The 143,425-nt window shown below is 41.4% G+C and overlaps 4 protein-coding genes and 1 long non-coding RNA gene across 13 annotated transcripts; 3 read left to right on the top strand and 2 right to left on the bottom strand.

Annotated features, from left to right (window-relative positions):
• Positions 1-45,859: 45,859 nt before the first annotated feature.
• FAM169A (family with sequence similarity 169 member A) lies at positions 45,860-83,079 on the top strand. 5 transcript variants are annotated; one of them, XM_075078801.1, is made up of 13 exons: positions 45,860-46,006; positions 63,542-63,679; positions 65,112-65,211; positions 66,266-66,351; positions 67,482-67,653; positions 70,017-70,196; positions 71,641-71,769; positions 71,978-72,087; positions 74,184-74,238; positions 74,614-74,752; positions 76,913-77,075; positions 77,865-78,068; positions 78,773-83,079. In XM_075078801.1, exons 2-13 carry the CDS (start codon positions 63,545-63,547, stop codon positions 79,310-79,312), a joined length of 2,013 nt encoding a protein of 670 aa, XP_074934902.1. In that variant the 5' UTR covers positions 45,860-46,006; positions 63,542-63,544; the 3' UTR covers positions 79,313-83,079. The 5 variants fall into 5 exon arrangements, with proteins under 5 accessions (XP_074934902.1, XP_074934903.1, XP_074934900.1 ...); XM_075078802.1 differs by having other exon boundaries at positions 45,863-45,900; XM_075078799.1 differs by having other exon boundaries at positions 45,879-45,900; positions 71,975-72,087.
• Positions 83,080-85,368: 2,289 nt separating this feature from the next.
• Positions 85,369-90,203, bottom strand: NSA2 (NSA2 ribosome biogenesis factor). The gene is made up of 6 exons (XM_075078804.1): positions 89,790-90,203; positions 89,401-89,588; positions 88,201-88,351; positions 87,689-87,868; positions 86,320-86,512; positions 85,369-85,649 (listed from the first exon to the last, which is right to left on the bottom strand). The coding sequence occupies exons 1-6, from the start codon at positions 90,201-90,203 to the stop codon at positions 85,582-85,584; spliced, it is 1,194 nt and encodes a 397-aa protein (XP_074934905.1). The 3' UTR covers positions 85,369-85,581.
• Positions 90,118-109,841, top strand: GFM2 (GTP dependent ribosome recycling factor mitochondrial 2). Of its 5 annotated transcripts, none has more exons than XM_075078795.1 (21): positions 90,118-90,250; positions 90,707-90,796; positions 92,416-92,509; positions 94,330-94,375; positions 95,429-95,526; positions 96,510-96,635; positions 97,043-97,131; positions 98,328-98,416; positions 98,636-98,696; positions 98,803-98,988; positions 102,095-102,175; positions 102,906-103,054; positions 103,568-103,708; positions 103,790-103,889; positions 104,702-104,891; positions 106,237-106,313; positions 106,810-106,948; positions 107,092-107,277; positions 108,694-108,809; positions 109,052-109,234; positions 109,663-109,841. In XM_075078795.1, the coding sequence occupies exons 2-21, from the start codon at positions 90,734-90,736 to the stop codon at positions 109,789-109,791; spliced, it is 2,343 nt and encodes a 780-aa protein (XP_074934896.1). In that variant the 5' UTR covers positions 90,118-90,250; positions 90,707-90,733; the 3' UTR covers positions 109,792-109,841. The 5 variants fall into 5 exon arrangements, with proteins under 5 accessions (XP_074934896.1, XP_074934895.1, XP_074934898.1 ...); XM_075078794.1 differs by having other exon boundaries at positions 90,120-90,209; XM_075078797.1 differs by having other exon boundaries at positions 90,130-90,250; positions 90,675-90,796.
• Positions 109,842-110,712: 871 nt separating this feature from the next.
• Positions 110,713-127,055, bottom strand: HEXB (hexosaminidase subunit beta). The gene is made up of 14 exons (XM_075078803.1): positions 126,705-127,055; positions 126,450-126,607; positions 124,083-124,148; positions 123,270-123,316; positions 122,944-123,054; positions 120,444-120,545; positions 118,625-118,754; positions 117,527-117,707; positions 116,397-116,483; positions 115,718-115,790; positions 114,925-115,099; positions 114,006-114,096; positions 113,685-113,789; positions 110,713-110,917 (listed from the first exon to the last, which is right to left on the bottom strand). The coding sequence occupies exons 1-14, from the start codon at positions 126,995-126,997 to the stop codon at positions 110,854-110,856; spliced, it is 1,683 nt and encodes a 560-aa protein (XP_074934904.1). The 5' UTR covers positions 126,998-127,055; the 3' UTR covers positions 110,713-110,853.
• Positions 127,056-130,169: 3,114 nt separating this feature from the next.
• LOC142050404 (uncharacterized) lies at positions 130,170-138,309 on the top strand. Its single transcript, XR_012658031.1, has 3 exons — positions 130,170-130,386; positions 132,658-132,918; positions 136,890-138,309. It is a non-coding gene; the product is annotated as an uncharacterized LOC142050404 (long non-coding RNA).
• Positions 138,310-143,425: the final 5,116 nt, after the last annotated feature.

Genomic DNA, 143,425 nt, shown 5'->3' with positions numbered 1-143,425 from the left:
CTTGTTCTCTAGACCTGTCACCAGCTTTGTTGCCCTTCTCTGGACACAATCCAGCACCAAAATGCCCTTCTTGTAGTGAGAGGCCCAAAACTGCACACAGTACTCGAGGTGCTGCCTCACCAGTGCCGAGTACAGGGGCACTGTCGCTTCCCTGCTCCTGCTGGCCACGCTATTCCCGGTACAAGCCAGGATGCCATTGGCCTTCTTGGCCACCTGGGCACACTGCTGGCTCATGTTCAGCTGGCTGTCAACCAACACCCCCAGGTCCTTTTCCTCCAGGCAGCTCTCCAGCCACTCTTCCCCAAGCCTGTAGCGTTGCATGGGGTTGTTGTGACCCAAGTCCAGGACTCGGCACTTGGCCTTGTTGAATCTCATACTGTTGGCTCTGGCCCAACCATCCAGCCTGTCCAGGTCCCTCTGTAGGGCCTTCCTGCCCTCCAGCAGATTGACACTTCCACCCAGCTTGGTGTCATCTGCAGACTTACTGAGGGTGCACTCAATCCCCTCATCCAGATCATCAATGAAGCTATTGAACAGGACCAGCCCTAACACTGAGCCCTGGGGAACACCAGTTGTGACTGGCCGCCAACCGGATTTGACTCCGTTTACCACCACTCCCTGGGCTTGGCCATGCAGCCAGTTTTAACCCAGCGCAGAGTGCACTTGTCCAAGCTGTGAGCAGTCAGCTTCTCCAAGAGAATGCTGTGGGAGACCTGTGGGCCTGTGTCAAAGGCCTTACTGAAGTCCAAGTAGACAATGTCCACAGCCTTGCCCTCATCCACTAAGCAAGTCACCTTATCATAGAAGGAGACCAGGTTAGCAAGGCAGGACCTCCATTTCATAAACCCATGCTGGCTGAGCCCGATCCTCTGGTTGTCCCACATGTGCTGTGTAATGGTATTCAGGAAGATCTGCTCCATGACCTCTCCTGGCACCGAGGTCAGGCTGACAGGCCTGTAGTTCCCCGGATCCTCCTTCTGACCCTTCTTGTAGAGGGGCATCACATTTGCTAGTTTCCAGTCATCTGGGACCTCCCCGGTTGACCAGGACTGCTGATAAATGATGGAGAGTGGCTTGGTGAGCTCCTCTGCCAGCTCCCTCAGTATCTTTGGGTGGATCCCATCTGGCCCCATGGACTTGTGAACATCCATGTGAAGGAGCAGGTCGGTGACTGCCAACTCTTCAGCAGCTGGGACTTCATTCTGCATACTATCTCCATCTCCCAGCACAGGGGCCTGACAACCCTGAGGATGACCAGTCTGACTATTAAAGACTGAGGCAAAGAAAGCATTAAGTACCTCAGCCTTCTCCTCATCTTTCCTGGCAAGGTTACCTTCTGCATCCAACAAAGGAGAGAGATTCTCCCTGGCCCTCCTTTTGTCACTGATACATTTATAAAAACATTTTTTGTTATCTTTAATGGTAGCGGCCAGTTTAAGTTCCAGCTGGGCCTTCGCCTTCCTAATCTTTCCCCTGCATAACCTCACAACTTCCTTGTAGTCCTCCTGAGTCACCTGCCAAAGGCAGTAAGCTCTCCTTTTTTTCTTGAGTTCCAGCCAAAGCTCCCTATTCAGTCAAGCTGGTCTTCTCCCCCACCTGCTTGACTTACAGCACATGGGGACAGCCTGCTCCTGCGCCTTTGAGACTTCCTTCTTTAATAACATCCAGCCTTCTTGGACTCCTTTTCCCTTCAGGACTGCCTCCCAAGGGGCTCGTTAACAATCCAAAGGCTGCCCTTCTGAAGCCCAGGGTAGTGGTTTTGCTGACCCTCTTCCTTACTTCTCCAAGAATTGAAAACTCTATCATGTCATGGTCGCTGAGCCCAAGACAGCCTCCAACCACCACATCACCCACCAGGCCTTCTCTGTTTGTAAACAGCAGGTCCAGCAGGGCACCTCCCCTAGTTGGCTCACTTACCAGCTGCGTCAGGAAGTTATCTCCCACACACACTCCAGGAACCTCCAAGACTGCTTTCTCTCTGCTGCGAGAGTATCTGGAGGGCAGTTGTCAGGAGGATGGGACTGGACTCTTTTCAGTGGTGCCCAATGACAGGACAAGGGGGAATGGGCACAAGTTGGAACACAGGAAGTTCCACTTAAACATGAGAAAAGACCTCTTTCCTGTGCAGGTGACAGAGCAGTGGAACAGGCTGCCCAGGGAGGCTGTGGAGTCTCCTTCCCTGGAGACATTCAAACCCTGCCTGGACACGGTCCTGTCGCCCCTGCTCTGGGTGTCCCTGCTCAAGCAGGGGGGTTGGACAAGATGATCTCCAGAGGTCCCTTCCAACCCCTACCATTCTGTGATTCTGTGAAAATCAATAGATTAGATTATTACTGAGGCATTTGTAGCTCATGTCCTATTAAAAGCCCAGGCCTTCTATTTGTCAGAATATTAAACTTAAGTGTCTGTATGAATGTGAGCAGTTCTGTCCATGCAGATGTAACTACAGGTTACAATCGATCTGCTGTTAGTACAGCAGACAAATGGTTTTCCAGGGAAACGTTTCACAGATGTATCTGTGAATGTTGCATATGAAACAATTTTTCCATAGTCCTTTGGGATGTCTACAGAAAAGAATCACCAGCTATATCAAGGGTTTGGAGCCCCAGCCTTGGTGCATTGTTTGATGTTAGAGTTTATGCTAGCTGTTTGCAAGATCCTGGAACAAGGAATGGAAGTAGAAAATCAGGATATATAAATTTTCAGCCTCCAGAACTTGCATATCTGTCTGATTGCATAGGCATCAACTTCCAAAATACATTTTGACTCTTTATCAGGAAGAAAGTGCATTATCATACTCATTCTCAGGCAATTGTCAATGGGGAAAATACTAATTACTTTCAGTGCTTGAATATACAGAGTTTTTTATTAAGGGTTGCAGTTGCAGCAAGCTCCATGCTCAGTGTTCTGTATTTAACTGCCTCCCTGAGGTCCTGTCTGACTTCTCCTGAAAGCTGTCATACTAACATTAATTGGTGAAAGGAACAAGTACAACAAAATCTGTCTCACTCAATGACCATATTCAGTGGGTCGCCATTAAAGTGAGTAGACTGATTCTGCTGGATGTGACCCTTTGCTGGCAGACCTCTCCATTTAATATCGCCCTGATTCACGTTTATCATGGTTACATAGGAAGCACACAGCAGGTAGAAATCAGACAGAAAGGAGAGAGAAGATTTTCCATACTTCAGTTTGTGGGTTAGGGCACACACAATGACAAAATCAGTCAAATGAAGAAGCGCTGCAACACTGGAATCTAATACTGTATATCACCACCTTCATTGCTGACATCGGCATATGAGAAAACAAGGCTAGCTGTAGTCAAGTCAAAGAGAGAAATGGCTCAGGGCAGCAAAATGGCAATGGTCTCGTTTAGCCTGTGCCAGATAGTTGGGAAGCTGGGCTGGGGGTGCTGCTTCGCCCAAGATGAGGGGTTGAGGTGTGCAGAGTTTACTCCTCCTGGTGCCAGCACGCCTCTTCCCAAAATCTCTCACAGCTGATGATAAAGGAGCATCAAGATTAACTCTCCACAACCCATTTTCCACTACTTTTTCCTTTCCTGGGTGCACTGCGCATGACCTTGGTCCAGCCCTGGCCCTTGTTGCTGATGTGGCCAGACAAGGCTCGAGACAGTCCTGGCAAAAATGTGCAGCTGAAACTGCAGCACTGGTTCTCCCAGGCACAGGCTGGTGTAATTTTGTGTTCTCTGAAGGGAAAAAAAAAGCGAAATATAGCTCTCTTGTGCTTGAATACAACATGGAATAACCTTGAGAATCTTCCCTCTATCCATGTAACTGCTGGTCAGGTGGAGGCAGAGAAATCTCCACAGTTCCTAGACCACTGAGTTAATCAGAAAGGTGCAATTGACCTATTATTATAAATATTTTGTGTTGCTCAAGTGACCAAAGCACTTGGGCATGCCTTCTGCAATCCAACCCCACTGGCATAGCACACCAGGCTCAAAGCAAGTCTGTAGCCAAGAAGATGCTTGGTTGGAAGGAAAGATCCTTTCCAAGGATGCTTTCCTGCATCCAGGAAAACAAACCATGTTTGCTTTCTAACTGCTTAGAGATACCTTGTATTACATTGTGGTGCAAAACAGGGCAATCAGCTCTACCACTGCCAACAAATAAAACCCACCCATGAAATTGGGACCCATTTGGCTCAATGGCCAAATAAGCCAAATCAAAACATGGGATTACTGGATCCTGTTTAGACAGCTAGTCTTGGGCAGGCTGGTCTGTCCCTGTATCTTGTCACCCTCTCTATAGGGAACACAGGCATTCACTTTAGGAAGACATCTTTCCTACATACCTAAAATTAAGGTATGACTGAAGTGTTTCTGTCAAGCAGAGGAAAGCCTACCCTGGGTTCCAACAGAAAGTTGGTGTCTTTTGGCCAGTGGCCAGATTAAACCAAAATGTGTTTGATGGAGCTTCTGTACTGATTGCTAGAGAAGACTATGCTAGCAATAGAGAACGAGGAGAGACAACAGTCTAGAATAGTTTGTTTTTATTGAAACAAATGTCCTGGATGCAAATTAGGTTCCTTCTCAAATTGTTTACAAGTAACCTTATTTTACCTGCCCTTAGGTGAGAATTGGAAGCTCTGCTGTAGGCTGATATCATCACAACATGCTTTGTGATCTACAAATACCTGTGGTCCCTTATCAGATTATGCACCGATTTCGTTATGACTAACCCTAAGACTCCATAGGTTTTTGAAAAGGTTTCCTCACCTCTAATGCTTTGCCCTTCTCTTTCATTGCTGCATAGTTCAAGACACAGAACCATCCAGCTTGGCCTGATCTCAGTATTTTCTGCACTGGTACTAATGAAGTAATACCTTTATACGGTGGTCTCCAGTGAGCAAGGAGGAATCTCCTGTTATGAGTGTTATCACATAGATTCTGGAAGAATTATATTAGGGTAATATTTAATTGCTTTTTGGTTTTTTGAATTTCCTGCTTATTGCTGATTGAAGTGATAACATATCATGTAACCAAGGTATGAGCAAATTGGTTCAGAAGAGGTGGGGACAGAGAGCAGTTAGAACATGTGCAGGGCAGAAATGGCAGTTGTTTTTTCTTAGTGATTAGGGAAGCATAGTTCTGACTCTAGCTACAAAAGCCACACAGTTAGATTACACTAAAAGGTTTGACACCATATAAAACACTGAATTGCTTTTGGAAGGACCTCCTTGGACTAATGCTACTTACTTAGGCAGCAGTGTTTGTTGCCAAAAACTAAATAGTGTGGCTCTTCTGCTGGCTTCTACCTCAGCCAGATGGGAACCAGTCATAGGCGCTTTGTGAGGCACGGTGCTGTGGAGCAGACAAGCAAGCATAGGTGTGCCAGTTCATTAGAAGCCATGTGCTTCTCCTGCTGCTTCCACCACTACTTCTCATCCTTTCTATGGTCCTCCTGCAAAAGGACGTTAAAATTTCTTCACAGATGCATCAACAAGAACAGAAGACACCAGATTTCCTAACCTGATCCAGAAGTTCAGGTTCCTCAGCTCACAGATATTAATATCTGTGTCTGATAAACCAGTCTCCACTGGACCCTGATTAACTGTAAAAAAGAGCAGAGACGTAATAAATCTAAGTGTAGGGCATAGTTCACCTGGGACTTCATGACCATCTTTGAAAATGATGAGGTGATCGGAGATATGAGCCCTTGAGATTCCATAGTAAGACGCTTCAGAGGCTAACAAGAAACAATGGACTCAAAAAGTACATGGTGACAGATCCTGCAAGGAAAATAATCAAAGCTTGCTTCCAGCCACCTCATGGGTGCAGTGCTGATTCAAACTGGCCTTAAAGGCCAACTGCTAGTCCTGGCTGTGTGAAAGCACCCTCAGAAGTGGCATTGCACCTTGTTCTTGCCCATGTTACCTGCTTCATTGTGTACCCATCACATTGGGAGGGTGGGAGGGTCATGAGATGCAGCTGGGCTTCTCTAAACTTCTCTCAGCACAGTATCTTGGAGGTCTGAAGGTGTCTCAGAGTTTTTCTGTGCATCAGGTCGACCACCTGGCGACATGCAGAGGAAAGGCATAAAAATGCCCTACCTCAGTGTGGAGGCTGTGGGCAAATGTGAGCATTAGACAACATGTAACTTGATTAGGGAAGCAAGTTTCATGTTTCTGCAGCAACGCAGAAAAAACCAAACCAAAGCAATCACCCTCCCACCTTCACCCTCAGTTTTTGCCTTCTGAGCAAAGCCAGGTATGTATATCTCCCTGAGGGCAGCAATGCAAAATGAAGGAATTTTCATAATTCATCAGATTTCCTCTCCTCAGAAATTGGTTGCTCAGGTGTCTGCTTCCCCCAGATCTTTCCCAGCCCTGGAGGAGAGGCTGCCTATAAGCTTGTGGGTTTTATGTGGTGTGCTTTGGGATTGACTAACAAAGCTCATTAAACCTGCTGTAATTCATAAATCCCAAGCAGCTCAGCAGAACGCAACAAAGCCCAGTACTCTCCTGGACTGGTGCCTTTGGCAGAGAAGCAGGACAGCTGACACCAAGCCTGTTTGGGGTTTTTGTCTCTTACCATCTTAGTCCGCTGGGTCCAACAACCTGATCAGATAATAATTTTCATTAACTATTACTAAAAGAAAAAACAGGACTCAAGCTTAATATGGTGAGCAGCCACTATAGTTTGTTAAGAAACAGCTCATTTGGTAGAGGAAATATTTTCCAGCAGTATTTTTTTTTCTAACGGGCGAAATAGTCAGAGAAGTTCACATTTAACTGATCTTCACTTTTTCTAAAATGACAGCAAGTCTTTACTGATGTTTTATCAGCTCTCTTCTTTTTCTCTCCAGTGTCTGTGTCCCTCATCACTGGGAGACAGGTGCAGATTTTCCCAGTGCTGAGTATCTCTGCAAATCCTGCTTTTCATATCCTATTTCTAGGTAGGGATCTGGGAATCAGACCTTGAACTTCAATTACTGTTACTTTATGCATGTTACGTGATCTCTGTGTGCCTCTAGTCTAACTATCTTTATGGCTAAATGAAATGAAAAAATAGTTCTCATAAAATACAGCTTCCCACCTGCTTTTCTCACTATCTTCTTGCCTACAGTAAAGCACAGCAGCTATGGGAAAAGATGAGCTTGAAAAGGTAGACTTCCATCACTTGAACTAAAAACGGGACCCGTTAGCTGTGAGTAGCAGGGTGCTGTAGCTGCTAAGGTCAGGCAAGATAGGGGCACAAGATTATCCTCAAAGCCAGGATACAGCACTTTGCAATCAGAAGTTTAGTGGTGGTTGTGAGGATTGTGAAGTGGATTTGTTGAGTTTAGTGAGGAGGGTTTCACTGAACTTGATGGAAACAACAACACCTAGACAAGAGCAAGAAGAAAGCAAGTGTACAGAAGTGGTTAAAATCAGCTTTAAACTATACTTGAAACTGATGATATCAAAATTTACTCTGAAATATTTGATCCTTGATGACAGGACTGTGAGATTTTTGGGGACACACCACGGCAGAGAAGAGCCGCTGTGTGCTCTGCAGCACCAGCTGGCGGTCCCACTTGTGCACAGACAGTGCCCACAGGTGTCTTGCCCTGACATGCAGTCAGTGTGGGCAGCCATGGGACTGGCACTGCATGATGAATCACAGCCAAAGCCTGCAAGTCACTCCAGGTATCTGGCTGCAAAGCTTCTCCAGTCCCTACCTCATTTCAGGGATCAATATTTACAAAGAGCAGACAGGAACAGAACAGCATCCATGGGGGAATTCCCTCTGTGTGCGGACATTTAGAGACTCTTCCCTCAGCTCTTCAGTGCATGAGCTGGGAAGGGGACACTGCTGATGCCAGGCAAGCCAGGGCTTGAGGCAGAAAGACAGGTTAAGGCTGTGTCTCTTGTAGGGTGTGGCACAGGCTACAGGTAGACAAAGCCATAGGTATTTTCACCTCTGAGTCCTAGTGAAGAAATGATCCTTGGATTTCAACAGGGTATTGACAATGTTGCCTTTACAAGCAATGTTTATGTGGGACTGGGACCTTGCCAAAGCATGCTTTAAGCTCCAGTGGAAACTGCTGCTTTGCTAAGTTGCCATCAGTATGCCCAGGTTATTTTAGTATTAGAGCTCAAATGCACTTCTCTTTGAAAGGCATAGTTATAGTCAGATGCTGTAGCCCATTGCAATTGGTTGGAAGATTCTCTCTAGTCTAGGCGAAACATCTTTCTACTTTTTCAGTTCATCTGATATTTACCTGGCATTTCTCAGAGCTCCAGGCTGGGGATTTTTAATTTCATATTCCAAATATGAAACCTCAAATGCACATTTTAGGAGGTCAAAGTCAACGTTTTTTTTTTTTTTTTCTTCAAAGCCAAGCCATCAGAAACACGAAGGGATAAGTTACCATTAAGTTTTGTTGGTGGAACAGTAGTAACCCTCTGGGAGAGATTGGGTAAAGAGGCAGGTGAAGCCAGTGTCTGGAAGGGAGTATTAATTTTAGGAGGGGGCTAGCAAAGGAAACTAGAGACGTGTTGGTACAAAGTCATAATGGGAGATACAGATAAAGCTTTGTGGTCTACATGTGATGTCTTTTGCTCTTACCTTAGAAACATGGATGGGAGCTGCCAGCATGCCTGCTTTTTAGTGTAAACAAAAGTAGACAAAGATAATGCTTGTTATTCTTGAACTGTGAATTGCCTCACTTTGTAATTGTGGGAATTTTAAAATAACTTTAACACTGCAGTGTGCTGTGCTTCATATTACCAGACCTTTTTTTTATTACTTTAGCTATACCTTTTTTGGTCTGGGACCCACCGTTTTTCCATTTGTTGGAACGCAGTTTTTCTTTATGCACAAACTGTTTTCTTTACTCACATATTCTATGTTCCGCTGAAACAAAGAAAAACATAACATGCTTAAAAACTACTCCTGCCAGTGGTTACCAAGCATGCCCGTACAGACAAAGAGCACAGTCGTGGCACTGCTTCCTGCTCTGTGTGTCTTATGTTATGCAGGTCTACTCCCCGCCCCAAGGCATGCACACACGTTTCTCAGCGCTATTGAAACCTGCTGTATTCTACCCCAGAAGTGACTGCTTGCAACTGCCAGTTTCCCTCTACGGGGAAGATTATGTGAGGTTATTATGCTGGATTTTTTTTCTTCTCATTTCTGTCTCCTGTGTCATGTGCCTGACATGACTAAAAGTAGATAAGAGGGATTACTTTACAATTATATACCATGAAAGAAATGCATATGGTCCTCCTGAGGGGTTTGCTCTCTGATATAGCACTGTGCTATGCACTGTAAATACATAGATGCTTTTGACCTTATTAGTAGCTTACCTTTGTGTTCAGCAAAATCAAATCCTCTTTAAGCACCTTGCAGAAGTGATGCATAAATTGTTAAATATTTGGGTTTCCAAGCATCTTTCCAAATGTACTGAATATTTCAACTCTGTTGTCGTGTTACTGCTATTTGCCTTTCACTGGGCTCAGCAGAATGCATCTGGTCCAGATTTACAGCAGCTTAACATTAAAGCGTGTCTGTGCCAACACTGTGATTTGCTGACTTTATACATTATTAAAGCATCTGGGTGCAGGAATATACTTCAGAGAAAGCGTTGCAGGCCTTTGGCATTAGCAACACTATGACAGGATAATCTGGGAGCTTTGGTACCTTGAGGAACGCAGCTTGCTTGGGGAACCCAAATATGTCTGTTATCTGAACTGCAGTGAGCAGAAGCCCTGAAGGATATACAGGAATGGGGTATGGAAATGATGTGAGGTTTCCAGGTTTGTGCATGAATGCTTCCAGGGTGCTGATGGAAAGGAGACCATGAAACCTTTAGGAGAAAGAGTTGCTACTTCCAGCCCCTCGGCCTTGGCAGTGACAGGCTCACCAGAGCCTGCTGTCATGCCTACCTGCCTCAGGGCTGCATGGTCACCATCTGTAGAGCAGACAGGGCTAAGGGGAGCTGACAGCCTCTGGGTCCTGATGAGATGAGGGGATGCTCCCAAAGTGCAGAGATGTTGAGGTAAGGAAGGAGACACAGCAGCATTCAGGGGAGGGTCATAAGGGGCAGACCCCCTAGCTGAGCCTTACTGTGCTTCTAGCACTTCCTGGGGTGGTATAAGGTCTTATTTAATCTGCTGTCTGCAGCAGACATCTGTGGAAGGACGAGTCATTGCTATCATCCAAGCAAAGAGTGAGGCCCCTCAACAGAGTGCAGCTCTTCTGGGGAGATTTGAATTTAAATCAGCATGGAGCAGCTCACACCAAGCAGCAACCTACTGCTGGCCTGGCAGCAGTTTTGCTTTTTCAGTGTCTCCCTAGCTGATTTTCAGCCAGTGGGGTCCTGTGCCAGTTGTTGTAAATGCCAAAAAAGACCCAGTAGTGGATCTTCAGCTGGGCTGCAGCCAAGCCTTCCTGTAATTTAAAACTGTTTTGTCTGGTAAGGTGTATGAAGGGAAGTATAGGCACCTAAGCAAAAACTGATACAGATCCTAACAGTCAGATTCTGGGGTGGAAAATATTGAATATTCTACTTTCTCTTTCATATTTTGAAACATGATCCCATTAGTATACTGATTAAATGCCACATTAGATATTTAATTTCAATATTAAAATTTTAACTTAATCTAGATTAACTATGGAAGCTATTTAATTTCTATATTTAGTATCTCTTCCCTGCCACATAACCCAGAAGGGGTTGTAGATGTGATGTGCAAGTTGAATTTCCATCTTGTTCTTGTACAATTCGACTACGTTTTTGAATGATGCATGTAGTCAAGAAATAAATTAGTGCAATGGAAAGGGAATAGATTTTCCCCTTTTATATTTAAAAAATAATGAAGTTAGATGAGATTTTAATAGAAGAGACTGAATACCAGGAGGCCTGGAAAAGGGGTATGAGGGGGAAAGCATATCTTTTCACTGCAGGATTATGAAGAAGGAGGAGGGAATGCAAGTAAGAGATAATGTGCAATCAGGCCAAAAAAAACCAGAAAGCCAGCCAACTGCAGAGAGGATGTGTTTGTACTTTGGTGAGAAACGTCTCAGTTTAAGTACTAGCTAGAGAGTTACAGAAACTCCTCTGAAGTGTGTACTGCGGCAGGCTTGCCATCCTGTGCCTTTTCATGGTAAGCCTATTTTAGTACATCCTTTTTGTTGCTCATTTCCTCAAAAGTGTTACTGGAAGGCACTTCACTACTTAGCTGCTCAAACACTGAGCTCTGTCCTTTATCCAGAAGGCAACTACTGGCTTAGTGTAAACCATCACAGTAACAGTAAGAGGCAGATTTGGTAGCTAACAATAGAAGGCAAGGTTCCTGAGTCTATTTTCAACTTCTTTGCAACTTGAACAAAAGTTTGTTGAAGTCACTGAGGGCCTATGACATCACTAGGAGTAGAAACTACAGGGTGGTCAGCCTCCCCTTGATTCTTGGGAAGGTGATGGAACAAGTAGTCCTGGAAACTATTTGCAGGCACATGAAGGACAAGGGAGTCATCGGGAGTAGTCAGCAAGGATTAACCAAAGCAGTATTCACAAATTTAAATACAGAAGCTTCTGTCTGATGTTAGGTAATACATTTTTACTGTGAAGGTGACTGAGCATTGGCACATGTTGCCCAGAAATGTTGTGGACTCTTCATCCTTGGAGATACTCAAAAGCTGTCCAGACGTGGTCCTGGGCAACTGACTTTAGGTGGCCCTGCTTGAACAGGGTGGTTGGACAAGATGACCTTGAGAGACCCCTTCCAACTCCAGTCATACTGTGATTCTGTGGTTCTGTGAATCATGGTATGATCCGTCATAGGCAAATGACTTAGCCTGTCAGTGTCTCAACATATTTATTTTCAAAATAAACATATTACCCACTTTGCAGAAGTACTATATTGGTGCACTGGTGAAGTGTTGTGAGGCTAGGAGTACAAAATTGCTGATAATCAGTTCTGTGCAGCTTTATTAGCATTAAACCAAGATCTCAGTGTGAGATTAAACCCTGCTGACTTCTACACTCCTATGCTTCTGTTCCTTGTGGGTCATCTTTGAGGAGCATTAGGCAGTGTTTGGGACCTTCTGGGAATGGGTATAGTGGATGTCTGGCAAGTGTAGTCCTTCTGAATAAATTGCCTCATAACTTTGCCCAAGCTTGTGGGGGACTGTCTTGATGGCCCTGACAGTCTCCTCCCTGTGGTCTGTGGTCTTCCTGAGGAGAGGGAGTGACCCCTGCACCCCTCCCTCCTGATGCATTAATATCTCAGGTCAATGTCCTCTGTTGACAGAGGTGACATGCCCCTTCTGGGAAGGACATCCATAAATGTGATGGGCAGAGAGAATGAACTAGGGGATAGTCATTTTTAGAATCTAATATTTCAGTGTTCTTCCATCAGATGGAATGAAATGGTAGACAGCCAGCATTCAAAGACGAGTCAGAGAGAAGGAGCTGGGTATCAGGAGCTGGGAACTACATACTTAAATATTTTTGGGGCCTCACTGTTGACCTGACTTTTTCTGATGTCAACACTATTCTGTACTAAGTGCATTGGTTCACTATTTCAGATATGGAGAAACTGCATGCTCGGAGACTTTCAGAAGCATCTGGAGAATTTATGATCAGAACATAAGGCCTCCAAGAAGTCAGTCCCTAAATCTTTCAGCTGGCTTTTAAACTCACTCCTGTAAACTGTAAATGGCCAGGGTAAAAGGTATTAGCTTCTGGGCAGTTGTGTTAGAAGGTCAGCAACCATGCCACTGAGAGGGAGAAGCTACATCAATCAGTTGCATTCAGAAACCTCTGAATACTTTGAGGCCTTTGCAGCTGCATTACTGCAGATTGCATCTCAGGAACTCATTCAGTGCCGACCCACTGACCCTGTTAATTATTCAAGAAGTTACATGACTGGCAAGGACCATATTTTTTTGATTGTTGTTACACATGAATTCCCCGAAGTCAGTCTCTCTTGAGCCAGAAATGAAGTTGTTACCTGTCTCTTCCCTATGAGTAGACGTACTATGGTCAAGTCAACACGCGTTGTGATTAGGGCTCAGAGTGGCTATTTTATATCCTGTTAGATGGAGAAATACAACTTCTCAGCTTAGAATTCTCTTCTGGCAATCTCAGATGACTGACTGATTGCATGTAAGATAATCACACACAACTACTGGTAGCATTGAGGAGCTTGTATCAGAACAGCCGAGCCAAAATTATTGTGTCTGATGTAGCAAAACCAAAAGTTGCCTGGTCCAAACCACCTGCCATCACTTTAGAGCTGCATGGAGCTTTTATTTGATTTGGAGCTACATTTTTCTCTCTGTTTGTTTTCTAAATTATTTACATTCATTCAATTTCTCCTAATCAAAAGTATGTCCAGAAGTGGCTCCTGAACACAGACAGTAACTAGCTGTTCTTCCTGAGCCTGGATAAATCCAGTGTGATCCCAGTGACCTTTTGACCACAATTTAATTGAATAGGCTTCATAATGAGGTAAGTCATAATAAAACTTCAGGTCCATTTGAAATAGAGACAATACTCAATTACTGCAAAATACTTAACAGACACCTTCCTTTCTTAGACCTTAGAAATAAACAATTTTTCCTATTCCACAAGAACCATTATTTAGACACTGGGACCAACTGACCTCTGTTGAGTAATGACTCATGTTTTGAGGATGTTGAAAAATTAATGGCAGAAGATGAGTTACAGGTCTTTAAAGATCCCATGCCAGGTTTCTAGGGAAATGAACCCTCTCTTCATATGGAGGACTCTGTATGTTGTTTAGTAAAAAAATGCAGTAAAGCCCTGTAATACAAGTCATGTAATAGAAAATAGATTGGCATAATCAAATTTGTCTAACAGCTAGATCAGGGGAAGGACTTAAGACCCAACGCATAACAAAGGCTGAAAGTGGGGATCAAAGAAATTCTAGGTGCTGGGGGAGAAGGGAGGATGCTGGCTTGCTCTTACCGCTGAGAACAGTTAACTATTTGAACAACTCAATGTAATCTTTTTCTATCCTGGAGGATTTTTTTATCCCTATTTGTGGGCTTCATATTGAGATGGGAAATGTTTTGAAAAAACATTCCATAATCAAGCGAGGAGTTTCTGGTTTGCTATCTGCTTCTGTGTTGTGGTTTAACCTGGCAGGCAGCAACTAAGCACCACGCAGCCGCTTACTCACCCTCCCACCCCAGTGGGATGGGGGAGAGAATCGGAAGGGCAGAAGTAAGAAAACTCATGGGTTGAGATAAGAAAAATTTAGTAATTAAAATATTATAATAATAATGATGATGATGATGATGATTGACGATGATGATGTAATGAAAAGGAAACCAATGAGAGAGAGAGAGAAGTGAAACCCAGGGTAAAAGCCAGCAGTGCAACCACTTACCGACCAACGCCCTCCAGCCCCTGAGCCGCAATTGGTGCCCCTCCCAGTCACCTCCCCCCAGTTCATATACTGAGCATGACATCATGTGGTACTGAATATCCCTTTGGCCAGTTTGCATCAGCTGTCCTGGCTGTGGCCCCTCGCCTCCCAGCTTCTTGCCCACCCAGCAGAGTATGGGAAGCTGGAGAAGTCCTGGACTTAGTGTAAGCATTACTTAGTAAAATCTAAAACATCAGTATGTTATCAACATTATTCTCACACTAAATCCAAAACACAGTACTATACCAGCTATTAGAAAGAAAAATAACTGTATCCCAGCTAAAACCAGTACATTGTGGAATCTCACATTGTAGAAGAAATCATATCATAGTAATTTTTGAATCTGTGAATTTGATCAAAGTTTCTGTTAAGAGCTTAAAAATGTGAGATTAAATGCAGTCTCCTTTTTCTTAGGACTTGCATAAAATTTTCTCTGGTATGGTCACCTGACATAGATTTTACTATGAATATAAAGGACAAAGACAAATTTGTTTTAAGAATTGGTCTGTTGGGATTTTGGATGGCTTGCAGGCAATAGATGAGAAGGCAGGAAATTTAGGATTTGGTTTCAGAAGAAAATATACGAAGAGTTAGGCACGTGTGAACCATTGTGATATGGCTGACTGTATCTCATAGGCTGTCCCATAATGCATGGGAGAGATTTTCTCTCTGTTTATTTCCTTTTGTGTAAGTCAAATCAAAGCCTAAAGGAAAGCATATCTGGGCTTTATACTTTCTTTAATGCTAAAATCTCTTGAGATATTCCACTTAATTTAAATATTTTTCTAACACTTCAGGTACTTTTCTAGTATCTTGCATACTATATTTCCTATCAAGAAATAGTTGATGAATGAAAAAGGTAGCCCCAATGTTAACCTGAAAGAAAGCTGAGATTTCACATTAGCTCAAAATAGGACGAAGTTTATTTGTGCAATCATTAAAATTAGGATTGGGGCTTTTAGCACAATAAAGGTCATTATCCTCATTGATTGAAGACCAAGGCTTAATGGTTGACTCACTGCCTATATAGTAAAGTCTTAAGCACCATAACAAAAGAATGATGCTTCATTGCTCAAAAAGACTGGTTGCTAGGAACGTTTTAGAGCATCTTAAATATAGATCATGATGTTCACAGCTGAAGGCAAATGAATTTTGAGCAGTTCAAAATTCAGTAGAGTTCAGATGCTGAAAGATAGTCAAGCAACAGAGATTTCCTATAGCCTCTTTCTTCTAGGCATTTGCTTCTTTTCTTGGAGGAAAAGCTCTCAGCATAAATATCTGAAAAAAAACACGAAAAATGCTGGCACTGTCCCAACATGTTCATCATTGTCTTAATTTGGCAGGGTAGTCTAGGATAGCCTCAGGTCTCATGTTCTATAGGAGGACCACAGCCAGGATTTCCTCATGCCCCTGATCCCCTTTTCATACCACTGCCTCCGTTCCTCCTGCCCCATATACCTCAGTGTATATATAGTCCCCTTGCTTCCTTTTGATGTCTCTGGTACTGTTGCGGAATAAGATTTTTTACACTGTTTTGGTTTAGCAGCAATTTAGGATTTATTAATATTTTTGAGATAGATCACAAAATTAGGTTGTATAATTCTTGAGCATCAGCCAATTTAACAGGGTGATTCAATTAAATTTGTTAAAATCGAAATAGCGACACAGTTAAAGATTTGAGAATGGCAGGGGTCACCTGAAACTTACAGCAGGGTTGCACACACAGATGGGGTTTAAATGAGATCACACACATACTCAGATAGACCAACAAACAGCTCTAAATCCAATTGCACACATACACACAAACAGTTTAAATCAAATTGCACGCATGCACACACACACACAGAGGTTAACCTGTGATTAAAATTTCCCTTTTGTGAGTATCATGAATTACTCATTTTTATGTGTGGCATTCATCAATGGATGGTCAGTGAAACTCATGAAATCAGGCCTTTGAGTCCTCAGGAAATTGTTGATGGACAATCCTTCAGTCCTTGCGAAATCTGCCCTGAGAGGCGTCCCAGCTCAGGGGGAGACACTGCGTCACACAGCCTGCTGAGGTCCCAGAGAGCTCAAAAGGTCTCACTTTTGGGTTGCTATTTATAGGATCTGGAGATGATTGTCTTTGCTTGGTATTTCCCATTCTGGCCACAACGCGTGTTGAGTGATTCTGTACCAGTCAGGCAGCAGACGGCCTAGGTGTAGCCAGAGAGTGCTTGGCGCCCAAGTCAGTGCACTTGTGACAAAGGTAACAGCATAATAGGGCTTATCCTGACATCTCAGAGTGGCCCAGGGGGCTGACCACCACAGGTAACATTCTCAGAGCTAGGGAATCTTCTTCCTGTGCTTACTTTCTGGAGTATCAGGAAGCTCATTTCAGATCTCATGGCATCTGATATTGCTGCACATTGTAGCAGCTGTGTAGAAATACTGGGAGGACATTCAGAAAGTACAAAAACAAGAAATAACTTCCACTTCTATCAATCTGCATCTTTGTGGCATAAACAATGGTAAATTCTGTGGCCTTTGTAGGGATGAAATAAAATAAGTTAAAAATGTTGCAGGCATTACTTTTGTATAGTTGAATTGAATGTATTTGTATCTCCAGGTGCCAAATCTCTCTGAGGAACCTTGAAAGTTAGTTAGTCATTCTAAGGATGGCCTAACAGTTTTTCAAAGAGTTGTGTTTGTATAAAGTGATTCCACAAGCTGAGGAATTAGAGAGGACTGCTTTCCTCCACATTTCTGTCCCTTTCCCTCTCCAGCTCTCCCCATATCCCCGGGACCCTACCCCCAGGGCAGTGTTAGGTCCAACCCAAGCTCCTAGACCTTCTCACCACCCCCAGCACCTTTCAATTCCTCCCAGAGCAGCTTCAGCCTCTTCCCCTCTTCCCACTGCACCCCACTGCAACTCCTTCATTTTCTTCTCATGTCCCTTTCTGATTTGCCTATGGCTAGTTTGAAAACATTGTTTGAAAACAATAGGCAGTACAGTACCTACATGTATGACTGATTGGCCAGTGTTTTTTTCAATTCTTTTAATTTGGGGGGAACATGTAAGAACTTCATAGACCTATACCCCTTCTAAAACTTGGATGCCATTGGCATATAGGTTTAAAATAGAGTTAGAAGAGGATGTTAAGGCGACACTGAGACAAACAGGCTATATGAAGTGGAGGTTTTCAAAACCACAAGGGAATTTAGGAACATTCTCTGTTTGTGGGGAGCTACACATAAGAAGTCCAGACTTCTACCAGACTGAAATGTTGGCTAGGGGGATTATTTTACTTTATATTTAGACAGGTTTATTCCAGTGAAAGCAAGTTGCATGGATGCTGTTGGGAAATAAGTTTTGCCAGTACAATTTAAAGAAGTTATATTCAGAAACAATACTCACCCAGGCAGTCTTTTATATTTTGCCATATAAATTTTCTACAGTAGAAGACCCTACCAGTATCTCTACACTAGCAAACCATAACCGGTGTACGGCTGTGCTCCTAAATGTTTTCAGTATTTCTAGACCATTCCCTGTCCCTGTTTTTAGTATCACCTTGGGTCTCTGTGAAAGCATCAAAGATCAATTGTTGTGGCATCTAAGTTGAATTTTCAGAATCAGACATTTCACTGAGATAAGCCTTGTTTCATATGTAAAGATGAGTTTTCAGTGGCAGCAGCTCTCAGATCAGTGTGGGACATTTACAGAGAAAGAATTGCTGGGGAGCTGTTGGGGCTGGGCCAAGGGAGGTGGCCAGGAAAATATCTCAGCTACATTCCTTGCACCCGCCAATTCCCTGCTTTCAAAAACGTCCTTAGTATCACAGTATCAGATGGGGATTCCAGGAGAGATTCCCTGCTCATTAGTACCTGTCTCGTAAGATTAAGATCATACCATACAACTACAGTTATGAGAAAGAGTAGTCTTTTTTTTTAACATATTCCATGTAAAATTGAAGGTTTCATTTAGATTACATATCAGCATGCAGTCTGCACAAAAAGGCACCTAAGGATTTTAAAAAAATGTTTGCAATGTCATGAAATTACAGTTAAACTGATGGCAAAACTCAGCATTTGGTGCTGTGCTTAAAGCCCCAGATATGGCAGCTGTGTGGCACCTCCTCGCTTGTGGGGGAGGACTTGAAATGCCAAAAGCTGAAGGCCCCCAGACCAGAAAGTAGGCATAAATATTCCTTTTTGTTGTTGCTTTTTGTTGTTGCTTTATGTCACAATTTTTTTAAGCCACTCTTCTTGTGACTAGGAGGGCCCAGATAGGCTTTTATTCTTGAATACATCAGTGGACAATAGTGTTTTCTGTTTATTCACCCTGTCTTGCTGACATGTTCGAATGCTGCCCAGTGGGTGTCCGCCCCAGTGCTGTTCATCAAGAGCCCCCTGGTCAGACCAACCAGTTTAGCTTCCCTTATATAAGAGAAACTGTTCAGGCCAGACCATTCCCATTTCTTCATTTTGCACAGTACCTCTTTCCTGGGGACTAAATGAACGGCTAGCAAGTCTAATGGGAAACTGTAAAAGCTATTAGGTTGCAAGCCAATATCTGATAACAGGAGCAGCAATAGATTATTTATCGTCTGTTGGTTTCAGACTGTTTGTGGTAGTGTCTTGGCATTGATCTTAGTATGCAGTTGCAAAATGCATTAGCAAAAGCCCCATTGTTTAAACATCCATTACAGCGCAATGAAACATTTCACCAATTAATGCAAACCTTGGTCAAAGCATGTCTTTGGAAAGAGCCTTGAACAGCCCCTGACCAATTCCTTCCTGAAGGAAGGGATCTGTGCAGTAACGGACAGGAAAGTTTGTATTAGCTGGAGAGCGAGAGCTCAGAGCATAATACCACCCTCTGACGGCATTTGTGTCGCATCTCTTTGAGCTGCTTTTGTCAACATGTGTGACCTTTCTAGGTTTTCTGCTCTGATGGAGAAAAACACATCTCAATTCTGAATACAGGATCAGCTGAATTGCCAGAAATTTTTATTAGGAAATTATTACCTCCTGTGTATTCCACTGACAACAACATGAGACTTAACTGAATAGTTTAGAAGAATGATTCTTCTAAAAGCCCTTTTGTCCACAAACATCTTTAGACTAGTCTGTTTAAAGCTATTAAAATTTTCAGTCTTTTTGGACTCTTGATTTATTTCCAGCAAATCCAACCCTAGCTCCCATGCCCAGGGATTTACACACCAGACTAATCTGCCTCTGTCTGTTGAGGTGGTACAGAAAGAAGGATTTTGTCTCTGATAAAATTAAGCACAGGACTGCAACTTACTTTTGTAAAGATCTGTAACATTCATTATTGCATTATTATTGCAAACCTTAAACAATTCTTAGTTATACCACCCGACTAACTAAATTTGATGGGCTGCTCCCCAGTGAAAACTGAGAGACATCTTAGTCCAGGCAGATATCACAATATATTTGGTTTTGATGTCTATTAGCTGTGTTATAGCCGAATATTATTTATTATGTGTCATAATAGTAGGATTGCTGCTGTCCCCTAGTGGCTAGTTCATTTTCCGGGTTCAGTATGTCCATTACTATTTCTGTCATCCTATCAGAAATTATAAACTGGTTTATAGTTTGATTTACACCAGAGAACACACAGAAACTTAAAAAAATTTAGTTAAAATGTTTTCCAGCATAAAAGCTGACTGACAAAAGCCTTATGAAATAACAAGCAATTGTATCTATGTAGATTTAACTTTCCAGGAACATGCCAGAGACTGTGTGGTGCCCTTTCACACAAGCTTATGATGAAAGACAAAAGCAATGAAACCTGGACACAGCTAAAGAACACAGCTTTAGTTTTTATTGAAGCAATTAGTGATGTTTTGGCACTGTGCTCAATTTGCTTAATTTGTTGATAGAGTGAGATACACCAGATAATGTTTTAAGAAGGCAGGAGTGGCACAGAGAGACTCCCTCTCCTCTGCATCCTGATGTCAAACCAAGCTTATGCACCCAGACCCCATCACCTGCTGGTTTAAAACCATTTTTGCACCAGCAGTGCTGAACAGATGTGAGCATTGTCTGATGTGTGGCATGAAGACTGCAATAACTTCATAGGATGAGATTAAACTGAGCTTTAGGAGCAAGCTTCATGTCACGGTACTGGTCCCAATCCATACAACCAGTACCTCTGCTGCTGCAGTGAGAGCAAGGCTCTGCCTGGCTTCAGCAGACTAAAGATGGGGATAATATGTTAAGTCTCTAAAGTGACTGCAGAACAAAAATTGTTGTTGAAATGTAGTTCATACATGAAAACTAATTTCAAACTGCTCGTGTAGAATGACCAAGTCGTTCTAAAAGACTCCATAGAGTGAATCAAAGCAGAGCATAGGGTGGCCCTCCTGTCTCAGCATGCTTTATCTCCATCAGTTAATTATAAGAATAAAGAATATTCCACTGCTTAAAGATTTTTTTGTTACTTTTACCCTGTGTAAGCAGCTTTGACAGTCCTCAAACTTGTAGCAGGGGTTCTGGCCTTCAGGGGCTCTGCTACACTTCTCCCAGGCAGGGAATAGTTTACATGACTTGAAATATGCTGTGTTGGAGCTTCACAGCATGGGAGGAATAGTCTGTCAGGGCAGCTTTTTGTATTAAGCTTGTGGAGTAGAGCTTGAAGCTAGCAGTACAGGTCTCTCATGAGGTCTGCTCTGAGAAGCTTCAAGTACAGTCAGTGCTGCCAAACCTCATCATTTCCATGAAAGCCTGATAATATTTGGCGTTTTTCATGAAGCCTTCACCTCCTGGCATCACATTGCATTTGACTGCTGGCCAGCATGGGAGAGTGGTGGTGTCCGCACCTATGGAGCAAGGGGATTCAGGGCAGGGGTGGCTCCACCTTGGTGAGGTCTGACCTGTGCCAAGGAAGACTGACTGGACTTCGAGTCCCTTGGGAGTGTACCTCCTTCCAGGTGAAAGGATGTGTTAGCTCAGACTCAGCGCTGGACTCAATGCTGGTCCCGCATGTTGGCATGGTGACTCTATGGGTACATTAGACTGTGTCAAAAATTTGGAACAAGAGAAGGAGGGTGTGTTTGTTTTTCTCCTTAAGTGCTTTGATTAGAGTAAGCTGTGCTTTGGGGAACGCGAGTGTGTAGGCAGAAAGGCAGAAAGGTGTCTGGTATGGGAAGGCATGCAAATAATCTGGCCAGCAGCGCAGCAGAGGGAGCAAAGATGGAAAATGGAAACAGTTTTGCAGTTTTCACCTATTTGCCTGGGGCTGGAGCACGTGGCGTACGAGGAGGGGGTGAGCCATTAAGATCTGTTGAGCCTGAAGAAGAGCAGGTGAAGAGGACACCATTTCCCTCTCTCCAGCTACCCAATGAGAAACTATGGAGAAGACAGAGACAGATTTTTCTTGGAGGTGCACAGTGACAGGACAAGAGGCAGCAGACAAAAGTTAGATATGGGACATTCCTATTAGGTATAATAAAACAAATTTCACTGCAAGGGTGATCAAGCACAGAAATAGGTTGCCAAAAGAGGTTTTAGTCTCTGTCCTTGGAGGTACTCAAAACTTAACAGGGCCTTGCACAGCATGATCTCCTTAGACATGCTTTGAGCAAGGGTTGGACTAGATGACTCTTAGTGGTCCCTTCCAACTGAAATTTGTCTGTTCCTATTACATTTTGCTGTTATTTATCTAGTCAGTATTTCTGGGTCTGGCTTTGAGTCTCTATATGCAAACCCTGACATAAGGAGCTAATAAGAAGGGTGCTATCAGGACACAACAATGATTGACCATTAAAAATACAGATTTTTTTAAAGGGCTGGGCTGGCCCTGGTTTCGTTCAGATGCACAAGTATTCAGGTTACAGGAGGATTAGGGGAGTAGTATAGCCAGATTTCTTGAAAGGAGCTTTTTCTGTATAGCTTGCAAACAGGTCTGTCACGCACATTATATTTTCTTGCATGTAAATCCACAGCTCATCAAGCTATTTCCACGATTAGTGGAAAAGTCTTAGCTGGAATTTTCAGAGGAACTTAATTAAATTCAAGTTCAATGGAAGTTGCACCTGAATCACTGTGAAGCTTTACTGAAAATAGGCCCAGTTTTGCAAATAGGTTCTCGCCTAAAAGATAGTACTTGGCATAAAAGAGATGTCTCAAGATCTCCTGCATCAGTGGAAGTCCTGTTCATTTTAATGGAAGTCCTATTTACTTATTAGACCAATATGTAAATTGGTGTAAATTGGCATAAAATGGCCTGTCAGGAGAGGAGAGGTGGGGGCCATAATATAGGCAGGCACCGTGTCTTTCCAGGTGCAGTTGTTCCCTTTAGTGTTGTGCATTGCAATACTGGAGCTGTAGTGCTTGTGTATGAACGTTACATATAATATATAACAGATATCTGCTGCAAATGTTTTTTTATTCAATTCCCATTTTTGGGGTAGATTATTTGATAGACACACTAGTTAATTTTTAAAAATTATTTCTTAGTACCAAAAATTAATTTTGTGCAGGGTGGCTATAATGTTTTCCATCTGCTAGCCACATCAATAATAAACAACAAACTCATTTGTTCTTTAATTTTCCCATAACAGCTCAGAAAAAAAAAACCAACAAAAAAGCTTTGCTCATTTATCCACTGTTCTGCTGTTGATACTGAGCCAAATGCAGTCCTTATTTTTAAGTCAATGGAGCAACTACATGGATGAATTTAAGCATATTGGACAAATTACACAAAACAAGGTCTCATTTTGTTTGCACATCCGCACATGGTGTAAGGAGAAACAGAACAGAATAACAGATATTTCTGTATTCTTTTTTTCAGTAAGTCCTCAACCAAGCAGTGAAACTGTTTTCTTATAACACTAAACCCCAATGAAACTAATATATTCATAATGGATTTTTATGATCCACTCTTGTATCCCCAGTGGCTCATTTGCAGAGCTTAATGCAATTTTCCAAAGCTGAAAAATGTAATTCAGAGCAGCTTCCTGGTCTAAAATCACATTGATTCACTAATTCACTTTTATAGCTTCTTGCTGCAGACAAGGCATATTTTTGCAGACAGACCTATCTCGGTAAGCAAAATATAAACCAGGTAAAAACCCCAATTCTTCAGCTGAAATCATCAGGGAGGTGTTTGACCAGAGCTGCAACAGGCCTCAAGTACATTTTAAAAATTACGCTTATGCTTAAATATTGTCCCAAAGTATTGCGGCTTTACTAAACTAGTGCCAAAACAGTTGAGAAGATCTTGTCTACCAAGAAACCAAAGACGACAAATTACGGTGCACCTAAATTAAAACATGTTTAACTCTTCAGTGCATTTTTTTAACTAGGGGAACAGAAGCCAAGTAACTCTGTTATAATAAACAGCAGCAAAAAAATGTAATTAATATAACAAAGAAGAGACCATGAGAACACCATCTGTTTATCTCGTCCAAAAATGCTCAGCCATGAGGTAATAAACATCCATGAACTATATGTGTGTATTGCAAAAGTTTGTTCTAACACTTGGGCCTGGTGAAATCTCCTTGGCCAAAAATGATTATTTAACCTGTTTCAAAGGTGACCCTGAATTAAAATTCTTACACTTTCAGTAAAAAAATGCTGTTGGTGTTTGATAGTTGTGGAGTTAAAAATTATACTTTTCTTTAAACAGAACTAACGCTTGTGACTTTTCATCTTTAGGTGCAGCTACATACAGTCCATCCTTCACAGCCTGAATACTGCTGGCAAAAGAAAGTCCTGGGGCTCTGTTCCCCACCAGACCCAGAATCTGCATCTGATCCTGACACCTCATTTACTTGAGCAGTCCAGTGACTTTGGTAGGATTGGTATGTTATTCAAGCATGTCCTGCAACACCCTAATATAAGCATTACTTTTCTTTTTACAGCTGAAAGACAAAGTCTCAGAGGGATCAAAAGGCTTAGGCAGTGTCATCAGAAGCATAGCTGCCCCCCTTGCTGCCTGAGCCTGCCAGCACCTAAGATTTTGACATTCAAGTTCCACTGATGCCTGAAGAACTTCTTCCAAGGACATCTAGAGGCTCTTGGTCTCTTCTGCTGCACAGATCAGCTTGCACCTCCAGCCTAAGCCTGTTGGGATTCACAAACTTGCTGTTTCCTCACCTGGCCTCTTTAAGGACTGTTTCTCAAGTGTGCCCAGAGACACCTCCTGCATTGGCTTCCACATAAAATGCATGTTCTTCCTGCTGGAGCAATGGCTGAGACACCTTTGTCTTCTTCATGGCTTGAGGTGGTAGGTTTGGTCTCAGTTCCCACATGTGCCTGGCAGCTTTGCTCTGACCACAAAGCCACAGATTCTTTGGCTTGAAGCACAAGTAGGGAAAAATGGCCTAGCTCTCCACATGAAGCCATGCTGCTGGCAAAAAAATAAAAAACGTTGGAGAGTGATGTAGGCTGAAGGCAGGCGCAGGACTACAGCCAGGTGGTTTGGGATCTTCTCTGGGAATGGGTATCCATGCTCCAAAGCCTACCTGTGCAGTTTTAATAACCAAGTCTCTCATTTCCACCTGACTCCCCTAACCTCTAATTTTAGCCTTTGTCACTACTCTTACTCGATTTAAAATGGAATACAAAGCCAGCTTCTCTGCAGAAAAACAGCCTGTAGTAGGTGTCTAGGACACTTTTTGGAGAGATGTGTGATTTAATATCCTCAGGCAAAAGCAAGACTAGGAGCTGAGTGCCCTACAGCCTGCAAATCACCTGAGCAGCAACCATTTGGCACTGAAAGGAAGGGCATCCCGGTCCCAGGAGATGTGTTGGAGGCAAAGGAATGACCCACAGCACATCACAAGTGGTGGAGGTTCAGTGTGGGCAAGGTTTTGACATGCACTCTTTTGGATGGCATCATGTTTTCCAGCTATTTTCAGCAGTTCCCTGCCCAGCACACTGCCTGTTGTGCTTTCCAGTCAGAAGCTGTCAATTCCCATAGGCATTTATTTGGGACCTGAGCTGGGAACTGAGCATTTCACTGTGGAGGTGAGTGGTTTGGAGCCTTGGTGCTCTGAGTCTGAGTGTCCCACTCCCATTATGGGTCTGAAATTACATTTCTTGTTTAGAATAAGGTACGAGGGTTTGATTCTGGAGAAGAAAAACAAAGAACAAAACCCCTGAGGCTCATTCCCTTAAGTTTCCCTTTCTGGTGGAGACTCAAAAGTGATTTCGTCTATGTGGGTGCAGGGGGTCTCCTCCACCCCAGGCAGACACCTCTGCAGGCTGAGGGCACAGGCCATCTCTTCAGGTGAGTTCGGCAGTGTGGGCCCTTCACCATGCAGTCTTGCAATTCAGGAACCCAATCAAATTAGCCATTATTTTAATTATAAATTATGCAAACCTGGAACTTATTGGGGAAAGACAGGCTATCTTCTTAGTCCATTCCCTGAGAAGACGCAAAAGGCTTGAGAATAGCACCATCTCCTGGAAATGCTTCGTATAGCTTTGCTTTTCTTGGCCGAATACACTTTTTTTCCCTAAAACTACTGTCATTCAAACCATTATTTGGTTAACATATGCCCTACTGCTGCCAAAGAGTAGTTTGCCCAAGGTATTCACATGTTTCGGCAATAATTGAACACCACCCATTCATGTTTTTTCCAGCGTACCCCATGTTAACAGTGAACCAAACGTGACAAATGCATCAGGCAGTTTTGTCAGTGTCAAAGTTGAGAACACACCGTATTTGCCACAGAGGCATGCCAGGGTGCCTCAGAGGGCTAACTGCAACCCTTTGGAATAGTAATGTGTGATCCAAGCTAAACTCACTTTTACATTTTCTCTAAAGCCTTCATCTGAAAGCTGATTCTTCTCAAGGTAACAAAGAAAAGAAAAATCAAAGTGTGTTGGGTTTGCATGGCAAGATTTTGGTAACAGGGGGCTGCAGGGATGCCAGAAGCTTCCCCCATGTCTGATAGGGCCAATGCCACCTGGCTCCAAGATGGACCCACTGATGGCCAAGGCTGAGCCCATCAGCAACAGTGGCAGCGCCGCTGTGATAACATTTTCAAGAAGAGGAAAAAACCTGCTGCACAACAGCAGCTGGAAGAGAGAGGAGTGAGAATATGTGAGAGGAACAACCCTGCAGACCCCAAGGTCAGTGAAGAAGGAGGGGAGGAGGTGCTCCAGGCGCCGGAGCACACCTTCCCCTGCAGCCTGTGGTGAAGACCACGGTGAGGCAGGCTGTCCCCCTGCAGCCCATGGAGGTCCATGGTGGAGCAGATATCCACCTGCAGCCCATAGAGGTCCCCACGCCAGAGCAGGCACATGTGCCCAAAGGAGGCTGAGACCCTGTGGAGAGCCCATACTGGAGCAGGCTCCTGGCAGGATCTGCTGTCCCATGGAGAGGAGCTGACACTGGAGCAGATCTCCTATCAGGACCTGTGGCCCCACAGGGGACCCACACTGGAGCAGTCCATTCCTGAAGGACTGCATCCATATGAAAGGACCCACTCTAGAGCAGTTTGTGAAGAACTGCAGCCTCTGGGTAGGACCCATGTTGGAGAAGTTTGTGGAGGATTCTCTCCCATGGGTGGGACCCCACACTGGAGCAGGGGAAGAGTGAGAGGAGGAAGGAGCAGCAGAGACAATGCATGATGAACTGACCACAACCCCCATTCCTCATTCCCCTGTGCTGCTCGGGGGATGAGGTAGAGAAGTTGGGACTAAAGTTGAGACCAGACAGAAGGGAGGGGTGGAGGAATAGTGGTTTAAGTTTTGTTCTTTTTTCTTACTATCATGCTCTGATTTAGATTGGTAATAAATGAAATTAATTTCCCCAAGATGACTCTGTTTTGTGTGTGATGGTAACTGGTTAGTGATCTCCCTATCCTTATCTCTACCAATGAGCCTTTTGTTGTATTTTCTCTCCTCTGTCCAGGTGAGGAGAGGGAGTGATAGAGCGGCTTGGTGGTCACCTGGTAGCTAGCCAAGGTCAACCCACCACATTGACAGTTGATGTCACCCCACAGAGATCTCCCAGGCTTGCCCCAATATAGCAGAATGTCATGATTTAGCCCCAGTCAGCAACTAAGCCCCACACAGCCATTCACTTACTCCCCCCACAGTGGGATAGGGGAGAGAATCAAAAGAGTAAAAGTGAGAAAGCTCACGGGTTGAGGTAAAGACAGTTTAATAGGTAAAGCAAAAGCCATGCACGCAAGCAAAGCAAAACATTCATACTGCCCATGGGCAGGCAGGTGTTCAGCCATCTCCAGGAAAGCAGGGGTCCGTCACACATAATGGTTACTTGGGAAGACAAATGCCATAACTCTGAATGTGCCTCCCTTCCTTCTTCCCCCAGCTTTATATACTGAGCATGACGTCATACGGTATGGAATATCCCTTTGGTCAGTTGGGGTCAGCTGTCCCGCTGTGTCCCCTCCAAATATCTTATGCACCTGGCAGACCATGGAAGCTAAAAAAGTCCTTGTCTATTGTAAGCACTATTCAGCAACAACTAAAACATCTCTGGATTATCAACATTATTTTCAGCACAAATCCAAATCATAGCCCCGTGCTAGCTACTGTGAAGAAAATTAACTCTATCCCAGCTAGGACACATAATTCTCTCATCACTTCCTTATATGTGCTGCTCATGTTGCAGCCTAGCACAATTCCATAATCAATGCATTGCTCTGCCAAACCACCCATCATCCAGAGGCACATTTCTTCTCTCAGCAGCTTTCTATTACAGCTACAACAGGTTCAGTCAAAGCTAAAACTTTAGAGTACTAATCACATCAGATGGCGAAATTGCCTAAAAAGAAACAAGGTATTATAACTTTATGTAGTTTGGAGTCTTACGTGAAGGTAAGCTGGAAACTATATGTTTCCTGTTAGGAACAGATTTAGGATATTAAAAAAATATTTCTTGGCATATATACAGCCATAATATATGTTTTCTTTATCTACACAAACTGCTGCATGAACATGCCCATCTTATATCACAATAAGAGTTTTTTCTTAAGGAACATCAGTATTATCTCACTTGAACAGACAAGAAAGTAGGTAACATATAGTCACATATTTTAGATAAAGCCTCTGGAAAACTTTGCCACACTAGTTCTTTATCACATACAAATTATCATAAACACATATGAACACCTTGAAAATTAGCTTATAGCCAGTTAATTATTAAAAGTGTGGGGATAATTTGAATAATGCAATTGGAAATGTTATATTTGGCAATATGAGGAATTTTACTATTGAAATCTAGAGTTGCATATTTTGTTCCTGTCATGTTACATTCTGCTTTTTGTATTTAAACCACCTTAACTAAGGGCTAGCTAAATGCACACTTTGCTCGCTACTAAAGAGTAATTTTTCTGGTAGTAAACTCACTTGCTACAGCCTTTTATTTTCCAGTTACCTTAATCTTTCAATTTAACATCTTTGCCCAGTCTCTGAATTGAAAAGTGTTCCCTATATTACCCACTAGACTTTTTAATGCTTGAGACATTAATGAATCTTTTTCTCTCCAGATGAAACCTAGTTGAACCAGATGGCTGCAGCGATAGCACAAGATGGTCTGCTTTGTTAGCTTTAATGCACCAAACAGGCTGTGTTTCAGGTATTAAATCACACAAATCTGCATGTGGGCTTTGCATGGCCCTAAATAGTACCTTGAAACAACAGAAAATCCTTCTGTATCTGTACTCATTTCAGCTGGGATAAAGTTAGTTTTCCTTCTGGTAGCTCGTATAGTGCTATGTTTTGGATTTAGTATGAGAATAATGTTGATAACACACTGATGTTTTAGTTGTCACTAAGTAATGCTTACACTCGTCAAGGACTTTTCAGCTTCCCATGCTCTGCCAGGTGCACAAGAAGCTGCGAAGGAGCAAAGCAGGGACAGCCCACCCAAACTGGCCAAAGGGATATTCCATAATGTCATGCTCAGTATATAAACTGGGGGGAGTTGGCTGGGGGAGCAATCGCTGTTCAGGGCTGGGCTGGGCATCATTGGTGGGTGGTGAGCAATTGTATCATGCATAATTTACTTTGTATATTATTATTATTATTATTATTATTATTATTATTACTACTACTACTACTACTACTACTGCTGCTGCTACTGCTACTGCTACTACTACTACTTTACTTCCTTTTACTTCCCTTATTAAACTGTCTTTATCTCAACCCATGAGCTTTTTCACTTTTACTCTACCAATTCTCTCCCTCATCCCACCGGCACAGGAATGAACAAGTGGCTACATGGGGCTTAGTTACTGGCCAGGGTTAAACCACAACAGTATCTTGAAGCCTATCATTAAATGCTGTCTGTTCTTTACTTCTAAAACAGGTGAGAGAAGAGTACGTAATTCCCAACGTAACTTTCTTTCATGAGTCATTATTAAGTGGGTACTAGCTCATTTGGGATCTCAGCTTCTACCTATAACTTTCAAAAATACTTCAATACTGCATCTTCTTTCTGTTTCTCATTCTTCTGATTTTATGAATCAGAGCCTGACCCTTCCCAGAAAACTTTTACCTGCGTTCTGTTCTCTTGCATCTCTCCCACAAAATGTTACATTACTGAGGACAAACAAGGGACTTTCAACAAAACACACTTTTGTTTTCTTTCAGGAAGAGGGGAAGTAGTTTTGTTTAACACTCAAATAAATGTCATCCTTTTATTTTTTTTTTCCCCCAAGTCAAGCTCAAACTATCTGTCTTTGTTAAATCTGGTTATAACTAAACACAGGGTCAATCCAATTTTAACTAATGCTTTCACTCCTGTCAGTCATATGCGCTACACTTGCTTTTGCTAAGCCATGGCTTAGGCAAAGAATAATAGATTGCTTAATGAAACACCAGCCTTCACATTCCACTGGTGATGGAAAATAATTTGTCACAATTTACAATATACAGGTGCATAGAGGGTTGAACATAGAGTTCAGACAGCTGCTAGTACAGGATAACAGAACAGAGCTCAGTTTCACTGTAGGTGAAACAAAAATATTTTAAAGGAAATGTATCCAGTTGCTATGCCCAAAGTCTCTCTAGAAATTACTGCCCTTTCTTGAGGAGGCTAAATGTATAGTTACTAAGTAAATAAAGATACTTACTAAAAAGAAGAGAGAAATTGCAGTGGGTGCCTGGCTGCGGAGTGGATGTTAAATAGCAGAAAGTGACCTATGTGGCCTCTATGCCCTAGCACCACGGTGACAAAATGGTCCCTCTGACTGTGTCTGCTCTGTGTGTCTTCCCATGTGGCATTTGTCATTCTCTTGCCCCAGCATCCTGGTGGCAGTGTTTCCAGGTCAGACTTAGAGAAACCTGAAACAGGGACACCAGTAACATAAACGTACATCAAGATATTCAGGGAGTTAACAAGTGCTATCATGTGTTGCCTGTTGTTGGTAACCTCTTCCATCATTTTTCATTAGCAACCACTGAGACTGTCTCTTCTCAATTAGGGACCCAATTTGGGACCTTTCAGGGTGAGTGATGGAGCACGGAGAGAAGTACGTTCAAGATTCCTAGAGGACAAGCAAGCAGAGGGGTGTGAAGAGTGATGCTGGCTGTTAAGGTCTCCGAATGCTCTTGGCTGGCTTGTTCTGAGATGGGGGAGGCAGGTTAAAAAGCAGAATGAAGCTTGAACGTATCTCCTTCTTATATGCACTAAGGAAAGCAGTTCATTTAAGGGAACGGAGCACTTAGGCAAGACCTGTCCCTGGAGTTCAATCCTGCCTCCAAACAATGGAATGGGGTGGAAGGCCCCACTTCCAATGGAAAAAAGATCACCTCAGTGACAAATGGCAAGCAACCTGGCTTGTTGCCTCTTGAGTATTGAAAGGCAGTCCCAGAGGAAGGTACTGTGTAACAAATGCCTAAGTACACTGGTAAAGCTGGTGGTATAATTGGAGTACAGTGCTTTCTTCTTGACGGCTGACCCATAGACTGTGTAACAAGGCTGCCAAGTGAGAAACATGAGCTGAACAGGCCTGTACCCACAGCACCTGCTAGGGATGGGAAGGAGCAATCAGCAGGAGAAATGTGGAAAAGTAATTTCCTCCTTTCTGTGGCACTTTTAATTTTTCTCTCCCTCCCTGCATCATTACTTATGCACAGTGTAAAGTGACCTATATAATCCTGGAGGGTGTTGACAATTTGCAGTGTATTTATTTTGGTGCAGGGGCCCATAATGGACACTGTTGCCTTTTCAAGACATCGACTGACAATTTCAGTTGTCAGACTGGTCAGATTTACATTGCAGGATCCTTCCTCTCTGACAGCCAAACTGCTGCTTTAGGGGCAGTAGGAAGAGAGCGATGTCTGGTGCAGGCGTCACCTGGGAGATACAGAGAGCAAGCTCTGGCTGGAGGGCACAGCTGAGCTCCAGAATAAGGGCAAATAAATTTGAATAGATTTGATGTTTCTTACTTAGAAGAGAGGGATGAGCAAGCTGTGTCTCAGGTTATCACACTACAGGCATTGCCATATCCTGAAGCTATGGCAGTTTCTTGGGAGCTCAGCTGAAGTCAGGAATGATCAATGAAGTACTGAAATCAACAAAATGTGCAGGCATTATGTCAGATTTACTCATAAGTATTTGGAAGCCTCAGTTTAGATCTCAGTTTGTAGTGTTAATAACAACTTTACTATTATGTTTGATCCATAAATATAAATTAATATAATATTGGCCTACTTTAGAAGATAATGTCTGAATGTAAGGTTAAGCAAGAGCAACATTTTGTTTTAATAATTCCCTTTCATTTTTTTAATTTGAGGATTAATGTTGGTCAACACTAAGCTTTCCAAGTTAAATTTAAGCATATTGTGGAGCTTATCAAATATCAGGTTGTAGAGATCTGTTTTGTAACACACTGTATTTAAGAAAATTATCATCTTCTTGAAGCAGTCTCTTTAGACAGCCCACTGCGACTTTCAGATGAGCTCTAGATGCAGAATTAAATGGTAAACTAAAATTTAAACTATTGTGTTTTATAACTGCATTCATTTTAAAACCCATGCAGTACCTCAGAAACCCTAAATGTCCTTGAAAAAATCTACAAACTACAAACAGAAGCAAATTTCAGCTTTTCTGGCAATCTTTACAACAGCTTTTTAGATGCCTCCAGACCTTTCATGGGGAAAAGTGGCTGGTTTTTTTTTCTTACTGGTACACTCTGATACCAGATTGCATGGCTGAATTCTGCCTATCTAAATTCTGCCCTACAAAACCAGCCATATAGCCATTAGATATTTATTGTCCTAAACTGCTTGTTGTGTTCACGGGGGCCTGATCCTCCAGCTCCAGCAGCAGCAGGAGGATATTGGGTATCCCACTGTGTATTAGTCCCCATTCAACAGAAATACAATATCAGAGTGGTCTGGTCCTCATTTATTATAGTACATAAGGGGTGTTGTAAGAGGAGAAATTTTCACTGGGACTAATGAGCAGAGTCTTAATTGCAGTGGAACTAGGACAACAACATTTCAATTGCAGCATAACTGATTGAGGTGAAATGAGGATATTCTCCTCATGTCATCCTAAGCCTTTTGAAATTATCAGATATGCAGATGCCAGTTACTTCATAACTGTACCATGGAGTTGTTTGTGCAGTAATCTATAGCAATTCTTTTTGATTTCAAGTATAGCCTAACAAGCAAATACAAATGCAAAATTTCTAGTAATTTGTTTACCCTTTCTGGAATTGCCAGAGCCTCTTGGAGATACAAGTGATGCGGAATTATTTTTCCGCATTAAAAATTCCATATTTGGGATTCTTGTTCTTCTGAACTGGAATGGGAAGCCAAAGTCCTTCCCAGTCATAGAAGTTTGAGACTGAGGTAAGATTTTATTATTATAAAAAAGTTTAAAACTCTTTGGTTGCAATGAGATGAAAACCATGTTCATAGGATGTCAAAAACTTGTAATGGAGAGGATACATCCTGTAGTCCAACAGATGTGAAGCCATCACAGCTCCACACTCCCAGGACCAGCCAAGAGTGAGGCTAAGTATGTAGTCTCAATAGGCACACACAGAGACACACATATAAATATGTATATGTACATATCCATATACATGTAGCTGGCCACACTGATAAACACGGACAGAAAATGTACCACCCACACAAACACAAGCTGCACCAATGGCCTTGTCCTGCTCCCTTCTCTGGCTCATCAGGATGAAGGTCAGTTGGTGGGAAACATATATATATATATACATACATATAAACATACATATAAACAAAAACATGGATTGCTCCGGTAACTGAGTGAGACCCTTGCTAACTGGTCCTGGATCCTCAGCTTCCACAGTTGATAGCACCTGTGCACACAAGTTCCCAGAGACTGCAGCCTCACAGACATAAGCACACTATGGATCCCCCAGTAACTGTCACCTGGATCCTCTCATCTCCAGTTGCCTCACACAGACACACACACATACAGATGCAAATGGGTCTCTCAGTGGAACCCAGCCCCCACGGTCTGGCCTGGAGCCCTGATCCCTCCAGTAGCCAGCTCCTTAGAAGGAGTAAGCTCTCAGACACACATGCACCCCCAGCTCCCACACCACCCGTGCTCACTGCCTAGACCAGTGTGATCTTTGCCATTGCTCACCTACTTGCTTGCAAACCTCATGCCAGTTGCTGGCACCGTGGAGGGATGGGCCCCAGCGATACGTGGTCCCTGCTCCAGTTGCTGACACTCAGACACCCACATGTGCACACAGAATAGAGTACCTCACCCAGGAAATTGCTTAGAAATGGATTTTAGTGAGGACAGAACAGACTGTGTTGACCAGGTGCAGGGCATGGCCAGACAAGAATGTTGAGCAGTAACATGTTGACGTTATCACCACTCCTTTATCCCCTTACCCTTCTCTTTCCCACAATTGTTCCTCCCCAAACTGCCTTGATCCCTTGCTTTCCCCACCCTTGGTCTCTCCCCTAAACATCCTTCATTAAGTTTTAACCAATCCCCAAATGCTTTTCCTGGTATCTATGTCATGGCTTAACCCCAGCAGGCAGCTAAGCCCCACACAGCTGCTCACTCACTCCCCCCACAGTGGGATAGGGGAGAGAATGGGTAAAGTAAAATTGAGAAAACTCATGGGTTGAGATAAAGACAGTTTGATAGATAAAGCAAAAGCTGTGCATGCAAGAAAATCAAAACAAGAATTCATTCACTCCTTCCCATGGACAGGCAGGCATTCAGCCGTCTCCAGGAAAGCAGGGTTCCATCATGCATAACGGTTACTTGGGAAGACAAACACCATCACTCTGAATGTCCCCCCCTTCCTTCTTCTTCCCCCAGCTCTATATGCTGAGCATGACGTCATATGGTATGGGGTGTCCCTTGGGTCAGTTGGGGTCAGCTGTCCCGGCTGTGTCCCCTCCCAGCCTCTTGTGTACCCCCAGCCTCCTCGCTGGTGGGGTGGGGTGAGGAACAGAAAAGGCCTTGACTCTGTGTAAGCGCAGCTCAGCAGTAAAACATCCCTGTGTCATCAACACTGTTTTCATCACAAATCTAAAACATAGCCCCATACTAGCTACTGTGAAGAAATTCAGCAGCATCTCCTCCTTGCTTTGGATCCTGTTTGGAATTTATCTGGGTAATATCTTTCACTAAGCATTTTGTCTCTTTTGTAATCGATAGTATGAATTAAACTAAAATTGAGAAATATGCACAAAATAACATTTCTCAGCAAAAATAAAATCTTGTTGAAGAACCATTACTCTTCTATCTGGATAATAGAACTGTTACTTGTACAAAGAGTATAACATGAAGAATGAAAACAAATATAGCTCCTGGTCCTGCAGGAACATATACAAGTACTTAATTTCTTAATATTATTCATTCTGAACAAGTGGAATGCTAAACATGGGTAGTAAATCTCTACTTGCTCCTAGTAATAATGAAGGAAGTTGATTTTTGTTTGGCTTGACATTAATATTGACAACAGAACAAATTCCCTGATGGTTATCCTTGTTTTAAGGAAAAGATCTTTAATTCCTTTGTCTGTAGACAAATTGAGGTTTACGGTTCTTGACCACAAATGCTCCAGAGCGGAACAGTTTCTTGCAGCTCACCGCTCTCTTGAAGCTGAAAAATCCTCCTTGGCAGGTGGTGAGGTGTGCCTTTTCCCAGATGAGGAGGTTCTATTCAAAGTTTCCTTACGAGTTTGTCCTTAAAAAATGAAGACCTGAACTAAAGTTACAGGTATTATAGCATTTTTAAGGTAAGCCTTCTTCAGAGTCACTTACCCAGCAATTTAATTTCATTCTTGAATATTTGATTTTGTGGGGTAAAAAATCTCAGACTGGTATTTTGACAAGTCAGAGGATGTGTGTAATTTGAAGAGAATGGAACATGAAGATCAATTTAAGACTGGAATTCAAGTTGCCGCCTTCAGGACTGGATGACTGAACCCACAGCCCCCACCTACCTGTGAAGATTTAGTCCTTCTCGGGAAACTCCACAGAGCATCCCAGGCTGAAGTATCCCTCCATCATTGTGCTTCAGACCCTTCCAGACCTGCTAAGCTGACTTAGCAAAAGGCTCGCAAGTAATGTGGCTTGCATGTCACAAGTAATATGGTGCCAAAAGCAGCTGCTCTGCAGTATGGGTGAAAGCTCTTAAAAACTGGTGAGTGATTCCTGGAAAGAGAAGATATAGTGGCAACAGAATGAACAGCGGACCTCAGAAAAAGCAAACATCAGCAAACTCAGGAAATGGCAGAAAGGAGCTCTTTGGGAGTGATGGTAAAAGGAACAGGCACTGTATTTGGAAAGGAGAAATCAAATGCACAGCTATAACACAGGGTTATTAGGGCAGGTAGCAGTTCTTAGAAAAGGATGTATACTACATCACAAACTGAATATGGGTAAGCAATGGTACACTACTGACAGGGAAGCAATGATTTTCACAGGACCATAAGGTAACCCAGGTTGGACCTCTGTAGGTCTCTAGTCCAACTTCCTGTATAAAGCAAGGTCATCTAGGAGGTCAGGCCAGGTTGCTCTGGGCCTTACCCAGTCTTACCATGAAAACCTCCATGCATGAGGACTGCATACCCTCTACGGTCAACCTGTCCAAAGCTTGACTGCCTTCATCATTGAAAAATTCTTTCCTTATAGCCTGTCAGAATGTCTCTTGTTTCAGTTTTCCAGGATGCATTAACAGAGGTAATGATGACTATGGTAATTATTTTGGTCTGCTTGCGTTGGTCTCAGTTTTACAGTTTGTAGGTTTTATATATTTCCACTTTGGTCTACTGCACTTAAAAGTATACTGACAAACTGCAATGTTGAGAGAAGAATAATAAAGGGTGAAAAGAGGATTGGAAACATGATACTTGAAACAAGCATGAAAGGATAGGGTGGTTAGTGAAAAAAGAAAAAACAATGTACAGCACGGCACATAAAAACATTCTCTTAGGCTGTAAGGGGTTGAGATCAATCATGCTCATGGACACGATGACAAGGGACAAAAAACCAATTGACTTATGTTGATGTGAAGTTTGGTTAGACATCAAAGAAAGTTTTTTTAAAACTACAAGGCCAATGTTGTGGATTCTCCTTCACTACAGGTTAAAAAAGCAAGTTCAGACAAGTATTTGCCAGAGTTGTGCCTAGGCTCAGTCCTCCCTCAGTACAAAGGGATGGACTGGGGAACCTTCTAGTCCCATGTTTCTGAGAGAGGGCTTGCTGCTATGAGATGGAGAAGAAGAAAAAGATGTAAAAAATAATACTAGGATGTCAGACAGCCTCTGTGACCTTATACCTCCCTGTCCATTATTAGAGCCTCAGTGGGTCTCTTCATGCCCATTGGCTATTTTCTGTCCTTTTTTGGGATTCCCCTTCTGAAATACGGTCTGTGGTCATCTAAATGATTCCTCTTCAGAGATCTGCTGAGGGAGATTCCCCAAGTTTCCAGACAGAACTTTAGAAGTTCTTCCTACCATCTCTCCAACAAGTCCTCCCTCTTCTTCCTCACACAGAATGCTATTTGATAGTGACTGCAAGAACTGAAGACTTGAAATTTGTATTCATTCACTTCAGAACCACACTGCAGCAGCTGCTCTCCTCACATGGACACTTTCTCTCGAGTGGGAGAGCATAGGCACAGTCACACAGCAGTGATTGCCGATGCTACCACTGTCCTATACATCAGGATATACAGATATACCCCCCTCAGCCACAAGGGAATCAGCATATAGACACAAGTGGTACATAGGGAGAGTTGCAAGTGAATTTTAAAAGCAATTTTTGCTGTGAATTTTGGAAGTAAAAAAGCAGAAAATAATTTATTTCTGAAAATGTGACTGTCCAGTAAGTCAGGTCTCTGCTTTTCAGGTGAAAAGTACTTCAAGTACTTTTTCAAGTACTCCAGGCCTTACCTGGAGTACTGCATCCAGCTCTGGAGCCCTCAACACAAGACGGACATGGAACTGTTGGAGCATGTCCAAAGGAGGGCCACAAACATGATCTGAGGGCTAGAGCCCCTCTCCTATGAGGACGGGCTGAGAGATTTGGGGTTGTCCAGCCTGAAGAAGAGAAGGCTGCAGGGAGACCTTATTGCAGCCTTTCAGTACTTAAAAGGGGACCATAGGAAAGATGGGGACAGTCTTTTTAGCAAGGCCTGTTGTGACAGGACATGGGGTAATGGTTTTAAACTAAAAGAGGGTAGATTTAGACTGGATGTAAGGAAGAAATTTTTTAAAATGAGGGTGGTGAAGTGCTGGAATGGGGTGCCTAAAGAGGTAGTGGAGGCCCCATCCCTAGAACCACTCAAGGTCAGGTTGGACAGGGCTCTGAGCAACCTGATCTAGTTGAAGATGTCCCTGCTCACTGCAGGGGGGTTGGACTGAATGACCTTTAAAAGTCCCTTCCAACCCAAAGCATTCTACGATTCTATGAAAAAACACCTGAACAAATGAAGTGTTAAGAAGTAATCAGAACAATCTGAGGAAAGAAAGTTTGATGTTTTATAACTCTTTGACATTAAAAATGTGTTCAGGTAGAGGAATTGTTTTCACTCTTTCCCACCTTTCCCACCAAAGCAGACCTCTGCTTTGCAATCTTCACTTCCGTATAGTAAAATTAAGTCTAAAAACAGCAAACTTGATTTTTTTTAAGTTATCCTTCAGAAATCATTCAAAAGTTGTCACAAACCCACAGGGATACATATTCATGTTAAAAATCACTGTATTAGACAAGTGAAAAGATAAGGCTGTGAGATATTTTTACCTGCAAAACCATATAGGCAACATTCCTGACAGATGCACAACAACCTATGGTTCTTTTAGATGTGCTGAAGCTATGGGATGAAATCCTGGCTACAGGATTACCCTTTGCCTGTGGTAATTTCTGTGTGGTATTTTAGGACAAACACTGTCCTTCCATTTTCTCTTCTGCCATAAAATGTTAATCCTGCCATAGATGGGGAATAGTCTTATCTATGGCCAGAAGACGGTTCCCATTCAGAGAATTGACATGATAAGAAAGGAAACATGAGGGTTTATGGGCTGACAGAAGAAGCAAGAGGTAACAGGGACACAATAGTGACCAGCCTAACAAGGAGTGGTTCAAGCCTGTCAGTGGTCTGCATCTACCCATCTGCTATCAAGTGTTTGCAGGTATCACAGACAAAAATATATGAAGAAAGGATCTGAAGGGAGCCATGGAGAGCTGCTTTGGTATTTATTAATGTGTGAGGGATTTTAGATGATGGTCTGTGTAGGGCCACGATGGAAAAAAAATTACAAGCTGAACACAGCTGTGAGAACACGACCTTGGAGAAGGGAACTGGGAGGATTGTTATTGAACAATATGTTGTTGCAATCCGGGAGCCGCTGTTAGCTGGCAGAGCACACACCTGGCAGGCCTTGTTGCTTGCGCTGGCCATGCATGCGGCAACATCTAGTCAGTACTTTTCCATTGAATCTGCTGAGGGTATAAGAAAGTGCGGCTCAAAGTGGAGAGAGAGAGAGGACACAGAGCACGCTCTGTGAACCACAGGGGACACCCTGAAGGTGCTGTGCCTACCTCCCTTCTCCGTGATGCTCCCGCTAATGGTCACCCTCCTGCTCAGCAGTCTTGGGCGTAGTCAGGTTGGTAAGACTTTCATAAAGGGAAAACAATATGCTAGTAACTGCTTATGCAAGGATATAACAGAACAATAAATACTCTTGTGCTTTTTTAGACATCGTGTGTTGGGTGAATTTTGTGCATAGGAATCCTGCGAATCTGTTACAATTGAAAAAGTCTCCAAAGTGGAAGAGAAGTGTGTGTATTTCTGCCAGACGCTAGGGTAAAAGTGCAGTTGAAATTTGTTTTGTTTTAAAAAATGAAATGGGTGACCCCCTTATAATTAGTTTATACTCATCATTGAGTAAAGGTATCCTCATAACTAGTTACTATAGATTAGTTAAATTCACACCAAGAATTGCTTCACACTAACTTGTTCTTGTCACTACACATTAAGATAAAATAAATTGAGCTTGCTTACCTTAACTCTTTCTGCTCTTCACCATTTAAGTACTATCTTGTAAATTTTATGTAAGTTTTTCCGTGCAATTTAACAGCAAATTTTTCCATCTGTGTCTTTTTCCTTTCTTCGCACATGTGCCCTGGACAGGGCCTCTCTATCTTCCAAAGACTGCAACTAGTGAATATCTGGTTGACTTTTTGCTGCACAGAGCAGATGGGACTGCTGTGGTATTTCATTTCACACTAGGAAAGCTGTGAGAGGCCACAAGCCTTGGGGCCAGAAGGAGCAGTAAGTCATGGGGCCAGCAAGAGGACAGGGGCCACAAGGCCAGATTTCAAACTAACTGCATAATAAGAGCATTGTACAAGGAGATGGGGGGGTTGGGGATATGCATCCTGCATAGGCCAGACTACTGATTGCAGGCACTCCTAATAGTGGAAGATGTGGAGGGTGAAACAATGAAGAATCTACAGTTTGAGCAAGCAAATCTGAGCCGTCTTAAAATGGTAAAGCTGTTTTTCAGCCTTTGTGAAGCATCCTCTCTTGAGTTGCTCTGTGATGGTGGGGCTCTCCCAGAGAACCTTCTACATGTACAATTCCACATGGCATCTTCTTCAAACACACTTCCAGGTCACTGCATTACTAATGCCCTTTTGCTCTGAATAGCAGAGCTGATGTAGTTAAAGGCCTGCACACTGTACACACATTAGTATGTCTTCCTGTATGGCAATCACACATCCGACTGCAACAGCAACACAGCACAAGACGAGGTCTGTGTTAGTGGTTTTCAAAGCAGTTCGACTTCTGTGAGGTCAGAAGATCTCTGTATATATGATATGACTCCTCAAAACTACGTAAGGAGGAATTTTATTCCCTTTTTTTTTTCTTTTAACAAGGGAAAGCTTTCTATTTGACTAATTACAGCACCTTTGGTTTATTTATAAATGCCCATTCTGTACTTGGGGAGTGAAAATATTTTGTCAAGAAATGGAAGATGCAAAATAAAGAAGCTTATGAAAAATCCTGAAATGCTCCAAAAATCTTCACCTCCTCGTAAAACTTACTATAACCACACAAAAATGTTTTCATACTAGAAAAGTGAACATGCAGTCTTTGAGAGAGTAAGGGCTAGGCAAAATAAGTTCAGAGTAGAAAAGCAAAATATACCGTACTTGGAAGGAAAAGGGAGATTTCAGGCTATGAAATTGGAAATTGAAAGTGAGGTATTAACTTAGGAACTCTTATTTCTGTTATATGTCATTGGATAATGAAACTTCTGATGACACAGAAAAATCCTTCCGCATGTGGAAGAAGCTGACCAGAAAGGGAGATGTTTCTAGCTTTACTATAGGAATATAAGAGAGAAACAAACTTTGTAATGTGCTTGTGGATATATTGGGGTTTCATGGCAAGGTTTTAGTAGCAGGGGGGCTGCAAGGGTGGCTTCTGTGAGAAGATGCCAGAAGCTGCCCCCATGTCTGATGCAGCCAGCTCTAGGTGGCTCCAAGACTGACCCACCAATGGCATAGCTGAGCTAAATGGTGATGGTGGTAGTGCCTCTGTGATAAAGTGTTTTAAGACAGGGTAAAAACTGCTGCACAACAGCAGCTGGGAGAGAGGAGTGAGCAAATGTGACAGAAACAACTCTGCAGACCCCAAGGTCAGTGAAAAAGGAGGGTGCTCCAGGTGCTGGAGTGGAGATTCCCCTGCAGCCCATGCTGAAGACCTGAAGTTGTCCCCCTGTGGCCCATGGAGCACCATGATCCACCCTGCAGCCCCTGCAGGACCTTATGCCAGAGCACGCTGGAGCAGTTCATGAAGATCTGGAGCCTGCAGGAAGGACCCACGTTGGAGAAGTTAGTAGATGACTGTCTCCCATGGGTGGGACCCAACGCTGGAGCAGGAGGAAGACTGGCAGAGACAATGTGTGATGGGCTGACCACAATGCCCATTCCCATCCCGCTGTGCCATTCAGGGGGGAGGAGGTAGAAAAACTGGGAGTGAAGTTGAGCCTGGGAAGAAGGGAGGGGTGGGGGGAAGGTGTTTTAAGATTTGTTCTTATTTGTCATTGTCCTACTCTAATTTGATTGGCAATAAAGTACGTTAACTTCCCTGAGTCAAGTCTGTTTTGCCTGTGATGGTAATTGGTGAATGACTCCCTGTCCTTATCTTGATCCACAAGCCTTTCATCATATTTTGTCTCTACCTTGTCCAGGTGAGGAGGGGGAGTGATAGAGCGGCTTGGTGGGCATGTGGCGACAGCCATGGTCAACCCACCATAGTGGAATGCACAGACTTTTTCTAATAAGTCACATGGATGGACCAAATATCTCATCAATAGAGATGACAAGATGACATCACTTCTACTGGAGCGAACTCAGCTCTGCAAAGGATGCCAAGGCTGTATTTGTCCATGCTGTGGAGGGTGGTGGGAGAGGTTAAAGAAAGGAAAGCTGGAGGATAGATACACCTGCTCAATGTGCTCTAAAAGAACCTGTCAGTAAAAGGAACTACAAGATGCACCTTTCTTTCTTTACACCTTTCTTTATTTACACCTAATTTAATAACACCCCTAAGACTGCCCTTTTCTAGGAGTGAAAGGAAAGAAATAGTGAAATGGTCAGTAGCTGTGATTTTGCATGTTTTGTACGCTTGGTTTGTTATGCTTTGGTCTGTTGTGTACATCTTGCAAAAAGCAGGTTGTCCCTTTTTCTAGATGGGTTAGGCACTCCTGAGTCATTAGCAATGAACAACTAATTCCTTCTTGGCTGTGAAATCTTACTGGGCCTACCTGTGCACTTCAACAGGTGTGTTGCGACCAGAACTCCCCAACAATGTCTGCCACCAGTTCTTTACTTCTCAAACCCGTGCCTCCCACTGATAAACCCCAGTATTTTGCTTGTTAAATTCTTTATTTTCTCTAGTGGCTATAACATCTGCTAATATTTCAATGAAATATTTTATGATGAGACACTGGAACAGGTTACACAAAGAATCTGTAGGTACTCCATTTTCTGAAGTGTTCAAGGTCAAGTTGGACAGGGCTTTGAGCAACCTCATCTACTGAGAGATGTCCCTGCTCCTGGCAGGGGGGTTGAACTAGATGATCTTTAGAGGTCCCTTTCAACCCAAATCATTCTATGATTCTATGCTTCTAAATACCTCATATGTCACTGGAACATATGTTTGGAGTACAATTCACAGGAGCTGTGCTGAATGCATGGCCAGATGCGTATCTTGTAGCTACACAGCATGATTGTATTTAGTATGCTACACAGCATGTGTGTTATTTAGCACATGATATTCATGATCATGACACAATGAGAATTTGCTAACTTTCCTTTTACTCCTTCTTTATTGGAAAAACCTTTAGTCTGTAAGTCCACCTAGGCAGGCTGCGGCCATCTCTCTCACTGGAGATTTAAGAAAAATCAGCTTTAGACAAACATTCCCCAGTCTTGGTCTTACCTCACTGCAAGATGGGCCAGACAATTTGTTGAGGTTCCTTCCAATCTGACACTTACTGGAAAGTGCCAATTGCTCTAAGATACCAGAGACTTGTGAAAATACAAGGTAAGACCTTCCACTTCTACATTCTCTCTTTAATGCAAAGGTTTTACAAAAGTGTTTAGTCATGGGAGCATCTCCTTTTCCTGTACACAACCATGGCTTTGTTGGGGTATAGTCTTTACTGTAAAAACTGTCATGGCAATGCAAAATGCCGAAGAAGACTTAAAGGCCCCTTGTGGCCAGTGGGAATGTGTATAATCTATTGCACATATATTCAGGGGATCATCCCAGTTCTATGTAATGTAATCTATAGGATCCTGCACTGCATATATTTAATGTTACTGGTGCGAGCAGTCGTATTAGTAAGGTTGAACATACTGTTAAAATTTGCAGTGTAAGCATGATATAGGAAAGGAAGAATGGATCCACAAACTCACAGTGAGATTAATATGATTACCAGGAAAAGCACTAGTCATGACCAAGCATCTTCTGTCAAGATTTCTCTAAGCCTCACAATCTAAGTTAAAGAGAAAGCAGACAGTGCATATTTATCCGTGGGTTTTGCACGGAGGTTCTTCCAGACGTAAAAGATGGCATAAAAGAAGTAATAACAGTAAAAAAATAAGAAGATTAAATGCAAATCGCTTTCTAAACAATATTGGAGGTGACCTGTGAAGGCAATAGTTCATTGAGGATTTATGTCTGAATTTATTTTTCTGCCTTAAGATCATATGTCTTCGTATTTCTTCTCCTAAGAGACTTTATGACCAGGATTTTAATAGCACATCCATATTGTAAGCAACCAAGAAAAATATTTTGATTAAATAACGTTGTATATGTTAAAGTCTTCTTATCTCCATTAAAATATCTAGTAAATAACCAAGATGAAAAACGGATGAAAATTTTTTCACCAAAAAAGGCCCAGCGGTTAGTGGTCCTTCCACGAAACTGTCAGCGAAAATGAAGGTAGAAAACCACAACCAATTTCTAGGTCCTTTCCTTCATTTGCTGTGAAAGCAAAAAATACAGGAAGCGGAGTTACTAATTTTAAGAATTTCCTGGCAGGATTAAATTCTAATCTTACCCCATTAATGTGTCTTGTTTTCTACTACTATATATTGCAGAACAATTTTCACTACATAACACTGTGTAAAAAAAATTCTTTCCTTGAAATGCAAGAGCAAAATATAATCAGTATTACTTTAATTAGGAGAAAAAAAAAAGGTATCATGGTCCTACTACATAGAGCTGCATGAGTCAATCTTTGAGCTCACAAGGCTTCTTGATGGAATAACTGTGGTTTAATATGACCTAAAGGATATTCCAATATTGATCCCTTCTTCTGTAGCTAACAGACCTCTGTCAAAGCTTGGTCATAAATGGATTTTTAAGGAAATCACTGAATTAAAAAAGTTCTGTTCATGCTGTCTCCCAAAGCCCCTCTTGTAATCTCATAATTTCAGCAAAGTTACATTATTTTGGACATGCACATAATCACTATTAATGCACTGAATCCCTGCTCCTCTGGCTCCTGGAGCAACAACCCTGTCTTTGGCAGACAGCACTGAGAAGCCCATGGAATGACTGCTGTTCTCCAGACTGGGCTGTGACCCCATTTTGTGGCCAGCCTCCTCTGTCCCCCTGATGTCACCACAGCTGCGCACCCAGTACCTCCCCAGCTCAGAGCAAAGGGTTGTGCGCTATAAAGCAAGGGTACGTTGCACAGCCTGAGTCAAGGGTGAGCACTGTCCTCTCACAAGAACCCTTGTTTGATTTTGTTGTTACTCAGCTCCTTGACATGCAGGTCTTCTTGGGGGTGGGTGCTCGGGTGCCATGGCCAGAGGTGGTCAGTCCTGGGGAACAGGGCTGGCCATCTTCCTTTGGAAAACATGCTCCTGCCAGTAATCCAGTTCAGCCTCCCCAGTCTGACGAACAGGAGTGGTGGCAAAACCTCGCACGGCCCATGGTGTGGGTGTCTGTCAGAGATGGGGAAGCAGCCCTCACTTACCAGGGCCGAGAGGACACCTTTCTTCCAGAGAGGACATCTCACCCCGCAGCCTCATGGCGAGCCGCCAGCGCTAGGAGACTATGTGTGGCTTTGCTCCATCCTCCCTTCGAGTACCATGGATCCCCAAGGCAGCCCCGGGGCTCCCTCTGTGCGCCAGGGCCGCAGGACAGGTACTACCACCCCAATATGGTGAGTGATGGCGCGGGTACCGCCACGGCCACCGAGGCTGACGATGGAACATGGTACCAGGGCTGCTGCCATGGTGAGCGGCAGTGCGGGTACCACCGCCACGGCGGTGAGCAGCGGCGCAGGTACCCCACCGCTCGCCAAGTCGGGGTGCGGTGGCGGTCGGGGGGCGGCGGCGGTCGGGGGGCGGCGGCGGTCGGGGGGCGGCGGCGGGTGGGCCCGGCCGCCGCCATGGGAGGCGGAGCGAGGGGCCGTGGTTCCCGGCGTAGCGGCGGGAGTGCGTCAGCAGCGAGGGGCGGGCAGCCCGCCGGGGCGGAGGATATCAGGCAGCGGGCGGCAGGATTGGGGGAAGACGAAGGTGAGCCAGGGAGCGCCGTGAAGGCTGTCAGGGAGCTCGGCCGCTGTCTCCGCTCGTCCCCGCGCCGCCGCCGCTACCGGCGCGGCGGGCTGCCCGGCCAGTGAAGGTGAGGCGCGGCGCGGGGGTGTGATAAACTGCTGAGGCGTCCCTCTTCCCCGCGCAGCGCAGCCGAGCTCGGAGGCCGTCTGCGGAGACCGGAGGAAGGGGAGGTAGGCGGGTCGGTGCGGCCGCTGCCCCGCGGCAGGCCCCGGCGCCAGGTGTGTCCGCGGCCGCCCCGCCGGGAGCCCCGCCGGCGCCGCGCTCCCTCTCTCCCTCCGCGGGGCAGCGCCCGGCACCCGCCGCTCCCCGCGGCCATGGCAGCGCCGGGAAGGCCGGCGTAGCCCAGCAGAGCCCAGCCCGCTGCCGTGGGGGCCGCCGGCGCCGCGGGAGGAGGGCGGAGGCGGCTCTGTCAGGCGGCGGGGCTGGCCGGGCTCCGCCGCGGCGAGGGGCAGCGGCCTCCCTTCCCCTCGGCCCGGCCCGGCAGCCCTCGCCCCCCCGGGCCCCGCGGGGTGCAGACCGGGGCTTGCGGGGTGCCAAGTTTGGTGCGAGTTTTGGCCCAGGCCACTCCGTGCTGGCTAGGGCCAGCCATCTTTTGTGGGGTTATCTATTGTAGCTTTGCGACTTAACGTGTTCTAGCCACACGCGTGGGTAGGATCTAATACACATACCTTCACGCAAATATATTAAATCAATAATGGCAATGCTGCAGCAGATGCCTCCCACAAAAGATGGCTCTGCGTGTGTGTCTGTATGTGCGAATAGATGTGGACACGCAGTCACACGCCCTCTTCTGTTCTCCTGTATGTGATGTTTGTGACTTTTTTTGAATTTTATTTTGAGGTAAGGTTGCTTCTCCCCTCTTAAAACATGGGGTTGTATCGTGCCTAGGATATCTGTTGATGTATCATTGCTATCTTGCTTATGGAGTGTTAAATCCAGCCTGAGAAAGTGGGTTAATCGGAGAGCTAGAGGAAAAGGTTTTACTGGCATTAATGGAAAATGAAATATACTAACTTATTGATTTTTATATACATAATAAAGCCCCATTTAGAGGAAACCATTAAAGAGGGATCTTTAAGCTTCTCTGGGCTGTGGAGTTTTCAGCATTAATAATGAGAAATTTGGAAAAGTAACCTGTGGTCTGGAGATGCTATCCAGCTGATACTCGTTCCTTTTTTGTGTATGTGCATGCAGGAGAGAGGAGAGAACTTTTTCTTCTTTCTGCCTAAGTGGAGATACTTGGGCTGCACGATTGCTCATACATAGCCTGGTGTGTAACCAACCCACCAGTTTTTTAAGAGGAATAAGTATTGTGGCAGAATGATCAGTATAATAAAATCAGCACTGCCCCATTGGAGGACCTATAGAAGATTGCTGCAGATCAGAGTGATTGTGGTCCCACTTCTCCTTCAAACTTCTATAGGAACTGAGTGTGTTTTCTGTTCCCTTAGGCACACTGCCACCTTTCTTGTTAATTGACCTGTACTTGATTTAGGTAATGAAGAACTGCTGGGTTCTTGTCTTAATGGTGGCTAGTTAGAAAAACATTTTAGCACCTGTTTCATAGAGGGAAAACATCAGGGCAGAGAGTGGCTTATACTATAAATGTTTAAATTCAGGTGTTGTTAACCTCAAGGTTCATCTCAATTTCAACACTGTTTTATGAATGAAAAGCTGCTGAGGACTCCAGTACAGCAGACAGGTGTTCAGGTTGCTTTCCCATTCCCCTTCCCCCAGTCCGATCTTACTTGGCATCTACTCTGTATGGAAGCAAATGTATTACAGCACCTTTCTTTACCATGGTGGAAAATAGTAATTAAAATGGGATTCTGCTGTACTTTTTCAATATACTTTTTTCAGCAGCATGTGATCAAGACATGCAGTACCAAGTCTTTTTGCAGCGTTTTATAACTAGCTCCTTTACAAAGAGGCATTACTCTCAGAAATGACTTGGAAAGTAGCCTTAATTTCTTTTGTATGCATATTACCATAGATAATGTCCCTTCACTTTAATAATTAAAAACAGGTTTCTTGTGGGTTTTTAAAATTTTTTTTTAATTAAAATGATTTAAGTAGTGTAAAGATAACACAACTCAGAATGAACTTGAAACTCCCTACTTATCCAAATATCCTATCTGTGCAGATTGGTTTAAATAGTTGTAATTGCATACTTATTACAGTGCGGAATCTTTGCCAGTGAAAGATGGAGGAAGTTCACCTTAGTGTTAAGGTTGACACTTATTAATGCTTTTGTTCTAATTTTTAAATGTGAAAACAGAAATGTTTCGTATGAAATCACTAAAAGAAAAACATGGAATTTGGTGGTGTTAGAGAAACTTATCAGAGTAGAAGAGGCCTTCACTTGCTTATGTCCTTAGGTATAATAAGGGTTGGTATTGTTCTTGTATCTTGTACCAATCAATGAATATCAAGTAGCAGTAATCATTTAAAGGTGTTACCAATTATGTTTCTAAGCTTCAAATATGAATAGTAATATTAGAGCTGAAGTAATATCTACTTATGCTTGTTTCCATATTGTTATTTCTTAAATAGAGAAATATTTAAGTTACTCATTTTCTCACAGATAAATACCTTCCTCCAGAGTCACAAGGTTGTAACCTAGTCATCAGATCGTATCAGCTATACATTCCAGAATGCCATAGCTGTCCTTTGATCTGTGAATGTAAAGTTTGGGGCAGCTATGGTAGAGGTGCATGCTTTCCTTTGGAACTGCTTTTATAGAATCATTGAAGTTGGAAAAGACCTCTAGGATCATCAAGTCCGGGTAGTCATTTTGTAAACTGTTTAAAAGCAAAAAACCTTTTTCATACAATAAAAATGGTTTTGTTTTTTTAAAAAATCAATCGTGCAAAAGTCAACCTTCCTCTCAAACTTTTGCTTCCAGCTGTTACAGTATGGATGAAATAATCCTGAGTGGAAGAGCCTGTATAATGTGTTTCCTCTACCGCATTGTCTTGAGTATGCCTGAAACAGCATATGCAGTGTTTTGATAGCTCTTTTCTGGCATTCTTGCAGTTTTGTCTGCTATTGCTGACTTTTTCTTTTTTTGTTGTTTTTTGAACACTGGGATGTGACAGCATATATTTATTAAATCACTATAAATTTAGTTGGTGTTCTGCAGTGAGCTTGAGATTTCTAAGAAGCTTTTAAATATCTCCCTAAAATATGTAAAAGAATCCTGACCCGAACAAGTGACAGGCTTTCAAACCTTCCCTAAAATCTCTCTAAAATTATTGAAAATTGTCAGGACTAACATATCACTTTATTTGTTTTCAGAATTAACTGGAAAACCTAACTAATGTTTTAAATGATACATCTATATGCACTAAGTGATTGCTTGAATTGAAAAATCTAAGATGATGCATTTGTCTGAACAGTGTACTGAGCTGTGTGTTGTACAGCTATTCAAAACGGCACTTTAGCTTGTTGATTTGTTTTCAAATTTGAGTTGTTCCTGTCTTGGTCCTGTACTTTGTTTTGTACTAAAATACCATCTTAGGATTTTATTATTACTGTAGGGCAGGGGACCTGCATATTCTGAGTGCCAGTGTTTCTCCCTTCTGCTTATAGTCAGAAATTGTTTATGGGCCAGGATGAATTGAATTCACTGTTACTCTTTCTTCTAGGCTTCATCAAAACATGTAAAGTAAGGGTGGTTAAATAAATTTATTTAATTCTGTGGATTACTAAAGACGAAGAATAATTGGTAAAGGTGTGGTCTCAGTTGAATCAGTATCCCCTGAGGCTAAAAAGAATACACCCTGTTCCCAAGTTTGCGCGTAGCAGGGGTTGTGAGCCTGCTGCTGCACCGGTCTTTTCCAAGCACTGAATATCGATGAACTTTGAATGGTGTGGAATGCTGCATTAACCCTAATGGGCTTTATACTTCTAATACACCAGGTGTGAAAATGTGACATGATTACGTTAGGAAATGTATTGTTAGAAGACCAATCTTTTATCTAGCTCTTTCTCAGGTAGCACATCGTGCAAATAGAAAAGTTTTCTAGCTTGAACAGCATTTCTCGTAGCTGTTGTAGAATTAGCCAGCAATAATCATAACTTTGGGGAATTTGAATTATTTGAGTTGCTAACATCCCCAACTATTTTATCGTTATAACAATGGAAATGTTATTACAGTGCAGCACAAACAACTTAAGTTTTTTAAAATGTTGGAGTATTTTATTTCTTTTGATCCTGCAGCATAGAGAGTTTACATTGTCAACCTTTACTCTGAAGCTGCAGAACGGAGTTTTCTGAAGAATCAGGAGGTAACAACCTGACTGCTGCAACTGAGGTTGAAAGCTGAACATTAATTTAGGTTAATACAATGAATTAGCAGTGCTAATACTGTTCCAGTGTTCTATACAGTATGGTATGGTGATGTGTTCAGAGGTATGATTAACTTGATTATCTTTGTTCTAAACCCATCCTTAAATAGCAAGTAATGTTTGTATTTCTAGAGAAGATCAGTTATTCAAGGTTTTAAGGCATTTTTAAAATTCAGGTACAACCATAACAACATAGCCTAGGTACTAGGAGGTGTAGCTTCGAAGTCTGAATCTTACAAATGTGTGTTACAGTGAGAAGCAGGGGAAATGAGGCATATTCACAGAAGCGTGTAAGTTCTTGGAAGGATGTCAGGATTGCTGATGATGGAGATAAGACCAGAATGACACCATGGAGCAGGTTGTGCGTTAATTCCTTTCTGCTATTAGAAACAGTCTTGCTAATGTTCTCGGACATAGAACTTCAGTCCTGTGGCAACGTGTTTACTGATAGCTAGTGAATACATGTTAAAGAATGTTGTTTTTCATAATACAGCTGTGATCACGGGTTGGAAGGGACCACGGGGATCATCTGGTCCAACCTTTCTAGGAAGAGCACAGGCTAGACAAGATGGCCCAGCACCCTGTCCAGACGACTCTTGAAGGTGTCCAATGTAGGGGAGTCGTCAACTTCCCTGGGGAGATTATTCCAATGGGTGACTGTCCTCACTGTGAAAAATTTCCCTTTCATGTCCAACTGGAATCTCCCCAAGAGCAACTTGTGTCCATTCCCCCTTGTCCTTTCCATGGGACTCCTTGTAAAAAGGGAGTCTCCATCTTCTTTGTAGCTGCCCCTTAAGTGCTGGTACATGGTGATGAGATCCCCTCTGAGCCGCCTTTTCTCAAGGCTGAACAAACTCAGCTCTCCCAGCCTATCCTCATATGGCAGGCTTCCCAGTCCTTTGATCATCATCGTGGCCCTTCTCTGGACCCCTTCCAGCCTGTCCACATCCTTTTTGTATAGCGGGGACCAGAACTGTACACAGTACTCCAGGTGTGGCCTGACAATGTTGAATAACATTGGGCCCAATATTGATCCCTGGGGGACCCCACTGGTGACAGGTTGCCACTTGGAAAAGGAGCTATTTACCACCACCCTTCGGGTGCGGCCTGTCAGCCAGTTCCCCACCCGCTGCACAGACCACTTGTCCAGGCCATAATGCATTAATTTCTCCAGGAGGAGACTGTGGGGAACCACATCAAAGGCCTTGGAGAAGTCCAGGTAGACAATGTCCACTGCCCGCCCCATGACAACCAGGCAAGTCGCTTTGTCATAGAAGGCCACCAGGTTTGTCAAGCACAATCTGCCTTTCTGAAGCCTTGTTGGCTTTTCCCAATCACGTGCTTCATTTGACTTGTGATGGCCCCCAGGAGGATTCGTTCCATAACTTTCCCAGGGATTGAAGTAGGGCTGGTAGGCCTATAGTTACCTGGATCCTCCCTTGAGCCTTTCTTGTAGACAGGGGTAACATTTGCCTTCCTCCAGTCCTCTGGGACATCCCCCGTTCTCTATGACTTCTTGAAGATTATGGAGAGTGGACTTGCCATGATGCCAGTCAGGTCTCTCAACACCCTTGGGTGGATGGCGTCAGGGCCCATCAATTTGTAGGGGTCAAGCTGTTGTAATAATTCATGTACTAACTCTTCCTTCACTGATGGTGGGTCTATGTTTGAATCAACCAGGAATTTAGTTCCCAAAGCCTGGGACCCAACAGTGTTGGTAAAGGCAGAGGTGAAGGTGTTGAGGACCTCTGCCTTTCAGCATTGTTGGTGACTGACTCTCATATTCTGTTTTACAGCAGGCCTATGTTTTCCTTTTGTTTCTGCTTGTGGTTGACATACCTGAAGGACACTTTCTTGTTATTTTTGACACCTATGGCCAGTTTCAGTTCAAGCTGTGCATCTCTGCCCACTCTAGCAATGCCCTTGTAGCTCTCAACTGATAATCCTCCACTTTCCACATCTGGTATGCTTCTCTTCTGGATTTGAGCAGACCCAGGCGTTCATGTCTGAGCCAAGGGGACCTTTTGCTTTGCTTACTTCCCTTTCCTTTGTAGGGGATAAACTGGTTTTGTGCTTCCAAGAGAGAGTTCTTGAAGAACTCCCAGCACTCACTAGCTGCTTTATTTTCCATGGAAATGTCCCATGGGATCCCTCCCAACTGAGCTCTGAGCAAGCTGAAGTTTGCTCTTCTAAAATCTAGAATCCTTGTCTTAATACTGACCTTCAGCATGCTTAGCAGGATCCTGAACTCCACACTATTGTGCTCACTGCAGCCAAGGCTATCACTAACTGAGATACTGCAAAGTAGGTTTTCTCAGTTTGTGAACAGCAAGTCCAGCCGTGCCTCGTTCTGGTTGGCACATCTAACATTTGTATGAGGAAGCAGTCATGCATTCCAGGAACTTGGTGGATGACATGCGAGCTGCCGTATTGTTCTTCCAGCAGATGTCTGGGTTGTTGAAGTCACCCATAAGGACCAGGTGCTGTTGGCTAGAAGCTTGCTTTAGTGCCCCAAGTATCACTTCATCAGCTTCGTCATTGTAGTTAGGTTGAACTAAACCAGCAGTGGCTATACCCAGGAAACTGTGGGAAACAAAAATGAACCATATGCAAATAGGAGTATGCTAAAAGCAAAGGCAAATGCAGAGCTGCTCAGGAATCTGCTCTGTCTGCTAAGGGGTTGGCTAAATGTTGGTTCTGATGGCAGTTGGTATGGAGAGTGGGAGAAGAGATTAATTTTGGGGGAAGATGGTGGGCTCTGAGCTGTTGCTCATTTGTGTGGTCCTGTTGGAAAGCTTGGAGAAGAGGGCTGTAAGTCAGTTGATGTCTGAACAGATTCTTGAGGGCTCTGAACAACAAAATACTCCTCTGATGTTTTATTCTTCCTTTGTTTTGGGAACAGGACTCCTACATAAACAAGAAATACCAGAACTTGCTACTTTTTTTTTCTAACTGGAACAGCCTACAAGGTCCTGACTCTTTCCCAGCTTCCTAGTCATATTGATGCTAGGTTTAAATTTGTGTTTCTTGGATGCTTATTTTTCAGAGGATGGAGTTTACATATAGTTTCAGAGTTTTAGTTCGTATGTACCTTTTTTCCATCCTCCTGAAGATGAGATGAGGAAGACAAACATATTCTCTGCTGAGTCCAGCTGTGAGCTAGACTGGGGTAGTCTGAGTAAAGGTGAGAAAGTACTGGTGCAGTTTTGCATGGGCATATGGAAATGCTTACACCTACGACTGCATTTGCGAGAATGGTGTCTGTCACCTGGGATCGTAGCTTGAAATCTCTTCACAAAATTACTGTGCTCAGACTGACACTCAGTAACGACTTCCTTGTTGTGTCTGTGGCCCAAGCACGGTGTCTGAAAGCCCTGATTATTTACTTCCTTTGAACATTGTTCCTGATGTCTGTGGTATTCTTGTTATCTGACTTTCACCCTTCTTTTCCCTTGAGAAAGGCAAGGTAAAAGTTCTGTCTAGTTATATCTGTCCCTAGGTCTTCTGGTGTTCTTTGATCCGATCCAGTTTTGATAAGTCAACAAAATGCATTGCCTGTGAAGTTCATAATTTTCTTGTACACTGTCAAGTCTTCAGCTGTGTGCAGCTGGAAGAATTTGCTCCTGTAGAACAGTGAGCGCAAATAGCAGGTAAAATTCAGAATTTGTTTTTATTAAACACCATATTTTTAACCATCTGTCATCTTCTGAAGGTAATTGTAATAACAGAGATAGCTGGTTTCTCACTTTCTGGAAAAAAATGCAGTTCTTAATCTACAGTCAGGTTTAAATTCTACCGCTCTGAATATGTTATACTTACTATAGTGCTGATTTCCAGATCCTGATCATGAAGCTATTGTAAATGAGCTGTAGGGCCATATAGTCAGACTCTGAAACTTGCTAATTCTGTATGCTTGCTGGTCTGCAAGAAAGTCTTAGGGTTGACTGATGGGAATCTGTTGTTGCAGTCTTGTTTATTTGCCTTCACTGCTTCATTTCTGTGACTTACTCCTACTCCTGGGAAGTTCCCTTGTTAATTTCTACTCCCCTTTCTGCATTTTCGTTTGAATCACTCAAAAAACCAAGGCAATTGCTGCTTTCTTAGTTATAGGACTCCTGCTGCAAATGACTTTAAAAACAACAAAACCACCTACAGATAATTTTAAAAAGGCAGAAAAAGCTTGAACAGTACTTAACCCTTGAATTTCCTCCAGTTCTTCTGCTGAAAGCCATAACATCCACAGACTTCATGTGGCATAGTTGTAGCTTGGGCAACTGTTTTAGTACCTATATAGTATAGAGGGTATGACTGCAAAGGTTAATGACCTGCTGCTCACTGTTAGCAACCATGGTCACCATCATGTTTGACTTTGTGTGTGGAATATTCTCAGAGCAGCCATAAAGAGAGTTGCTGTTTGGCTGATGAGCAATAACTTGTTAGACTGTGCTAACATGTGTCTGCAGTTGGCTAACCTAATCTGTGACACTTTGAAGTCCACCCCAGGTGTGGGGATAGGGGAGAGGACAGCACAACCAAGCATTTTAAAAATAAATGCAAATGTGTACAGAGTTACTGCAACACCAGTCTCACTGCAGTGTTAGGTTAGTTACGTTAGGCTTGATAGTCCACCAGCTGTCTAACCAGATTCTGCGTGGACTTTTTTATTGTTCTTGTCTCTGAAAACACTAAATGTATTTATGAGGTGGCCCTTACAAACTGGTTGCATAATGTTAGAGGAAGGTGTGAAGATTCAAAAACTGAACAGGTTGCCAAGAAATACGGGCACCAAGTGGGAGGAGGACATGGTCTTTTGTTAGCAAGTAGCAAATAAAGCTGCAGAAAATCAGAGGAAGCGTATCTTACTGCCTTGTTGAAGAGGTACCTGGAGAAACAGAAGGAGAACTTGGGGATGCAGAGTTGTGAAGGTGAGCAGGGGCAAGAGTAGCATGGCTGGGTGTGCCCCAAGTGGTTGGCCAACCAGTCACCTGAGGAAAGAAGCTGAGTGTAGACTTCAAGGACTGAGCTATAGGAAGGCCTTTAAGAGCAGATGCTGTGAGATATAAAGTGCAGGAGCAAAACTGGAGGGAGCTGAGGCTGGAGCTGGAGAACTGCAGAACAGCTGCTCTAAGTTGCAGAGGCATGGAAGTGAGAAAGAGCAGTGACCAGAGAGGAAAGGCAGGTCACTAGCAGTATCAGTGTGGCCTTTGGTCTTAAAAAATAAGACCCTAAGCAGGTTTGCCTTGTGTAGTGAAGGGGAGATAGAGGAAAGTGGGAGATTAAAAGAACACTGAGTGCTGGGCACAGGAGAGACCAGATATTATGTCAAAGAAAGGTGGACCCAGGAAGTAATAATCCCACTCAGTCCTATGTTTCTGTCTTCTAGATGTTAATTGCTTGCAAACACAACTGGAGTAGATTTCATTTTGTGTTTGGATATATTCACGCTGAATCTGAGAAGCTAAAAGGGAAGGCATGAAAGGTGGTTTTAAGAAAAAGTAATTTTTCAGATTTATTAATTGTGACTATTTTGAGTATTCTCAAATGCAGAATTTTAATTTTGTAAATCTCTGGCACACTTTCCACATAGGAAACACTTGTGCATATTAATTTCCCCAAACTGAAGACACTGCTTTTCCAGGAAGTAGATAATATTAAAATGTGAGACTGTAGAAAAATGTAAATAACAGGTTAGTAGTTTGTATACCTAAGAACTTAGTCTTTGATTAAATAGGCTACCTAATCAAAAACTCAATTTTAATTGCTTGAGCAAAATGCCAGTGGTGATATCACAGGTGCTTAATTGGGCATATGCTTAAGAACCTTACCTACCTAAGGTGGGTTTGAGAGTGAAGTTCCGTAATACATTCTCCTAATACTACTCTATTACCTCAGTTTTGATAACTGGTAAGTTTTTCTGACCTGTTTTCATTAAAGCCATATAATTTTGTAGTTATTAAGGGTTCATGTTTTCTGCCAACACTAGTTGAGTAAAAGCACTCCTTAATATTGTTGCTTATACTCTCATTAAGAGTATCTAGTTTTATGTTAGTACATTTTGGTTGCAGTTTAGTCTTCTAGAACTACCAAATGTGTTCAGTTTTATTATGTGTTAGAACATCCTGGATATATTTAGTTGTAGAATGAACTTCTAGGTACTTTTTTAAGACTAATTTGTTTTAATGAAATTATACTTTTTGCAAACTTTAATTTTGTAATAGAAAATTTTGTAATTTTGTAATTGAAAAGAAATCACATGCAAATACGTTTTGTTTCTTAATGTGGAGGCATTTCTTTTTCCTTCCTTGTTTATGTTTCTTTTGACAAGACTGTTTGAACCCAGTCACATAGACCTTTTGACCATAATTGTTGCTGATCTCCACTGGAATTATGATTTATACCAGCACTGGGGAGTTGGATCCTTTATGTAGATTTCATAATTCTGTGTTATGAAAGTAAATTAAATTGTGGTGGCTAATTAGTGAATGGAAAGGATTGATTATTTTTGTTTGTTTACATTCACATCAACAGCTTTGATTTGTGTGTCTGACAGAAAACCAGAGCTGCATAAGCTGTTTCAAGCAGATTACGGATAATGTGGTTGACATACTAATCCAGAGCTCTTGGTGGATGTTGACAACAATTTCTAGACCACTGCCCTGTGCTTCCTTAAGGACTTTCTGTTTGGGATTTTATAGGGTGTGAGTAGATGTTGTTTGGGGGTTTTATGTTCCCTTTTTTTTAAAGAAAAAAAAAACTTTTAGGGAAAAAAAAAAACCCTAAACCAGAGCAAATTTATCTGCTCTGGCAAGAACCTGTATTTAAGGTTGATGTGTCTATATTCTCTAACAATGTGATCAAAAGCCATGCTGCAGGGAAATTGTATTTATATGCCTTAGTGCTATGGTGCAGAAAATGGTTTGAAGACCATTCAGGAATATACAAAACCAGGCTTTTTGAATTAAAATCCATAAAAATATGCAGTTACTTGAGTGAGGAGGGTTTGAGTTGTCTATTCAATGTGGAAGGTCAAATAGTGTATTATTGTTTTTGCTTCTTCAAGCCTGTATGGCTTCCAAGAAATCCCAATATATACTCTGTTGTCCAAAAAACAACTTCTCTTTTCAAAAATGTCAGCCTCTTCCTGCAGTTGACATAATTACATTACAAAATAGAGTTTTAAAAGAGATGAGGTTATTTATAAAGCATAAAAGCTTTGTTACAATAGTGGTCTAAATTGTTAATTATGGGACAGGTTTTCTTTATGTATCTCAAACTACAGGACTCAAATACATATCAAGAATACCTATCTGGTTTATTAAATGATTAATTATCTTAGCATAGGTTTAAAATTACTTATTTTTATATCAGAAAAGGATGAACAACCTTTTTACTTATTTAAATGTTTCAGACTCTATTTGGGTACAAAGAAGAAAAAACAGCATTTGGAAACAACCCCTTCCAATTTAAAGTATTTGATGTTAAATAAAGAAGAAACAAAAGCAATGAAAATGTTTTGTATATGTGGCAGCTGCTAGTCTAGGCAAAGAAACATTTATGTAATTTGTCTGTTAATATAACTAGTAGAACTTAATTTTAGAAGTTGCAGATGTGATGCTTTTTTTTGTAGCTGAAGCTAGAAGAATAAAAATACTACTTTTTTAAAATTTTTATTTTTCCAGCTTTTATGTAGTTTCACAGCTTTTTCAAAACCAGCAGTAGGCTGTTGCTCGGTCAGAAACTATCGTAGCAAAACAGAAATAATGTTCTCACTCCTCTGACTGAGAAGACGCTTGCTGGTTTGGTGCATCATCAGATCTGGTTTTGGAGAATGGCTTGGGACTTCAGCAGTCGTGGCTTGGTTTTCTCTGGAACGTCAGCAGCTAGCATGTATATGGAGGTATATATTTAGCTTGCTACTTATGTCTCTTCTCATGGTGCTACCGCAGCTTACAGTTAGTCCAGGAGATCATGGTAGGACTTGGTTCAAGGTGTGTGATAATTCATAAGGCATGCATGGCAGTCCTTGAAGGGTTCTGCGATCCAATACTTCAGCACTTGTTTAAATAGATTAAAGCTTAGGTCAGGCACTGTTGTGGTTTACTTTTCTTCCGAGTAGGTCAGTACTTCACAGGATTGGACCTCATGTGTTGTGTAGGCTGGGGCTGGATTAGTTGTCCTGGTTTAGCAGAGAAGTTCTGCAGGTCATAGCTTGAACACCCCGGCGTCTGTTCTCTACCTTAAAATTTTAATGAAAAAAAGCCCCAGCCTAATTAAATTATAATTACTTATTGTTAAACACAAATTTACATCTGAAGATTGTTCACCTGCTATGTAGCCGTTGATTTAGTTTTGCACATTTTTTTATACAAGGCATGTTCACCTGTCCCAGTTATTTTATTTTGAAAAGTCCTTGATTGTGATATTTTTTTGTAAAGACAATGAGCTGTGTTATGTTGTGCTGTGTAAGCACTGGAAGTAGACAGTTACTTGTCAAGTTTTGATTCAGTTCGTGTTCAAGTATCTCATGATCCTGGAAACATATTTCTCATACTGATCTTTCTGAGGTAATGATTATTTGCATTTTGTAGATGAGGAGTTCAGGCAGATCAAGTAATGTGTCTGTGCTCACATAAGTCTGTGCTAGAGCTGGAAATTCATCCTGATTCCTCTAAATCCTTGGCTGGCAGCCTGACCACTTAGGCTTCAGTTCCCTTAAGATAAAGGCAACCAAACCCCATTTAACGCTATATTTAAGCCCTCTGACGTGCTGTAAGAAACAATATAGCTTTTGACTTCTTATCTTTCTGCAATTTCATGGCACTCAATGTTGAGGGTCGGCAAGGGGATGAACAGATCTTCCAATTCCTGCTGGAAGCTGCATGTACTGTGCATCTCTCCTTCATGCACTTATAAGATGAAATAAGGGTTGTAGCTATAATTTATAATTAAATCAATTTGCAATGTTGCCAACTTACCCTACATTCAATTTTTTTTAACTTTAATGCTTATAGTAATAAAGATTTTGTGAATAAGGAACTCTCAGTTGCACAGGAATGTTTTAACTCACCCTGTTAAATGTGTTTTTTGTGTTGGTGTTCCTTGAATTGATCTGTTACCCTCGGGTGCTGCAGCTGTTCCTAAAAAAAGAACATGCCATTTCTTGCTTAGTAGCTTGTGTAATGTTGACAAGGGGGGAAGGCATGTGACTCCACCTTAAAGCAAATATTGCTCATGTGAGTTTATTACATACAATCTTTAATACTGTTATGTGAAATGATACAGTTATAAAAAGTGTAAGATTCTTTGTTCACTTGAAACATGAAAAGCATAATTTTCCTCATTTCAAAAAAGAATACGTTTTATTCCCCCTCTCCAAACACACTTCTAATATGCCTTTTGTACAAATGATCATGATGAGTTTGGTTGCTTAAGGCTACATCACATGTGCTCAGTCAACCTGACTGTTCGCTAACCAATTGGAGTAGTACTCCATGAGCAGAGCACAGTCCCACAGTGTGTGACAAGGATTTGACCTGACAGTTTTACAGTTGTGCAACACATGGAGGCTTAATGCAACAAAAAGGGGCATGAGGGACAGAGTTAGAGACCTGTGCTGTTCCTGCTGCCTCTGCAGAGAAAAAAGTGTAATGGTCTTGTCAAGGAGAACTGAAAAGCTAATTTTTCTTTCCCCTTTTCTCTCTCCTGTATTAATTGAGGCTGGTTAGATGTGGAGCCATCTGTATTTTTACTTTGTTAAGGACACTGACAAACCAGTTGTGTTTTTGTGAAGAAAATGTATTAATTTTCTGAAGCCATTTGGTTTGTCTTTGGTAGGTTATTTTACCTTTCAGAATGAAGGTGCTTGCATTTTGGACTGTTTAACTACTTATTTCCTTTTGCTGTGCTGTAGATTAGCATGGGATGTTCTCCTTTGTCACCTGTTTAATGCTTTTCATGTTATTTGATAACTTTCTGTGTAGTTACTGATTTCTTCTGGGATCTAGTGGACTTGTATGTTGTGAAATATTTCTGATGTCATCAATGCCAAGACAAGTTATACTGCACAAGTGTTTGAGAACTTGTCACTGTATGTGTCTAATCTGCTGCACCAAACAAATGATAAATGGTTATCTAGCAGGGGTGCTGCATAGGTTTTCTTTGGTTCAAACTTGGAAGATTGCTCTCTATGCTTTTTCTGCATAACCCATTCTCTGTAAATGACATATAAGTGACTTGACTTTTCATCATGTAAGTGAGTTGGAGTTAAAGTCAAAGTATATTATACAAAAATGTTAAGTATCCCAAACAGCTAAATGGAAATGAGGTCTCTGAATTATCTAGAGAGTAATCTAATTAATTTATTGATTAGAAGAAAAGAGGGATTTGTCTTTTTTGTTTACAAGTAAATATATGGTTGCTTTTCTTTTCATAGCAGTGTAGTGGATGGAACTCAGATAATGTACTGAATTGCTTATTGCATTTTTTCTGCTTTGGTCCTGCATTATTTTATTCTAAAAAAATGTCAGGAATTATAACCTAGAGGCTTTCAGTTATAGCTTGTGGCTGGCTTGTGTGTTTGTCATGTAATAACAAAAGCTCAGCTCAATTTGTCTGTTATTCTCGGAGTTATCCAAGCACGTAGGTATTTCTTTAATAGCGTAGGGGGGTTCATCTTTCTGCCAGCATACAGAAAACTAGGTTTCATGTTTTCCTGTGTCTGTATTCCCTTAAAGCAGAATTTACCTGGCCTGTTGCAGCTAACTGGCTGCTAAAGCCCCATTGTCTTACAGAAGCAGTGCCACGTAATCTCACACTCGACCTCTCTTTCTGTTCCCCTTGCCACATGCTTATATCAGGCTAGTCCGTTTATGCGTACTACAGTATTGCTGGTGTATTTCAGAACTGTAATATGGGAGGGGGGGGAACCATATCTCCTAGAGGTGAGGAGACCAGCTGTGGATGAATTGCTTCCCGAGCAGGAGTTCCTCTGGCTGTTGTGCATTGCTGCAGTGTTCGAAGGCACGCTTGCTCTTCAAGTCCCTTCGCTTGCCTGCTTCTGCCCTGTTAAAAAGGGCAGCACCTGGAAGGTGGGAAGAAATCGGTGGAGAACTGAGAAGCAGCTAAGCCTCTGAAAGAGGAGTAAGCAATAGGAGGAATGTGAGAGACTGGAAGAGAAGGCAAGAGAAACCCCATGTAACAGGTAGGGGGAAGGAATGAGCTGAATATAAAAGGAAATGGCTGTGAGGGATGTATGTGTATATCTAAACAGCAGCATTCATGGAAAGCATTAGAGTTTTCATCAGCAAAAGCATTGAATATAGCAGTTGTAAATGCCAGTGAAGTAATGTCCAAGTCTGGTTTTTTATTTTAACGGAAAAAATCTATCTTCTAGAAGGAGCAGCCTCATCTATTCAAGCAACTTAGTAGTATTGATATCTCAAAGACAATGGAATTTTTTGAATTTTCCACTAAACCATAATAATGAACCATGTGAGCTTGGCAAAACAGAATTTGGCAGCCAAAGAAGGGAACTGAGAGATAAGGAAGCGCTTGTTTTACAATTCTATGCTTGAGGAGGGCTGAGAGACTGATAAAAGGAAACATACATGCTGAGAACAGGGTGATAAAGTGTACAGTCAAAGACAACAACTAATTGGGATGTTGATAAGAACTAAAACAAAGTGCCCTTTTGGTGAACTATCCTCATTATAATACTAAAAATCAGGGCCATAGGCCAGGAACATCCCCCCCCATAAGCCCCTTACTCTGAGCAGATGTAAATTAAAAGTGAGCTGTATTTTAAGTTGAAGTGAGAAAGAAATTAACATTATTAGCTGAGGTGTGTGAATATTAGCTGTGGCTGACATGTTTAACTGTATAAATGCCTTGTAGTTTTTCAGTGTGGGGTGCTAGCTTTGTAGGTTACCACCTAGCACCAATCTTTGTGCAAAAATGAATTAAATATCTCTGCTCCATGTGTAGTTTGGCAGTTTGAACACTGGATGAATGAACTGGCTTTTTGGGATAACAGTATATTATTGCTGTTAAAGCTTTTTAAAATGCAGGCTTTTTAATTGCTACTAGGTGAGTCGTAATAAGTTCTTTTGCATTTGACGTACCTGTGTTAGTAGAGCACTGAATGGTGGATTAAAGGGAGGGAACTGGAAATAACGGAAAAATAATCATTGGACACTACGATTTAAAATATTGAAAAAACCAAAAACCCTTCATAGTAGAGACTAGAAATTGTAAATCCCCAATGAAAAGCTTTGCAGCTTTTTGAGAGTTGGGCGATGAGTTCCTGGGAGCTGAGTGAGACAGATCAAGAGATCCCTGTGTTCCTCCAGAACAGCTTCACGTGAACTTGTGGTAGCTCAAGCTTGTGAGAGTTGGGGCTGTACCCTGAAAGGAGCTGAGGGGTCTTTTTCTGTGTATAGTTTTATAGACCTGGCAGAGCATTAGCTGAAGAGCACACAGTGGATTGCAGGCGTTCCTCTTCATCTTAGACACCACTTTGACAAAGAAAACTTGAATCTAAGAGCTTTCGGGGGATATTGGCACTATGGTTGGTCTTCAGTGCTTTAGTTTCTGTCTTGTCACCTCCTTAAAGTGTCGCTTTAGTCTGTTGTGGGCTCTTGATTTTAATGAGCATGAGCATCTCCTGTTCACAGTTCAAATGCTTTTGGAAACAGCCAGCTGCTGGGCATACTAACCGGCCGGTTGTTGAGAGAAGTTCTGAACAATGCTGTGGTTTCTTCAGAGGTGGATTTAAATGCAGAGTCTCCAAAATAAATGAACTCCTCTTTCTTGTTGTTATCTTCTGTGCTATTTACTTTTTATTTGGTTGGCCACTTACTGCTTAATCTGTGGGCTCATCAGCTGGGAAGGGAGATAACTGACCCTGCCACCTCAACGCAGCATGTGCTCTATTGTACATGTGCTGCAAACGGGAGGCTTGTAAGTTGGAAATCTGTCATGTTTGGGTCTATGGGGAATCTATGGCCTAAACCCATCCTTTTCTGCTTATAAACACGGATTGGTTTCATGTATTGTTTTAGAGACTGGGTGTTAATAGGCACCATCCTAATTAAATGCCTGGAGCATTTCTCCTTTCTGGCTTGATGTAGAGGGCTCTAGAGGGCAGCAGAGCAGGGGTGTTCAACAGTCTTAGTTACGTGTTTAGTAGGAATATGTGATAAGCTCTGCATCATCTCTCTGACTACCTCCAGTAATAATGTTGCTTATCTCTCAAGAGGATGTCATTCCCTGTGGATATACTGAACAGCTGCAGCCATGAGGACTTGGAGAGCTCGGCAGAGGACTACTTGTCTGACCTCCGGTGTGCGAATCCACACAGTCCTGAATTCTTGTCTCTGCCAGACCACAGCAAAGTAAGAACCAGCAAATAACTTAGTCCCAGTTTTCCATATACTTGCAGACTTTAAAGATTTTAAATATCCAGTCCGTAACTATGGAATTACATAATTTTAGCAAAGCTTTTGTATTTGCAAAATTCCTGTTTGTGTTGTAAGCTCTACTTTTTTTTCATTCTGTAATTGGGTTTAAATCTGAGCATTAAGTAATTAAAAAAAAACAAACCACAAACTTAAAATGTCAACTGATGAATCATTCTTTCCTAAAAAGCACTAACTCAAGGAATCACAAAAATCTATCACCATAACTAAGGGGTTCCTGATTTACTGAAGCTAACTGGCTCTTTTTGCATCTCAGTCCTTCAGTGTTTTTCAGTTGGATTCAGTTCTTGATTGGCAAGTTTCAATAATTTCAGAAGTAATTCCTTTTATCTGAAACATTCCCTGCTGTTGGGAGCTCTAGGAGAGGAGGCTGGCTGTGATGCTTCATGTTTTGATCGCTTATCCCTTGTGTGATAAGTTGGTCTATGTTGGTTCTGTCTAGGTGAACATTTCTGTTAGAACTGGTAGCAGTAAAAGCAATGGTGTATGGCTTTAGTGAAAACTAAGTGAGCTGAGAGAATTCTGTGTGGGGAAAAAAGGGTCAGTGCTGCAGATTCCTTGGCAGAAGCCAAGCCTTGAGTTCTTTCCTGCATTTCTGCAGGTGCTGTATACCTAAGTACTTGTTTGTATTAATGTCCTTGTTTGTGGCATAGCATATCATAATCTTCTTAAATTGGGTAAGCAATTCTATTTACCACACCATTAATGCCTGTCTAGTTTTTATGCATTAATTAAATACTGAAAACGTGAATTTAAATACCAAAATACATTTCCACAAAGGTACTCAACTCCTGAAAGGTGGATTGATTTGATCCTTCTCATGTTGTTCCTGAGGGCAAAACAAGCATATAACATTGGAGTTTCTAATATATGTGCAACTTAAGGGAAGAAAACCCTTTTGAATCCAGCCTTCCCACCTTAGTACATTAGGACTTGTGTTAACAAACAGCAATTTTGCTGTGCCAGTTTTGTTTCTGTGCTTGACTGCCTGCCTTGTTTTTCTGTTGGCTTTGACAGCTTGCTTAGCTGACAGTTGAAGTGAACGTACTGGCTCTTTGCATAACCTCAGTGGGGCACGTAAATGCAAACTGCTGACAGCAGAGAGCTGTAACAGTATAAATTACTGTAGCTAAATCAGCAAGAGCTTGAGAGGCAGACCTCTTTATAATGTAGTCTGTCTTTAGGAAGAAATATTCACAGTAAGGGTCAGGGTCTGATGCTTATCCTTTAACTGTTAAGCCATCAGTTTTCAACATTTGTCTTGCTTGCCCTGCTAAATATTCTCTGTGTATTTTACTAATGTTCTTTTAGCAAGAGTCTATGGAATTAATGTACCCTCTTGTTTCAGATTCCTATTAGCTTGTCAACTGTGGGCTTCGTTCCTCTTTATGGTGGAGAGCAGACACACAAAGTTCTTGCTTTGTTTGCACCAGCGGACTCACTCACAGGTTTCATTTAAGATTTTAATCTCTGTGGTGCTGTTTCTTTTTCTATGACAAATACATGTAACCAGGCCCTGGCTCATTCCATGCTAGTGTAGCTCATAACTTTGCCACTTCTGCATTTGTTGTTTACTGCGTTCTTGTTCTCATGCTATTATTTTTGCTGTGTATTCATATACACAAGTGATCAAACTTGGCACACTAATCAGAGTAGAACTGGACCCATTGAATTCAGAAGATATGTATCAAAATAACATGATGCTTATCTGAATCCAAGTACAACATGCATCTCCTCGTCTCTTTACGTACACCTCACCTCTCCAAAAGGAATTTATTGAGCATTCATAGAATCCATTAATTTGGCCATTAATATAGATGTTCTGTATTAGCAGTGATTGATCAGCATCAAGTGTAAATTTGTCTTTAGCATTAGGTCGTAACACCTTAGCTCTGGCTAAGGTGACATCTCACTGGTTTGGGGGTTTTCTCCCTTCCCTTCTGGTCTCCCATGTTTTGTTCTCTTTCCACTTAATGCCATGTATATGATTGCCAAGTTTGCCACAAATGCCCATAGATCAAACTCTTCCTGATTGCTAATCACACAGCCATCAGCCATTTTACATTCATCTGTATCCCTAAAACTTGCACAGTTTCAATGTCAATATCCATTAGCAACCAAAACTAAAATACATATATGAATGAGGCTCCTCTTGGCAGGCCCAGTTTTTAGTGGAAGGAGGTGCTGGGGCATAGTGGTGAAGGATAGTGCTTATGTCCGAATAATAGTTCTTGTATGTTGTACTGCACAAAATCTGCATTTAGTTTTATTGTCCTCAGTTTTCAAACAACCTTTGGACTAGAGAGCGTTGCATATGGGGGGTGTATAGCACCACACTTGTTGTGCTAGTGTAGTAAGAGCTGTATTAATACAGTGCCAAGTAGAAGATGCTTAACTTGGTTACTACGGTGTTATTGCTAATTGTTTAGCAGCTTTAATGAATATGTTTCTTTTGGAATGGTAAGAATCACTAACTCTTTATTTCCCCTTGTTTCTTTCAAGCTGTAGCCCTGTATCTTGCTGACCAGTGGTGGTCAATTGATGACATTGTGAAAACATCTGTCCCTGCTAGAAAGGGACTTCATCAGGTAAAGCACTCCAACAATTACATAGCAATTACTCTTATCCTTCAAGGTAATGGCAAATAGCTAGTGTGTGATGTTACATGTTTTTGTTTCATTCAGAAATTAGTTGTCTGTCTCAGGTCAAAAGCAAGGTTAATGGGAACAGAGGAGTAGGTAGCAGGGGGAAGAGAATTTGGCTGTGAAGATAGTGTCTAGACCAAGAGTGACTCTTGTACAGTAGCTTCATGTGTAAGCTATTTAGATGTTAACAACGTTAAGAATTTCTTTACTCTTTAGAACATTGTATGTCTGGCTGTATTGAAATGTCTTAGTACAGTGGGCACTGTACCATAGCGGTACCTATTGGTCTTATCAGGAGACTAGTAAGCTAAAAATGCTGTCGGGTACCTGTTTGGTAGTGGCAAGTTGGAGCTGGTGGCTTGCAGTGTGACAATACATGAGTCTTTTACAGGTAGGTTAGCTGAGACTCTGGGTATTGGGAAGAAAACATGGTTCTTCCATTCTTCCTTCACAGTGGGTAGGATAGTGGTGAACTTAAATTTCTTACTTAGAAGGAACCCTGCAGGACACAGAAAAGGATATTGAGTTCCTTGTTTCATGCCACAGAAACTGTTGTAATGAGTTCTTCCACTGCATCGTGTCCTCTTGTCTGCCACTCTATCAGCAGTGATTGAGTGTGCCAAGTTCTGCTACTTCATAAGGCTCATCGTTTCTCCTTTGTGGGACTCCAGTTACCAGCTAGCCTGGGAAGCCTGAGGTTGCTGTACTGCTGTTGCATTTGGTGAATGTTTCCTAAATCCAAAAACAGTTTTGAGTTAAAATCAAAACATTCCTCCTAATGCCCAACTCCTAGCAATTCTCTCAGCTTTTACCCATTGGAGTAGGAGTGTTGTTGAAGTTGTGAAATATCCTCTGTCTATGGTAGTGCTTTATACGTAACCTGTTGCTATGGCTTCTGAGCATCTCCTTGCCCTCAAACAAACCTCAGAGCTTCATCCTGCTTTAGCACTTACGGCTTCTCTTGACTCCATCTGTAGCTGTGTTAACTGGCAACTTTGGAAAATAACGTGCCTGATGCATGAGTATTAACTAGTCTGACCACTCTTCTAAAATGATCTTCTGTGTTTCCATAGGTGAAGTCTGTTGGAGAGAGGGTTGTTCTTTATGTTCTGAACCGAATTATCTATCGGACGCAAGAAATGGAAAGAAATGAGATCCCATTTCTCTGTCATGGTAGCAATGAATATGCGAAGATTATGTGGAAAAAAGGAGAAGCCATTGGGTTCTATTCTGTTAAACCTACAGGTAAAACACTTCTGTATTGTGGGATTTGGGGGGAACAAAGGGTGGAGGGTAGGAAGCTTATTTGAAGAATATTGTATTAGTAGACTTTAAAAGCCTTGCAGGCCTAATGAGTTGGTGTTTTCCTGAAATCATAAGAGGTCAGATTGCTGTTAAAATTTCTAGCTTAAATGCTTACATGCTTTAGCAATCTAAAAGTTCTTGATTTTTTCATATTCTACAAAATATATGTAAAACTGTAGAAATGACATATATCCAAAAGCTTTTCTTTTCTGTAGAACAATTGTTTACAGTTAGATAAGGCTGTGCTGCTTTTTGGGGTGGTTTTTTTTGACCTAGCTCCAGAATGCAGAGATCCTGTTTATCAGAAGTGATTGTAGAATCAGATGTCATTACCAGTTAAACGTTTTATAGAATGACAGTATACAAACTTTGCCCACAGGCATAAGATTCAGCTACACCTGGTGATAACAAAATGAGATTCCCTTTCCTTCCACACACACATTTCCTCAAAGATTACAGTTCAACTGGCACGTTTGTTACTAATGTTACAGATTTTCTGTTTTTCTCTTTTTCTAAAACATTAACTTCCTTTTTTATTGTTGTATTTTTCTTTTTTTTGCTGAATATTGGGTAGGCTGTTTAGAACATTGATAGCACTTTGTAGAACATAAATATTTGGATCAAGGAGACAGTCTGGCATCTTTTTGTTTCATCTCTAGAGGGTGTTAACTGAAGGCTCACTGGAGACTTCTGTCATCTAACATACATATATGCCTTTGCAGACTGTTAAAATTAAAACAGTAAACTGTCTAGGTAACTGACCTATTCTGGTCTGGCAATCAGGATAGGAAAGCAATGAGCTAATTTGTTCTATTGTCTTTGTTATCTCTTTGTGGATTTTTTCTTCTTTTTCCTAAAAGAAATTTCTATGTTGCGTAATTTATATAAGTCTTAGTATTTTTAATGTCAAAATTGATGCAGTGTGGTGGTCACAAGGTAGTATTTACATTGCAGTGCTTTTTGTTGTGGCCTTATATAGCTGGATATTAGAGTAGTGATTCTATTTTTAGCCTAGAATGAGGACACTTCTTTATGTGGCACCGAAGTTTTGTTTTACTTGTGCTCACTTGTTGCATTTCACACAATGCCCTCTCATCTATGGAAATATTCAAAACCTGCCTGGAAGCAGTCCTGTGCCCCCTGTTCTAGTTGTACCTGCTCAAGCAGGGGGCTTGGATGAGATGATCTCCAGAGGTCCGTTCAAACCCCTACCATTCTGTGATTCTGTGATTTACTTGGCCCGAGTTAGTAAATGCTGAGGGCTAATCTTTCTAGGCATTATCAATATTTCACCAATGTTTGACACGTGCTCTGTTCTCTAAGTGAGTAGTCTACATGGAGAAAGGGAGAAAGGCAGCTCTGGAAACAGATGGTTAGGAAGGAGTGGTAGAGCCTGACTGGTATCCCAAAGGGTACCTGAGTAATGTAACCTCTCTGACCATGTTTTCCTTCCTTGAAAAATGAAGGTAAGTATGTTCATTGGTATCAAAAATACCAGGTTGCAATGACTATGTTGTATAGGCAACTTTATACTTCTCTTTGGCCTTGTTAGAGGAAGGGGCAACTCTTCAGCATATTTCACTCTGACTTGCAAAATGAGGACCTGAAAATGGATTGGATAGTTCATGGACTATCTTAATGCCATTATATGGCACCACTTTGTCACCGCTGAGTGCATAACTACCCTTTGAATCCTCTGATACTGAAGTACCTATGTGTTGTGACAGTCTGTTTCATCTTTGTTTTATTATGGATGGTTTTTTTGGAGGAGAATGCCATTGTAAAGTAGCCTCGGAATTTTGTGGTTTAATTTTTTAAATTATTGTTTCAGTCTTTAAAAAAGAGCTGAATTATAGTCTTCATATTTGTCCTGAGGAGTGATCTAATCTACATAAAAGTGCAATTCTGTAATTTTATTATCTCCTTTTCTCTCCTCCCTCTTTCAGCTTAATTTTTAATATTGTTTTTCCTATGGAATTTTATAGTGAGATTTCAAAGTGATCCTTTCCTTTCTATCTCTGCTTTTCTTTTCTGGTACTACAGACTTTCTCTAATATATTAATCTATTGATATATCTTGGCAACATTATGAAGCTTGCCCATAGAGCCAAAAAATGGCTGATAGCAATTATTTTTTTAATGAACGTTATAAATTATTTCTGTAAGTTTTATATGGCTTACAGTTATGTGGTTTGGTATAATTTTTATAATTAATAAAAGTCTTAATTTGAGTATGCTAAGACTGATGATGCAGCATGCCAATGCTGAAGTAATGATGGATATTTTCCCTTCCTATTATCGCAGGAAGTATTTGTAACTCTTATCACGGTCAGAGTTACCAGCTGCCAGTGTTAGACACAATGTTTGTAAGAAAGAAACATCGTGGGAAAGACTCTGGGCTAATCATGTTGGAAGACTTCGTTGACTCCTTTACTGAAGATCGTCTTGGCCTACGATACCCGTTGTCACCCTTTGTTTACACAGGCAAGCTCTTTAATTTATTTTTCTGGTCATCTCTGTGCTTTCTTTACATGTCCAACTGAGAGCTGCTTTCAGGCTTTGTATTTGTGGCTGCATCTTCAGTTTCTGTATTACATGCTCTGCTCTTCAGTGAAGGCTAAAAATCCTGATTTGGTCAAGATGGTTAAGTAGTTCCTGATCAGATTTTTAATCCTATATGATTATCTGATCTATATGAGATCAGATTATTGGATCTCCATTGACTTTCTGCTACTGTGAAGTTTGCCGCTGTGTCCCTCCCAAGCCACCAGAATGGGCTGAGGTGTTTGTGTGTGTGATCTAATGTGTATCTTCTTTGTAACACCTTTCTCTTGCTAACACCTAAGCCTCACAAGGTCATTTCATTCATTCTTTCTCAGAACTTCTGGTCAAATGGACATAATAGGCTATGTTTTACCTTGGGTAAAGAAGGCACAGAATTAATATATATGGAAAACACACCTCTTCCATTAGCAACCTAAGAGTGTCATCTAGGAACTGACACACGTTCTGGAAATGATGTGCTTCTTGCCTGAACACAGTCCCAAGCAGCATCGCCTTTACCCTGTTTCTCAAGGCATGTCCTACTCTTAGGCCATCTGCCAGGCTTCCTGCTATGAACATTTTCATCTGGCCTTGTTAGCCACTGGAAGTTTTCTGCTTTTCCAGAGCACTGTCTGTTGTTGGATCTGATGAGACCTGGTTTGTTAGGATTCAGCTAGCAAACTGTCTTGAGCAGAATTTAATGACTAATCCATTTCCTTGATCAAGGGATGATACAGCAGGGATTGTGTCCACCAAGATTATGGATGAATAGTGAATCTAGTGAAAAATAGTAGTTTTCCTGGTAGCTGCTGCAGAATACTGACAAAGCATGCCTCTCCACATGAATGTGTAGTTTATACATACTGGGAGAAAAGAGGTGGAGGGGCAGCAGAGAAGAAAATATTCCAGAAGCCAATAGTGAGCAGATGATAAACCATGCAATGGTAATGTGTTTGCATTCCCAAAGAGTGCTTTTAATGAATGCCAATAATAACATGGAGAGACAAAAATCACTTGACTATCTCCTCTGCCCAGGAGCCCTTCCATCGTGGGTTGGGTCTTGTGATTGGCAGGGACAGTGACCAGTGAAGCTGTAAAACTCAAGTGGGTGCTTATAGAAGAAGAAGAAATCCCATCCATCTTTGCAGTTGATGATAATAATGGAAAGCCTTTAAACATGAAGAAATTATTTACTGAGAAGGATGAGTATGGTAAAGCAATATTATGTCGATTTCAGACTTGACTGTTTCGTTGGACACATCTTTTTGTGGTGGATTATGTGTATGATGGATGCAAATTTTATTTTAGGTAAACTTTGGAAACTGAGGTACAGTCGAGTGCATAGTGTGTATATATAATAGCGTTTTTTCTTATGTTTGTTCAGCTTGTAAGCAATATCTGGAGAAGTACCCTGGGGATCAGAAACTTTTCTGGGAAGTGGAGGGAGCAGGACAGTGGTTCCAGCGAACACCTATTGCATCTATATTGGAGAAGGAAAAGCTCAAGATTAGAGGTATGGATGCTTCGTTTTATTGTTTTCTGACACTTTAAAAGTTGAACAGTCACAACAGTGACGTCTGTGAACACTGCCTATGGAAACTAGCAGAAAGATTTTTATTTCTGCTGAGATCTGTGAGATCATATTTGGAATAGTTAACTGTTACGTAAAGGTACTACGATTTTCTACGTCCCTTTTTTCCTTTTTTAAAATCTTACAGCAGAGGCCTCACAGAAAGAAAGTAGGAGTTTCCAAGCAGAGGATCATTTTCAGCAGTCTGCAGCAGTATATGAAGCAAGTGGACAGAGGACTGAGCTAGAAACACAGCTAAGCGTATGTGCACAAACTGTTACCTCTGTTTTTTTGATTGCTTTGCTACTAAAAGACAGCGTGAGAAATGCTTTTTTTGTCCATCTCGTTATAACTGAATTGGCTCAAGTCCGCACTACCTATAAAAACAAATGTTTTTATTACTTTTTGGGTGGATGTTACGCTTCCTGCCAATGTAACACTGATGACTAAGCTGGGGTTAAAAATACCTTCCCCCCCCAAGAGGGCAGGGTGTCCCCATTAACGTAGAAGGTCTGTGCCACAGCTGTCACAGTATAATTTGAGCTGTTTGCTAGCAGATTAGAGAGAGTATTTCAACTGGCTGAGATTAAGCTGTCTAGAAGGGCTGTCGCACAGCAGAGTGATTGTAAGAGTGGAGAGAATGAGGAGAAGTGTTTATAGAAGTGCACATTCACATCACAGTTCAATACAATGGAAGGTGTGTAGCTTGTATTTAGAGTTATATATTGTCCATATAGAAGGACTGCAGCTTTCTTTGTATGTATTTGAAATATCAATATGTAGCTGAACTCTGGTTGATATGTGGTTGTGAATATATTTGTGTCTTTAAATATTATGAAGCTGTTCCTCTCTCTCATTTGTGTTCTGAGGCCACAGAGAATGTGCTTCAGAATAAATTGTAGCTCCAAATACAGTGAGCATGGATTTGCATGCTTCAGGACTGACTGTAGTATTGACATGACCATGCTGTCATAGAAGTCAAAGCTTTAATTAAAAATAGGCAATAATGGCTTGAGCATCACAGCTGAGTTATGGATTCAGATTCCCATAATGATCGTATCACCAAAATTATTTAGAAAATGCATGTTTTGGTTGTAGCGTGATATGGATGTAACTGGAGAAAATAGCAGCTGGATAGTAGTTCTTACAGTTTCTATTGGTGTGAGTTAAGAGCTCAAGCCCTGTGTCTTGCCTTTTTCTAGAAGAGGAATATGGTAGATACCAAAGTGCTCCAACTCTTCATAGCTTGTTAGAATTGCTGGCAGCTCTCTTCTTGGCACCTGCACAATCCTTAAGCAGTTCTGCAACGATTTGAAAACTGTTGGATCACCAAACAGAATAAAATACCCCACCTTGTCCTGGACCAGGAAAAAACACCCCCCAACTCTCATTTTTACCTTTAACTTAGTGCTCCCCATTTTGTGTTTGATGCTAGAATAATTTGTCATTAGTCTACAAATTCTTATGCATTTAAAACTCAAAGTGAAACTATTTCAAGCAGCAGAACATAGATATGGCCCCTTTTTGCTGGCCTTCTTGGGTAGTACTGGAAGTGAGGCTTGAAGGGTGGCAGAACACTTGGATGCTAGTTATTGCCAGTTCTAGATTACTTCCAGCAACTAAGAAAGAGCAATGTGAATGACTTTAATGTGTACAGCTTGTACCCAGTTCAGAGTGTCAAGTGCTTGACCACCAAGTTCTCTGCTAACTTGCAGAAGAAATTGAAGTATTGGGGTGGTAGGGAAGAACAGGAGGTAAAAGAGCTCTAGGGAGAAAGAGCTCTGACATGAGCAGCCTCTTGTGCTGACTTGCATGTAAGCTGCGTTACTGCTGAATCACTAAAGTCTGTTTTTTCTTGTCTGAATTTTTTCACATGGGCTGCCATATTCTGTTGCATGGCATGATAAAAATGAGACTAAAAAATAGAATATAAATATAAAAATAAAACTACTGTTCAGTTGTCAGCTACTGTAATGTAATCCCTTGGGTTTATACAGAAAGGGGAAACAACAAAAAGACTTCTAGCATTTAATTATATGGATGCCTGTTATAAAAGGAATGGTTAGGAGGAAAAACTTGGTAATGTTATTTATAATGACAGGTTACTTTCAAGTCTTATCTTCTATGTTGAGACCAGAAGTAAAACACACACAAAAATTAATCTGTGTAATAAAGATAATTAAAAAAAATTGAGACATGTACGTATCTTAAATTAAGAATGGTTGTAGCTGCTTTTCCATAGGATCATTACTATGAAAGAGTGCTTTAGACAGATGCAACCCCAGAGAAGGAGAAGAAGGTATTTCGATCAATTCATAAGTTTTTGGAATAACATTAGCTTTGCTTTTGCTGTGTAGGCTGACTCTCAAAAACGTAAAGAATCAGTAGATGTCCGTGCAAGCACATCTCAAGGTAAAAATAATCTTGATTATCAGTATTGTGATTACTGTGGATTAATAGGTTAGCAGGCTGTTTTACTGCTTTCAAACTTACACTTTGCAGAATCTTACACTGTATAAAAACATGCCTTACTCTAAGGTGCGGAGGATCAACTCATAAACCTTTTAAAGGACTTCGGATAAAATTGGTATGGGTCTTGGTAAAGTTATTATGTATGTGTTTTCAGGAAGAACAAGTACCACAATGAAATGCTGTTTTACTTACACCCAGTTTCTTTAATGAAGTATTAGGGGGGGAAGTTGTACACATATCTTAGACTGCATTTGTTCACTTGCATTTATTTTGTGGTTTTGTTTTTTGTTGTTTTGTTTTTTTTCTTTCCCTAAGACTTTAACATAACTTCCATTTCCATTCGGACACGAAGCAGTCATTTAAAACGTCCCAGGGTAGGAAAAAATATCCAGGAACCTGAACCTGAAACTTTCCGAGGAGATGAGGAAAATGCTCTTCATGTGTCAGAAAACAGGTAGAGGAGCCCATATTTTACTGATCTCTTATTTTGTTGCTTGGGCAGTCACAAACTAAATCGGTTTCTCCGTGTGCTACTTGGTATTTCTTCTCCTTTGTTCCTACTTGCTTGATCTCAAAATTACTAAAAATAAAGCCTGATGTGAGACAGAAAATTGAGATATCACCTGGAGAGTGATTGCACCAAGATGTGATGTCTCTGAAAGGTTGGCAGATACTGGAAATAACAGTAAGAAAACAGTGAGGGCTGAGGGTGTTCTGTTATAACTGAGTCTGCATGAAGGTAAAAAAATCTGTATTCATACAGCACATTTTCTTGCAGTAATGTAACTGTACATGTATCCACAATGCTATGTATGATCTTTGGAGAGGTGTCCTTTCCTGACCTCTTGTTATGGTGGTATGTTGTGCTAAAAGTTTGACTGTTTAGTTTGTCAGCTGCTTACTGTTGGTCACTTAATAATAGAAGAGCTATAGGGAGCCACCCATCAAAGTAAATCCCTTTGTTTAGATAAATTCTGATTGAAAACCATCATATATGAACTTATATCCCAGAAAAAAAAAATATCTCCAGTTTAAAAGATGTTATCCTGTGTATTAATTATCAAATAGGGATGTGAAGAATTGTACCACTTGTGTGCCATAACAATTCATGCAAGACAGGGCCTGATGTACTAATTTGTACTGGCTTCCATCCAGAAAGCAAAACTGTGGCTCTCTTAAATAAATTAATTGCTCCTTCATCCCCCTTCCTGTGTGTGAGTGTATAAATGCTCATAGACACACACTGTCACCCTCCTGCCCCATGTCTGTCTCTCCCTGTCTCATTCTCTTCCAAAAAACCCCACTGCAATCCCCAAAACTAAGGATAATGTGGTTGTTTTCTAAGAAATCCCTCAAACTGGTTCCATTAGGTTTCTTAAACAAAATCAGTTGGGGGGTGGTTTTTATTCCTCACACGAACCTGAGCATTTCAGCTAGACACAGCCTAATTTTTGTGTATAAATTGCTCAGTAGAACTACAGAGATGCAGCACTGCTGTCCTGCACTATCAGTGTGCTGCCCTAAGCTGGTTCAAACAGGCTAAATGTCATGGTTTCATGCTGCCACAGGTTGAGAAATTATTACCTGTTACCAACTAGCCAATCATTAGTAGTATGTGTGAGGACTAGCCTGTTATTGAATGTCAGTATTTTGGGCCTTGCAAAAGGAAGTCAATGAGGTGACACTGCTCCTTCGAACATAGTGTTCATGAGCAGAGCTAAGGAGCTAATCCTGATGGCAACAGGGAAGGATATCAGATTGGTTCTCTCCTTCCATGCACATTAGCAAATGCAGCAGGGTCTTTGGTCAGGGACTTTCTCCTATGGAGTGCCTTCATCTCAAGACTGGCACCTTGGATAAAACCCTCCAATACTGCCTTTATTATGAGATTGTGAAGCAGCCTCCTGCAAATCTATTGCATGTACTTTTTTTTTCTTTGCTTGTATCTAATACTTCCAGTATATCTAAGATTTATCATCTCAAAAATGAAAATTGAATGTTTGAGATAGGTGAAGATGAAGCTCTGATGCACTTGATGGGTAGTAACACTATTTGCTAATTTAATCTCCAGCTGATTGAATCTTCTTCATCCATGATGTGTTTATTGTCCTGAATTTGTTTCAAGTCATGGTGCCTTTAATATATGTATATTCAGTGGCTATACAAACATATTTGCTTCTATGCAATTTTTTGTATATATAATTGTAAATAAATGTGTATATTGAAATATAATTGAAATTGATTTTAAACTGTTTCTACAGTGGGGGTGGGAGAAGTTGCTTCCTTCTCTACCCATTTGTGTCTTTCAAATATGTAATAGATCACTGCTTTCTAAATTTAAAATAAACAAGTTTCTGACTTTTATTCCCATAAAATGGAAGTGAGATAGATGTCTTCATTTTATAATGGACAAAGCAATCTTTCCTAGTTGATTTTTTTCCTAATGAGGAGTTAACAATCCAGAAAACAAAGTACATCTAAAAATGGCTATTTCCTATGGTGAGCATGTGATACGGTACTTTATAACTAGACATGAAAGAATTTCCCTGCTGAGATCACCAAAATCATGTGTTAATCTAAAAGATTAAAGTATATATCTTAATACCTGCTGCAGGCTGGAACCTCGTGCCCGCTCAACTGAAAGCGCTGAAGGCTCAGTGGTAGTACCTGAGGAGGGTACTGCTATGGATGAAAAAACAACTATTGAAGATGAGGGCCAGGCTGTATCAGAAACAGATCTATATGTATCGGCCCCTGAGAATGAAAGTGAGGAGGAGGTGAGCTGAATGTGATAGCAATAGCAGATAAGTTTGGAATACCACTACAGTTTCTGTTGAATATGCTCCTTGCTGCCTTGATCCATGTGGCTATCACGTGGCTTTGATTTACATACCAAGTTCAAAGGATCTTCAGTAAGGTGAATTTCTAGCTTGTTGACCAACCTAATTGTCATAATTGATTTCTCCTACTCAGATATTCCGGAGAACTGGGGTAAGGTCAAGATCTGATCCAGTATCTCGAAATTAGAAAAAAAAAAAGTTTCTTTGAAGAAGCCAATAGCTGGTATGCTTCAGTGACTACTGTTGGCTCTTTTTACTTCTCCACTTAAAGCTTGCCTGCTTTGGTGTTTAAATCCAACTTTTATCTACAACTTGTTAACAGCTTGAATTTAAATCTGTGAGTAACTGTTGTGCCTAGCAATGCCTCCAGGGTTTTATATCCTTACTGATTGGTGAGAAAGTGGATCTTACACTATGTTGGGTTCAAGTAATTTCTGCAGCATGTATGCATGAGATGCATAAAAACTGCCTGGCTTGGCTCCTAACAGCGTAAGCTATGGTGTGAAATTCAGTGCAGGTGACAGCACCAAGCTAATATGCTGGTTAAGTTAGTTACACTGCACTAAGCTCTGCCTCCTTAGTACACATTTCTAGGTACCAGAGCTATCTGCTTCTCACATTAAGCTGCAAGTTTAGATCAGATATACCCACTAGTGTTGGGGAACAAATGGCTGGGCATAATCTTGACTTAGAAATGTGTTTTGTTTTCTTTTTTTCTTTAATTAGGAAGCTCCTTCAGAACCTTTTAATGGTGAGGTAATAGAACAAACTGGCAAGACCTCACTTACGGCTGAAGAGGAAACAGCAAATGAAGTTCTAAGTGGTGAATCAAAATTGCAGTCTGAGAGTCCAGAAGAGCCCTTAACGCTGTTTGTTCCATTAATCCTTGAGTCTCTAGCAAAACCGTCAGAAGACACTGTATCAGAGAAGGTGAGAGAACTGAAACAGAATGTGAAGCCATCTTTCCTTCAGAGTGTATCTATCTTGCTGTTTTTTCTTTTGTTAAGTAACAGATAGACAGTAGCCCTGACCACCACATGAAGTTTTTGGAAGACACAATTATTAGGCCAGATGATGTAAATCCATAAACAGAATGTACTAACATTTCTGTTTTAATATACAGAAGTGGGGCATATATGTATGTGATATCAAAAAGTAAGATACGTTGCTCCAGTTCGCTTTGGCAGTGATGAAACAGCTTTCTCACTAATCTTAGTTGGATATGAGTGAAAAGCCACCCTTCTAGAAAACAGATTTTCCTGGTTTGTTTTTATAGTGCAAAAGTAGATTGTTACATGCTAGCAAAATTATAATTGTATATCTCTAAAATAAAAACTGTTTATTTTTCCCCTGGGATTAATTTCAGAATGTTTTCACTGTACCTGAATAATCCTTTGAATAATTTGAATTTGAAAATATGGGAGGAACTCTGGATATCAAATGGAGTTCACAAAATAGTCTCATGCAAAAAGTAGTAGAGGACTGGTGTGTTGGCTGCACATGTAGTATTAAAAACTGCTGAATGCCAAAGTATCCCCTGAGGTTGCTAGCTAGGGGTGGTAGTTGTTCAGCCTCTTGTATCTTCAATTAATTGTTCCTTTGGTTGTTTTGACATCCTTCCCCTCCCCCTGCAGCTTTTAAATGCAAATGTTTCAGAAGTGCTGACTGAAGAAGGTACATTAGAAGAGGAGGGCACTGAAGAACAGGAAGAATCTGAAAAGACCACCACTGAAAATACAGCTGCTTTGGCACCAAAGGAAGAGCCATCTGACAATGGCCTGCCCAGCTCTGTGGTGGCTGAAGCAGCAGAAGAATCTGTTTCTGAAAATATATTGCCCAAAACAGCTTCTTCTTTGGAAGATGAAAATCAGGAAGCAGGGCACGACTCACAGGAGGCCCCTGTTGCCCTGAGTCAGAGCTCCTTGATAGTGGTGGAAGTTGAAGGTGTTTCTTTTCAGCAGCCTTCTGGACAGGAAGGGCAGAAGAACCAGTTAGAAGAGCACGCAGAAGAGTCCGAGTCCATACATCAGTACACACAGGCAGCAGTGGAGCGGGCTGCTGACAGCAGCTCTGAGGAAGCAGAAATTGAGGTACCCGTTGTAGATCGGAGAAACTTGCGAAGAAAGGCCAAAGGCTACAAAGGTCCACCCAAGAAAAAAGGAAAACCAGCTTAAAAGTGAAATAATGATTGTTAATTCATCTATTTATAAGAAAGTTATTTTGTGTAAAACAGTAGGGTGTTAACCAAACCGTATGGGACATGGGACATGTGTTTAAAATTCTGGATTGGACTTACTCCTGGGATTCATCACCTTTCCTCAAGTTTTCTTCAATTTTTAACTGCTAGACATCGAGCTTCATCAGAACATGAAAGTAGACAGCCAGCCTCCTCCTTTTATAAAGGATGCATGCTGAATAAATACGGTTGTGATAGCAAAAGGAACAGTTTGCATATTTGAGGTGGCTGTCATGGAAGAAAAATGCAGTGTGAAATTCTGACCCTGTCCATGTCCCTCAAATTCCCATAGACTTTCATGAGCCCAGATATCACTCTGGCATTTTTTAATAACTTTGTTCTCTACTGTGGAGAGAAGCAGAACAAGAAAAATTCTCCCTCACTTCTTGTTCCCTCCCCATAGGTTTTTCTCAGATGAGATTAAAAGAATGTAACATTCTGTAATTCTAGGTCTTAAAACACATAAGAAGGGGATAACTTAGTAAATCAAAACAACATAAAAGCATCTGTCTTTCATGAGAATCGCTTGAAACAGCTGAGTCGGTAGAAATATGGTCAGCGCTCTATCTGCCACAGCACACTCTGGTAATGAAGTTCTTTACGTGAAGATTAAGAGATGACTAGACACCAAACTACTTGTAGTTTCCAAAGGAAGCATCTTGGTAAGCCTAAGTTTCTTCCAGAGTGTATGGAGTGTAGACTTCAGTACATATGCAGAATTGTTTGAACTGCCATCCTAACTACTTGCATGTGTTGAGTGGATACTCAATTAGTTGTTACACTACAAGAAAAGGACATGACAACTTTTGAACTGGTTTTGGTCTGAAAAGAAATGGTACTTTGTGTTTTCCAAACACTTAGCTGGTGGTGTGGGGTAACTATTAAAATGTTGTGTCTGCCAGGTGTGACTGCTGGCCTTTCAGGTGGTTGACATTCATTAGTGTGAATATTAGTGTTTCAGCAAATGCTTGTTTGCCAAACTATGCCTTTAGGAGTTAGCAGGTGATTGAAAATACTTCTGATTTCCACTTCCTTTTTTCTAACTTGGATGTGATCCCTGGGATCATAGCTTTCCATTTCACAGCTTTTCTTAAAAGCAGCAACCAAACTTTGCTATATGCAAACAGAAATAAAAACAGGCTTTTCATGTGTGTCTCCCTTCAGAGGTTCTCATGGCAAGCCATAAACTTAATTTAATTTGTCACACGTAAAGTAAATTGTTCTTAGTTTGCTATGTGTTCCTTTCAGTAAATGAAGGTCCTCTTGTAATGGGTTAAAAACTCAGGAATAAGAAAGACCAGTGGTTCTAAGAACAGGAGACCACTATGTGTCCTCCTATATGCCTTTTTTAAGGTGAGTGAACTAGTTTCCCACAGTGTCTCAAAAAACAGAGGTGTCTAGAAATTGCTGTTCAGGACTTGAGTACAAGGTTCACCTGAATAGTTGCAATGCTGTCTTAACTTTTATGCCTCTATGTTGCTAATGTAAGAATCTGGTTTTGTATTTTATGTTTACACAGTTTAACTGTATTTATAAGATATTTTAGCTGTGGAAGATACATTTGTACTATTTCTTTCACCTGATGAAGTGCCATGCTTCTTTTTAATCTGTTAAGAGCACCTTGTAAGAAAAAAAAAAAAGGTAGTTTTTGGGAAACACGTTACCTAAACTTCTAAACTTTAGGTCAGGGTGCATGGGATTACTGAGTTAAATCTGGGTTTCTTGAACTAGTGCATGTAACTGTAACTACAGGTTACCTGTACATACTGGTACTCCTTATGAGCCCTATAACTGATAAATCTTCAAGAACTCTCATTACTGTTTGTTCATATATTGAAGTGAACCTTAAGTATTTCTAAAATTAATCAAGCGTTTTCTATAAAGCATGACACAACTTCCTTTATCTTCTGTATGGCTTCTTTTTTACTGCTAAGATTTATTGTGTAAAAAAAAAAAGGCTAGAAAACACATCTATTGCATTGCTAAGAATTTGGGATTTGTGAGGACTGGTGGCTTAAAGGATGGTTGCATACAGTACATAGTATAACCCATCTTCTATCTTTAGAGCAAGCTTTACTAAAGATCAATCTGCCAAATATTTCAGTTGATACTAATGTATCCACTCTCAAGACGTTAACAATTCTTTCACTTAGGAGAAGTGGGTCCCAGTTGTGTCAATTACTTCTAAGTGGATTTTTTTATTCATATGTTTTATAGCTTGTGTTCCCTGTGAGGTCAGTGTTCGTGAGAAGCTAACGTCACTCTCCTGGCTTCTGCTTTTCATGGCTAAGTTGGAATTGGTTTCAGTTAGTATCTTTCTTTTAATACATTTGCATATTGAATACATAAATGTTACAAGATTATTGGATTAGGTCAGTCTTGGTTTCTACTGATCAGACTTCTGATCTCACTTCCATGAGTCAGTTTTTAAAACTGAGCTTAAATTCACATCTGTAACTATATTCTTGAGTAGATATCTCTCTAAATCTGGGGCACCTGAGATAGTAGCTGATGGCCAGACTGTTAGGTACTGAATGTGGGCAGTTGGGGTGCCTTTAGCAATTCTGATAACCAGTGCAGGCTTGAAAACTATACATTGTTCTGTGATCGCAGTAGTACTTTGAAATAAAGGGCACAGTTTATTTCTATAACAATTTATTTGGCACCAGTATCTTGCAATAAATACGGAATAGCAAAATCAAAATACTGATTTTAAATAATTTTATTGTGGTACTGATTGTCCCATTAGAACAGTAGTTTAATGGTCTATACCTTCTGTTACATTAATGTAAGGGAACATATCTGACAATTGTATTGACTGAAGTGTTTTACCTTGGGAAAACCAGTGGTTCTTAGGCTTGAACAATTTGGGTTTTTTGTCTGTTAACCATCTGTCTTATTGCCATCAAACTCTTACAGAATTTTTAAGATCTTATTGCACCAGCAACCAATAATCAGAACATCAACTTTATACAAGTTTGTACCAAATGCTATTACAACATGCTGTGAAACTACATGCATACAGTGAAAGCAAGCAGTATTATTTTTGAGCTTTATTTAGCCTAGGAATAGGGTTTAAAGAACACTAATTTCCAGCCTTGCACTTAAATGGTAAATGCTTTTGTATTTTAATCCAACATTTGTTCAAATGTCTCTTGTACTGCTTGTTAATTTTCAACAGGATTTGCTTTGCTTCTCCCACATTCTTTTAGTCTGTTTTCATTTTGTGCAGAATTCTCGTTTGCTGTTTGTTTCATAGCCCTTCACATGAAAATATATACATGTCCTATTTCAAAAGTGCTTTTAAATTACTTGAAATGATGTCTGACGTTGGTTTGTTGCTTTCTTTAATACTGTTTCATTTGTAGATGTTAGTAATCAAACTGATCATTTACAGTGTCATCAACACTACTAAGCTAAACGTAGCAACAGATAGGCCTAAGTTTCAGCTTCTCTGCTTTAAGTGACCATTCTAAAATTTTGTTTCCCAGAGGATACACTTTTACTTTTAACAAATGTGGTGTTAGATGTTTTCTAAAATAGTGATACCCTGTTTATAAATCTTATGAAAGATATGTTGTTATTCTAGAGTATTGTACTTAAGTCTTGTTACAGTGTTAGTTTTTCCTTTTTCCTTTTTGTAGTACTGTCTTGACTGCTCTTGACATGTTTTGAAGTAGTAATTAAACTTATATTTTGTGATTATTTTTTTCTTGGATTTTACTATTTGAGTCCTTTTCTGCTATACAGGAGACATGTTTGAAAGTGATTAGTTCACGAGAACTAGCATCACTTTACAATCTGTCAGCTACCAAGGAGCTTTAAAAGCTCAAAGATTATTAACTGAAAATCTTTCACCGATTAAAACAATTTCCTGTACTACATTAGCTTATGCATCAGACTTCTATTTAAAAAAAGCTGTAGAATAGACTGTTCTGAACATTACAGCATGCATTCTGCTATTTATACCAACTATGCAAGGTGATGTAAACTTAGTAGTTTTAATGTAGTTTGCTATAGACAAGTCAACTAGAAATGTTGTAACGCACTCCCTACAGGGTAGTATATTAAAATGTTTTAAGTGCAACAATTACCTCTAGCCTTAAACTTTTTTTAATGCAGAAAACCCCAATGCAAACCTATTCACATTCTGACTTCTGGAACTTAAGGGTTTTGTTTGAAAGTTCCCCTCTTACCATCTTGATGGGTAAGAATGCCCTCATAAACTTGAGAAAACTTATAAGGATTTAATTGGAGTTTGTGTTAAAAGCTCCTTGGGTTGAAGTGCAGTACTGCTTAGGAATATAAAATGGTGTGTGTTTGTAGTGATAGACTGTGCTAAGTTCGTTTCTTGACTGGAAGAGTCCTGATGCAGTTACACACAGCATTGCTGAAAGCCTCCAGTTTAGAAGCAGCTTTTGTTTCTTGTATTTTGAGGATACAAGCTAAATATATATTGATCAGTTGATGCTTGTGACCTTTAGGTTTTTTGAATGTTTCTTAAAACCACCAAAATAGCTACAAGTACTTGTAGTATCAGGGCTGTCATGCCATTCTCAAATTTCACATCGTAAAACCCCTACAACTTCATAAATTTATGAACTCCTGAAACTGTTCTCTGCTTGCCTGGAACTACAGTGCTACACTCTCCAGCCCTTACTCTTTCCATTAATGCAGTCATGGAGACAAAGGGAGAAAGATATGAGGAAAGAACAGGGGAGAGAGGGTGCAAACAGCTGCCCTCCTTGTTATCTTCCCCTGCTGCATCCCCATGCTGCTAGTATGTTCTCAAGCCTGTGCTTCTTTAGGGACAAGTGTCAAACCGAGTGTTTTAAATTCTGATGCCAGTCTGCAGTAAGATTCTAGCTGCATTCTTCCAGCTGCACTCTTACACCTCCCTAGCAGCAGAATACAAGTTTGTGTGTTCTTCTGTACCTTTAGCTATTACAGCAGGCCATCATGGGAGACAGTGGCTATATTTCCCATCACTAGGAATGTAAGCTGAATTAAGAATTTTTACAATATACCTAAGCCACAAAACTGCTACTGTAAAAACACCAAGAAGGTGTTGCAAATACAGGTATGTGCAATATGGCCAACTATGCCAAATTGTCAGGAATGTGATTTGTTACATGGCTTTGGTTAGCAATCTAAGATTTATTAATATTTCTGAGATCACAATATTAATTATACAAATTAACAGCATCAAACAATTTAAAACACAATTTGATGGAATTTTCTACAGTCAACATAGCAACTTGTTAAAGATTCACGAATGGCAATTTCTTACTTTGAAGAAGTGCATGAAGAATTCAGTTACGCTTGAGCTAGTGATTCACAGAGGGATCATGGATTAAGGGGATAAAGAGGACTCTCCTGTTGTGTCACAAGGTTCAGAATAGCCCCCCTTGCATTCCAGACTCCTTTCAGAGATGAGTCTAGGTGTGGCTAGGTCCAATCTTAGTCTCAGACTTAGTCAATGCTTTATGTGAATGGGGATAATACATAATCAAATTGCACATGCACATACACCCCGAGGTTAACCTGTGATTAAAATTTCCCTTTTTGCAAGTTTCATAAATCACTCTTTTGTGTGCTGGCATTTGTCAACACATGGCTGGTGTACCTCGCAAAATCAGGCCTTTGAGTCTTTGCAAAGTCATCAACACACGATCCTTCAGTCATCATGAAATCTGCCCTGAGAGGTGCCCCAGCCCCGGGGGCGATAGTGGGTCACATAACCTCATGCAGTCCCAGAGAGCTCAAAAGTTCTCCCTCTTGAATCACTACTTACAGCAAAGAAAGATGATTGTCTTTGGTCAATATTTTACATTCTGACCACAATTCTGGCACGCAAGTCAGGCAGCAGATAGCCCAGGTGTGGACAGAGATTGCCTGGTGCCCAAGTCATTATGATGAAGACAACAGCAAGATCCTGGGATCGCAGGATCCACCACAGGTTTAGATCAAATCCATACCACGTTAGCCAAAACATGAAAATTGAATCACTTTATTTGGACAGTGTTCAGATGAGCAGACATATTAAGTATAAAAACCCAAGCAGTTGTTCCTGGCATATTTAAGTTCCTCGCCATCTTGTGGCATCAATATTCTTGAATGGTTGAAGGTTCCAGAGATCTTGCAAGCTTGTTGAACCCGTACTAATTTTGCAGAAGCCCATGTCCAGTGCTTAGTTTCAAACACAACTTAAACAAGTAGAACTGCATTAATACAGCCATCATTTTCTGGATTGTTTGTTACTTGTGCATATTTCCCTAAAAAGAGAAGGGAATTAAACGTCTACAAAAGCTTCAAGTAGAAAAAGAAATGTATTACATGAACTATGTTTGCAAGTTCAATCCACAAGTCTCTTTAAAGTGTAGGGAATTCCTGTTCCAAAACTGAACTGCATTTTGAAATCTAAACCCAACTTCTGCTGAGCTGCAAACTTCGGTTCTCAGAATATTTTATTCAGGCTGCTTTTTATAAATAGATCATGTAGAGTTCTGGGTTGATTTAAAAAAATTCTTAGGTACTGCTATTATTGTCCAAGTCAACCCCTCTGTTAAAAGGGGTCAGCCTGATCCTATGAAGATACTTCTACACAGAACTTCCCCTGAAAACACAATACAATTGTTCATAGTTCACAGGGTTAGGTTTTTATAGACTTACAGCATTACTTAACGTGAGACACAGGCAAGCAAGTTGAGTCTTTGCTCTGAACTGCACCTTATTTGATTTTGAAAGTGTGAACGGAAAGCCTGAGAGTAAGACTTGAAGCTTGCATTTTCAAAGTTGCCTAGTAGTTGCTTCTGCTACACCCCAAACCTAATATTCAACATGGATCAATTATGCCTGTAGGATGTGATCGTAACAATACACCAGGCAATGAAGACTTACAACTTTTAAAAGTAATTCTGCAGTATAGCTAGTTTAACTACTTACCCCAGATAACTTTGCCCCCTTGTGTCACGAGGCCTAGCTCGCTCACATTCACCTCAATGACGGTACCCTTGGTAATTACACCCAGCGTTGTATACAGAGGAGAAGAAGGATTCTTTTTTACACCAAGGATAGGTAGGCAAAAAGTAGCTTTAAGTTCAGGATGTGTCACATGTGCCTTCTTGAAACGTAAGCCCTGTTGCATAAGAAGTGTTAGAATACGTTAAAATTTGCTTTAAGCCCTCACTACTAATCTACTTTAACACTTCTAGTGTTATGTCCTCAACTTTGTATGTTTTGAGACTGGAAGAATGAAATAGCTTAGAATACAGAATGCTATCTGCCTGCTATAGAATGCCACATTTGTTTAAAAACCTGATTAATGACAAGACAAAGCTTTCCATGTATATTTTCAGGATGTCAATTTTTAATAGTACAAGAATAATACTTGCTCCCTCAGATGGCTTCTGTTCCACGAAGAACTGCGGTGTTTATGTTAATGCATTTAACAGTGCTACTGCTTTTTAAGACTAGAAGTTTTTCCTTTTTTCTTGTAAAACTGAAAAGCCTTTCACATATTGTAAAATATTAAATACCCATCTCTTTCAGGACTTTCTATCTAGTGACCTGTGCTTCATCAAGGGTACTTTATCATAAGTACCGTAACATTCTCTGCGTCAATAAAGATCTATCCAAGACTTCTGTGTAAGATGACCATCAAAACAGTAACGAGGTACAAGCCAACAGGCAGCCTGCATAGTGACTCTCTGGATTCCTCTGAGAAAACAGGAACAGGTAGTTTTAGAAAAACTACACTGTCTTAATGAATCTAGTTTTCCCTCCTGTGCACTACCAGGGTGCTAGAGCCTAGGCACTGCTCCTGTAGCTGTGTAAGGAAAGGCCAGGCTGGAGGCACAGCATTTCCCTTGCATACAGTCATGACTGTGCTTCAGACTTTCTTAACAAGCCAGCAGGAGTGAGTTCTGGAGTCCTAGAACAGAGTTTGCTTCTGCAGCTGACAGAATGACAGCAGCATGAAAAAACAGCCTCCAACTTTAAAAGCTGTTCCAAGTGCCTTTGCTAAAGCCCTCCCCATGCTAATTTGACAGCTCGTAGCTTTAACATACTGGCATCATCTGAGTTACAGCAGCAAGAGCAGAGAGATTTCAACACAGACTGTGGCTGCAGGGGCATCCCCCCACCCTTGGGCTACTAGAAGTTTAGATTTTTGCAAGGAAACTACTGGGAATGTTCTACATCAGCAGTAATCAAGTGCATTATCATAGAAGAAAGTTTCCTCCCCACAGGAACTCAAACCAGTAAGTCAAAAGAATTATTACTTAAGCATTCTTTTAAGGCTCAAGAACATTACCATTGGTCGGATGAATCGCTCGTATTTAGGAGGCTTCCTAGTAAAGCCATCTCCAACAAAACAAACTTTGGTAACCATTCTCTTCCAGGCCTTCTTCTTTCTCTTTCCTGTACGAATCACTTTTAAAACTTCTGTTTCTCCTTGTGCACGGACCTTTGGCACAGGAACCTCCCATTTCCCCTAGAAGGTGTGAGGGGGGAAAGTCAGTAGTCTTACATGCTGCATTGCTAAATGAAAGGGAACAATCAAAGCATAAAATAAAATTTCCCTAAAGTGTAGAGGCATACCACACTTTTTATACAACTCATAGCCACTTACTTTAATCAGCATTTATAGTTATGAAAATCAAGATATTGCATATGGTTACCTTGTCCCAGATTGCTCAATTACTCAAGGTTTCAGGTTTTATTTAGACTTTGCTTGTAGGCTGTAAGTCACCTGAGCATCAGCAACACAAAGTGGCCATTGTCACGAGTAATTGTAAACATCTAAACCTTAATACAGTTACTTACAGCTTTTTCTTTTCTTTTCTGCTTGATCATGTTAGAGAGAACCTTAGCTCGGGACTGGCCCTCTCTGTCCAGCAGGTATGCTGGTACCGCTCCTTTAGGTGTTTTTTCATCATTCTTTTCCTTTGTATTTCTCTTTTCGTGCATTTTAATGCTGTAAGGAAAAAAAACCTATTATTAAGAGTAGAAAAAAAAATAAAAGGGCTCAGTTTTAGATATATCCTTTTAACTTACTTGTGCCTGCTCAAAATTTTAAAAGATACTTGTAAACAAGTACATATTTACATTTGAGGAATAATCCTAAATAACTTTCAAGGTAAGCTAGTAATTTCACTTAATGTAACAACTGACAGACGGCAGAATGCATAAAAGCTGTCAATTTCTGTCAAGACAGGAACACAAGACCTGCACCTTATTAAGGAATTTCTGAATGACTTAAAACAAGCAGCCAAGCACTTTTGAGAGACAGCAGCCTTCCTCTCTAACAAAAAATAATATACCACTACTTTTCTGAAATTTGATGGCCACGCTTGCAAATCTGAGTAGCGCGTGTGTGTGTAAAAGAGGTTGCGTTTTGTTAATTTTGAGGCCATTTAGGGGAAAAGATAGACCCACAAGCTAGTTAACAAACCCAACACATTTACAAGTAGCAGAGAACAATAACTGTCTACACTTGGAAAACAAGAAAACACGGTGGATAGATACTAAGTTCATTAGCAATAAAGCACATTGCTAACAGTTTTGATCTGAATTTCTGAACAACAGAAAATTTCGGAAAAATGCTTTTGTTTACCTATGCTTGATAGTGTAATTTGTCCTGGAAAACAAGCCTTGTGTTCTGCTCGGACATAGTGTATGTTACCGGACTTTTTTCTATCGACACTTAAAAAAACCCGCCTGCTCCCTCTTGCTACGCTAACACGGTAGTTGGTGTAAAAGCGTTAAGTAAAGGCATTCATGGTTTGTCACAACTGCATTAGCCACGGCTGTTGCTAGTTAACGCTCATCTTAAGGGAACGCTTTTAGGGGCAGGACTGCTGACGCCCGCTGAGGAGGGGGAAGTCGGAAACGCGTTCGCCCTGACAAAACCCGCTTCGCCGCCAGCCTGAGCGCGGCACCCCAGCGGCCAGGAGCCCTTTGCAGCGGCATTAACGCCTCGCCCCGCCGCGCCCGGCCGGCCCCAGCGGGGCGACGGGTACTCACGTCTTCTTCATCTGTATCTTCTCGGCGTGCCGTTGCTTGTGGTAGAGCTTCGCCTTCAGCCCGATCATCTTCTTGGCCCTCCGGGACCGCTCGTGCGCCTCCCGGCCCTCCTTCTTCCTCTTCCTCTCGTGGTGGTCCAGCCGGTACCCATAGCGCCTGCGGTGCAGCTCGATGTGCTCGTTCTGCGGCTGCGGGCACAGGGCGGGCGTTCAGGGGCTGCCGGCGGGCGGCGGGGCCGGACAGAGGCCCTCACCGGGGCCGCGGCCACATGCGGCGGGGGCCCGGCGGCGGCGGCGCCGCCTCAGCGCGGGCCCCGCCCGGCGCTCCTGCGCCCCCCGCCCCGTCCCCCACCCCGGCGCCCGCTCCCGCCCCGCCGCCGCGGTGCCCACCATGGTGGCGGCCCCAGCGCCACTCCGCGCGTCTCGCCGCGCCTCCGCCCCGCCGCCGCCTTCCCGCCGGAAAGGGCGGGGGCGTTGCGAGCCGGCCCCGGCTGGAAGCGCTCCCCCGCGGAGCTTTGGTTCCTCCCGGCAGAGAGGCCGCGGTCCGCCTCCCCCGAGGGCTGCGAGCCCTACTTGGCGAGGCCGAGCAGGGCGAAAAGCGGAGGGGAAGAGGCCGGAGCGGCGAGTCTTGCCGCCTGGGTCTGTTGGGGTGGGAGAGACCGCCTGTGGTGGAGCGGAACGGCGGAAGGCGGTTGGGCGGCGGGGAGAGGAAGAAGGAGTACACCTTCCGGCGGCATGGCGGCTGTCCCCGCCGGGGCGGGGGCCGCGTCGCAAGGCCAGGCTCGGACTTGTTAAACTCTTCATCCGGAGGCAGGCGGTAACGCGGGGGCCGGCGGAGCCGCCTCCCAGCGGTTCGTAACACGGCGGTCAGGGCAGGGTGGCTTTGTGGGGCGCCGGCTCGCGGTAGTTAATATTTTTTTCTGTTTCTGTCCCAAATACGTGTTTTTCCTTGCCCCTTTTCCTCCTTGAATATCAGAGAGCTATTTACACCTCGCTGCTCGGTAATCGATATCCGAGAGCTTGTCTGAGCGTAAACTCTGATGTTAATTTTTCTGCTCTACCGATTGCAGGTTGCTTTGAGAAATATGTTTAGCGTGTGTGGGCATGCGTTTGTGCTGCATTTTTAAGGCTTAACATATTTTTTTACGGATCTGACACCTATTTAACCTGCAAAGCAGCAACCTGAAAAACAGTAACCTGATCTGACTTGAAAAACAATTATGTCTCATGATTGATTTATGTGGAAGTAGTATAATTGCCTGTTTCCTGCCATAGACATTTTGTACGACGTTTGCTTCTCTGGGCAGGGAACAGCTTCAGAGACGGGAGCCAGAATGCTAAGAATTATGAGGAAACTTGCAGTGAACGCATTGAAGTCACCAAGTTTGTGCAGTGAGGTAAACTTTTTCCAAATTTTGATACTTGCCCTCTAAGCAAAATGAATATGTGGGTTACTCTGACCAAACTATTTTTTTTTTGTATTCCCAGTAAAAATCGGTATCCAAACAGAAGGCAGAATTTCCTGTAGGAACAGGACTTCACATAACTCAGAATGTAGAAGTTCAATTTGTAATACTTCTGTAAACTTCTTTAGTTGCTTGTAATTTTTTATTACCTAACGTTTGTCATTGTTAAATTTATATTATTTACACAAATAATTAGACGTATTTAAAGCATTGTGGCAGCCGACAACATGGTTTGATGCTGTCGCTGGTGGGTTGACTCTGGCTGGATGTCAGGTGCCAGCCAAAGCTGCTCTGACGTTCTCCTCAGCTGGACAGGGGACAGAAAATATAAAGACAGGCTCACTGGAGGAGATAAAGACAAGGAGAGATGATTCACCAGTTACCATCACAAAACAGAATCATCTTGGGGAAATTAATTTATTATCAATTAAGTCAATGTAGGATAATGAGAAATAAAAACTAAATCTTAAAACACCTTCCCTGTACCCTTCCTTTCTTCCCAGGCTCAACTTCACTCCCAATTTCTCTACATCCTCCACACCAGCGGTGCAGGAGGACAGGGGTTTGTGACCAGTTCATCGCATGTTGTCTCTGCTGCTCCTTCCTCCTCAGGGGGAGGACTCCTCACACTCTTCCCCTGCTCCAGGTTGGGGTCCCTCCCATGGGACACAGTCCTCCATTAACTTCTCCAACATGAGTCCTTCCCACAGGCTGCAGTTCTTCATGAACTGCTCCAGTGTGGTCCTTTCCACAGGGTGCAGTCCTTCAGGAATGGACTGCTCTGGTCTGGGTCCCCCACAGGGCCACAGGTCCTGCCAGGAGCCTGTTCCAGTATGGGCTCTCCACAGGGTCTCAGCCTCCTTTGGGCACATGTGCCTGCTCTGGCGTGGGGACCTCTATGGGCTGCAAGTGGATATCTGCTCCATGGACCTCCATGGGCTGCAGGGGGACAGCCTGCCTCACCGTGGTCTTCACCACAGGCTGCAGGGGAAGGTGTGCTCCGGCGCCTGGAGCACCTCCTCCCCTCCTTCTTCACTGACCTTGGGGTCTGCAGGGTTGTTCCTCTCACATATTCTCACTCCTCTCTCTTCCAGCTGCTCTTGTGCAGCAGGTTTTTTCCCCTTCTTGAAAATGTTATCACAGCGGCGCTGCCACTGTTGCTGATGGGCTCAGCCTTGGCCATCAGTGGGTCCATCTTGGAGCCAGGTGGCATTGGCCCTGTCAGACATGGGGGAAGCTTCTGGCATCTTCTCACAGAAGCCATCCCTGTCGCCCCCTGCTACCTAAACCTTGCAATGCAAACCCAGTACACTATGATAGATTTTTACTGGACTTCCCAAATAATATTGGGGTTGGAGTTGGTTTAAACCTCAGTGCTACCATCTTCATGGTTCTGCTTCCAAATAGCTGGTGTCTTGAGCTTATATAAATAGCTAACAACTGTATGAGTTCTTGTAGGTATTTTTTGACTTTAATTTCACACAGCAGGCAAAAACATGCCTACAAAGTAATTATTTATAATGATAAATATTCCAAATGATTTTTTTTAGCCTTTTAAGCGTGTGTATTTCCAGAAGACAAAAATGAGAGTTCTAAGTGTGACACAGCACAACTGCAGTCTAAGAAACTACAGTTCTCCACCAGGTATAAGTTTAAACTGTTTTCTTAATAGTAGGGGTTACTCTAAGAATGAGAAAGAATGTTTTCTAAATTTCATTTTATTGTATTCTTTTGGTCATCATTTATATAATTTGGTGTATGAAGCACAAACAGAGTAGTTAAAAGGTTCAGGGACTGAAAGGAAGTGATTCGTATCGGTGCTCTTTTCTATTCAGAATTCTATTCATATTCTGTTATAGAATTACTTCATATTACACCATAGATGTACGGTGTAAAGCCTTTAGAAAATAAGAAAAAGAAAAGATACAGATATAAGAGAAGTCAGGTCAGTTGTGAAGCGTGCTGGAACCCATGTCCAGTTGCCTGAAGTATTAAGTGGTTATCAAGTAACTGGTGATTCCCAGCATGTTGGACAAAGGGAGATAGACAGGAATCTGATTAAAAAGAAGTTGTAAGTTTTAATTAGTTTATTTCCTTTGCAGACTAAGGATAGAAGATAGTTAAAAAATAAGATACTTGGAAAAGAAAATTTCAATTAAAAGGCATTTTTACTGTTTTTTGAGTAGCTGCACTGAGATTGAATGGAAATTGATTTATATAAGATAGTGTTGGGAGCCAGGACTGCTTTTTCTACATCAGGAAGGAGATGGGAAGAAAATATTGGTAACTGGTAGGTAACCAGCTTCTTTAAAAAAACAAAAAAAGGTAATGGATTCAGCACTGTGTCTTTCTTTAACCTGCAGTCATGTTCATGGGAAGAAGACTTACTCTTCTCAGGTGCTAATGTCAACACACCCTCTGTTGCTGCATATCTATGTAGTTGTCTACGCAGTGTCCCTGCCAGCTACCATATTTATCCCCAGTTTTGCTGTGCTAAACACGCCAGTGTGTCACATGGAGGCAGAGCTTCAGTCCATGCACAGGAAGATATTGTGATTTAGACAAGGACGAAACACACTAATGTGTTATTTTTGTGGGTTATTTTAGAATCTGGAGGGAAAAAGGCAGCATTAGTTGGAGTTTTCATCTGGGGTGGTGGTGGTGAATTTCCAGCCTACTACCTTGCTTTTCCTAAGATCAGTCTTTCTCCTCATGGAGATGTTAACCTACAAGATGCCTCTTTAATGTCCTCCAGTGAGAGGGATGATCTGTACATGGTGAAGGAATGTTAGTTTAAATATTGTTGAATTCTGTTTGGCCTATCAAAGATGAACTAAACTACTAGGAAAGTGAGTCCCTGAAACACACCTTAAATGGCTTGAGTAACTGAATTATGGATTAATTTCATAAACATTTAGCTTGGCATCTTATTTTCCAACCAAATAGGGTGTGAGACAGGAAATATCTTTCATTAAAATACAAATTTAAAACTTCTCAGTCCTGTGTTTTCTTAACGTGAGTTAGATTACATTTTTCTCCCTGAGGATTATGGTGTCTAGCTTCAGTGTTTAAGGGAATGACTTTCAAAATTTGTTATCTAATATCCAGTTCAGATGAATGTCAGCGTTACAGTTGTCTTGAACTGTGGCATGTTTTGTTTTTGCTTCTGCAGAGTAAGATTTTACTGTGCTGATGATACTTTTCTGTGTTGGCTTTTTCCTGTTGTTTCTAAATTAAAAGTGTTTTGAAGATTTTTTTTTTTTTTGAGAGAGATATTTATTGAAAATTAAGTACGTATCTTTAGAAATTTGAGGTGGTAGAGGTTATGGATTGTCATGAGTTGTGGCTCTTTTTTTAATGAACTTTTTAGGAATTTTCTTAAGTAGATTTTAACAAAATTAAAAATAGTATTTCTACATTGGGGTCAGTCTTACAAATTGTTGTTTTGTTTTGTTTGTCTCCAGGAGATGTTAAGTCTCTGCGTTCTGTCATTAATCCTCATCTATCCAGGTATGTCACACTGGCTTATTTTTTGGAGGTAACCAAAATGCTCAACAGACAGAGCAATTGATGTGATAAAAAGTCATGGATTGTTGCCCTGCCTGTCACGTGTAGATCATGTGCGTGTTCCAGTTAAAGTTAGTACTTCCTTACTTTTACCCTTCTGACATTTCAGTAGAGAACAGTTGTTGGTGTCAGGGAGGTCTTGGACTGTCTCTTTACGTCATCAGAACCAAAACTGGTCTCTTGGGAAACTGCAAATCCGTTGTAGTTGCTGGGAGCTGAACAAGGGGGAAGGGATGCCTTAGCAGCTAGACCACCGCTGTGGGCAGGGCTGTGTACTTCGTGTTCATGAGAGCGCTCCGCTGTGTTAGATGAGGGCCTTAGTTAACAAGGGCAAGGTAACGACAGGCTGAGCTGCCAAAGGAATGGATTGGGGGTGGAGTTTCTGTGGAAGACTACTTCTGTCCCGAGGGAAAATTCAGCTAGCGTTAATGGTGTGGGGCCCATTATACCATCCAGAGATGTAACCCCCGCCAAATACAGGGGCTGATCACTAGTCTGTGATGCACAGGGCTAGTAAAGTGGTTTTGGAAGCTACTGGCGAGGTACTTCAGAAAGAAAGACTTGGCTGAACAGAATGAAGGACAACTTTATAGCAACATGGACGCTAGATCTGGGGCATAAAGTGTATATGTGCAGTGGGTTGTTTCAGGCATGAGGAGTTAGGGATTGGGATGAATGAGAGGGTGGAGGGGCTGCTTCTGTCTGGGGGGGGGCAGATGGGTGAGGATGAGGCCAAGAAGTGGCGTTCCCCTGAAGTGAAGCACGGAAACCTGTCCCAAAGCTCTTGAGTACTACTTATCTGAAGAAAATCCATGAGAAAATCCACTGTTTCAGTACAAATGTACTTCGCTATCAGAATGTATCAGATATGCAACAGACGAACAACGTTGTTTATCTGGTATGCTATTGTCAGTGAATATCAATTGTTTATGCAGATAACAATATCACTGAATAAAAAGATTTCCACAGTAAAAGCAATGTTTTTGCTTTATGCAGAATACGAAACATTGGCATTATGGCCCACATTGATGCAGGGAAAACTACAACAACAGAGAGAATGCTGTATTATTCTGGATACATAAGAACACTTGGAGGTTAGAAATGCTTTTTGTATTTCAGTAGCTTTGAGAGATTTAGTAGTATACAGTAACATGCAATGCAGTTAGAGGTTGCTGCCGGTGGTTCCAAAGTTGTGCTGCAATATAATGATATTCTAACGCACGTTCCATTACGTTCCAAGGCAGTTGTGCTTTGAGAGATCATACGTTCATACTTTTCTTTTAGTGCATTCTGTTTTGTTTAACATTTAATTAGAGGTTCTCCTTCATTTACTTGTTGCTCATTGGCCTTTTTGGTAATGCTGTTTCTTCTTTTGACCAGCAAAGAAATGAGATGAACAAAAAGTAGTAATTTCTTTTGAAAGTCATACCACAGGAAGAATTCGTTGCTTCGACAACTCTCAGAGAATTCTTCAAGATTGAAGCAGCCTCCATTTGTGCTACTTTTTGACATTTTAAGTTTAATTTCCTGTTCTCTATTGTGTATGAGAATGGTAGATGTTAGGCTTGTGGGAGTGGTTGAACTTGGTGGCTTGCTTGTTTAAAAATGTGGAACTGCTCTTTTTATAACAAAAAAAACCACCCCACAAGGAAACCCCAACCTCCTACTTGTTTGTTTTAAGTCTAGCTTTAACTTTATTACCTTGTAATTACTAATTTTTTTAAATGCCAGTCACACTTCGTATGATGAGTGCAGCCAGGTTTTTTTAAAACTGTTGTTTGTTCATGACTTTGGACTTTGCTTTAGTTTTAAGTTTCTCATGGTGTTGCTAGGATCAAAAACAACAAAAAGGTTGCTGGAATTGCTTGTCTTTGACTTACGGAGCATTTGTTCCCTGGAAAGGGAGCCTGGGTAAATGAGCTGACATTATAATTTTCTGAAAAAGGCTAGTTTTCATAGCTTATGCATATACAGAAAGGACAGTATTTCGAAATCTCTCTCGGCATCTGTATTTCAAGGCAATTTCAGCTTTTGAATTATTTACCTACCCAGCTGTGATCCTGCTTCCTGTTTACAGATGTTGATGATGGGGACACGGTGACTGATTTTATGGTACAAGAGCGAGAACGTGGTATTACCATTCAGTCTGCTGCTGTTACATTTGACTGGAAGGACTACAGAATCAATCTGATTGACACTCCAGGTACTACACTTCAGCAGTACTCACATCATTAGGGGAGAGTAGATGCAGTGAGGTGTCATAGAATGTAAGTCTTGGTTTTAAATATGGTGTAATATTTAATTGGTTTAATTGTGTGAGTAAAAAGGCTTATACTGAGCTCTATTCAGCTATGGCTAATTATTGTTTGCTGGTGCCTAATCTAGCTTGTTTAAAGTGAGCTCAGATGTTCCCACACTAAATTGCTTTCAGCTCTGGGATTGCAACATAACTATCTTGTGTGTTTCAAGGACTGATGGGTCTATTTCTGTGCAAGTGAAGGCAGGGTTATTTTGACATGATTTGAAAAGAAATTTAAAAGAAAAATTCTGATTACTTATTGATGTTGCCTGTTTGAATTATCATGGTGTAAAAGGAAGATTGTTTTTTAGGTCATGTAGACTTTACGGTGGAAGTTGAACGTTGCTTGAGAGTCCTCGATGGAGCGGTAGCAGTGTTTGATGCTTCAGCGGGTGTTGAGGTAAAAATAAACGGCAGACATATATTTCGTCTAATGACTTAAATCAGACTGAAATAATAACAGTAATAGTAGAGAGGTGTTGCTCTGTATTCTCTCTTTTGATGCTTGCATCAGAATTCAGCTTCAGGAAGCCAAGCATTTAATTTCAAGTCCTGTAGTGCACATGAATTTATATGGTAATTAGGGGCAAATAAGTGAGATTCCCATTAAAGTCTGCGAGAGTTTATTGTTTCATTGCTGTCCTTTACAAACATTGATTGAGGTGAATACTTCTGGCTATCTCCATCGGTGGAAAGAAATTAATCTCTGTTCATTTCTCATTTTCAGATTTCGTGTAGAAAAATAGTAATTTTAACCCAGAATTTCTCCCCCTGCCCTGCAATGGCCTATTTAACATGCCCTTTGGGGCACAGGGTAGAAAAGGTGGAGGCAGGCTGGAATTTGACATTATAGCATGAGATGTTTGAGTAGTTCAGTCCTGCAGGAAAGTTACATGTTGTGAAATCACTGTTCCATGGGAGATCACTTTCTTCTAGATGAGGGATAAGAGGACTTTTGATCAGTGTGAGTCACATTATTTGACTTGCTATTGGAAAGTGTTTAGGTGCCATTGTATATGAAAATGAACTGAGCTCCCACCCCTGAAAACAAAACAATTAGATCTGCTTGTGTTTTTTCTAAAACTGTGGAGGAAATTCTTGCATATTTCTGTGTATTGGTAAGAGACTATTTCTGAATCTGAACTGATTTTTAAAAGATACCTGTTTTAACTTTCAAATAAAAACGCATGTCATAAATGGCTCAGCAGAAATTACTAGCAAAACCACAGTAGTTTTTAGTGCTGTATGTGTAGCCACAGCAATCCTCACCTGTTTGTGCTTAAGTAACTTGGCAATAAAGTCTTAAGTCTACATTACTGAGTTTTTTCCGTATACGTCCCCTGTAATGCTTCGTTTCTCTCCAGGTTCCCTTGCCCATAAGCCTGTGTTCCCTTAGTGAAGGACGGGGAATGATGGCAGCTGAGAGATGAGATGAGACAAAGCTGCATGTGGAGTTCATCTGTGCTGCTAGATATGGGATTGTTGCAACACATTCAGCACAGTTCTCTTGTGTACTCTGAACGCGGTCTGTCAGTGGTATTGGGGAATATGTAGTTCAGCTGTTGGCACTAGTGTTTGTTTTGTCTTTTGCTTTAGGCTCAAACTCTGACAGTGTGGAGACAAGCAGACAAACATCAGATACCACGAATTTGCTTTTTGAACAAGATGGACAAAAACAGGGCAAGGTATTTAGACAGTTATTCTAATCACTGCTAAAAACCTTGTAGGAGAATGTATCTAATCAAGTTGAAGCCAATTATGTTAATACTTACTATATACATCTTTGATTATGCAGGTGCATATTTTTGTGTAATTGTAGGAGTAATTTTTGCAGTAAATAAGGAATGCTAACTTATTTTACTGTATCATTAAGTTTTGTGTAACTTAGTATCTTTTTTATATAGTTTTACCTATGCTGTTGAGAGCATCAAACAAAAGTTGAAGACAAAACCTTTGCTTTTACAGGTAAGCTTAGAAATGAAATGTTTATTTGCTTTCTTTCAAATGGAACCCCTTTCTTTAGGTTCTTTAATTTTTTGCAGCTCTCTTAAAATCTCCACTCTATTCACAGTTGCCCATTGGGGAGGCCAAGACGTTCAGAGGTCTGGTTGATGTTGTGACTAAGGAACAAATAGTTTGGAAACCTACTTCTGATTTGGATGATGGAAAAAATTTTGAGCAAAAGCTGCTGCTGGAGGCCGATGATCCCAACCTGTTCCAAGAAGTGCAGGATGCCAGAAATACCTTAATAGAACAAGTAAAGTTCTAAAGTAAATACATAATATATTTACAACTGTTATTTAGAACAGTAACAAAAATAGGCTGAGTGGGGCCTCTGGAGGTGTCTGGTGCAGTGACCTGCTCAAAGCAGGGCAAACTTCAGCATTAGATCAGGTTGCTCAGGCCTTGTTCAGTTGAGTTTTCAAGTCTCTAAGGACAGAGATTACAGTCTGTCTAGGCAGCCTGTCCCAGTGCTTGATCATTCTTGTAGCGAAATATTTCTTTTTGTCCAATGGGAAGTTACCATGTTGCAACCTGCAATGGGGCCACTTGTACTGACCCTGTGTACTTCTGCGAAGAATCTGGCTCTGCTTCCCCACCACCATTTCAAGTAGTAAGAGACAGCATTCGCATACCCTCTTAGCCTCTCCAAGTTAGACTCGTCTCTCTGGGCTCCAGCTGCCCTCCAGCCACCTGAGTGGTTTTCCACTGGATGTCCCACAGTTTATCAGTCTCTTTTGTGCTGGGGAACCTAAAAGCAGACAGTGTTTTAGATGCAGCTTCACAAGTGCCGGGCAGAAGGTACTAACCACTTGCCCTTGTCCACTAGCTAGGCTCTTGCTGATGCAGCCAGGTATGCAGTTAGCCTTTGTCACTGGAAGGGGATGCTGCTGACTCATGCTCACTTATCATAGAATGATATCATGTCCTGAGTCGGAAGGGAACCACAAGGGGAACTCCTGTGCCTGCACAGGACAACCCCAAATTCACACCATATCTCTGAGGGCATTGTCCAAGTGCTTCTTGAATATCATCAGGCTTGGCACCGTGACTGCCTCCCTGGGGAGCCTGTTCCAGTGCTCCACCACCCTCTGGGTGAAGAACCTTTTCCTAATATCCAACCTAAACCTCCCGGGCACATCTTCCCGCCATTCCCTCAAGTCCTGTCATCGGTCACCAGAGAGGAGATCAGCGCCTGCCCCTCCTCCTCCCCTGGTGAGGAAGCTGTAGACCATGATGAGGTCTGCCCTCAGTCTCCTCCAGGCTGAACAAACCAAGTGGACTTTAGCCACTCCTCATACAGTTTCTCCTCTAAACCCTCCACTAACTTCATGGCCCTTCTCTGGATACTCTCTAGTAGCTTTATATCCCTAATGTACTGTGGTGCCCGGAACTGCACACAGTTCTCAAGGTGAGGCCGCACCAGTGCAGAGCAGAGCAGGACAATCCCCTCCTTCGACCGGCTGCAACGCAGGGCTTGATGCACCCCAGGACACGGTTGGCCCTCTTGGCTGCCAGGGCACGCTGTTGGCTCATGTTCAACTTGCCATCAACCAGAAACCCCAGGCCCCTCTCTGCAGAGCTGCTCTCTAGCCTCTAGTTCCCCAGTCTGTATGTACATCCAGGGTTGCTGTGCCCCTGGTGTAAAACTGGGTGTTTGCCCTCGTTAAACTTTATACAGTTGGTGATTGCCCAGCTCTCTGATTTGCATAGATCCCTCTGCAGGGCCTCTCCGCCCTTGAGAATGTCTGCAGTTGTCCAGCAGGACCCTCTAGTTGACTTATGCAGAGCTGTTTCCTAGCTAGTTGATTCCCACTCTGTATCAGCACATGCATTTGCTCTGTCCCAGGTGCAAGATTCTGCATTTGTCCTTATTGAACTAATTTCAAGTTTTCTCAACTTCCTTTCCATCTATCGAAGACTCTTAATGCACACTGGAAACGTTAATTTATGATGGCAAAACATGCTGACTATAGAGAGTTGGACTCCCTCACTGTACAATATGTGTGTAAAATGGAAAATACTCCCTGCTTTATAAATTGGGAACTGAAGAAAGACACCAGGTTTAGCATTCGGTCAGCTAACGTGGCATATTATACTGTCTTAGATGCCAAGAGATGCTTGGGACATTCCCAGGCCTTGGGAGGCCTGGGAGGTGTGATCCAGAACCTACAGGATATCCATACCCTTCTAGAGTGGCAGCTAGAAGCCAGATGGGGTATTGCAGGCTGGTCAAAATGGCCCTAAATATTGTGTTAGAGGCAGCTGAATCCAACCATAAATCTTGTTCCAGATCCATTCAACGAGTCCATGGGAGACATGAGAAAAATACTTCTTTAACGTAATTGTCATACTGTGAAGCTATGAAAGGCAATAGAAGCTACTTGATACCAGGTTTTGCACAGTTGACAGTTTAGAAGGGATGAAGAATGAAAGAATCAATAGAACTAAAAGGATAACTTGCCTGTTGAGCAGTGCAAAACACTTGAAATAGTTTGTCCAGAGTGGTTTTCTTATCCTTTCAGATGGCATTTTAAGGTGCCACATTATTTTGTGTTCATAAAATTTTCTTTTTCATATTCTTTTTATCCTATTAATACTCCTTGTCAGAAACACTGTAAAATTCAGTAGTTCGAATACCAGCCATCTTGCACACTTCGGTTTCACTTAATTGTGAATGCTTTCCCTTATCTCTCATGTTTTAAGTTGTTAGCTGGATTAGACTTCTAATTGCTTATCAATGATTCATTTCAGTATTTGGTCAATTGCTGTCGTAGCCACTAGAGGGGGCAAAGTGCCTTCCTGCATTTACGGTGTCCCGAGTCTATGACAGACGGTATGTGTGAGATGAGGTTTAAAGAGAAGTTAACTTATTTGTCGAGCGAATTGGTACAGTTTGAAAACACAGATGCACTCTTGGACCTACAGGTCTTTGCCCTGAAGGAGGTCAAAATGCCCCGAAGGCTTGTCTGTTTTGTCCAGCTGTGCATCTGTTGGCTTGCAAAGGTTACTTGCTGCTTACTTCAGACTTTGCTGTGTCTGCAGATCTGAAATACATTCTGTTATACCCTTCCTGGCTGTCACTGTATGGCTGCAGGCTTTTTCAGCTTCAGGGAGATGTACAACCATTCTCTCTCCCACTGATGCTTTGCCTGACAGCAGCTTTGTGAGTTGCCTTTTTTTTCTCCCTGTCCTTTCTTGAAACCTTCATTTCTGTGATCTTCTCTGGGTTGTTTATGATCTCTGATGTCTTTAAAGGCTTTGTTCCTGCTCTGTTTAGCTATATTTCCTAAATAACTAAGATTTTTCACTTATCTGTGAAACTGTTATATGCCAAATCATAAAGAACCATTCTGTTGAAGGTTGCAGATCTGGATGATCAATTTGCTGAATTGGTTCTAGGAGAATATAGTGAAAATTTTGACTTAATACCAGCTGACAAGGTAAGTTTTACATTTCATTATTTATAAACAAGGTCTTACTAGCTGTTATTGTAAAGGGCTGGGTTTTTCTTCCTTTGGCACATGCAGATTATGATTTTGCAGTTGTGAATTTTTTATCAACAAAAAAAGTCACACCAGCTTTTGTACTGAATTTCCAGTCCTTTGACTTTAGGACAAAGTATATTCAAGCTCAGTATGAATTTTATATGATAATGTACTAACTGTGATTATCAGACATGCTAGACGCAACTTCAAAAGTAGGGTACCTTTGTTCAGGAAGGTTTTTTACTGAAAGCTAGGCCACTTTGAAAGCATTTAGGGAAAGGTGAATAGAATTTCCAGGTACAGTCCATGCAGTTTGTGTCCGAGCTGCTGATTCTTACTAACAAAAGTCGCATCTCGATTGCTATGAATTGGCTGGATGTTCAGATGCTGAAAGTGGTGAGGTACAACACTCTGAATTAAAAGGACTCTTAGAAATAGAACAACAACAGGTGCAGATCTGCATGAAATGTTAAGAAATCTTAAAAGCAGTGTCTTCTGTTTTAGCATATAAACATTTGGGTTTTGAGCTCATTAAAATCAGTAAAAGGAGTTTGGATGAGTGATGTTGTAGTTGCAAACATGCTTCTTAACTTTTGGGGATTTGTTAGCAATATCTGATAGCTGGAATGCAACTTAAGGCTAAATTGTAGTCCATACGTTAACAGAAAATAATTCTTTTTTGCAGTTATGGTCTGCTATCCGCAGAGTCACGCTAGCTCAGAAAGCGGTACCTGTACTCTGTGGCAGTGCACTGAAGAACAAAGGTGTGCAGCCGTTACTGGATGCTATAACTATGTACTTGCCTGCACCTAATGAGCGTTCCTATGAGTTTCTGTAAGTACAAGGAGAAAAGGAAAAAGGAAAAATACGTAGGAAGGCATAAAAGGAGAAAATTAAAAGTATCAACAAGGATTCATAATTTTAAAAATGTTTACTGTATTTAGGTATTAAATAACAGTAAAAATGTGCAGATATAAAAAATACCCTTGAGTACTGAACCTGCTTCGGTTAGTGCAACAGGAATTGTATCCATTTATCTCCAGCTGTCAAACCTGCACTTCAGGTATCTAAAGTTCATTTTTAATCTGAGGATATTGCCATTTTACAAAACTGGGGTCTTGGGATCATCTCTAGTATTGGCTGAGTCACATGACATCTTACATATCCTACTGGAGCTGGAACTGCTAAGGTTAATGTTTTTTTAAATACTGATTTTCAAAAATCTGCCTCTCTTAATAATACAATAAGAAACATATTGCTTCTTAAATGATTTGAAATTTAGGAAAACATGAGTTTGAGTGGATTAATCCTACCAGTATGCTTTTTGTTGTGCATCTTGTTTTGCAGACAATGGTACAAGGATGACCTTTGTGCCCTAGCGTTTAAAGTTCTCCATGATAAGTGTCGTGGACCACTAGTTTTTGTTCGTGTTTACTCAGGCTCACTGAAACCTCAATCAGCTGTATACAATATTAACAAAAGTTGCACGTGAGTAACATAGAGGTGTGGCTTAGTGTAACATTGGAATGTCTGTTAAAGTCCTGAGTAATTAAAAAATTTCATTTTCAGGGAGAGAATAAGTCGGCTGCTCTTGCCTTTTGCTGATCAGCAAATTGAAATACCATCACTAATGCCTGGCAACATTGCCCTTACTGTTGGGTTAAAACAGGTAATGGAAAATACTGATTCTAGTTGGGAGCTTGTTTCACTAGTGTGCTTTCTACTTCTATGGTACTGTATCTCAGTCGTGTTCTTGGTTGTTGTGACATATGTAAACTGCTTTATTTGAAGTACATGCACACGTACTTCCTGCTAAAATGAAACACTACAATGTACAGATGTCCATAACTGACCTGGGAGATGCAGTGCTGGTTACACAGAAAGGACTGAGAACTGAAGGTGTATTTTAGTAGGGCTCTGAGCTTGTATTTATATTCTAACTCTCAAAATACAAATGCCAGAGATACCTCCTGTGGGGGAGGAGAGTGATGTTCCAAATAAGTTACCCAAATGCAACAGTTTAACTTAAGTTCAAGTAAGTTTGTTTCATGCTTGGTTCTATTAGTTTACTAACTCAGTATCGTGTTGTCTGAACAGGGTGCATAATCTCATTTGCACAGATTTTCTAAAATGTAACCAACTTTGGAATGCATAAGCAAATTTTCATTTACCAATACTGTTCGTTGTGGCTTTATATCTTGACTGGTAAGTTAGATTTAAAATGCAGTGACCTGGGCAAACAAATGGTGGTCTAAATTTCAGCACAGTTTTTCCTCTTCCAGATCACTGTAGTTATTTGAAGAGAGAAGTTACAGTAATTGTCTATGACTAAGTAAATAAGTGGAGTTCAGCACAAGTGGTTTTTAACAGAGAAATGGTCAGGGTTTGTGGTTTTGGCTTTTAGGTTGTGTTGTTTTGTTTTGTTTTACAAATCCCCTCCTCTTCCCCTCCTGTATCTTGTGGGTCACTGGGTGTTGACAGAGTGCCACTGGAGATACCATAGTGTCATCAAAGGCGTCAGCAGTTGCTGCAGCACGCCGAGCTGGAAGGGATGCTGGGAGAGAGAAGTGGTCTACCAGTGATGTGGAGAGCCTTCTGCTGGCAGGCGTTGAGATCCCTGACCCTGTGTTCTTCTGTACAATTGAACCTCCTTCAATGGCCAGACAACAAGGTACAGCATAGCTACCTAAGAATATGATAAGATATTCTACAGCTGAGATATTACAGTGTAACCATATTGTCCTTTGTAAGGAACAATGCACGTCCCCAATCCAGGCACACCTGGTTAACATGACTGAGCTGCACAAATCTATCAGTCAGTGATTAAATAAGGCCCTTTTTGGTGTTTTGCACAGATGATATATTTTAGATTGTGGTTGTTAGTATCCTTTGCTATTAATATGCCAAACAGTACCAGTAATAGTGCTCTTCTATGTTTTGTGTTTAGGAAAGTTGTAGCTCTTCATTTTGAAAGAAGAGAGGGAGGCACTTTCATTTCCTGCTGTCATGCTTAGTTTTGCTGCAGTCACGCTGGTGTGCTGCACATAGTGTCCTGAGGACAAATAACCTTGAAATGTGGGGGTTTTTCAGTCAGCACTCACAGGTTTGCTGTATTGTGTAATGTCTTCACTTACGAAGACTTCTGTGTGTCTAGTTAGGGTTCACCCATTCAGCGTGTCTTGTAATCTTACTGCCTTTCCACAGAATCTGTACCAGAGAACTTGTTTCCATTTCACTCTTTTTGGAAGCGCATACTTTAAACTTTCCATCTTCATTCCAACAAAGCTGAGCTTGGTTGGGAGTGAAGGGGAGGAAGGACAAGTACCAGTGTAGTATGATGGGATGGCGCAGGCTAGAATGCAGATTTGGAGCAGTATGTCTGCAGGCTGAGCCACTGGGTTGTAAGCTCTTCCTGTTTTTGGGGGGTTTGGATGTTTTCCTTTGTGGGGTGTGTTTTTTTGTTTGCTTGGTTTTTGTTTTTTTTTTTCCAAAGACTGTAACAGAGATAAGTCTAAGCTGTGAGTTTATCATTCAGTAGCTGCTTTCCTGCAGCTGCTTTCCTCAGCAGTTAAGATAATGAAGAAGCAAAAAAACATTTGCAGTTGAACCTTTTAATATTGAACTCATCTTGAAATATTTAGGTGAACCACCAGAGTTAGTTGACAAATTTTATTACATGTAAAAATGGAGCAGCACTTTTCACTGGCTTGATGAAGTATGTACAGGTTGCATTCTCTTTTGATACAAGCACAAAATATAACTGTGAAAATAGTATTTTTATTCATTAAATTAAAATACTCCATAGTGTGCAGTTAATTTGTTGGAAAGAATCAGAAGTGCAAGTTGCTTGTAATTTGAGTTGACTTTGTTTGCCAAAATCTATGCTTCTCTAGGGTCCTTTAGGTTCCTTCTGAGAATAAGATTTGACCTTATGAGGAAAGTGATGTTTAGACATTCGTAGTGAATCTCAAATTACTGAAGTCTCTTTAGATACAATGTTTGATATTTATGTACAGACTTGGATAACGCATTGAGCTGCCTTCAGCGTGAAGATCCAAGTTTAAAAGTGAAGCTAGATCCTGACACAGGACAAGTAAGATGAATCTTCTATTGTTCACCTTATAACCCAGCTTTATTTTAGAACTGTCAAGACCACCCTCCAGCTAATTAATTTGCATATTGAGATTATCTTGAATAAAAAGGACTCTCTAAATATTCATATCATGTATGTACAAAGTTCATCAAATGAAAACGGAGCCTTGTGCACTTGTGCTTTACAGAGTAGGGGAAGTCATCCTATGCTCTGCATGATTTTGACAGTTCTGTATTTTCAAAAGTTTCAATTACATAGTCTTTAAGATAATATAAGATTACCTTTTTTATAGCGGAATTACAGTAGTGGTAATTACCCTCACTTATATGGTGTTTTTGTCAGATGACCTAAAGCAGTCCTGGTTTCTCTCTAGGCTCCTTAGAATTTGAAGTATTTACAAGAACTATTAAGAGCATGCAAGTCCTTGCTTAAACAGTTTGCATTAAAACCTGAGTTTTGCATGTTTTTCCTCTTCTCTCTTAACTCTTCTTACTAGACTATTCTTTGTGGCATGGGAGAACTACACATAGAGATCATTCATGACCGAATCAGACGTGAATATGGAATTGAGACTTACTTGGGGCCTCTTCAAGTAGCATACAGAGAAACCATCCTAAATGCTGCCCAAGCTACAGGTAAAATGGGTGAATGGAAGGAACATCCTATTTCTGGTTTTGTAGCTTGATTTATTTTAAATGATCTTATGAGTCACTTTCAGATTTATTTTATGTATCAGGATTTTTTCCAAACAGTTGTTTAGCTTTCTTTTTTCCTGTAGATACACTGGATAAAACAGTAGGAGATAAACGACACCTTGTAACTGCAGAGTTAGAGGTGAGGCCTAGGTTAGGGGAGAGAGCAACAACAAAACCCATCATCGAGTATGCTGCAAGTGTCACTGAAGCGCTACCCAAAGAACTCCAAGGAGCTGTAGAAAATGGAATCACAAATTCATGCATCCAAGGTAAAGGAAATGCTATGACAGCTATACTGGTCTAACATTTCTGTAAGAAGCAATTTAGTATGTTTCTAGCAAGAAAAACTCTTTGGTAGCTTGAAAACTAAAGGACAGTACCTGTTAACATCAGATGCAAAGGAAAATCCTGAAATTTCCTTACCTACAAAAATTGCCAAACACTCCTTATCCTATGCCAGCAATGGAAGTCAGCATCCCTTTGGTTTTAAGGTTGATTTCTTCTCAGTCACTCAACAGTGAGCTTGGGGTTCTTTTGGTTTGCTTTTTTATCTGGTATAAGAGATAAGGCATTTGTTTACTTGATGACATCATGTAAACCACCGTGATGTGGCAGAAGTGGTTTCAGAGGCTAACATGTACATACCACACTTCCATTAGAGTTACTGATGGGGTTTTTTGATTTTCAAACATGTTAAATCCCTGAAAGTATACAAAAAAAAGCCTTACCTGACTGCAAAGTATAGGCTTTCTAAAGGACTAAAAGTGTCCTTTACATTTGATTAAAAATAGGAAGTATTTAATAACTTGTGGCCAAAGAACTCCCCCTTACAGTAAAATTACAGGCAGTGGATTGATAAATAAGAATTACTCTAGAAGCAGCAGATGAGGTGTTTTTTCCATGTTGCTTTGTTGAGTTGGAAAGTAGCTCTCATCTCGCTGTGGAATATGTCTCGGCTGTGTGCTTTCTTCATGCTTCTTGAAGACATTTCTTGGAGACACTGTCTCCAGCCTAAAATTCATGCCATAAAGTGATTTAAAAAAAAATAAAACTGGCCGTGTTCTCTGTAAGAAAAAAGCTATATGTTTTTTTCTCACATGTTGTTCAAGCCTCCCGTCCCGTCTAATACAGCTTTTGATCTGGTTGAGTCCTGGGTTGGAGGAGATAACCTACCTAGGACACTAGGCTTGGTTCATCCCTCGTGGAATTGAGTTAACCGTGCGTTTTTGGTAGTGGGTTAGTACTATGCTTTGCTGAGATCACATTGTATTGAAAAGGAAAACACAGAAGATACTCTGGCTTCTGGTTAAACAAAAGTTTTCACTGTTTTTTCAAACGAGGTCTTGTTTCAATAGACAAGTAATAATAACTTCATTTTTTGAAACAGTTGCATGGATGAGCACACTCATGAATTTCTGGTTCTTAAAATTATCCGTGCTTTTGGTAAAGAGAGTAAGAAAGTATGAGTCTGCATTCATTTGTCTCTTGGAAAAGCTAAGTAGTAACAAAATCAGAAAATGAGGAAAAAGTAGTCATGCCCTTGGGGGGTGGAAGGGAAAGGAGAGGGGAAAGAGGAAAGTGAGAAGCTCCAAATTAATCCTGAAACTTTTTTGCATGTGCCATAATGTTCTGAAAAACAAAGGTGCTTTTTTCTTTTTCTTTTTTTTTAAATCACTTTTTCCTAGGACCTTTGCTTGGATTCCCAGTTCAGGATATAGATGTGACAGTGCAATCACTGATGGTGCATCCTGACACCTCCCACACGATGGTATCAGCCTGTCTCTCCCGTTGCATGCAAAAGGTACAGTCAAAATGTAAGCTGCCATAGAACTCAGTAGCGTTTTAGACTACTGGGAAAATATATGTGTATCAGTATTTGGTAATTGTTCTTCTGACAGTGTCATGCCCTCACTTTATAGTTTCTTAAAGTAGAGAATTTGAGAGGCAGTGTTAGCTTGAGTTATGTAAGTACTTAAATGAATTTTCTTTAAAAAAAAAAATGAAAAAAGGAAAAAAAGTCAACATAACTCCCCTTCCATGCAGGCTTTGAAGAAAGGTGGTATACAAATACTGGAGCCCCTGATGAAGCTAGAAATCACAGTAAGTGAAGATCATCTCAGTGCAGCACTTGCTGACCTTGCACAGCGGAGAGGTAGTATTCAGGAAATCCAGAGTCGTCAAGATAACAGAGTTGTGGTTGCTGCTGTTCCACTAGCAGAAATGATGGTATGTGATTATCTTATTAATGGTAAAACACAATGCTTAAAAATAATTAGGCTTTAGTTTACTTATCCATAACAACAGGAAAAGTTTGGAATGATGTCTCTTATTGTATTTTAATTATTGAAGGTCTGAAGGAAGTGCCCACAAAGCTAGTAGTGTTTTTGTGCCTGATTGATACAGGTTGTTAAACCAGCATGTTTTCAACTGCAAGTCAGAGAAGTAGTAAATACTACTAAAACAGGTTTTACAGAGAAGAGTTTTTTTTAAAAAATATTAGCTTGCTTCATGCATGTATTGCACTTTTAATAGAGTAATATTAAAAAACTAACTTACTAGTATACAGTCTCTGCCCACCCCACAAGCAGCTTTCTGCACTAACTTATCTTCCCTTTATCCTAAATTGAGTGACATGTGTTCTCCATTTTGTCCAGGGCTACTCAACAGTTTTGCGTTCTCTAACATCAGGCTCAGCAACCTTCACTTTGGAGCTTGCCAGTTATCAAGCCCTGAACAGTCAAGAGCAAAGTGCACTTCTTCAGAGGAGGATGGGGTTGGTGTGATCACTTTACTCTGTAGAACAATAAAGATATTTTGTACCCTCCCTGTTAAATAGTTTCAGGACCCTGTTTATGTACACCAGTACATGCTTCTGGGATAAACTGGTTGTGGTCAGTGATGAATTAGCAGCTGTATGAACAGACTACCTTTAACTGTCTAAGGGAAGGTTCAAGAGACTGTTGTTCTGGCACAGCCTTATAACTGCAAGGCAGCTGAACCAGAGATGCAACCACATGTGGCTGCTTCGCAAATTCTTATCTTACAGATATCTGCAGTGAGAAGTGATGCAAATCCTTACCACAGAAATGAGTACTAAGTGCACCTTAATGTGCCATTAGGACTGTTTCTTACTTCAGTAAGTACAGTTGTGAAGTTCATGTCTATAAATTAAATAACTTCAGTTTTGTCAGTCTGTGTCTTGATTTGTTTTCAGCTTAATAGAAAAATATGGTTAATAAGCATTTTAAGCTGTACAACCATAAGTATTACTTCCTGTATGGTTAGAAACCAACTGGAACCAGAGGTCAGGACAAAGATCAGTACTGGGTGTAACTTCTGCCTCAGTTTGGTTTAGTAAATATGTGGAATGGATAATTCTGCAAACTGAGTAAGATCTGTGCAAAAAATAGAAGAAAGGCAGAGATCTCCTAGGACAGTGAGCCCTACATACCACCTTGGAGTATGCTGGGGGAGGATATTTTTTGACCTTTTGGAATGAGTGATTTCAGCTGTCATGGTTCTGATTTGCTGTGTGCAGTTATCTGATTACATAGAAAAATGGCAAATGATAAGATTCTTTTTATTTCAAAGCTAGTTTGCTTAGCTTTATTTTCCCTCAACTTTAGAATGTAAGGAGAATGGTATCAAGTTTCAGGATTTCACAGTGAAGATGCCCTATTTCTAATGAAAGCTACAAACCATCATTTTTACTCCCAACAAGAACATCAAATAACTTTATTTTAAAAATTTTCACTCTTAAGTATTGGTTCAAATATCAAACTGCATGTACATATATTCATACTGCAGAGGCACTTCAGGCTGTTGACTAGAAGTCTTTGTAGCAGTTACTGCCCTCTTGCTTCATGGGTGCAGTATCCAACAAACACAGGTTCAGCTGCTATGCCACGGCTGTTAAAATAAAGTGGAATGTGTGTGATTATAATCAAACAACTATTCTACCATTGATCATACTTAAGTGCAGTTCTCTTTTTCAATCAGGTGTACCAGAATATTAAAATGTTGAAAAGCTTAAATTCAGGGCTAGTTGTCTCACTGTTCTGCAAAATACTGACTTCAATAAAAGCAATATATTTTCACATTCTTATCAGTTGACATTTACACACTACCCCTGCCCCCAACCCCAATGTTTACTTCATATACAGCTGTACTTAAATCCTTTTCATTCATTTTCTTGGGGGAAGACAGTTTTAGTAAGCAGGATTTTTTCCAGCTACACTGTCATAAATTATTCTGTTCTTATGTGGCTTTAAAAACAAACAAACAAGAAAAGCCCTGTAGCTTATACAATAAGGTAGTATGGAAAGGTGTTTCAGAGTTAAGTAGCTGTAGTCAAAATTCTGCTTCTTGGATATTTAAGAGCTAGATAGTACTGCTACTGTGATTTGTAGGGTAATATATACTGGTGTTTAAATTGCACTTAAGAGCTGCAGTGGAGAAACTGAATAATGAAACAGCTCAGCTGAACTATTGCTTGCCCCTAAGCAAGACCTACTCTTAAAAAGACAGGGTTGTTGTCTAGGTCTCTGGAATACACACCCACCTTTGTCTCCCCTCTCCCATCACCATTTCTCTGTAATTTGGGCTACTGTATTCTACAGGAAGCTGAGTTTAGATCTGAACAGCAGCTACTGCTTTTATGGTACTATTTCAACAGTAGTGGCCTTGGATAGGCAGAGCTGCTGTTCTTCTATGACTGTGGTCTAGCTGTTACAGAAAGTTCTACCTACTCACTCCCTGATACCCAACTGTAGAGCAAGCCAGAGCTGTTTATTCTACTTGTAGCAGGCCAAGGAGCCTTTCCAACTGCCGTGGTCTGTGTATACCGTGTATGAAAGTGTGAGCAGGGACACAGTCCTTTGCCCATGCTCTGAGACTACAACAGCCTGACTGATAAAATCAGCTCTTTGAGTTCACACAATGCTAACGAAGCCCTGTATGCATGAAAGGCAACAGAACTGCAGCTTCAGGGAATGCTTATTTCATCAGTGGAAAGGGAATGGTCTCTTTGGTATTTTTCTAGTTCAAAGCTTATATAAAAGGAATCATTGTCAGGAGGACATGTCCCTTCATTAAAGTAGTTTCTTTATAGCAGGAATTGTTCATCCTAAGTGTATATGCCAGCAAAGCGGTTTTAGCACCAGACAAGTAGTTTAAGGAAAAGGTGTGCAAAAAGTATGGGGGGGTGGTTCTTAGTCTGCCCCTGCATTCTGTAGTTCTCATGCTAGCACTACCAGAGAAGCTGCAGTCATCTGGATCAGCTCCCTGTACAGCAATACAAGTGCCAGCATTAAGGAAGACAATGAGGGTGCAGCAACAGTTAACCTCATCTAAGAACAGCATGGCTTAGTTCACTCTAAGACCCTAATCCTAGAGGTACAGCTACCATACACTTGACTGTTCAGTTGTGTCAGTGTTTTCTCTGAGCCCCATCAATAGATACACCATCCTGTTTAGTGATAGGACTTAAGTTTTTAAAGCCCTTTAATCCTGTTTTTATCATGTATTTGTTAACTCTTTTTTTAATGTATCTATTTTTCTCAAGACTGAGGGAGATCATACAGTTTACATACAGCAATTTTCCTACAGCATTATTTTAAGCCAGCTTGAAATAAATGCCACAAGTCAAAATTTAGGAGTCTTCCAGTCACTCCTAACTTCATAAATTGAAGAGCTAGTTTATACTAGAAGCTAAAACTCAGTGATTACAACAGATAATCATACTAAGACATCTACAGGAACGTAAGCAGACAGCTTGAGTTTTAACTCTGACTGTAACTGCCGTTGTTCTCGAAAAAGCTGGTTTGTATCTAGCTGGAAATACTTCTTCACACCGTTGGGATTTTCAATGACCTGTCATAAGCTTTCATAGAGAAATTAGATGTTGTGTTGCATTCTTGCTGCAGTCCAACTTGCCACAGCATTTGGGAAAACCTTAAAGGCTCTCTGACTATATACTTCTAAAAGTGGAGTCAAACTTAAACTTAAGATCTAGAAATCACTTGTTTCTACAACTGCAAACATACAAAGACAGCACTAGCCATGGTTAACCGGTAACTTGCCTAGGTACCTTTTAGGAAAGAACTGCAGAGAGAATATGTTATGTAGTTATGACTTCCTTTACAGTAGTCATAAATGAATTAAAATTTATCAGGTACTCCTCATCCACCCCTTTCAGTCCCTACACTACGGCAATACCTGAAGGAATAGCTGGCTTAAGCTCACCTCTCATGCACACAGCTCCACTTGATTGCCTGCTGCAGAACTTTATTATTTATAATAAAAAATAAACAACTTTTTTAAAAAGTCTACTTTTTTTCCTGTCTATGTAATTCTCCCATATACCCTTTAATATCCTTTTTGTTTGAAAAGGTGTTGGTTTTTCCTTTACAGGAAGGACAGGCACAGATGAGTTCTAGTATTTCACTGAAGAAAGTTAATGAGTTCTGAAAATACTAGTTGCAAAACTGTCTACAACTCCTGTCTTAGTGTATCTGTTCTTCTATATTCATGGATACAAAACCATATGGGATGACATTCACAGTCAGACTGCTAGCCCTCCTCCCTTTCATTTCCAGGCCAGGAGTTTAGGCCTGTACTGAAACTCCATTGGTTATAAGGCACGTGAACCAAGCTTTACTATAGCTGTTGATCTTACCGGAGCATGCGGCATCGATGATTAGTCAGTCTTCTATAGGCATCCTGCAAGTTGGTCACGTTCCTGCTGCTCCAGAGTCTTTCCCCTACAGCACTTGCTCGAGGCCTGTAAAGATATACTGAGTTTTAGACTAGCTATGATCTATAACCAAGAATGGATTAAAGTTTTTAATACCAGGTCTTAGATATCCAGAAGCAGCAATTTTTGTAGCTGCCCAGGATCAGCACAGTGCACTGTTACCACTAACATACAGTCCTTTTGGATTAATTAATGCTCCTTGTAGCTGACTCTCTCAAAATATAACAATAAAGCAGTTCATACCATAATCTTGGTGTGAGGTTAGTTGCATCCACAAATTCTCCCCACAGGCAGGCTTCTCCACCTATTAAAAGCTTTTTCTGTTTTTCAGATCCTGAATTCAAAGCAGAAAGTTACAATTTCTGTTTGCCCAGAAGGCGGACATATATCAACAATTTCATTTTCCAATACTGAGAGAGGACTGATGTTCAGTTGTTTGTTTTATCATATAAAACATCTATCCTGAGCACTAACTGAATGTTTTGGTAGTCTTGTACTGAATGTGAGAATCAACAAGTCATTTGCCCAAAGAACTCACTTCCCTTCTCTGTCAGAAGGGATTTTACTTTTTATCCTCTGAAGACATTCCTCAGCCTTCTGACATTCTTCAGAGATTAAGTTGTGACTGAAACTGGACATTCTATCACACACAGAACATTCCTTGAAAAAGCTATGAAGTCAGGTGTTCTCCCTAATCAGCAATGAGAGCTACCTTGCGCAAAATGAAAGCCCTGGGGAAAGAGTAGATGTTTGCATCAGCTTTAGCCAGAGGGAGAGAACATGCCTGTCTACAGAACAGTCCAACGCTCTACAAGCTTGCTAACACATGAATTCAATGTCTACCAACAACCATTTTGCACAGCTCTGCCCCTAATGCATGAAGCATATACGTCCACCTAGGCTAGCATCCTGCCTCACACAAGTACCAGGGCCAGATGCTTGAGGAAGGTAACACTTGTCCCTGTGAAAAGTGGAAAGTTGGATTTTATTTGAGAATTTTCCAGATTTCTAGTTGACATTCAAGTCCTCCAATTACAGCATATCTGATCACAGTGGCTGCATGACCACTCTAAATAGCCTTATTCTTTCTTCCCATTTACACCTTACTATGAACCAAAGACTTTCCTGCATGGAACATGCATATGAAAAAAAAGTAACAAACCAGGGAAGTTAAGTGGTTCAACGCTGTAGTATTTCTTCCAGTCTTGCCCATAACTAATGTAGTCTAAGTACCAGGGAGCCGCCAGGATAGCAGTGAACCCAGCTCCAGTGACACTGCTCAATTCATGAGCATAGTTGTTTTCCATCCACACTTCAACTACAGTGTCTGGTTTCAGCTAAAAGGAAGAAAAACAAAACAAACCAAACCCAAAATATTAAAGACAATCCTAATTGCTGTTATCAAGAAAAAGCACGATTGATTTCAAAACTGGGTATTTTGTTTTGAAAAGGAACATTTTGGAAGCTATTTTTTGTAATTTTTTTTTCCCCTCACAATCTAAAGCAGATTAGCTTTTTGCTGGTTTTAAACAGCGTTCACTGGAGTTTAAACAGAGGGTGCTTACCTGCACCAGTTATCTGACCAGCTCTGGAAAGCTGAGCAGCTGGTGTTACAACAGATGCACAGTTACGTGAGGAATAAAAAGAAGAAATCAAACATATGGATATCAACAGAAAACTTCCCTACCCTTTACTCTGATGCTCTAAAGCATATTACATTATCTGTGTTTGCCTTTAGAAAGCACTTCACTGCTGGTGTTCCTGTTCCACCTGTTTTACGTGGTCAACCAATGATAATTTCAAGGCAGGCCCCACACCTGGGGAGACTTGCTGAAGTCAGCAGACTTGCTTTAACTCCTATGAGACACAACCATAACTACTTAATAGTCTACTTTGGAAGCCTCCAGCAATATTATGCTGTTATGCAAGAGTATCTATTTATTCCCCCATCTTACCTGTGCTTTGTTATCAAACACTTCTTGCCAGACCATGTATCCTTTGTTATAGGAGGAAACAATGTCCAAAATCCTAGAATTTAGAAATAAGATCATACTTGTGAACTTCAAGGTGATCAGTACAGGCACATAAAGTAGCAATGTTTTCTGCCCTAAGGCACATCAGGCCTTTCCCAGCACTGCATAAGGGATCAAGAAAAACCACTTTTTTCTGGTTTTGGCCTTCAGTGCTCTGCCTCAAAGGGGATTCTCCCATGTATAAGGATATGCACATGCAGTAACACAAACTGATGTTCAGAACTACCAGCAAGTCACACAGGTGTCTAAACCCAAGTTATTTAAGAACAAGGGAAATAAACAGCTGCAAAAACCTTAGGCCTTTTTCTCCTCACCCTCTGTGCTGACATTACAGCAGACACCTAGTTTAAGATGCCCAACACATTCAGAGTGTGCATAGAACTAGCCTACACGTCCTTGTGTCCCATATTTTAGAGCTGTGAACTTCACTTTGTATTTACACGTTACAGTGTATTAAAATAAAACAAAGTGGGTAGTCCCCAATACATGGCAGTTTTTTAAAACAATATAGGCTAGCCTATATCAGCCTCAGTATCTGCACCTCAACACCATCCTCAGTGGCTATGAAAACCTGAGCAAGAATTAAAAATAAATAACATACTTCTGAATATAGTAAGATTCCAGTTTAGCATAGTCAATGCCAAATCCTTGCTTCTTCATGAACTCTTGCACTTCAGGGTTAGATTTCCTTAAATAATAACAAAACAAGTGAAAAAAAAAAAAGAGTTTTATTTTATTTTAAACCAAATTTCCCAACCATTTCCACCTATGCACAGGACACAAGCTGATACCTTAGGCGTGACATAGCCTGAAAAGCACAAACAAGCAGATGCAGCAGGCTAATGTGATTTAGGTATTTTGAAACAGTTTCATCCTGATTTGAAATAAAGCCAATAGTCCTACTTCTCTAGTAGAATTACTGGAGGCCCTGTTCTGAAGCAGTCTCTGGCAGTCTGCCTCAAGCTCCTAAGAGCTCTGGCGCTTCTCTGCGACTTTGTGGGAAGGTTGCCAGCAGGTATGGAAACTGAACAGCCACAGTACCAGGGATTCTGTGGGAATGACATATAGAATTTGGGAAAATACCCCAAAGCAAAACAAACACTTTTGTGATAAAGCATTTGTCAGAAATTTTTCTCTCTGTTTAAGAATTAAAGCAATTCCTCAGTGTTCAGATTTGGTGTTACAAGAGAATGCACAAATAGTAACTAGATCAATTTGAATACTCATCCAATTAGATCTGCTCCAAATTCCGTATTATTAGTTACTCCAGACTCCAAAATATTCAAAATTGACAAACAATTGAAAAACTCTATTAATACATGCCGTACTTTAATACAAGCACACAAGAGTCAGTACTGTGACATCTAATGTCAGCAGATTTTCTGGAAGGTAGGACTCAATGGAAAGAACTGCTTTTCCATTAACACAAAGCATTTAAATGTTAATTTTCTCATATAGTACTTTTCTACCATACTGGCTCTCTTTCCTGTGAGGTTAATTTTCATAAAGAAATCCTTCTGAGTACCTGAATACTTGTGAAACTACTAGTCAAAGCAAAATTCTGCAAAACATCGCTTGCTGAGGATCACAAATTCTCTGCCTGTAAATAGTTACAGAAGTAGAGTGGAGATCTTCGGGTTAAGCAGAAAAAATTGTCTCACACAACCGAGTTCCATAATTGATGGATTTAGGCAAGTTTAAGAGGCACTATTCTTTGAACTGTCACCGTACCAACAACTGAAGTTCACTTCATCTCCTCCCAAATGAATGTATTCATCTGGAAATACACTGCTGATCTCTTTGAAGAATTTAGTCATGAAGTCATAAGTTGTATTCAAAATGGGATTTACAGGTCCAAAGGACCCAGTTGGCTGTTCTCCATTGTAACAGGGGGTGAGAAGATCTTTTTGACCTAATAGAAACAATTAATAGAGGATATTCAGTTCCATGTTGGTATGCTAACTTTGCTAGCAGGAAGAAGCAGATACCCATATTAAAAAGGTTAACAGTATAATCAAATAGAGGCAGTATGAAACAAAACAACTTGCCCTAGGTTGAAGAACCTTCTAACTGGAAATCAGGACTCCGACTTCTAGATTTGTGATTTAACACACACTAATTTATGAAACATGTCACTATACCTGGAAAACTGCTTCTGGATGACTATTTGAATAACAAAGCTTTAATGGATTTAGTAAGGAAGCCAACTAGGAGGAAGCCAAATATAACAAGTCTGTTCCAGAGGCCTCTTTTCTCTTGTTATTACTCTGCTTTGTTAACACCTAAGTAGGTGGGAGGTATATTGCTCAAGGTAGATGTCCTACCTCTGTGTGCTAGGAATTTACCTCTACACAAGAAAGGAAGGCTAGACAGACATCAAAACTAAGCACTGGTTCTTGAATTAAGGTATCTGAAGCAGCATGAACCACTTCACTAATAGACAGAGACATCAACCACTTTGAAAGAACCTTCCCAAAACAGAAATCTCTGCTCTAGAGACAGCAACTCACTATTTCTAGCCCCTGCCTTATTACTCCAAACTCAAAGAGTACTGGATGGGGGGATAACAACAACATGAAGGCTAAGGCAGACATACTATATCTGTGCCTTCACACACACCTCCAGCACAGGAAGCGTCAGCTTCCTGCATTCAATTCAGTTCCTCTAACACGTAAATTTCATGGCCATCATGACCATCCCTGAGCCTGCCCCTTGCTTACCTCTTAACAAGGGCCTTTCAAAGCACTTTAAAGGCTGCTTTTTAACAAGTTTATTTGCTTGCTACACCCTACTTACCACAGCCTTTTAACAATATTTTCTTGGACATACCTTTTCCCCAAGACTGTGTGTGTCCTGGGGTATCAAACTCTGGGATAACTCTAATGCCTCTTAACCGGGCATACTCAATCACCAGACGGATGTCAGCATGAGTATAGATGTGGTTATAGGAGTATGCTCCCTGTAAAATATTCACATTTAGAGACAGTTCACAAAGTGTTATACCAGCAGCTCACAAAATTGGGATTAAAGTCTTATAAAACTGCTCTCTAGTCTAAATTATAAGTTGGCCTTTTCTAGTTAGCATATGTGCAGCTGTACTGACAGAACTTTGAGGGGGGGGGAAATGATGATGACAAAATGACCAGAAAAATTAAGCTCTTTTTCCACACCAAGACAAATCTCCTGAGGATACCATCCTTTCCTCCTTAGCTCATAGTTTCTGAAGAAAACAGAAAAGCTAGCTTCTATTCCATCAACATTTTTGAAAGATATATTTTTCAATTCTTCTGTACAAAGGCAAGTTAGTTTTCCCCTCCAACTCTTCATCATTAGTCCTGAAACACAGGGCCCTTCTTACATGATATGCAAGACTAACAGAAAAATTCTGCCAAGTCAGAAATAATAGCGTCTTCTTCCAACACCTCTGCCTGTCAGTTTTGATACAATGCCCAATTTAGCATCATGTTTGCTTTGTGATGCTGAATTTGACCGCTACTCTACTCCCACACAGCCAACAAATGTGACAAGTGAGCCAGACTACTACAGTTTTCTGAAACAGATACTTGCCAAAGAGTAAAACTACATAAGAAAAGCATCATGACTCATCATGATTAATAGCATCTTAAGCTTCTATTTATCTGGAAACTGTTTCCACAGCTGAGTTACTCAAAAAAGATAATGGTAAACAAGAAGCCTCTCAAAAAAGGCAGCTATTGAGACAAAAGCCATCTCCCTCTCTCCAGCTGTCAGTGGGGAATAGGACAGAAGTCATAGTATCATAGAATGTCCTGAGTTGGAAGGGACTCACAAGGACCATCGAGTCCAACTCCTGTCCCCACAGCCATTACTATGAAAAATAATCTGACTGCACCATCAAACATTTTGGATTATAAAATTCTTCGCAGCATCTGTTCAAGCACTGCCTACATAGTTTTCATGAGGATCAAATTCTAGCAAGCATTTTAAAACAGAATCACAAATCTTGTGGTTAAGCTTAGTCTACTTAATTATTCATGCTTGACTAGGCTACTACTATACTGTGACTGTGCAAGAACCTCATGATGGCTTTCACTAGTTAGCAAAATCTGCTGTGAATCAGAAAATAAAGAGATACACTGCCCTGTATTTGTTTTAGAAAACAACCTCTCACTTTTGGACCTATTACAGACATGTTTTGTTTTGTAAAGTTAACTAGATCTCAGAAAGTGCAGAAGTACTGCTGCAGTAGTTCCAAACCTAGTGCTGACAGGAAACTCTCTGACATTTGTTTGAATGGCAGGAAATCTACTAGTTAAACAAAGCAACAGAAATCCAAGCAGCATTCAGCACAACGGGTTATTTGCACACCATTACTGCCTGAAGGCCTGCAAACAGTGAGGGTCACTGTCACCAGCAAACTTGCACAGAAGAGTTAGGAAGGCCATTTACCATGCATCCACCACGGAATACTTGAACATGGTCCACCCAGACACTCTGGCAGAATCCTAAATGTGGACTTCCTGGTTACTGTTCCTGTGGCACTGTTTCACAATCAGCCAAGGCAGATGTATTCAACCATTGGTAGGCTCTGCTTTTCCCCCCCCCCCCCCGCCACAAAATACATGCCAGATTTCTGCCCTCCCACCCTGCACCAATAACGTTTACTCACCTTGTTACTTAACTCAGGGAAATAAGTACTCTGGTAAGGGAATGACTGATCATCTACTATATGCCAGTGGAGAACATTGAACTTGTTAAAAGCCATGGCATCCTGTAACAAATAATGCAATACAGTCTAGTTAAGCACTTCACTCTCACAGAATACCTATGCAAAAGAGGTGGTCTTGTACTAGTGCATCCTGCATGCCTAATGCAATAGCTAAAAGGAGAAAAAAACAAAGCATACCATGTTTCACCAAATCCTAAAAGCATACACCAAAATGCACCAGCCTGTTTATACTACTGCTCTGTTCCTCTGCCATCTATTTGCACCACTCCTGTCAACAACCTCTTGATCTGATCATGCTGCACAGGCTGGTAGCAGGGGAACTGCTTACAAATTTCTTCCACTTCAGAACATATCTGGGTAATTCTCTGTGCACCAGCTGCTATTTCAGCTTACAGAAAACTTATACTTTTCTACCTAAATACTTTGGACTCAAAAACTAAACAGCATGAGAGAGTTTCCTACTATTTAGTACATCCCTACTTGCTAGTGACTTCTACAGAATCTGTTTCAAATGCACGCAAAATAAACCATGCATTCTCCCTGCCAAAGATAGTGTTCCCCTTATGTTCTCAGTCATTGCAGTGTGAGTACTTCCCTTTTTTGAACTTGAAGATAATCAAGATAAATGTCAACACATTGATCTTACAATTATGACTCCAAATGTTAAACACATACCATGAGTTATGCTAGTTTGTTAGAATCACTAGAAGTGTAGCATGCTGTGAGCAGACAGAATAAAGGTTCTCTGCCTTATCTAAGATTCAGCAATTGCAACACAGTTGCTTCCAATTCCTTGCCACAGTACAGTTATTTCCACCCCTCCCCCTTCTTTTTTTCACCAAGCTGTGTTTAAAGAAGTGACAAAATCTCTTCAGGAACTCCCACCAAATCCAAAGGAGGATCTATACCGTGTCCATTCCCCAAAATTATCCTATGTGTTTTATTAGACACGAGAAGTTTTAATTACTGCATGAATTCATGCATTTCTATCAAATACCATCTTCCCATATAGAAAATTATACCTCCTAACCTTTACCTCAGCCACTCCTTCCTCAAGGACAATGCCCTTCCTGGAAATACAGTACAGCAGCTGAACACAAACAAGAAATGCACTTGAACTGCTGCCTTGAGCCTCCCACACATCAGTGAGGGATTACTGCCGCTTTTTATTAGGTTAGCCTGGATTCAAACAGGTACAGAGGTGGGAGGAGAAGTACACTTGTTCTTAAACCAGCAAAATGTCATAAAACCTAGCTCTGGGAAAGTATCAGAGCCACAGAGATAATTTAATGAAAGAAAAAAGAATAGCAACAGTTACAGAAACACAAAAATAGTTAGAAATGCAAGTCTCAAAAGTCAAGTTACTCTTTGAACATTGTTGTCTGTTTTATAAAAGACACAAAGATTGACGCAAGTAAGTACCTGAGTCTTTGAAGCACACTCAGCTGTAAATGAAACACTACACAAATGCTACTTGCTGAACGGGGACTGATCTTAAAGCTAAATACCAGTGTTAAATACCCATGGAGGAGCAAGCTCTGAGCACAGTTCAAGGATGACCTCAGAAATGAAGACTGGTCTTACCTGCAGTCCCTTCTGCCCATCTTAAGCCTGCTCTGCAAAGTTCTGCAACATGGAAGGAAAATTTCTAACACTATTTCAGCTTGGAAAAGCAAGACAGAGACGAGACAGGAAACTGCATGTTCCTCCACTCAAAGGCTCCCCCATTTCAATCCACCAAATAAGGCTTGCTACAAGGATTTCTACAGCAGAAAAGGGGAGTACAAAAGAGGAAAACCCACAGCTTTAGCTGCTATGGTGACACAAAATTTATCACCTTCCCATCAAGGTGGGATCATACAATTTTTAGTGTGCTTACTTAAGCTTTTCAGAGGAAGTTCCATTTCTTTTGTTTGTTTGTTTTTCTTTTTGAAGGGATGCGGTGAAAACAAATCAGTAGCTTCCAATGAACAACTCCAGTGTCTCTGCTCTGTATTGCTTAATTACTGGCTTGCTCTTAGCAGCCTAAGAACGGACTACCAAAGCCTGGTTTCTGAAAACACTGAAATCTTCCTGCAATCACTGGCACTGAAGCCAGGACTTGCAAGGTCTCCCCTGCACTGCTTGGTGACAGTAGGATGTCTCAAAATATGCTTCCAAGGAATACGTGAGCTGATTCAGGCAACAGAAAATACGGAGAACCAAGGTACCACAAATCCCAGCCTCCTTTAAAGATTTACTAATCACTGTGCCTGCCCACTCACTTTGTCTCTGGTGTATGTTCTAACCTTCACTTAGCAAAGTTCACCCTGTCCTTTTAGTAGTCAGCCACAGGAGGTGGGTTCTCCTTTCATACCAGCTCCAGTTGCTACCTGCTTCAGGAGGCAAAGCACAACAACAAAAAGCCTTCATTATTAATGATACAGAACTGCCCACTTACCAGGTTTGTAAGAATAGATTTCAATGGTAAATAATGCCTTGAAGTATCTAGTAAGATTCCTCTATGAGCAAATCTTGGGAAGTCTTCAATTTCAGATTCATTAACAAGAAACTAAGAAAAAGAGATTTAAAAATTAGAATTCCCATTTTATATTCATCATTTCAAACAGGAAATACTTACTTTTTGGTTTGTTAACAGCTTTCTGAGGATCACTTTCTGAAAAAACACTCAATGAAACTAGTAGATCTGCTGTTTCTAGAAAGGCATACAATAAAGAACATGGCTGTCTTATCAGGACTGTGGTTTAAATTAACAGGTATACTTACACTCCCATAGTCATCTTCATGAACCAACTGGCTGAAGGTTTCCAAACCTGGAAAAAAATCCAATAAAGGGATCTGGAGTACAACCCAGTACTTGTCTTTGAAGTTTTAGTTAAAAACAGGACCATAACTATTCATAGGCATTCACATAATTAGAAAGAATGCTTTGTAGCTGAGTTTCTTTCTCTTTAGCATAGTTTACTGAATTGCTCAAGCACCAGTTAAGGAAGTTCTAAAGAAAGAACCATTCAAGCTCTCAATTATACAAAAGTACTGAATATTAGCACCACAGCTCAGGTGTACCAAATTAATCCTTGACTAGTATAGACCTTACCAAGAGTAAGGTAAAAATTTCTGCTGTTGTCATGCATGTATTCCTGTCATTTTGGTAACTGGTGAAGCTTCTAATTCAGCATGAAAAATCTGCTAACTTTGACTAACATTCCAGTAAGAACAGCACACTGAAACCTCAGCATTATGGTCTTCTTGGTGATGCATCCAGCATGTTCGCTATGGGCAGAGAATAATGTATTCACACTGTAGATCACAGAGCTTTTTAGCATTCAGGATTTAGTTGGCTTGGCTGATTTCAGGCACAGCAAGAGTGCACTTACGGTGTGCCACTGGATCTGAGATACTAAGCATCTGGACTGATGGTCTGACCAACAGACATCTGGGCATCTTCTGGCATCTTTGCCCAAGCTTACTTCCCATGACGGGCTGAATGAGGACAAGCCCCAGTGGTCAGCTCTTAGTCTAGCATGGAGTTTGTATAAGCCCAGAACTAACAGCTCTCTAGGAAAAGCATCAGCTTACCTCTTAAAGCACCCCATACTTCATCTGCTTTCAGTATAGCCACAGGCTCAGTTACAGTTAAATGATCTAAATAAAATGAAAAAAAAAAGTTATTCCTCAGGGAAGCATGGATTGACAGTGTCATGCTACAATGCTAACATGCATTAGATTCTTCAAGTGCCATGCCTCCCTTTGTTTTTTAAATTCTAACCAATGCTGCTTTTAACAGTTAATCCATGCAGCTATTTTTCATTTATGTGCTCCTGAAATAATACAAGCTACTAGTCAGAGAGTCAACAGTTAATCAGTAAGATGATAAAACAATATGGTGCTTAATAATGGCAATATTAATACTGCACATGGGCAATATTCCAGCCCAGTTTAACCCAACTGATTTAAAACATATCAGATGATATTTTTGCATTTAAGACAGAAGTGATAAGGGTTGGGTAACTAAGCCAGGCCTAACCACCTAAGTTTACTTCTCCTTTTACCTTCCTTTTATATAGATTATGCTTACATACTTTTTTTAGAGAGGTAGTTTGTCAAGTAATATTGTTAGGTGCCTAATATAAAGGACTAATTACAAACGGGGAAAAAAAAATCAGATCCCTGAATGGAAAAACATGAAGAAAGTACCTTAAGCTTCCATTTTAACCTAAACACAGCTTGCATATACTGGAAGTTCTGGATAAGAAACAGCACTTAGAAGACTACTGCAATCTCCACGGGTCTTTCTGGGGTAAATTGTAGCTCAGTCAGGGATTTAATTCCAAGACAGTAGGCTTTTTTCTGAACATATATCATACCTTAAATGAACATAGAACAACAAGTTTTGTTTGGCTATTTGGAACCTTTTACACAAGAGGCAAGAAGCCAGCAGGGAGAAGGGCAGATAACTTGTACTTTCATTACGTATCCAATACTCTTGCTATAGGATAGTCACTGACTGATCCATACTATCTCTATTAAGAAAAGGAGCCAAACTGGTCAACGCAGCAAGTGACTAATAACTGTATATTTCAGGATTTATCCCCTGAATGAGCTATCCCATTAAAGGTAGAAACTTAAACCTTGCTGAAGTCTGGAGAGTTCAGCTTACTAAATGTGAAAAAATCCTTCATGTTATTTGTAACAGGAAACTCCTTTCATCCAGCAGAGGGAAAAATTCTGTTCTGAAGAGTCCAGCCTAAAAATCAAACAATCTAACAGATTCCCTGACAGAAGACAAGAAACAACTTTGGTTAAAATGTGAAGTTGATAAACCAGTTCAAAGTTCAACTAGCAGTAAAGCAGTATAGCCACCTTACTGTGGCAGAAAAATTCGAAAGCATTAGCAAATTTGCTCCTATACCTCATTTGCATTGAAATGTACGATAAACTTGCACACAAAAATTGCACGACTTGGCTAGATTTATTGAGTAAATTGAAAATCACTACCTTCTATCACAAGTCAGGTAGAAATAATCCTGCTGCAGATATAAGATTTAAGATTAAAAGGATCTTTTCCTAAGGATCTGTATCCTGGATACCAAACAACTGCCTAGCCTAGTACAGAAGATTATCTCAAGACAGAGATGAACTGAGTATGTTCAGTTCTGTGCTAACCTACCCAGACAAAGAGCAATACAATCAAACTCATCTTTAATTCTGGCAAGAAACTTCTCCAGTGATTAGGATTTGATTTTAGAGTACTTCTCCGCTCTGAACTTCAGTTATAGAACTAAAGAAGCATAGCAGAACAAACCCAATATAACGGTCATGTTTTTAAATCCTTTCTTGTATCTACTGGTAGTAAGAAAGTGGATTTATAATACTGCAAGACGAATAGCAAGAAGTTCAATGAACACTTTCTGGTTTTCCAGGAAAAACAGAAATAACATGTACATAAGTCAAGTTGTAGGTAGCTTCAATTCAAATGTAGTTATTTCTAAGGAAAGCAGATGAGTAAGCAAGGCCAGCCTTTCTTTCAGTACAGGGTGTTGAGTGAAAGCTGATCTCTTTGACTACAACGACCTCACCGCACATAACTGGGTACAGCACAGCATAATACCTCTGATTCTCAATGGCAGTCACTAGAAAAGATAGCAGCAGGTAAATGAGTTGAATGCTAGCTACACTGCTGAAATGATAGGTTACGCTTCTAACTAGCTCCATGATTCACTGTGGGATGATATTTCCCACAGCATTAGAGCAAGAATTATGTTCTGGCTGCCACTGTTGTGAAATGTTCTTGAGCATGTCAGTGAGCTTATGATTTCCAGTTCCTCAAAAGAAAAGTCTCCTGACTTTTACACTAGACACACGATTGGAAAACAAGCGCTAACGACGCCGTATAAGCCGTGCAAGGAGGGAGGAAGGCGGCGACCGGCTGCGGGCGGTACTCACAGGCCTCGCTGGAGGCGAGGTGCGGGTAGCTGTGACAGCCGGGGTCCCGGGACTGGATCACCACCTGCAGCTCCGACAGCTCGGGCTCCGCTCGGGCGCCGAAGGGTCCGCGGCCCCGCTTCCGCCGGCGGGACTGACCGAACATGTACTCGTAGTACCTGCCGGGGAAGCACAGGGGCCGGCGGGGCCCTGAGGTCACGGCTCCCGCCGCCGCCTGCAGCCCCTCCCCGCGCCCCCGGCCCCGCCGCCCCTCACCTGCGGAAGGCGTCCTGCAGTAGCCCGCAGGCCGGCCCCGCCGAGGAGCCGGCGCCGTGCACCAGCTGGAAGCGGGCGGGGGCCAGCTGCAGCTGGCGGCCGGAGGTGCGGAGCCACTGCGGCAGGGGCCACAGCGAGTCCTCGGAGACGGCGCCCGAGGCCGGCTCCCACCCGGCCGGCTCTAGCGCGGGCTCGGCCCGCGGGGCGCCGTGACGAAGGCTGGTGCTCACCAGGACGGCGGACACGAGGAACAGTCCCACCAGCAGCCCGGCCAGCCCCATGGCTCTGCCCATGGTGCGGCGGCGGCAGCGCCTCTGTTTGGCCGCGGCGAATCACTCGAAGAGTAGCGCGGCTCCGCCTCCGCCATCACGGGACCGGCGGGGGCGGGCCTCGGGAGCGCGGTTCAGCGCCCTCCCGCGGCACCACCGCCATCACGGGCCCCTCAGCGGCTGCTCAATGGCAGCACAACAGCTCCTCAGCGGTCCTGCAACCGCCCCTTAACGGCTCTGCAGCGGCCCCTTGACAGCCCCCGCGGCTGGGCGGTCAAGGAGGGGCCCGGGGAAATGGCCCCCGCCAGAACAGGAGGGTGCTCCTCTCTCCTCTGGAGGGGTTTCCTCCTTCAGGTGTCATCCCGTGGTCCTGCACGTGAAACTGCCCGAAGGAACTGTGAGGGAGCATTGCTGCGTTGCAAATTTTGAGTGGTTTGACTTCTGCATGGAAAGCTCTTGATTTGGGTTACATTTTCATGAAGGGAAAACTGATGTGTCTCATTTACTCCTACAAAACTATTTCAGTCTCCGCAGAATTTACTTTTTAACAGACTTCCTGCAGATTGTTAAAAACTGTATTGTGAATAAGCAGATGTCTGAGTTGCAGTGAAGTATTTCAAGCTTGAACCAAACAAACTAGGTGTTTTTGCAGATCCCAGTACAAATCTTGGAAAGTTGTTGTGAAGTGTTCAGAAAGCAAATCAAGCGTTCGAAAGCTGGAAGTCACAGTGGGGAAGAATTCAGGTTTTAAGCCAACTGAGATGGTTAATACAAACACAGAAGTGTCATCACTGTTGCTTCGGATGATGCACCAGTTAAACCCATAGCGATGAGGGAGCTGGCACCTGCATGCTGTTATTGCAGTGTAACTGCAGAGCCAGTCAGCCATTGCTCCCTTGGCAATCATCCTTGTGTGGAAGGTTGAATCTGTAGTCATGTGCTCCAGGTTACAACATAGACTCTTAAGTTTAAAAGAAAATGAAGAGTGTCTTCATAATGAAGGTTACATCTGTTTGCAAAGAACACTGATGTCTTGCCATAGTATTACTAAGAAGCAAAACTCCTCTCCTTTGGTAGGGTTTGTCCTCCTCTTTTGGCTTATGTTGCTTTTCAAGTTTGGAGGAGAAGCTCTTCCTGCTGTCTGGAAGGCTACCCCCAGAAACGTGGGCACCTAACCCTCTTAGTGGATCACTGCAGGGCTGGGCGGCGCAGTAGTTTAAGAGGAGGTGAGTCCTGGCTGCTAGGTGTCCCCAGAGCTGCTCCCAGTCTGCAGTCAGATTTATGTGATTGCATGCCCAGCAGGTCCAGGGAACTGATCTATTCTCACCTTCCTCCAAGAAAGTGATGGCACAGTAGAAAGAGGGGGAATAAATGGCAGGATGAGGGAAAGATGGGACTACGCCAGGACTATTTAGACTGTGAACTGCACCTGGAGGCAATGAATCACAAAACGTCCTGGTTTTGTCATTTCCTGTGCCCATCCATGCAACTGGATTCTGAAGGCTTGATGGAAGCTGTCTGATGCAGGCTATCCACAGCAGAATCTTACTTCATCTTTTCATGGAGAACGGGGGATATCCCAGAGGACTGGAGGAAGGCAAATGTTACCCCTGTCTACAAGAAAGGCTCAAGGGAGGATCCAGGTAACTATAGGCCCACCAGCCCTACTTCAATCCCTGGGAAAGTTATGGAACGAATCCTCCTGGGGGCCATCACAAGTCAAATGAAGCACGTGATTGGGAAAAGCCAACATGGCTTCACTAAAGGCAGATCGTGCTTGACAAACCTGGTGGCCTTCTATGACAAAGTGACTTGCCTGGTTGACATGGGGTGGGCAGTGGACATTGTCTACCTGGACTTCTCCAGGGCTTTTGATACAGTCCCCCACAGTCTCCTCCTGGAGAAATTAATGCATTATGGCCTGGACAGGTGGTCTGTGCAGCGGGTGGGGAACTGGCTGACAGGCCGCACCCGAAGGGTGGTGATAAATAGCTCCTTTTCAAACTGGCAACCTGTCACCAGTTGGGTCCCCCAGGGATCCATATTGGGCCCAATGTTATTCAACATCTTCATAAGTGATCTGGATACCAGCATCAAGTGTAGCCTGATGAAGTTTGCTGATGACACCAAGTTGAGTGGGGAAGTAGACACTCCAGAAGGGAGAGCTGCTCTGCAGGAAGGTCTGGATAGGCTGGAAGAGTGGGCCAACAGGAACCTTATGAAGTTCAACAAGGAGAAGTGTAAGATCATGCACCTGGGAAAACATAACCTGGGAGCGCAGCACAGACTGGGATCCACCTGGCTGGAGAGCAGCTCTGTGGAAAGAGACCTGGGGGTTCTGGTGGACAGAAAGCTCAACATGAGCAAACAGTGTGCTGCTGTGGCCAAGAAGGCCAACAGGATGCTGGGTTGCATCAAAAAGGGCATCACCAGCAGAGAGAAAGAAGTCATTATCCCGCTCTACTCAGCGCTTGTCAGGCCACACCTGGAGTACTGTGTACAGTTTTGGTCCCCGCTATACAAAAAGGATGTGGACAGGCTGGAAGGGGTCCAGAGAAGGGCCACCAAGATGATCAAAGGACTGGGAAGCTGCCATACGAGGATAGGCTGGGAGAGCTGAGTTTGTTCAGCCTTGAGAAAAGGAGGCTCAGAGGGGATCTCATCCCCATGTACCAGTACTTAAGGGGTAGCTACAAAGAAGATGGAGACTCCCTTTTTACACAGAGTCACATGGAGAGGACAAGGGGGAATGGACACAAGTTGCTCTTGGGGAGATTCCAATTGGACATGAGAGGGAAATTCTTCACAGTGAGGACAGTAACCCGTTAGAATAATCTCCCCAGGAAAGTTGTTGACTCAGCCACTTTGGACACCTTCAAGAGTTGTCTGGACAGGGTGCTGGGGCATGTGTTTAGACTCTGCTCTTCCTAGAAAGGTTGGACTAGATGATCCCAGAGGTCCCTTCCAACCTGTGATTCTGTGATTCTGTGATTCTGTGATTCTTTATTATGTGACACTGAACAGCCACACAGCACGTAATGCTGCACACCTCCCCTACTGTCCCGCAGCATGCCATGAGGTAGTGGAAATGGCAGTGCAGTCTTTTCTGGCCCTCTCAGAGGCAACTGTTGACACTTTGCTACTCTAGTGGCAGCAGAGGTTTCGGGTTGCCTGTTACAACACCCTTCCCTTTGCCCAGTGTGACTTATCTCCTTAACTGTGCTGACTCAACTGTTTGTGTTGCCTACCTCTGTTCATCTTTTTAAGCATATGTAGAAAACCTGGATTATTTCATAGGTTTCTTTGGCACAACTGAGAGATCAGTAAACTCTGCTGGGGAAGTAGAGGGCAAGGATGAGTAGCTGAAGCTGCTGGGAGGCTGTAAGATACTAAACTAAGTCTGCTGTTTACAGGTAAGTGTTAACCAGCCTGGCCATCCCAAAGGGCCGGTGGCTATAGATGAGCCGAACATTTTTGCTTTCAGTTCTGTTCTATACCAATTAAGTACACCTATAAATATAGCTAATAAAGGTATAGTATACCTAAGTATACCTAATAAATATTCACCCATTTTTTTTATTATTTTCACTCTTTAAATAAGCTATTCTTTGCACAGAAAACTAATTAAATATATTTTGCATTTTTTTTCTGCTCTGGGTAGATTTTCTGATGATCAGTAAAGGGAGCAGGTAGTCTTTCCTTGTGGAAGTCCATGAATATAGTTTCTTTCTTTTACTCTTTTGTATATTGGACAAACTTGTAGAAACTTAGTATCTCTGAGACATCTACTTCTCTGCCAGTTCTGCGTGAAATTGGTGACTGGGATTTAAAAGTTATTGGGTAGAATGATGGAGTAGAGAGACATGAACGTGCTGTACTGATTTTCTGAGGAAAACTGACTGCAGTGGCTTTAGTAACCACAAGCAATTTGAGTTTGCATTGGTATTTTTAGACACTATTATGTTTGAAGTGCTGTAATGTAACCTAGTTTATATTGCATCTGGGATCTGGTTCTCAGCTCACAGGGGAGAAGCAGAGGATAAGCAGGGAGCTGTAGAATTGACCACTATGTGACTGCAGGGTACAGTTCTCCAGTATGTTGGCATCTTCAGAGGCCTGCTGATTTCATTGGGGTTTTCACTGAGCATAGCAGACTGATGAAACTGCAGATCTGGGACTGCAATTTTTTCCAGCACGGGCACAAGAAGAGAAGACATGATTGTGATTCATGCTTGTCATGGTTTAACCCCAGCTGGCAGCTAAGCCCCACACAGCTGCTCACTCACTCCCCCCAGCTGGAACAGGGGAGAGAATTGGAAGGGTAGAAGTGAGAAAACTCATGGGTTGAGATAAGACAGTTTAATAGGTAAAGCAAAAGCCACATACGCAAGTGAAGCAAAACAAGGAATTCATCCACTGCTTCCCATGGGCAGGCAGGCGTTCAGCCGTCTCCAGGAAAGCCATCAAGTGTAATGGTTACTTGGGAAGACAAACACCATCACTCTGAACGTTCCCCTCTTTCCTTGTTCTTCCCCAGCTTTGTATGCTGAGCATGACGTCATATGGTATGGGGTATCCCTTTGGTCAGCTGGGGTCAGCTGTCCCGGCTGTGTCCCCTCCCAGCTTCTTGTGCACCCCCAGCCTCCTCACTGGTGGGGTGGGGTGAGGAGCAGAAAAGGCCTTGACTCTGTGTAAGCACTGCTCAGAAGTAACTAAAACATCTCTGAATTATCAATGGTGTTTTCATCACAAATCTAAAACACAGCCCCATACTAGCTACCGTGAAGAAAATTAACTCTATCCCAGTCAAAACCAGCACAATGCTCTTTACAAAAAAAAAAAACAACCAAAACCCCAAAAACCCACAACTTTATTCAATTCAAGGATCATATCAATAGGAGATTTAAAAACAATAAAGCAAGTGAGATAGTACTGCAATAAAGAGAGTGGGATAGTACTGCAGAGATGTGGAAGAGAGTCTGAGATTAGACAGCAATAGGCTGATGAATGTCTGTACTTTCCTCTGTACTTCCTCAGTAGGGAATGAACACAAGATCTGGAAGACTATACGGATCCCAAGCACACACAGCTGATGCTTTCAGTTCCTTAAAGACAAGGCAGAAAGAAAATATGATATGCATGGCATAAATCAGTTGTCAATATGAAGCAACTTCCTTTAGATTAATTAATCTCCCAAACAAAATCTTTATTCAGTGGGGTCCAGGGAAAATTGCCACACTTAAATTATTTTTAAAGCCAAGAAAATGACAGGCTCCCTGGCCAGAGAGTATGCTTTAGTTACCTTCTCTCTTATGAACCCCGTAACCACACCCCAAGACTGCCTAAAAAGCTTCTTTCCATTTTCCCCTCCCCACAAACACGGTATACCCCCTCTGCCACATGAATGACAAACCCTGGTGCCAGTGATGGAAACACATCCACATGCACTGGCAGAACAAATGGTTTCTTATGTTCTCAGGGGGTGGTAGGGCAACAATAGAAACTATTTTATGTGGTGTGTTATTCCCTGTTAGTCTGTGGGGAGAGGTCTGGGAGATAGGGCTTTCTTAGTAGAATTTACTAGTAGAACATGTAAGTGGCAAGATACTGCATGGTCATTTGCTTCACCTGAAGAATATACACTGTGGGATTTATTTCTTGAGTAATTTTTCTGTCTTTTACAGAGTTACTACTTGTCTATAATGTCCCTTTTTTGGTGAATCAGATATGGATGTTGGCAGTGGAGGAGAGAGGCAAGATGAGACGTAGTAAGCGGAAGAAATGTGAATGAAGCAGGAGTCTGGGAAGAAAGGAATCTTATGTGTCTTTTACAAATAGGGAAACGGGGCCATAACAGTTGAGAACAGCAATGGAGAAGACACCTTAGCTGAGACATTTTAACCTCATTTGTGAAAGGAGGCTTTGACAATTGAAGTAGATTTCAGGTAAGATGTACACCTTATTTTAGATACTCATTAGTGTGGGTTAAAGAAGTGTCATTATTTGGGGGAAAATCATTCTATTTGGTTTTCTTTTTGAAATTTGTAGGTACGCTGATACATCAAGTGGTAGCTAAGACTTTAATGATAACAGAGATGGTTCTGCTTCCAGACTGTACTATGATTAACAAATGCCGTTTTGAAGTATCTGTGAATTGTTTATGACTTTATACCTCTGATTCATGGGACAACCTTGGAAAGCAATGAGAGTATTTCTCAAAGATCACTGTGCTTCAGTATCACCTCAATGTCTTGTATGTGGAGATCTACCATGCTTTATCCTTAGCCTGTTCTGTAAGTTTGAGGTTGTGCTCCTGAGAGGCATGAATTTTGATCCTCTCTTGTTGTAGACTTTTTGCTTAGATTGTAATCTGTGTAGAACTGAAATGTACTCTTATCTATGCCTGTGAAGACTTACACAACTTTATAGCTTATACATACCTAGTGAATGAGTACTAGAAGTACTATTTTGCATTTTAGTGGAAATTTTTTAAAACTTAGAAGTGCAAACATGGATCATTATTCAGATAAGGAACCAGCGTGCCCTGGTTCTGTCAGAGATGGCTTTTCCATTCTCTAAGGTAAAAGATAAGTGTCAATTAGTTATAGTCTAACCCTTTCTTCTTGGAGGTCTGAGGAAGGTTGCTACAGTGGAAAATAAAGCATGATATGAATATAGCTGAGCTCAACTTCTACAACAGAATTGTACAGATTCCTTCACCCACACATCCCTGTGTTAAATAGGAGAAAAAACAAAAGCAGTTTTGGACATTAAGGAATCTCAGAGGTTTATCTTGCTAACCAAAATGGTGGTATAGGGCTGGACAGCAGTATCTTTTAAAGGAGGAAGTGGTAAAAGTGGCTCTCAGTTCTTCCAATTCTGCTGTGGCTACAACAGTCACTTCAAAGTGACCGGAGGTCTCTCAGCAGTGCTTCCAGGTGTGCAAATAAATTTACCATATAGTCTCTGCAGTTGACTCTACTTCTTACTTGAGAAATAACAAAGCAGCAGAGAGGAAATAGTGACTTATTATCACTGAGTAATATTCTGTGGCCACTTTAGTCTGGTCAACATATGGGGATGTTATTGCCCAATAAACTAGGGTGTGAATTGACAACAGACTGGAAATTTCACATTGGTGGCTCCTGAACACATTTTTAGAGTATGTTAAAGGCCTGTCCATTGATTTTTGAAAGGAATTTATCACAGTTAGCAAGAAGTGTGACTTTTCCATTAATTGGGAACAAGGTGATATTTTACTTGCTGCATTTCCAATCTAAGCTAAATTCCTAAATTAACCGAAACTGACTTAAATTACAAATAAATGTTTTCACTGCAGTTGTAAGCAGTTCAACTGTTTGAGTACATGAGTAGTGGAACATATTCTTTAAGTATGAGTTGTACATATCCTTTGCAAACAAGCCTGAATCTTTACATGCAGTAGCTTACTCTGTAAGTAAATGGTATAGGGTACCTCAGCTGAAGGGCTTGCCTACAAGGAGGTGTTATGACTAAGGTAGGATAATAATTTCATACTATAAGTAGCTGCTCACATTGATTTCCGACAGGGAAAGGTTGTGAAGACTCTACAGTTTGGAAATGGAATAAACTTCTAGCAGGGAGTCGCTTGCTGCACTGTAAATTCCTAACCTAGCTTATACACAGTCTTCTGTATAGTGATTGTATGTCCAGAGTTTGCCAGATGTATCTTCTGCTGGCCACATTTATTTTTAAGGACATCACTTATATATCAGCGGTATCCAGCCACCTATCAGAACTAGAAGGCTGGAAACCCCCAACAGCCTAGAAGTCCTGTGTGTGACCACAGAGTGCTTGAATTGTGAACTTAGGACTGACTGACATCAAGTATGTTTGCTGGCTGAAGAGAATTTCAAAATAGAAGAAAATTATACAGGAGCTGTGTGTGAGCTACACACAGAGAATGCTGGTACTGATGTTGACATACATAAGTAATTAGGGATGAGAACTAACCAAAACAGGATGTTTAACTGATGTAACAAAGAAAACTCACAGGCCAAAACTGCTTCAAACAATAGCAAGGACAGTTTGTGAACAGATGCATGATTAGTGTTAAGTGTGTGAACCAGCTACAAAGTAAACTGTGGACACAGCATATATAATATATGTGTAATGTTTTGTAAAGGCAATTGTGGTTTAGGCTGCCAGCCTCACTGTGTGTTACTATGATTAGTGTTTCAGTGTTTGCTATGTTGTTTGAATACAAGAAACTCTGAATGATTCTGGTACTGAGTCAAGTCTGTGGCTTCAGTATTTAAGCCCCTAGAAGGTATGAAAAACATGGTGGGAGAAAGCGCCAGCATATGCCAGATGCAGAAATGTTCTAGTCTACTTGCTAGCTATAAAACTCCTCATGGGCTTTTGCCAATTTGTCTTTTTGCTTCACAGCTGTCTGGGAATTCTGAGGTCTGGAGCAGTCCTGACTCCAGGTTTGGGGACTTCAGACTGATGAGGTTTCCTATTCTGTTGGAGGACTGCTGCTCCCAAATAGATCGTTCCAGGGTCTTTAGTTTCATTAGCCCTGGTTCTTTGGTCTGTAGCGACTGCAATGAGGTACGAGAGGGGGGAAAAGACTGAAGTGAGTAAGGACTCTTGTACAGTCTGATTAATGATTTGTGCCTGATCATTACCTGCTGGTTTCTCAGACCACTGTCCGTCACTGCACACACAGTTTGGCAGGGTGGGACATGGCAGAGCTGTCTTGGATTAGAGGCAAGGTTGTCAGCAAATGAGTCACTAATTTGAGCTTGGAGGAATAAGGGCTGTTCAAGCAGAAGGAGAATTTCTTATGCTTCTAGGACCACTTCCCTGAAGATCTCCAGATCTTTTACCTCTACACCCCAAACATTCAGGTAATTCTGGCCTTCTGCTAAATAAAGCTTTCCTTAAAAATAGTTCCAGTTGTTCTTCTTGAGTTTCTTCTGGGTGGGCTTCCTTATAGTTATGCACTATAGTCTCCAGCTCCGTACCTGTCTGGCTTCCTGCAACTGCATTCCCTCAGTCACGGAACTCTGTACTATTAAAAGGTGCAAAACTTCTAATCATGCTAGAGGTGCAGCTCAGATGGGGAGAAGGGACTCAGACAGGACCACTAGTTTGTCTGTGCAAGATAGCTATGATAGCAGTGCAAAACAGTAGTTTCCTCAAAAGTTTTCTGATGTTAAGCATTCAGGGTATCCTGCCTCTTTGCTGCTTCCTGAGGGAAATAAAATCCAGGACCCCAGCATAGCTTCAGCTGATAACATGACAAGGCAGCATAGCACACAGACCAGGTACCAGCTTGGCTAGTTAGATGCTCTGTCTCCTGGAACTGGACCAAGTGTGGCTGCACAGCAGCATTTTTTCAGAGCGGTGACATCAGGCTTCTGAGATCTCAAGAGCAGAGCACATCCACATGAGCAGGCTGGTCAGTCAGGAAGAGGTGCGGCAGGAAGGCACCTGCTAATGTATTATGAACAAAAGGCAGACCCACACAAACATAACTACTGCACATTTGTTTGAGGTTAAAATAGTGTCAGAGCATCTTAGTCACTTATCTGTTGCATCATTGTAATAAATTACACACTGAGGACACAGCTCCTTCTACATCCCTTGCTTTATACTAGACTAAATTGTCGGTGTATACAAGCTCTAAAAGGGATGTTTTCTAGAGAAGCACCTTGTCAGCACAGAATATGAATATGACAGAATAATTGAAATGGCCCAGAAACACCTAGTAGGAGTTCCCACACAATGTTCAAGGCGCAGAACCCTTGCAAGTTTTATATGTTGGAGACTTCTTTAATAATCAAAGAGGACGAGGTCTATACAGAGAGGTAATTATTTTTTTCCTTCTTTCTTCTACTTTTTTTGTTTGTTTGTTTTTAATTAAACCTAGCAATATTACGGGGAAAGACGGCAGAAACATCCTCCCTTCTGAAGCCTTGTCTTCGGCAGCAGGTGGCGCTACGCCCTCACAGAATCAACGTTTGGCTCTTACTCCCGGGGACATCAACCTGAAAGTGGAACTACAGGCGTGATGGAAGCAGCAATTAGTCTCGTCTGCACTTTTTGTTAGCCGATTAGAACTTGCCCCGGGATTCCACACACGCAGTTTTTTACTGAGTTCCTCCATGCTGTGCATATATGGCAAAATAAATGTTATTGCGTTTTGTCAGTGAAAAATCTATGCAAATCTGATGCCTATTTAATGATTACTTGTATTCTGAGTAGTTAATGTTCAAATATACTAATTACAGATTGCATGTTAATAGGTAATTGTTTCAGCTTCTGAAACAGGGCAAAATTCAGTGCACGGGATAAGCCCACGCTCTTTAAGGACACCAAAATAATTTTCCAGTAGTGAAAAAGCTAAACCATCTCTGTTTAGAGAGGCAAGAAACAAAATTATTTCTCGGGACCTGAGTGGATATTGTTTTGTTTCTGCCTCCCTCCTCACTGTCACTGAAAATGTTAGACTTAGGATGAATTCAATTGCCAGGGCCTTGGAAAAGTTTTGATCTCTTTCTCGTAATTATTTTACTCTGTACTAAGTCCCCACTAAAAAAACCACACAGAGTGGTTTCAAGTGGAGTCCCAGTTCTCTAGGGAGGGTTATGCAGGGTCTGTTGTGATTACATGTCCAGTTTGTGGACAGTACAATTTAGTAGGAAAGGATGACAGGCCTATAGGTAGAACTTCAGTTCAGAGAGACTTTGAGAAACTTAAGGATTGGGCTAACAGAAAACTCATGGACATCAATGACAAGCGTGCCAGGGTAGAAAAGCCCTGTGCATCAGACCAGGCTGGTAACTTCTTTGGTGTAGCACTGGAACAAGCTACGTGGAGAGGCCAGTGTGTGTCATCTGGCTGACCTCATCTGGGGTTGGTGTTAGCACACTCTGCACAGAAGTCCTTTCCTGACAATACTCTTTGATCAATGCTGCTGTAGGCTACTGCCAGCTCACTAGATCTATATTATACATAACAGATAAATTAAATATACACTCTTATTAATGAGGTAAATGTGTGTGACATCAAAGTTATTAGGCACAGTACCCTATTGATATTATCTTCTGTCCTCCTTGGATACCCTTAACTAGGTTCAGCTGCTCTTATGCCACCTGGCCATGCTGTGTCTCTCCCTGCTGTGGCTGGAGAGAGAGACCTTGCAGCTTCCTTCTGACTGTGCCTTGGTGTGCTGGGTAGGTAGAGTGCAGGAAAAGCTGACCTGGACATGGAGCAGAGCTGCTGCTGCATTTATGTGGTCCTGGAAAGGGAGTAAGTCTTGTAGAGAGAGTGGAAGAGAAAAGAGGGAGAGAGAGAGTGCTCATATGTGTGTGCTTGTTTTTCCATTGATGTAAAGTCCCATTAAGTCAAGTTCTGGCTCAAGAGCAGTCATGATTTAGCAAGAAAGGGGTTAGCAAAAGATGAAAGGCAGAGATGCTCCGAAAATGTCTGGGATGTTTGTGTTACAGTATCTACTTGGTATCTGTATGTCCAAAAGCTCACAAAGCATTGTCCACCACTAATGTGTTCTACTGTGTTGCCAAACTATATTTGGTGCATTGTTCACTGCTGGCAAATAGTTGCTGATTTTCCATTATTTTAAAATGGGACTGTGATCCTGAAAAGCAGCAAGCTGCATGCAGGGTAGTCTGTTAAGAAGAAAATAATGTAAAACCTTTTTTTGCAATGTCAAATACAGACTCCTTAATGCAGCGTGGAGTAGAAGTGGGAGATGGAGGAAGGACGTATGAATTAGCCTCCTTAGGCTCATTTCATTTTTATCACAAACTTTGATTACAGAAGAGGCATACTTTATGGAGCAGTAAAGAAGTCAGTGGATACAAACTCTTCCACTGGTTCTTATAAAATGAAACAAGAACATGTGTCAGGATTACAGCATGTATGCAAACAGCACCCAGAGTACATACAAGGCAGACACATTTTCTAGTCCAGAAAATCAGAAGTAGATCGGTATCCTTTTTGCCTTGGATTTCATGAGAACTGCAGAAGGAATACCCTATGTTTTAGGCAATAATATAGGTAACAGTATATTGAAAAATCCCCAGAGGGGCAAACTGAGGATACTGTTTTGTTTTTAATGCTTGTCTTTCTCTTAGACAATAGAGAGTGGCAGTGAGAGCTTGCAGATGCTTTCAATAAAAATTGATAGTGGGACAGAGGTGAATGCATTAATCTAAAGACTGAGGATGAGGCCAGTTCTACCTGCCATATAAACTGCAGCTGTTCTGATTTAGCTTGAAATTGTTGCATTTCTGTGACTTAGTTAGCATGTTTTTGGCTAGCATGTTATATTTGGAGAGCTGTGTCTCCTTTGCAAAATATTTTGAGACCTCCTAACATAAATGCTACTATTAGTATTTATAGTCCTCATGTGTTTAGCTTTGGAAAAAAAAATCCATTTTCAGCAAAAAGGTGTAAGTTTTGTGATGTTTGTAACAAAAAAGCTGCTTGTTTTGAATTCTCTTACTATTATGTGTTTCTATTGCTGTAGTCAGCCAAGTTTAATTTTGTTCTGTTACATATATTATAGACATATTCTAAGTGACAGACTTGATCCCTAGAGTTGTCAGGATATTTAGCAGTGCAGAGAAGCTGAGCTGCTTTTACTTCCAATAGCAGGAGTCTTGAAGAGTCTTAAGATTAATTTAACCAGTGCTTCTTTGTGGGCTTCAAAAAGGAACAATTCACTTAATGTTTCCAACACAGAAACATTGCAGAGAATATACGGGATGTTTTTCTTCCAGCACTGCACAAGTGCATTGCCTCTCTCTTCTTGGTGGTGTTTGTGCACAGGATATTTCTGTGTACTCTGTCCTCTTTGAGCAGTCCACTGTACAAGCAGAATCAGATATGCTCTCTGTCCAGATTGCCTTCCATTTACTATAAAAGAACAAAGAGTTTGAGAGAGGAAGGAGAGGGAATGCATTGGTGATTACGCTGATACATACAGTGAAAAATATTAATTACCTTCTTAGTCTTATTGCAGCTATGTCAATCATTATACACAACCTTTTGAGAGGGTTCGTGACAACTCTCCTGGCTTTGGCCACAGACCACACTGAGAAGCCATTCAGCTGGCTATTCACTGGCACCGAGCAGTCTTGTGTTTACCAAGGATAATCTCCTGTGCTGTGGTACTCAATCTGTAATTCTAGATGCCCTGGTCCTGTAGTTGGCAGTACACCAAAGCACAAGACTTCTGACTGGTTTAAGGGGCCTGCTGAAATGCTAATCAATAAGGCAATCGCTGTCTTTAGAGAAGAGGGCTAATGGTTGCAGCAGGACAGGCCTTAACCTGAGAAGTAGGGTATATTATTGATGATCATCCCAACTTGATTTCTGAGGAACTGATCCAGTGATGGTGGAGTAATCATATTTTTCATGGACAGGGTGATGAATATTTTCCCATTTTTTGAGTCCTTTCTAAGCCTTGGTTCATGTTTATAGTCTATGTTGGGTTTCAGGTAAATACAGTTTATGGGGTCACGGTCTTTATAGGACTGAAATTGATTTTACCCTTCCAGCCATTATATACCTCAAACAATTTGGAAATGTTTTCTAGGTTTTTAGTTGATATAGTGTAAAACTGTTTTAAATGTTGTTGTTCAGTTAATCTGAAGAGAGGTAGTCAAATTAATCATTTAACTGGGAAGTCGCTCTTAGAATCATAGACTGTAGGCTCCAGGTTTCTCCCTTTACCTCATTATTGAGACGTTTGGGGTTTTTTTACATGGCTGTGCTCCTGCTCAGGATTTACTAAAAAAGGTGTGGTGTGAGAAGTAATATGTAATTTGAAAGAGGACCCACAATGAATTGAGAAGAGGAACTTCTAGGTTTTCAGTGCCAGTATAGCAAATGTTACAGGACAGAAAAGAGCCTGGGGTTAATGTTACTTCTTAGAAACAGAAGTTATGAGATCACGTTATGATGCTATTTTGAATGGGATTGTAAAGTAAATTTACTATAGTCATTATAAATTTTTTTTTCAGGGATAAAATCAGAAATGTCGCACCAATATGCCAAATATTCTAAAAATCATTGTGTTTTCATTCGGTAATCTTCACATTTCTGATAGCTTGTACTTCACTAAAACAATTCCTGCATTTAATGAAATGTACTTCCATTACAAGGAAAACTAGTGGTTACTGTCCAACCCTTATGTTAGTGCCTCCTTTCTAGTGGCATTCTTACTATTGCCTCATTTCTACCTTGCTGTGTTCAAACTAAAGCTAGCCCTGTCTCATCGACATCTTGGTGAAACATCATTTTTATGACATAGTGTCTGCTGCTTTTCCCTTCCTTTATGTGCTCACCTACATGCCTTTTCATCCCCTCCTCTACCTTGTACTTTTACTACTGCACTAGACACCTCACTTTTCTGGGGGATCCAAACAAGCTTTTCAGTTGCCATATGGCTCCTTGAGAACTGTCACTTTCATTTCAAATAATGTTTGAAAACACATTTCTATTCCTTACAGAGAAAAAAAAAACACAAGAAAAATCCCACAGCCCAATTCCAAATTGGAGGAATTAAAGGATATTAGTTTTCAGTGTCCTCAGAATTTTTATTTAACTGCTTGATATGTTTTTGGATATGGTTACAGTTACCAGCAACTTTTGTATTAATGGTTTCCATTTCATTTCCATTAGTTGCTTGCTCTGTTTTTTGTAAATATTACCTGCAATTATGTGCCATTTACTGCTGGAGGAATAAGTAAGTGCTTATTTAAAATTCAGTCAACTGAAATTTTAGTCTGAAATTGAATTTTTAAGTGCATCTCTTTAAACATGATAGCACTGATGGTTCAGTCACATGACTTGCCATTAACTGTATCAAACATTTCCTGTAGCTTAACTCACTATCCCTGTCCCTTGCCCTCTTGAAAAAATGGACTTCCAGAAACAGTTTTGACAATACTCTTGTCTACAAGTAATAAAACATCTGGAAATTAAGCTAGATGGATAAAACAGTTCTATGTAATAATACGTATCTGGCATTCATACAACCTCTGTATAATGCATGTTTTTTATGGACCAGATGTGGTATTTATGTCTTATGAGGAACAGAGGCATGTTCAGTCATGCTTTTTATTGCATTTAAATGCAAGGTATATTTTAATAACTCTCAAAGGGAATTGTCTCCTATTGATTAGAAACTGTCAGTGTGTTGGACATAAACCTGAAAAAGCAAATGAATCTGTCAGAAAACTGTAGATGTAATTTAAGTTGACGTTAAGCTGTATACTTATTTTGAGCTGGGTTAAAAAAAAAAAAAGAAAAAGAAAAAGACAACTAATAAATTTCTACTTATTCCTCCAGTGAAGGTGATCTATGAATCCTTTGATCTAAGAGTTGTTTATTTCTTCTCTAGGACTGCGTTCTGTTACATTTACGGGTCTATGAAATAATTATTCTTTTACGTTTATTCTTCAGCCTTTCACATTTCCTCATTAAGATGACAGCTTTGCATAAAAACCAGCTCCACAGTCTCCATTTTTACAGTCTTGCCCAGCATTTTCAAGTAACGTGAATTGAACATCTATTGGATGGAAAAGGGATTTCACTAAGCCCTGTCCACCTAGCTTTTATCATTGTTACTTTCCAAAAGGCCCTGAAAGCACATAACTGAGCTTTTCTCTCCTCCACGCCTTTTCTTTGTCCACGATTTTTACTATTTTCAGCCTGAATCATCACTGCTTTTTCAAGAATGGCATCTACAACTTTCTTTCATTTACTGTTCCCATTTCTGTTGAGCCCACTGAGCTCTGTCTACATGAGATGATCCTACAATATTCTGCATTTGCTATAATCCTTCAGTTCCATGTCCTTCTCCATGGTTATTACCTGTAGAAGAGCTGCCAATGCCAAATCTCTCTTACAGCTTTAGTTAATTTTTTTTACTCTGCAATATGTCCTCAAACAAATAAATCCTCCGCATGTGTATTTGCAAATATATATTATAGGTTGTTTCAAAGCAAGTGTACTGAGGCCAGCCTTGACAGGTGTCAGTACCAGAAAACCACTGTTGTTCTTCAAGTACATCCCACCTTCCCGTAACTTTTATTGAAAGGGAGGAAAAGCCTGCAGGGATGCTGGCTTGGCAGCTATGAAATCTTCTTTTTTCATCTTTGTAAGAGAACTCCAACTAATGTAATAATTTGCTTAATTATCTTTTGCAGTAGTGAAGGCTAGAAATCTTGAAGCCATCCTTGACCCTGAACTTAATTTTAAGGCTGCTACCTTCCTTACAGTTTGCTTGTGTGTCACCAACCTCTCACAATCTCTACAGCACTGCCAGGCTTCTTCCTTGCTTCAGTTCTGGCTCTGAGGAAATTCTTATTCATTCTTGAATCATTTCCTGTCTCAACTATTTCAGGTCTTTCTTTCAGAGTTCTTTGAAATCTC

Source organism: Phalacrocorax aristotelis, chromosome Z (assembly GCF_949628215.1).
Source record: "Phalacrocorax aristotelis chromosome Z, bGulAri2.1, whole genome shotgun sequence".
Classification (NCBI taxonomy): domain Eukaryota; kingdom Metazoa; phylum Chordata; class Aves; order Suliformes; family Phalacrocoracidae; genus Phalacrocorax; species Phalacrocorax aristotelis.
Note: the sequence above shows the minus strand (reverse complement) of the source record. Positions and strands in the feature narration are given on the sequence as shown.

Coding starts and splice junctions, on each gene's coding strand:
- FAM169A (XM_075078799.1), top strand. CDS start 63,545: ATGTCATTCCCTGTGGATATACTGAACAGCTGCAGCCATGAGGACTTG. Junction 70,197..71,640: donor GTCACCCTTTGTTTACACAG/GCAAGCTCTTTA, acceptor ATGTTTGTTCAG/CTTGTAAGCAATATCTGGAG. Junction 74,753..76,912: donor CTTCATGTGTCAGAAAACAG/GTAGAGGAGCCC, acceptor TACCTGCTGCAG/GCTGGAACCTCGTGCCCGCT.
- NSA2 (XM_075078804.1), bottom strand. CDS start 90,203: ATGAAGAGTTTAACAAGTCCGAGCCTGGCCTTGCGACGCGGCCCCCGC. Junction 88,352..89,400: donor AAGATACAGATGAAGAAGAC/GTGAGTACCCGT, acceptor TTTTCCTTACAG/CATTAAAATGCACGAAAAGA. Junction 85,650..86,319: donor AGGGGGCAAAGTTATCTGGG/GTAAGTAGTTAA, acceptor TTCTCTTTTTAG/GGAAATATGCACAAGTAACA.
- GFM2 (XM_075078795.1), top strand. CDS start 90,734: ATGCTAAGAATTATGAGGAAACTTGCAGTGAACGCATTGAAGTCACCA. Junction 95,527..96,509: donor ATACATAAGAACACTTGGAG/GTTAGAAATGCT, acceptor TCCTGTTTACAG/ATGTTGATGATGGGGACACG. Junction 97,132..98,327: donor ATGCTTCAGCGGGTGTTGAG/GTAAAAATAAAC, acceptor CTTTTGCTTTAG/GCTCAAACTCTGACAGTGTG.
- HEXB (XM_075078803.1), bottom strand. CDS start 126,997: ATGGGCAGAGCCATGGGGCTGGCCGGGCTGCTGGTGGGACTGTTCCTC. Junction 117,708..118,624: donor CACACAGTCTTGGGGAAAAG/GTATGTCCAAGA, acceptor TGTTTCTATTAG/GTCAAAAAGATCTTCTCACC. Junction 113,790..114,005: donor AACCTCACACCAAGATTATG/GTATGAACTGCT, acceptor ATATCTTTACAG/GCCTCGAGCAAGTGCTGTAG.